Raw genomic sequence first — 143,409 nt, 5'->3', positions numbered from 1 at the left:
TGTGGTGGGGCCTCAAGGTGGGAAGAGGGCTGGAAGCTACTGCGGGTGGACAGAACATCCTCCTGGGGTCCAGAGACTCGGTTTCCAGCGGTGGCTCTGCACTGACCTCCCCTGTGACCCTGGGTGAGGGACTTACCCAGGAAGCACAATCTAGGGACACATCCTTGCCTCCTAGTGATAACCGAGATGCTCAGCACGCCCTGGAGAGGGACCTCGAGGACAAAAACTCGGCCGAGTTCATTGATGAGAAGTGCCTTAACCTACGGAACACATCAGACTGCATCAGCTTCTTCCATGGGGTGGAGAAAATTGATGGCACGTAAGTACCGAGCTCTCGGTCCCCACCTCGCTATGCCCAAGGGGAGCCACGAGGCGGGCTCTGGGTTCACTCCTGCCAAGGAACAGAAAAGGGGCATCAGGCCCCAGTCAAGTCTGGAGCCGTGGGTTGAATAGGTTGTGGGTTGAATTCAGTTGCATGCCACAGAATCCGATTCTGGCTAAGCTATGATGGAATTTACTGGAAGGCTGTCGAGGAGCCTGAGGCTCCAGGGGAAGGCTGGAGGGGGAGGTTCTGGAAGCCTGAATGGGCTAATCGGCTTTGGTGTTGGAGCACCACTGTCTTGCCCACTTCACCAAGATCCAAGTTCCAGGAAGGGAGCACAGGTGATTGGCTTGCGAGGGTCCCACAGCCGCTGCTCTTGGGGCGCCTGGATTGGCAGGTGCACTGAACAAATTACAAGACAAGACGGCTTCAACCAGGAGGAGGAGGAAAAAAAGCTTTGTTGGGAGAGCCAACTGATGCCTGCCCACTCTGGTTAAGTGTGGGTTCTGGGAGTTCCAGGGGCTAAAACTCCATGCTTTCCATTCAGGAAGTGCGGGTTCAGTCTCTGGATGGGGAACTAATATCCCACATGCCTCACTGTGTAGCCAAAAATCATATAAAAAGCTTTAAAAAAAGAGTAGATTCTTGAGCCAGGTTGCCTGGTTTTAGATCCAGGCTTCAATTAACCCTCAGGACAAAGGACTTAATCTCTCTGGGCTCCATTTCCCCGCCTCTACCACTGGAATAAAAATAACATCCACCTCCCAGAGTTGCTGTGAGAGTGGAAAGGTGGGTGTCTGAGGCGCCGAGCACAGATCCTTGCATCGGGAATGATGATGGCTAACGTTTATTGAGTGCTTGCTGTGTGACCTGATTTTCTCGTCACAACAACCATAAAATAGGTGCCTCCTGTCTGCCTGGCACTGCTGTGGGCATGTCCCAGCATCACGGAACTGCTTGAAAATGAAAGCGAGCTTTCCCCATTGGTAGTTTGAGGTCTAGGGTAACGACGGCTGGAGAGAGATGCTCTGGGTACATGCAGAGGGTGGGGTCTCTCTTGGATCCCCTTCAAGGAAAAAACCCTCTAGCACATAGAATTGTGCTTTTCACATAGTAAGTGTGCAAAAAATGTCTGTTGACTGAGAAAATGAATGAAAAGGAGGAGGGAGGGAGAGGAGAGAAGAAAGGGAAGGTCTCTTTGGCTTATGCTGGGGTCGCTTTCTGGATTGTATTAAGCATGCGGCTATTGAAAGAACCCTTTGGGGTTTCCTGCAATGACAACTTCCAGGGGCCCTTCTCCTTGTCTGGACAAATTTGACTTCCCCACGGCAAGGTGAACAAGGCCTTGAGAGCGGGGCCCAGTCTCCTCAGCCATAGCTGCCCATTTGGACAGGGAATCTGGAAGGTTCCCTTCCCAAACAGATACCTTCCTGGAAGCTGGGCAGCCACGCTGGTTGGTGGAGACTGATTTCCATGCCCACGAGGGGTCTGCTATTTCAAGGGGTCTGCTATTCCAGTGACTCCAGCTGGAAAGCCAGAGCTGCCATTTGGGGTGACTAACTGCTCCCTAGATGTGCTAACTCGAGGCTTTGTATGTGGGTTTGTTCTTTTTTTGCCGCACCTGGCTGCATGTGGGATCCTAGTTCCCCAACCAGGGATTGAACCTGGCCCCCCTGTATTGGTAGCATGGAGTCTTAACCACCGGATCACCACGGAAATCCCTGTAGGGTTTTTTAAGGCGAGGCCATGTCTTGGTAGGTCACAGCACGTTTGGAGTTTGCATTGCCGTAACTGTTCTTGGAATTTCTTATCGCCTCAGATGATGTGGATGAAGAGGCTAGCCATTGCCTTTTACCCGCTGCTTGCTATAGGCTGGGCACTGTGCTGAGTCCCTCCAGAGCATCTCGTGAAAAATAAACATTTATTAAGCGCTTTCTATTGTCAGGTGCCATGATAGGGGGTCTCACATTTAGTCAGTCAGTAGCCTCTAGGGAAGGCACCATTTTTATCCCCATTTCACAAAGAGGAGCCTGAGACTCAGAGAGGTGTAGTGACTGGTCCAAGCTCACACAGCAAGTGGCAGAGCCTCAGTCTGAGTCATGTGGGACACTGGGACCCTGTTTTACCACTGCGCCTTCCTACCTTCCCAGCGAAGCTTGCTGTGTCCTCCTGTTTTTAGAGGACACAGGCTCCAGAAAGCATGTCCCCCGCCTCCTGAGGCACACCACCCATGAGGAGACAGGCTGCCGCGGCAACCCCCCCAGGGAGAGGGTGAGTAAATGGGCTATTTTCCCTCCGGAGCTCAGCTGTCTGCTCCTGGGGAGGGGCAGCTGCTGCCCTTGACTTTGATAGCAGCCCACTGAGCAGCGGCAGGTGCCCTCAGAGTTCACATAGTGTTCTCTGCTCTCTTTGGTGTCTCCTCCTTCCTTGATTGATGGTGAGTAGCTGTGTGACCTTGGGGAAGACACTTTACCTCTCTGAGCCTCAAGTCTTTGTTGGATGAAAGCTCTGGATCAGACTCAGTGCCCCCTCACATCTCTAGAAGCCGAGACCTCTCCAGAAGTTTGATTTTAACTCCTGCAAAAGCCAGACAAAACAAGCACATGTTGTATGCTTTCTAAAATATTTCTAGTCACCATGAAGTCTAAGTGCTTTAAAATGTCCTGAAAGAGCCTTCTATTTCAGATGATTGAATCTCTTTTTTCCTGCTGTCTGAGAATAAAAATCTGCTTTATTTTAAGAACTGGAGACTTCCCAGCTAGAAAAGACCTCAAAAATGTATCTAATCTGGTTTACCCGGGGACTGAAGTCAGCTCAAAGGAACATGTGTATGTGTCTCTCTTTCTCAAAGGCTTCCCGGAGGAGAAAACTCTTATTGCATGGATTTACATACTCAACCAGGAAGAAATTTCTCTTCCCTAAATGTGTCACCGCCTCCAAGAAGCCTTCCCAGACTGCCCTTTCTAATGTAGCCTGAACTCTATTCATCCTTCCAGATCCATTCTCTAGCTGCCCTGGTGTGAGTCCGATAAAGGAGTTTGCCCTCTACAAACTGCCTTTCCTGGGTCTTTGCCATCTGGTTCCCAGCAGGGTTCAGCCAAATAAGAGGGTCACCAGCAGAAGATGAAAGAGAAGGATGTTGAGGATTTATTCTCCATGGCTTCCTCTCTTTTCCTTTCACAGCTGGGGTTGTGACAACTTTAGCACTCGCTAATCTATGAGCCCCTCAGTGTTCTCTGAGTATAAATTCCATCTATTTCCTTTTATGACACATCTATTTCCTTGACTGACACATAATGACCCACTCCACCTGTCTCTCTTCCTCATTCTGCTTCTAAATTCCTTCCCAGAATGTAACACCAGGTGTAAACATCTTATTAATTTATTGTCTATCTCCCTCCCCCTGGAAATTCATCACCATGAAGACGAGGATGTCACCTGCTTTATCGCAAGTGACTAGAAAAAGTCTTGGCATGTGGTAGGTGTTCAGAGAACATTTGCTGAGTGAATAAGTCAGGGCAAGTAGCGTGGTCGCAGGCTCATCACTGAATGGAAGGGGCCCTGCAGCCAGCAACATGCCTGATGTCCCCTTCTTGAATCTGTATTTTTGGTGGAGAAGGAGGGAAGGTTAAAGAAAAGAACCCGTCCACGGGATCTCTCCCCTCTTGCAATTCACCAAGTGCCCTTTGGGGAAGCCAGCCAGGCTGCAGTTGCCTTATCTGTAAATGAGGGGTTTGGATCAGCTCAGTGGCTCAGCTAGGGGTCATTGTTCCCCCTCCTCCAAGGAATATTTGGTAGTGTCTAGAGACATTTTTGACTGTCACAAGGAGAGAAGCATTACTCCGGGCATCTATCTGGTGGTTAGAGGCCAGGGATGCCATTAAGCATCCTACAGGGCAGAATACAGCCCATCATCCCCACCCCAACAAGGAACTGCCTGCGTGTGTACTAAGTCGCTGCGTCCAACTCTGCATGACCCTATGAACCGTAGCCCGCCAGGCTGCTCTGTCCATGGGATTCTTCAGGCAAGGAAACTGGATTGGATTGCCTTGCCCTCCTCCAGGGGATCTTCCTGACCCAGGGATCGAACCCGAGTCTCTTACATCTACCTGCACTGGCGGGTGGGTTCTTTACCACTAGCGCCACCAGGGAAGCCCCAACAGAGAGTTATCCTGACCCAGACGCCAGAAGCGCCAAGGCTGAGAAACCCCGGATGCAGAGATCTCCAAGCCGCATGCAGAGATCTCCAAGCCTGCCGCCGACCCCCCAGTCCTCCTCGCCCGGTAAATTCTCTCTCCTGCCTCCGCTAGGATCTCCGTACCCGAGACGTGGGCCAAGTTCAGTAACGACAACATCCGGCACTCGCAGAACATGCGGGCCAACTCCATCCGGCTGCGGGAGGAGGCGCAGAACCTCTTCGATGTGTTGGCAGACCAGCTGTGGAGGCAGTTCACCAACACCAACCTGGCCTTCAGCGCTCGCATTGCGGAGGAGACGGAGGTGAAAAACAAGCTACAGACGCAGTTGGCTAAGGTAAGCGAGATGCCCCGGAGGACCGTCGTCCAGGCTGCCAGGACCTCACCACGTGCCTCCCCTCCCCCGCTCCTTGGTCTCAGCGGCTTCTGGTTGCTGGTGCAATGGTCCACGGTTTATGAGCCTGTTCACCCAAAAGGGGGCGGAGGCTGTGAGCTTCCTGGGGAGACTCCAGCATCTGTGGGTAAATCTTCCTTGCTCACTAACTGATGGAGCTTGGCCTGGGTGTCACAGCAGCACCCAAAGAGGTTGCTGATGGCCCCTAGGGTCCTTCAGTCTACCTGGGGGCCACGTGGCTGAGCGTGACCAGTGAGAATGGTTGTCAATGCCAGACCCCCAGGAAACAGGTCTGAGCCGATCTTAAGATCTTAAGAAATGTCACATCAACATCTTAAGAAATGTAACCTCTTGACCTTCAAAGGCTTCAAGGGCACCCCTGTCGAGGGGTGGGGTGCTTTTTGAGTTGGAGGAGCCACAAGGATAGCCTAATCCTGCCACAATCCTCTGCTATTCCCTCACCGACATGCCCCTTTCCCTACTCCTGCATCTGAACCATCATGCTGTTTCCCAGCCCTGGGGAAGCTCTGCTGCATGGAATCAAGCCTCTCTGCTCAATTTAGAGCACCTACTGGGTACCAGATGCTGTGCTAGGGGCTGGAATGAGAAGAGGAGCCACACGAACAGTCCCCTGGTACCCATCTTCAGGGGGCTTATGGTAGCTGTGGTGGGAAGCAGTGATGGCTGCCAAATTTATACACAGTAAGGGCTTAGGGATGACAATCTGGTTGGAGAGGGGGAGGCAGGGGACTAGCATTGAACCTAAACTTGCAAACAGTACCCGTTTTTATTGTATATATGCTTGGTGAGGTTTAGTGGGCTGCAGACAGGGTTTAATGGATATTATGGGGGCACTCTAAGCCCACCCACATAGGCCACCCTTTGGCGTGGGGTATGGAGTGCTATGCTTAGCCACTAAGTCATATCTGACTCCTTGTGACCCCATGGACTGTAGCCTGCCAGATTCCTCCGACCATGGCATTCTCCAGGCAAGAATACTGGAGTGGGTTGTCATGCCCTCCTCCAGGGGATCAAACCCAGGACTCCTGAATTACAAGTGGATTCTTTACTGTCTGAGCCACCAGGGAAAGCCCAAATTCTGGACTGGATAGTCTATTCCTTCTCCAAGGGATCGTCCCGACCCAGGAATTGAACCAGGTTCTCCTGCCTTGCAAGCAGAGTCTTTACCAGCTGAGCTGCCAGGAAAGCCCAGTGTTAGTCGCTCAGTCGTGTCCGACTCTTTGTGACCTCATGGACTGCAGCCCACCAGGCTCCTCTATCCATGGGATTCTCCAGACAAGAATACTGGAGTGGGTAGCCATTCCCTTCTCCAGGGAATCTTCCTGACCCAGGGATTGAACCCAGGTCTCTGGCATTGGAGGCAGATTCTTTACAGTTTGAGTCACCAGGGAAGCCCATAAAACAGAATTTTCTCTAAATAATTGCAAGGTTGGTAATAAGTGTTAGTGAGAGAAGAAGCCAGGAGATTTGCCAGAGATCTCCTGGGGTCCTTACTTCAGGTAGATCAGACAGGCAGTTGTCGCAATTACATCAAGAGCAGATGGATAAGGAGATAGGCAGCTGAAGGACTGGGCTGGGGGCGAGTGTTCCCAAGATGATGGAGGTGGGATGAGTTTGGAGGGAGGGGAAGACAGAGGAGGTCATGCGGATTCTTTCTTTCCTCCTTCCTTCCTTCCTTGAAAAATCCGTCTATTATCGTGATGAAATATACATAACAAAGCATTTGCCATTGTCTTAGTTGCTTTGCGCTGCTATAATAAAACTACCATAGCCTGGGTGACTTATAAACAACAGAAATTTATTTTTTGATAAATAAAGGCTGAGAAGTCCAGGATCGAGGCTCTGGGAGGGGTGGTATCTGCTGGGAACCTGCTTCTTGGTTCTTGGATACTGTGTCCTCACATGGCAGAGAGTGTGGAGCTCCCTGACCTCTTTCAGAAGGGCCCTACTCCCATTCATGAGGCTGCTGCTGACCTAATCACTTCCCACAGACTACTCCACTTCCCAATACTGTCAACAATGGGGGTTAGGTGTCAACATCTGAGTTTGGACATTCGGTTCATAGCAACCATTATTAAGGGTATAGTTCCGTCATGCTGGGCTTTCCTGGTGGCTCAGGTGGTAAAGAATCTGCCTGCCATGCAGGAGACCCGGGTTCAATGCCTGGGTCAGGAAGATTCCCTGGAGGAGGGCATGACAACCCACTCCAGTATTCTTGCCTGGAGAATCCCCATGGACAGAGAAGCCTGGTGGGCTATATTCCATAGGGTTGCAGAGTCAGACACGACTGAGCGACTAATGCTTTCCGTCATGTTAGACGTATCTTCACATGATGCAAACATCGCCACTATCCATCTCTAGAACATTTGTCATCTTCCCAAAGTATAAAGAACCCTGTGTTTAAACTCTGTGTCCATTAAGCGATGACTCCCCATCCCCCTCCCTTTCCCCTGGCGACCACCAGTTCCACTTTCCGTCTCTATGAATTGACTAGGTACTTAGAATTGTGCGGTGTTTGTCCTTTTGTGTCTGGCTTATTTCACTTAGCACAATGTCTTTAAAGTTCATCCGTGGTGTAGATTGCATCAGAATATCCTTCTTAAAGCTGAATGATATTGCCTGGATGTATATACGATTCATCCCTCAGTGGATGCTCGGATGGCTTCTACTTTTGGGCCATTTGTGCAAGCGATTTCTTTAATTTGGCATTTCCTGTAGCGGATCAAATACAGTTCATTGCCACGTTTTACCACATGAGTCTGAGGCCTGGAGGTGACTTGGGATTAAGTTGGGTCACGGTGGCTGGTTTCTTACTTGTGAAACTAGGGGTCAGGATTCCTGTCTGATGCCAACAGCGTGAGGATTAGTGAGTTGATCTTTATGGAGACCTTAGAACGCGCTTGGTAGACAGTAAGCACTCAATAGAGGTGTTTATTAATTTATTTAATTAATAAAATCAATATTATTGATAAAGAAAAAGGGATCTTTTGGGTGAGGGAGGTAGGGAGCAAACATTTCCCCTTTCCATGTATCTCCAGGGAAGTTTTCAGTGATTACTAACAGCCTCATTACTGCTTATCAGGTTTTGCCACCAAGTGGATTTTTATTAATCATCATTATTTAATTACCAGTTGCTTTGCAAACAAGCCAGTACTCATTCTTGTCTGGTGGGCTACAGTCCATGGGGCTGCAAAGAGTCTCGGACATGACTGAGCGACTAGTCACACAACTATCTTTTTCTGTGCTGCAAAGCAATTATTGACCAGGTGGTCATAGGAATTCACTTTGAAAGACCAGGTCTACACAGTTCCCTAAGCAGATTTTGAATGTCCCAGTGGTTCAGGGCTGTGTAGACAGCCTTAGCTGTCTACCATGATCATGGGGGCTCTATCCCCAAGGCCACACCCCAAGCCTTGTAACTTATCCTGGGTCCTCACACTTTGGGGCCTTGGGATGTCACCCAATCATACTGACCACTGCTTAAAGAACGGCGGGTGACCTCTTTGAGCTGAAGCAGTTGATGGTCACAGAGTGAGTTGCTGCCTTTGAGAACTGATAGCTCCTGAAAACCAGGCTCCCAGTGTGGGGCGTGGCCAGAGGAGGGGCTTGTCCCCAGATTACCCAGTCCGAGGTGCCCTGTAGAGTGAGACTCAACGTGGGGGGAAAGATACAAGGACCTGGGGGGAGGGAGGTATGGAGGGAGGGAGGCATGGGGACAGAGGTGCCGCGGTCCCACAGCGCTTGTTCTGCAGTTGTGGGCGTGAGGTCCCGGCAGGGGAAATGACTGGGTGTGTTTGCAAGGACACAGCATTAATAGCATGCAATCACATAGCGAGAAGGTGTTTCCTCCTTCTTAACATTTTGGTTGTGCTGGATTCTCACTGCGGCATGTGGGCTCTTCACTGGGGTACACAGGTTTCTCTAGTTGCGGCATGGGCTCTGTTGCTCTGCCTCGGCACGTGGGGTCTTAGTTCCCAGACCAGGGATGGAACCCATGTCCCCTCCACTGGAAGGCAGATTCCTAACCACTGGACCATCAGTGAAGTCCCCTTCAACCCTTGTGACGCTCTCAAGAGGAAAGTCTCGATTGGATGCTAGAATGCCTTCCTCAGCTCTTTAACTCCAACTGATCTCCCTTTGAAGCAGAGGGTGTGGACCTCAGGCTGAGACCTTTGGGCCGTGCCCAGAGTTTAAATTACACGCTTTTACTCTCATCTTGTTCGTGCATTTTAATGGTTATTTCCATTACAGCAAACGATGCCGATTTTCCATTGATAATAGTGATATGACGTTTTATTTTTAAACAAATACATTAAAAAAATTTTTTAAGACAATTGATTTTAAAAGATTATTAACCATGTTACAAATGGTGTGAGGGGATATGCCTATAGTGGTAAAGATGGTGGGTGAAAGCCTGACTCTTGTGTGCCTAAGTCCCTTCAGTTGTGTCCAACTCTTTGCAACCTCATAGATTGTAGCCCACCAGACTGCTCTGTCCATGGAGTTTTCCAGGCAAGAATACTGGAGTGGGCTGCCTTGCTCTCCTCCAGGGGATCTTCCCGACCTAGGGATCGAACCCATGTCTCCTGTGTCTCCTGTGTTGGCAGGCGGGTTCTTCACCACTAGTGCCGCCTGTGAAGCCCCTGACTCTTGGAGAACAGCGAAATAGACTTGTGTCTCAACTATTATTTTCTGTGCTGTAATCACCCATGTTGCCTGGGGATTGCATCGAAATGCAGATCCTGACCGAGAGGGTCTGGAGTTGAGCCTGAGAATCTGCGCTGTGAACAACCTCCGGGGTCCCCAGTGCTGCTGGCGAGAAGCAGGCAAGAGCGCACGCTGCAGAGCAAGTTGATCTTGACGATTTTGAGCTGTTTGCTTCTCTTCTCTCACCACTTCCTCCTACCTCTCTCTTCCAGACTCAAAAATATCGGGGGAACCCAATCTTTCCAAGAGGCAAGGCGCAGTCATCCCATTCTAATCAGATCTTCTCTAATTGCATTTTACTTCCAAGCCCAGCCGTTCCTTCCTGGAGGGATCCGCCGGCTCAGGCCGGCTCAGCCTGCCACAAAGATCTTCCCGGATTTATGCAGATGTATATGTCCCTCTGGAGCTTCTGCCGCCCCTCCGAGATGCATGCCTTTGAATCAAAATCTCATTTTCCATCTTGATTACTAATGTGGTGGGAGCGAATGACGTTAGGAGCTGGGGAGTCACGATAAGGCAGAAGCTTAGCTTTGACTGGATGTTAGAGAGAGGAATCGGATTTCTCTGCTGCTGCTCAGCAGCCTCCCCCTTCTACCTCCCTTCCCCCCAACCTCACGGCACCCCTCCCCCCACCCCTTTGGCTGAAGGCTTTCCTGTAGCAAACAGAATGAGCCAGCTTTCAAGCTGGGAACTTTCCTGTTCACTCTCCTTCACCTGGAGCCCCTTCCCCCATCTCAGTTGGTAGCTCTCACTTCTAGATGCGTCCAGAAGCTTCCAGGGCTCAATCCTGAATCTCAGAGTCCACCTGGATGCCGCTCTTTCTCTCCCATGCCCCCATCCTCTCCATCAGTAAATCCTATTGGTTCCAATTTCAGAAGCTCGTCACTCCTCCCTCCTCCTCTGCTTCCACTCGGACCTGAGCCTCCATCGTTTCTTGCCTGGACCATTGCTGAGGCCTTCTAAGTGCTCTGCTCGCTTTTGATGTTGCCAGCTGATGGGCTGGCAGCTTTTTGAGAGGGCATTCGATCCTTCAATAGGACGACTAGATTTACAGAGAGGAAAAGTTCAATTGCTTTAGATTCTGCAGGAAACCTTGAGAGTCTAACTGGAGAATACAGGTGACAGGCTCTGCCTCCATCTTCACCTTGGCCAGGCCTCTCTGCACCGCTGCTGTCATGGGAATTTCTCACCATGCCTTTGCAACCTCAGTGCCTCCCAAAATGCATGGTGCCTGATGAAGTCTAAGGAAATGCGGGTGGAGTGGTTTTTCTTTTTTTTTTTTAAAGATTTTCTTTTTTTAATGTAGACCATTTTTAAAGTCTTCACTGAATGTGTTACAATATTGCTTCTGTTTTACCTTTTGATTTTTTGACCACGAGGCACGTGGAATCTTAGCTCCCTGACCAAGGACTGAACCCTCATCCCCTGCAAGAGAAAGTGAAATCTTAACCGCTGGACTACCAGGGAAGTCCCTGGAGGGGATTTAAAATCAGAGGATAAATGCTTGTAGTCCAGGGGTTAAACTTGGCCCACATATTATTTGGATCCTCATGTTTTCCTTTTAACAGCTCTATTTTTACTTGACATGTAATTAACTTATGTTTCAAGTGCAGAATCTGAGAAGCTTTGACACACATAAGTCATGAAGCTGCTATCTCAAGCAAGGTAGTGAACATATGAAAAGATTCCCTTGTGTCCCTGGTCATCTCTCCCTCCTGATCCCCACCCCCATACCCAACACAACCACTGATCTGCTTTCCATCACTACTGATTAGTTTGCATTTTCCAGAATAATTACATAAAGGGCACCATACCCTAGCCACTCTTCTTTCATTAGGCCTTTTTCCATTCACCATAGTTGAGATCCCTAGTTTGTTCCTTCTTGTTCCTGAGTCTTATATGTCTTGAATGGATACTGTATTGTATTGATAGGTACTACCCGTGGTAGGTATCATATTGATACACCACAACAACTCTAATATTCATCAACAGTTCCCTTCTCCTCTTGCCCTCAATCTTCCCCGGCATCAGGGTCTTTTCCACTGAGTAGGCTCTTCGCCTCAGGTGGCCAAAGTACTGGAGCTGCAGCTTCAGCATGAGTCTTTCAAATGAATATTCAGGGTTGATTTCCTTTAGGATTGATTGGTTTGATCTCCTTGCTGTCCAAGGGACTCTCAAGAATCTTCAACACCACACTTCCAAAGCATTAATTCTTTAGCGCTCAGCCTTTCTTATGGTCCAATTCTCACATCCATACATGACTCCTGGAAAAACCATAGCTTTGACTATACAGACCTTTGTTGGCAAAGTGATGTCTCTGCTCTTTAATATGCCGTCTAGGTTGGTCTTAACTTTTCTTCCAAGGAGCAAGCGTCTTCTAATTTCATGGCTGCAGTCACTGTCTGAAGTGATTTTGGAGCCCAAGAAAATAAAATCTGCAACTCTTTCCATTTTTTTTTCCCATCTTTTTCCACATCTGCTCTGTACATTGGAGGAAATGCAAGAAAGCAGCCAAGCCTGGAAAGGACTGTAGAGAACACAGGGGCTCTGAGTTTTCACCTTGAAAGGTTTCTGCTTTCACTCTGAAGTTTCTTTGGGGTTTTGACTTCCAATTGGTCATTAACACCAGCAGAACCTCTCCTCCCCCAGGAGTGTGGGGGGCAGTAGGGTGTGCGCTATCTACAGGGGTGAGGGCCTGCAGTCACCATCTGAGGGCCTCAGTGCCTGCTGCCAGCCCCTCTGTTTGTCCAACGAGGCTTGGACCCCATGGTGGAGTGGGAAACGCTTTTGTGCTTCGCAAGCAGTCGGATCCCTTCCAGCACCAGAGCCAGCAGCCAAGCTCCTGACAGCTCGTTTCCATAACCGCCGAGCACAAGATCTGGGGAGCCGGCCTGCCTGCCCCTGTGCCTCGGTGGATAGGCTGGTGAGAAGTGGACGGGCCAGGCCTTAAAGACCATCGTGGCTACTGAGAATGTTCTTGTTTCCAGTTTCTTCCATCAGTCTTTCCAATAGTGTCGAGCAATGAGGCCTGATGTGACCCTAGTCTGTCTTTGCCATCTCTCTTTTGTTTGGGAATCTCCCTTTCCAGGCAGACTTCAAGTCTCAGGCTGCACTGACCCTTTGAAATTAAGGTCTTTTCCCATCTTCTCTACCACGATGGGACCCTCGATCTATGGCAGGAGATACTCGTTTTCTACATATGTGAAAATCGCTCAGCTGTGTCTGACTCTTTGTGACCCCATGGACTATAGAGTCTATGGAATTCTCCAGGCCACAATACTGGACTGGGAAACCATTCCTTTCTCCATGGAATCTTCCCAGCCCAGGGATTGAACCCAGGTCTCCCTCATTGCAGGCAGTTTCTTTATCAGCTGAGCCACCGGGAAGCCCAAGAATACCGGAGTGGGTAGCCTATCCCTTCTGCAGTGAATCTTCCTGACCTAGGAAATGAACCAGGGTCTCCTGCATTGTAGGTGAATTCTTTACCAGCTGAGTTACCAAGGAATCCCTTTCTACATATGGCAATACTATAAAGGTGCCATTTCAAATACATTTGTTCAAGGCTGAAAAGGGCATTGATTTGAAGAAATAGATTAAATAACTAGGGGTTTTCCAGGTGGTGCAGTGGTAAAGAATTCCCCTGCCAATGCAAGAGACACAAGAGATGCAGGTTGGATCCCTGGGTCGGGAAGATCCCCTGGAGGAGGGAATGGCAACCCACTCCGTTTTTCTTGCTTGGAGAATCCCCTGGACAGAGGAGCCTGGTGGGCTACAGTCCATAGGTGGCACAGAGTCGGACACTGCTGAGCCATCGAGCCCTTGTGGGTATGTGGATATGGCAAGGTAACCGCCAGGAAAAGCCCCACGTGCAGTCGGTCTCTGCCTGATGCTCACCTTAGTACCAGCAGGAATCAGCGGTTCCCTAGTGTCATGTGGGCTCAGGTCTCATCACTGTTTTTTGCGGGGTCGGGGGCGGGGTGTGCCTGGGGACACCCAGCATGAGGGGGTCCATGAGAGCTTAGATACAGGTGTCTCTGAGGACTGTGCCAAATGGTGAGGTGATGGAGGGGGTGCCATGTCTACCAGTTATCTGTTCACGCTGACACTGTGCCAAGTGAGAGAGATGCTGCTGGAGTCAGGAACACAGAGGCAAGGTCCAGAACTGGGAAGGCAGCCAACAAATGCCGCAAGCTGGAGGGACCAGACAGGAGAGTAGGGAGAAAATGAGCAAGGTCAGCACGGCCAGGGCTGGAGCTGGGGATGGTACTAATGAGGGTGTTTTGAGCTCACTTTGTGAACCACTGATGCTCAGGGAAGCTAGGACTGCACGTTGCAGTTGGTATTAGCCAATCATATGCTTTGACTGGAAGCCATAGGCAGGGCAATCCCTGGGATTGGCTTCTGCTGAGACAAGAAGACAGTCAGATGCAGCCCGGAGGAGGCAGAGGGCTGCCTGGGTGCCTCCTGAGTACGGGTGTGTGCCAACAGTCTCCAAGTTTCTTCCAAGTTGTGGCGTCTCCCTCTTTGGGTCCTCAGCTCCTTGCCTCCTTGAGACCCGCTGCCCAGCCTCACCTCCACTCCTGGCTTGCACATGGGCTTGCCTCCTGGTCCAGTCTCCCCTTCCATCTCCACATGCTTCTCCCACACGTGAGCCCCCACAGTGCAGTGAAGATGGTTGGGTTCACTTCTGGCTCCAGCACTTCCTAACTACGTGGCCAAGGTCAGGTTGCCCTACCTCTCTGTGTCTCAGTCAAATGGGAGCAATAATGGTTAGCAAACGTTTGCTCTGGGAATAAGAGCATCCACACTGGTCACTTCGTAAGTGCTCAATGACTATTAACTGTAAAAATGGTAAAACAAACTAACCAACCTGTGGTCTGATTTATAACCTGTGCTGACAGGGAGGGACAAGCAAACTGAAAGGATATGGCCTCTGGGATCTAAAGACCAGAGTTGCATCTGGTAAACTAACTAACTCCTATGAATCTCAGTTTCCTAATCTCTGAGAGAGGAATAATCTTGTGAGGATGAAAAGAAAATATTGCTGTTGTTCAGTTGCTAAGTCATGTCCAGCTCTTTGCGACCCCATCGACTGCAGCACACCAGGCTTCCCTGTCCCTCACTGCCTCCCCGAGTTTGCCCAGGAAAAGATACAGCTGAGCAATTCTCAACATTCACACATTGGAATCACCCGCATCTCTAGGGATTGTGACTTGATTGGTTGGGATGTAGCCTGGGTATCCAACCTTTTAAACACCCCAGCCAAGGTTGAGAATGAAAGGATCAGCATTCAGACCAGCGGTTCTCAAGGTGCGGTCCTGAACCAACTGCATCAGTATCATCTGGGAACTTGTTAGAAGGAAGTGCACATCCTTGGGTCCCATCCTGGACATCCTGACTCAGAAACTCTGGGGTCCAGACATCCAAGTTTCTACCAGTCCTCCAAGTGTGCCAGCCAGGTGCAAATGTGCAATAAGTGTTTGCTAATCCAATCCTCTCTCCCTGAGAAGTATTGGTTTAGCCAAAAAAGTTCGTTAGCATCTTGCAGAAAATCCCGGTCAAACTCTTTGGCTAACCCAGTATTTACTAAAAGCACATCCGGTGTGCTAGACTCTGAGTTAGGAGCATGGGGTCCAGTGGGCCCTGCCTATGGGCTTATGTTCTAGTTTGTTGTTTAGTCACTAAGTCGTGTCCGACTCTTTTGCTACCCCAGAAATTGTAGCCTGCTGGGCTCCTCCATCCATGGAATTTCCCAGGCAAGAATACTGGTATAAGTTGTCATTTCCTTCTCCAGGGGAATCTTCCAGACCTAGGGATTGAACCCATGTCTCCTGCATTTCCTGCACTGGCAAGTGGATTCTTTACCACTGCCCCACCAGCGAAGCCCTATGTTCCAGTGGGACAGACCTTTTTTTTTTAAAGTAGGAACTTTCACGGTGGTCCAGTGGCTAAGACTCTGGGTTCCCAATGCACGGGGCCTGAGTTCACTCCGGGAACTAGATCCCACGTGCCAAAACTAAGAATTTGAGTACTGCAACTAAGACACAGTGAAGCCAAATAAATAGATAAATATGTTTTTAAAATAAGTTAAAACCTCATTAATGAAAATTGTGATAAGCATTAAGAAGATGGTTGAGGGCCTGAGATACTGGATGCCCATGAATTTTCAGAGAATTGTACAAGTGTCCTCTGTAGCAGGGAGCCTCCGCCCTTCCAGGACTTTCAGGACACCTGACCCCAGATGACCTCTGAGCAGCTGGTATGTGTACTGGTCTGGCATTGTCTGAAGGCAGACTCTGGATGGAAACAACTGTGAGTAGGGTTGACTCAACGTCTCTCCTCAGAGTAGTAATTCTCACCCTGGCTGAATTTACTCCCCAGTGGCACTTGCCAACGTCTGGAGACATTTTGGTTGTTACAGCTTGCCATGTGGAGCGGGAAGGGGGCAGGGTGCTCCTAACAGACACAAATAGTGGGTGGGATCCAGGGATGCTGCTAAACACGTCGATGCACAAGATAGTCCACCCTCCCGACAACGAAGCTGTGGCCCCAGACATCAAGTGGGCCGAGTTTGAGACTCACCGCTCTGGGTCTTTCACGACTTGCATTTCTGGCCAAGTCCCTCTGGAGCCCTCCTCCACTAGCTCTTGCCCCTGGGCTCAGCTGCAGTTGAAAATCTTCCACCATTTGACCAGAAAAAGGATTCCAAGCTGCTTTCTGCCTTCCGAAGCTGGGGAAACTGCCCTGAGTCAGGCATCTCCTTGGAAACCCCTTGGCTGCACGCAATTTGGAAAACAATAAATTTGCAAGGTTGCACAAAGCATGCAGAAGCCTAAAGCTGGCTGGAACTGCTAAATCCCTCTTTTTCCCTTCACATCAAAAATAATTTCCCAGCCCTGGAGGCTTTGTCTGCTGTCACAAGATGCAGGCAGATATTTTGAAAGGACCAACACCACTGCCAAAAGCGTCCCCCCTTTCAAAGCCCTTGGGTGGATTTCTGTTCCAGCCAGGAACATCAGAGCACTTTTCCACTGAGCTGAGGTTGGTTTCGTCCTCAGCACGCCTAGCAAGGATGTACCTTGCCATCTGGGGCCAAAGACCATTTCCAGTCAGGACTTAACTGTTTCCCCAAGCCTGGGACTTGGGGTTTGCCATCAGCTGGTCCCTCACAAGGTCTGAATGTGGGTGATCATCATCTAGTTTGTCATCCTGTTGCAAGAAGAAGGTGAAAGAAAAAACTCTCCATCACAAGAGGCATATTAACCTCACTCCGTGCAGCTAGAGTTCTAAGTGCTTTTCTAACATTAACTCATTTTCCCTCCTACAACCCTGTGTGTGTATATGTGTGTGTGTGTGTGTGTGTGGTGTGCATGCTCAGTCATGTCTGGCTCTTTGCAACCCCATGGACTGGAGCACACCAGGCTCCCCTGTCCATGAAATTTCCCAGACAAGAATACTGGAGTGGGTTGCCAACAACCCTGTGAAGAAGGGATTATTTTTAGGGATTATTTTTACAGATGAGGAACAGGACAAATGTTTTCCTAAAGCCCTTACCTCAGATATGCAGATGACACCACCCTTATGGCAGAAAGTGAAGAGGAGCTAAAAGCCTCTTGATGAAAGTGAAAGAGGAGAGCGAAAAAGTTGGCTTAAAGCTCAACATTCAGAAAACGAAGATCATGGCATCTGGTCCCATCACTTCATGGGAAATAGATGGGGAAACAGTGGAAACAGTGTCAGACTTTATTTTTTGGGGCTCCAGAATCACTGCAGATGGTGACTGCAACCATGAAAGTAAAAGACGCTTATTCCTTGGAAGAAAAGTTATGACCAACCTAGATAGCATATTCAAAGCAGAGCTGACTAAGGTCCGTCTAGTCAAGGCTATGGTTTTTCCTGTGGTCATGTATGGATGTGAGAGTTGGACTGTGAAGAAAGCTGAGTGCCAAAGAATTGATGCTTTTGAACTGTGGTGTTAGAGAAGACTCTTGAGAGTCCCTTGGACTGCAAGGAGATCCAACCAGTCCATTCTAAAGGAAATCAGCCCTGGGATTTCTTTGGAAGGAATGATGCTAAAGCTGAAACTCCAGTACTTTGGCCACCTCATGCGAAGAGTTGACTCATTGGAAAAGACTCTGATGTTGGGAGGGATTGGAGGCAGGAGAAGGGGACGACAGAGGATGAGGTGGCTGGATGGCATCACTGACTCGATGGACGTGAGTCTGAGTGAACTCCAGGAGCTGGTGATGAACAAGGAGGCCTGGCGTGCTGCGATTCATGGGGTCGCAAAGAGTCGGACACGACTGAGCAACTGAACTGAACTGAAAGCCCTTACCACTGTAGCTAGTAAATGGCAGAGTCAGGATTTGAATCTAGGTGTTCTGCTCCAGAGTTTATTCTTTAAGTCAGTGTGAGCATCTTCCCTGCTCCCACCAACACAGGCTAACAACAACAACAACGATAATATCTAGATCAGTGCCCTCCAATGGGACGATTTTATACCAGGGAACATCTGACAATGTTTGGAGAATTTTTGGTCGTTACGACTTGGGAAGGGCTGCTATTGGCACCCAGTGGGTAGAGACCAGGAATGCAGTTAAACACCCTACAGTGCAGAATAACAGAATAACCCTGCCCCAAATATCAATAGCACCAAGACTGAGAAGACTTGGTCTCCTGGCATTAAGGTTTGACTTTTTTAAAAGAAAGGGAATTCCCTGGTGGTCTAGTGGCTAAGACTCCGTGCTCCCAATGCAGGGGGCCTGGTTTGATCCCTAGTGAGGGAACCAGATTCCACATGCTGTGTGCCACAAATAAGACCCTGTGCGGCCAAATAAATAAATATTTTTTAAAAGAAAGGATAAAAGGTAGAAGATAGGTAGACATGGATGGATACATGGATGGATGGATACGTAGGTGTATATATGGATGGATGGGTGGATGGATGGATGGGTATGTAGGTGGGTATATGGATGGATGGATGGGTACGTAGGTGGATATATGGATGGATGGATGGATAGATGGATGGATGGATAGGTACAAAGGTGGATACATGGATGGATGGATATGTACGTGTATATATGGATGGATGGGTGGATGGATGAATGGGTATGTAGGTGGATATATGGATGGATGGATGGGTACGTAGGTGGATATATGGATGGATGGATGGATGGATGGATAGATGGATGGATGGATGGATAGGTACAAAGGTGGATATATGGATGGATGCATGGGTACGTAGGTGGATATATGGATGGATGGATGGATGGATGGATAGATGGATGGATGGATGGATAGGTACAAAGGTGGATATATGGATGGACGGATGGGTACATAGGTGGATATAGGCATGGATGGATGGGTACATAGGTGGATACATGGATGAATGGGTGGATGGATAGAAAGTGCTGAGGTCTACAGAGTGCTTGTTAGTGCAGCCATTGTGCTTAGCACGGGGTACCTGAATTAATCCTCACAGTCACCCTCTGAGGTAGATATTGTTATTATCTCCATTATACAGATGGGGAAACTGAGGCCCAGAGAGGTTTGGCCATTTGCCAAGCCCATGTGCTCAGTGGTGTGGTGCTGGCCTTTGAACAGCAGCCTTCTGATTTTAGGGGCTGGCGCTTCCTCCCTTGGCACACTCCGACCATTACAGCATGCCACATTTTGCCCGTCGTATCCCCTTGTGACCTTGTTCCCTCTGTGTCTCTCCATCTGGACTCTGTGTGGGCCCTCCTGCCTCTCAGTTCCTCGCGGGCTATCTTCTTCCCAGCTTTGTGCCCTCTGCCCACCCTCCTAACGGCAGCCGGAGAGATCTGCCTCAAACAACAAACCCGACCATGTCCTTCAGCTTTAAAGCTTTACCGTGCGTGTGGTCAGCTCAGCATTTTGTTAAAATGCGCAGCACCTTGGGAGGTCTGGGGTGGGGCCTGAGACTCTGCATGTATGACCAGCACTCAGAGACCAGCCATGCAGTGGTCCGCAGACCACTCCTTGAGTAGCAAAGCTGTTGGAGAAATTACTCTCTGAACGTGGGAAACCTCGAAGGAGCAGCAGCCTTGTGCGTGATGGGAGGCTTAGAGGGATCAGGACTTCCTCTGTGATGAGATACGGCCTGTGTGCATGCTCTGTCGTGTCTAACTCTTTGAGACCCCCATTGGTCTGTAGCCCGCCAGGCTCCTTGTTCAGGGGATTCTCCAGGCAAGAATACTGGACTGGGTTGCCATTCCCTTCTCCAGGGGATCTTCCTGACTCAAGGATCAATCCTGCATCTCCTGCATTGGCAGGTGGATTCTTTACCCACTGAGCCACCTGGGAAGCCCATCAAACTACCAGCCCCGGGGCCAAATCTGCCCCTCCCCTGACTGTTTTTGTAAATAAAGTTTTATTGGAACACAGATTCCCCCATACATTTCTGTGTTGTCCGGGGTTAATTGTGCACTGCCTTGGCTGAGTTGAGCTCAGAAACTCAGAGACTGTATGTGACAGAAACTATACGTCTCCTAAAGCGGAAAATATCTACCACCCAGAGCTTTAGAGAAAAATGTGTCGCCTGTCTGCAGCATCTTCAAGGTGCTCCAGAAGGCTCTGTGCTGGGACCCCCAGACATCTGAGGGGGGTTGATCCCAGACACAGACACCCCTGCACATACACACACGTGCACACACACAGCCACACCTGCAGCTACTAACGACAGCTGTCAGACTGGATCTCAGAGGACGTGGCTCCGGGCTCGCGGAGGTGATGGGTGATGGATTAGAGCTTGAGCTTGGTCCAGGAGCACTTACAGCGCCCTAACTGGTGAGGGAGCCAGGTCTTGAGTCCCCATTTGCTGGATAAGGAAATTGAGGCCCCCACAGCCCAGGGCTCTGAGCGAGGTGTGAGTTCCACAGCTGGTTTGTGTTAGGGCTTGGATGGGACCCCAGTCTCCTGACTTCCTGCCCAGGACTCTTACCTCCAAGACACCCTGCAAAGAGGCCCCCATGGCTGGGAATCTGCCTGGAGCTGGGGCAGGGGGTGGGGAGGAGAGTGGGGCATTGGGAAGGTAGAGGGGTGTTGTGAACAGAAAGCTCTTTGGTTCCTCAGGCGAGGCTGGGGGGTTGGGGGTTGGAGGACTGACCCACCTTCTACCTTGACCCTCCCTGAGCCGAATTCTAGAAGCTGAGAAAGAGGACACTCCTCCTCCACTGCACAGGCAACCCCTGCCCTGACCCCTTACACCCTAATAAGTGGGTTGATGGAAGTTGAGCCCTGGACTGGACGTCTGAGGGGACTGAAGTCGCCTGCAGAGACAAACTCTGAGTTTCCTATTGTCTGACATTAAACAACAATTATCCCAAAGGAAAAGTCTCCTGAGGGACTGAACACTGCAGGATGGGAGCTGGGCGTAGGGCGGGCAGGAGGGACAGCCTCATGGCACATGCCCGCACTGGACTCAGCATTTTATATACAGTATCTCATTTGATCTGCATGGTAACCTGGTGGGTGATTTATTATTATTATGCTAACTTTATAGCATGATAATAAAAGCATGGGTTTCCCAGGTGACTGCATGGTAAAGAATCTGCCTGCCAAGCACAAGATGGGGGTTCTGTCCCTGGGTTGGGAAGATCTCCTGGAGAAGGAAATGACAACCCACTACAGTATTTTGGGCTTCCCTGGTAAAGAATTCGCCTGCCATGTGGGAGACCTGGGTTCAATCCCTGGGTTGGGAAGATCTCCCGGAGAAGGGGACTGACTACCCACTCCAGCTTTCTGGCCTGGAGAATTCCATGGATATACAGTCCATGGGGTCGCAAAGGGTCGGACAAGGCTTAGCAACCAAACAACAACAAAAAGAACAAGTGCCCCGTACAGTGTCTGGCCCCATAGATGGGGCTGCGAGTGAAGAGGCTCAGTGGATGTTGAATACACGAATATATACGGCACAGAGAGGGTAAGCGACCCGTTGAAGAGCACACAGTGGGGAAGAGCTGGAGCTGGGATTTGAACCTAGATCTGTGTGACTGCAGAGGGACTCAGTGAGCTGAAGGGACCTGCCTTCCTTGCCCCTTATGCCTGGCACACAGGAGGCTTAGAACTACCCCTTTCTCAGTCTAGGGCCTGGGGACCCTCCTTCCCAACTGAGTTCCAGCTTTGGGCCAAGGCTGCGGAGACTCCTCCCATGGGCTGAGCACCTGGGCCAATCCCACAGCAGGCAGCCCTTCGTCCTGCCCCAGGAGGCTTCCCCAGCTCAGGGACTGGGGAGAAAGGCAAACAGGGAAGGAGGGCTAGAGCTCTCTAGCTGGCCAAGGGAAGATGGAAGGAGGGGCACGATGGCTTTTTGCAGGGCGTGTTTGTGGGAGGAACACGCACACACAGGCATGGGCTTGCTTTGGGAAGAGCAGGACTTGGTGCCAATGCTTTTCAAGTTACCACAAAGGAGTGTCGCTAGCTTTGCGTGCCAGCAGTGAAGGGCTTTATATACTTGCTAAGGTTCCCAAGAGCTCCTTCTCCCAGGCCTGGCACAATAGCCTCACCTCCACTCTATGGAGTGGCTGTGATCCCCGTTTTACTAGAAAGGCTCATAGAGCCTAGGACACTTGCTTAAGGTCACCCAACTTGGATGTGCTGGGGCTGGGATTTGGAGAGATTCAGGTTGTCTGGTGCCAATGTCTCTGCTTTCTAGTTAAGCAAACACCTCATGGTGAGCATTGGTCCATCCAGAGAGGAAGTGTTCATTAAGTATCTACTAATTGGTCAGTGGGCTTCCCAGATGGCACAGCGGCAGAGAATCTGCCTACTAATGCAGGAGACTCAGGTTCTATCCCTGAGTCAGGATACTCGGGTTCTATCCCTGAGATGCCCTGGAATAGGAAATGCAACCCACTCCAGTATTCTTACCTGGAAAATTCCATGGGCAGAGGAGCCTGGCGGGCTGCAGTCCACGGGGTCGCAAATAGTTGGATACCACTGAATGACTGAGCAATTGGTCAATATATACAGCTTTTAGCAAAATGCCTGGCATGCTGTCAGCACTATTTTAAGTGTTAGGTGATATTATTACTATGTCCCAGGCACTGATTGGTTTAGGCAGTGGGGGATTCAGCAGACAGCAAAACAAAAATCCCTCCCCACATGGAGCTTACTCCCTGGTAGAGGATGATTGACAACATTAATGAGTTGTTGTTGTTCAGTAGCTCGATGTCCGACTCTTTGCGATCCCATGGACTGCAGCATACCAGGCTTCCCTGTCCTTTGCTATCTCCCAGAGTTTGCTCGAACTCATGTCCATTGAATCCATGATGCCATTCAACCATCTCCTCTGTCACCCCCTTTTTCTCCCACCTTCAATCTTTCCCAGCATTAGGGTCTTTTCCAGTGAGTCGGCTCTTTGCATCAGGTGGCCAAACAGCTGGAGCTTCAGCTTCATTATCAGTCCTTCCAATAAACATTCAGGGTTGATTTCCTTTAGGATTGACTGGTTTGATCTCCTTGCTGTCCAAGGGACTCTCAAGAGTCTTCTCCAACACCATAGTTCAAAAGCATCAATTCTTCGGCTCTCAGCCTTCTTTATGGTCCAACTCTCACATGACTCGCAGCCTAAATGTGTACATGACTACTGGGAAAACCATAGCTTTGACTATATGGACCTTTGTCTCTGCTTTTTAATATGCTGTCTAGGTTTGTCATAGCTTTTCTTCCAAGGAGCAAGCGTCTTTTAATTTCATGGCTGCAGTCACCATCCACAGTGATTTTGGAGTCCAAGAAAATAAAGTCTTGGGCTAATAAAATAAAGACTGTTTCCATTGTTTCCCCATCTATTTGCCATGAAGTGATGGGACAGGATGCCATGATCTTTGTTTTTTGAATGTTGACTTTTAAGCCAGCTCTTTCACGCTCCTCTTTTACCTTCATCAAGAGGCTCTTTAATGAATAAAGCACAGTATGTCAGAAGGTATAAGGACTATAGAGAAAAGAAAGCAGAATTTGAACAGTTGGGAGTGCTGGCCGGTTTGGCGGTTGTAAGTTTAAAGGAAATGATCAGAGAAAGGTCTTCTGGGCATTTTAGCCATAACCAGAAGGGTGTGAGGGAATGAGCCATGTGGAGATCTGGGGAAGGAGCATCCCTGGCAGTGGGGACAGTCCCTGCAAAGGCCCTGTGGTGGGAGCATGCTGGGTTAGATGTGGATTGTGAGATACACCAGCTCCACGGGCAGGTAGGTAGGTGAGTGGGTAATTGAATGTCTCAAACACCTCTATCTTCTTCCCCCTGCAGAGGGTGGTGAAGATGTTCGAGACACTCATTCCGTGTGTGTGCGCGCGCGCGTGTGTGCCCACATGCATATAACAGGCGCCTTGGGTCTGAGCGATTCTGAGCCACAGAGCATGTACAGACTTGCCCGGCAAGGCTGCCTGTGCTCTGAGCTTCCTGCCTGCCTGGGCCGGGGTCTGGATCGCCTAGGCAACCACAGTGTGGAACAAGGGCACAGCTCTGGGCTGAGAACCAGGATTTCCAATTGCTGATGTCAAATTTCCCCCAGAAACTTGAAAACCCTGTGATGAGGCAGCCTCTTTTCCCCCAGGCCCCTTGCTGGAAACCCAAGCCCATCGTGCACAGGTCACCCACATGCGCATCTCCAAAAATATCTTCAAGGGATGAAATTACTCCCGTGACTCCACTTGGGGTTTTCCTGCCAAGATGGGCAGTCTTGAGTTGCACCTCCAAGTCCCTAACCAGAGTCCTCAATCCATCTCCTTCCCCTTGGGACTCTTTAGCATTTGCACATCTCTTATCTCCCGCATCAGTGTTTCCTGACTCTGGCTGCACCTTTAGGGAGTTCCTGAAGCCTTTTGACACCCACTGCATCCGGGGCCAATGAAATCTGAACCTCTGGTGGAGGGGGGCAGACAGCTGCAGTTTAAAAAACTGTCCAGATAATGCTAATGGGCAAACAAATTGCAAGAATTAACACCCATTATGTGGGAGACCCGGGTTCGATCCCTGAGTTGGGAAGATCCCCTGGAGAAGGAAATGGCAGCCCACTCCAGTATTCTTGCCTGGAGAATCCCATGGACGGAGGAGCCTGGTGGGCTACAGTCCACGGGGTCGCAAAGAGTCGGACATGACTGAGTGAGGCACAGCACAGTACAATTAGATAGCATTTTCTCTTTAATAGAATTTCTCCCTTAGAAAAGTTATTTTAAAAAGAAACCTTAGCTCTGATAGGATTATGGGGATTTTTTCTCCTCTTTTGATCCTGGGGAAGAGAGGTAAGTTTATCATACCTCTTGGCTCCTGGCACATGTGTTTGTACAAAGCCCCTTATTTCCTTGTTTATACCCTTTTATCCCTAAACTTCAGGGTAACTCCCATTCTCTCATAGATGACCTTGCGGTCAGGGACTATTTGAACGAATGAATGAATATGACCTCTTTAAAGAATGTTGACCTGTTGATTTAAATGTTGTTCAGTCACTCAGTCGTGTTTGACTCTTTGCAGCCCCATGGACTGCAGCACACCAGGCTCCTCTGTCCTTCACTATCTCCCAAAGTTTGCTCAAATTCATGTCCATTGAGTCAGATGCAACCTAACCACTCCTCCTCTGCCACCCATTTAAATGTGTTCTTACAAAACATGGATTGCCATTGCTTGTGCAAGGATCTTTACTTTTCTCAAAAGGGATTGTGTCAAATAGCTCATTCTGTTTCCCAGTTCCTCACCTTGCATTGTCCCTCTGGATGTGAGGTTAATCCATCTATGGGCTGCCAAAATCCTCCACCTGCTCATTTACCATTTTTCACATGTCCGTCTCTGTGGTCACAGGCAGCCGGGTGCTGCCGGCTCACTGAGCCTCCTTGACACATATGTTCCAGAGTGGTCTTGAGCTCCTTCAGTGTATATAGTATAGACCAGGAGTGGACACGCTGGGATATGTGGATTACCCTCTCGGACTCCAAGCTCTTCTCCTTGGGGGACATCATGGAATTTGGGACCAGGCTGCCCTGGAGTTCAGAGCTCAGAGCTCAGTCTTGGCACCTTAGCTTCCTGCTGAGCCTGAAGGCCAAGGCTGTTCTGTCTCCAGCCCCTGCCTCTGGTCAGCCCAGGTGGTCTCTGCCTCCTGCCCCTTGGGGGTCACATTCCTCAAACTTCTGGAAGCTGAGTCACTGCCCCCAGGGCTTTTGGAGGTGCACAGGCTGGAAGGACTGTAGTAGGCATCAGGGGCTGCCCCCTAGACAGAGAGTGTGTGTGTGTATATATATCTTTTTTTTTCTCTTCCATTGAAGAGGACCCTGGCTGTGAGTGACGGAGGCTGGACAGGAGGTTTGGAGGAACATTTTTCGGCAGAGTTTAGACCCGCCTGGGCAGATTTGCCTTGGGTGTGAGTCATCAGCGGGTTCTAGAAGAGCCAATTCTGGAAAACCCCTTCTGTTCTGGAAAATCCACAGGCAGGCCTGTTCGAGAAATGCTAGGGGGTGGGGTGGGGTGGGAAGGGGTGGTGGCATGGAGAAAAAGCAAGAGTTGGTTCCGACTGCTCCATCACACCGCCAAAAGCCAGCCCCGAGGAGGAGACAGGGGGCAAGGGGTTTCATAGTGCCCCTTAGCACCCTCCTTCACCATTACCCTTCCTGATTTTACCTGCCTGCCCCCTCACCCCCGCCCCACCACCTGGGCTGTTACTCACTTTACATGTTTCATTCAAGTCATAAAATGTAATTATATTATTCTATGGATGGAAAACCAACAGCATTTGCCAGGAGTAGAGAGTAGCTGGGTTTCCCAGGTGGTGCAAGTGGTGAAGAACCCGCCTGCCAATGCAGGAGACATAAAAGAGGTGGGTTTTGATCCCTGGGTCGGGAAGATCCCCTGGAAGCGGGCATGGCAACCCACTCCAGTATTCCTGCCTGGAGAATGCCAAAGACAGAGCCTAGCGGGCTACAGCCCATAGGGTCGCAAAGATTCTGACACTGAAGTGACTTAGTGCGTGCACACGATAGAAAGATACGTATAACGAAAGCAGAGCAGGCGTGTTAACATGTAACTGGAGCCTGTTGCCTGCAGAAGTCTCTGGATCCTGCAGCTGCTCTTTGCCAATCAAGGGAGATGAGCAAGTGTTGGGAGGCTGTGCCAGGACAGGCTGGCCCCATGCTCCTGGAAGTGGTCCTCAGGTTTGAAAAATAATTAGTAAGCTTTAGTTTTCTCTGGGAGCTGCTGTCTTCCTGCCTCACTGCTGTGCTCACATGAGAGTTCCCAGAAAACTGAAATGTACTGGATGCCTCCTAGTGATGGCATCTCCCACCAATATCCTGCACACTAAAGGCACTCAAATTTGTGTTGTTAACAGGAAGAAAGGAACTTGAACTTCTGTGATGGCAAAGATGGTCACTTCCCAGGTGGTGCTACTGGTGGTAAAGAACCCAGCTGCCAATGCAGGAAATGTAAGAGACATGGGTTCAATCCTTGGATCAGGAAGATCCCCTGGAGGAGGGCACGACAACCCACTCCAATATTCTTGCCTGGAGAACCCCATGAAAGAGGAGCCTGGCGGGCTCCATAGGGTTGCAAAGAGTCAGACACGACTGAAGCAAATTAGCACAGCACAGCACAAAGATGGTTGGAGTTGTAGTAAGGGCTTATGGGTGCTAAATGTGTGTGCGTGCTTAGTCACTTCAGCTGTGTCCAACGCTTTGCAACTCCATGGACTATAGCCCACCAGACTCCTCTGTCCACGGGATTCTCCAGGCAAGAATACTGGAGTGGGTTGCCATGCCCTCCTCCAGGGGATCTTCCTGACCAAGGGATCGAATCTATATCTCCTGCATTGGCGGGCAGGTTCCTTACCACTAGCACCATCTGGGAAGCCCAGGTGCTTAATAAATCTTGCCTAAAGAAGTGGGCAAATAACCCACTAGAACAGGGGTCCCCAACCTCTGGGGGATCTAATGCTTGATGATCTGAGGTGGAACTGATGTAATAATGATAGAAATAAAGTGCACAATAAATGTAACGCTCTTGAAGCATCCTGAAACCATACCCTGCCTCACTGGTCCATGGAAAACCTGTCTTCCATGAAACTTGTCTCTGGTGCCAAAAAGGTTGGGGACCGCTGTACTAGGATGTAACTCCTTGAAGATGGTGTTTTCTACCTGTTCTGTGCACTGCTGTGTCCACTACCTACAACAGTGCTTAGCACCCAATAGGTGCCTCATCCACAGTTAAGTCAATGAGTGAACCAATGAATCCGTAAATTAGTGAGTGAATGAAGAAATGATTGAGCATGTGAATGAATGTCCACCCTTTTGCTAAAGTCAAGAGATAGGCCTTTTCATCATCAAAGAAAATCTACAGAAAATCTACAGAGGGTGTGGATAAAAGGGAGCCCTCCTACACTGTTGGTGGGGATATAAATTGGTACCGCCGCTGTGGAAAAACAGTATGGAGGTTTTTCAAAAAACTAAAAATAGAGTTACCATATGATCCAACAACCCCATTCCTGGAGAAAACTCGAATTCAAGAAGATACATGCACTCCAGTGATCACAGTGGCACTATTCACAATAGCCAAGACATGGAAATGACCTAAAGGTCCATGCATAGATGAATGGGTAGAACCTGTGCTGTATAATGGAATGCTGCTGCTGCTGCTGCTGCTAAGTCGCTTCAGTCGTGTCCGACTCTGTGCGGCCCCATGGATGGCAGCCCACCAGGCTCCCCCGTCCCTGGGATTCTCCAGGCAAGAACACTGGAGTGGGTTGCCATTTCCTTCTCCAGTGCATGAAAGTGAAAAGTAAAAGTGAAGTCGCTCAGTCGTGTCTGACCCTCAGCGACCCCCTGGATTGCAGCCTTCCAGGCTCCTCCGTCCATGAGATTTTCCAGGCAGAAATACTGGAGTGAGGTGCCATTGCCGTCTCCGATAATGGAATGCTACTCAGCCATAAAAAACAATGAAATAATGCCATTTGCAGCAACATGGGTGGATCTAGAGATTATCACACTAAGTAATCAGAAAGTAAATCAGAAAGTAATCTAAGTAAATCAGAAAGAGAAAGACAAATACCCTATGATGGCCCTTATACATGGAATCTAAACTATGATACAAATAAACTTATTTACAAAACTGACTCACAGACACAGAAAACAAACTTATGGTTACCAAAGGGGGAAGGGGGGGTGGCGAGAGGGATAAGTGAGGAGTTTGGGATGAGCAGATACACACTTCCCTGGCTCAGACAGTAGAAAATCTGCCTGCAATACAGGAGACCAGGTTTGATCTCTGGGTCAGGAAGATCCCCCTGGAGGAGGGGATGGCTACCCACTCTGGTATTCTTGCCTGGAGAATTCCATGGACAGAGGAGCCTGGTGGGCTACAGTCCATGGGGTCACAAAGAGTCGGACACCACTGAGCTACTAACACTTTCACTTTGGTGGTGTGAGTTGAGGGTCCACACACTTCTTTACATAAAATAACAAGGATCTCCTATACAGCACAGGGAACTGTGTTGAGTATCCTGTAATGAAGCATAATGGGGATTCCCATGTGGCTCAGTAGTAAAGAACCTACCTGCCAAAAATCCTCCTGCTTGGCGGGTGGATTCTTTACCACTGGGCCACCTGGGTTGGAAGGCCCAGTTTTATTCTATACTGTGTTGGGCGCGCTCTCTGAACTTTGCATACCTGCATATCCAAAGGGTAAGTTTCTGAGAAAAATCCCCTGGGCTTCTAAGGAGCTGTTCTCCCCACTCAGTGGAGTGTTTACCTTCCCACATGCTGGGCACGGAACATTCTTATGGGATAGCGTTTAACCAGCCTGTGGCTGGCGTTGCTCTGGTCTGGGTGGCCCACTGAGGACCAGGTGAGGGGCCAGTCTCCCTCCTTGGTGGGATTTGAAAGAGGCAGTGTAGCACCCCCTCCCACCCCACCCTCAGATAACTCTGCCTCTGTCTCAGCCCAAGTAGGAAAAGGGCATCCTTTTGTTCTCTTGAAACAGAGACGTGTTCACTTTGTAGGCTTCTTTTTTTTTTCCTTAAGGTAGGGCTTCCCAGGTGGCTCAATGGTAAAGAACCCATCTGCCATTTCAGGAGACACAGGAAACTCGGGTTTGATCCCCGGGTGGGGAAAATCCCCTGGAGGAGGGCCTGGCAACCCATCCCAGTATTCTTGCCTGGAGAATCCATGGACAGGGGAACCTGGCAGGCTACTGCCCGAAGGGTCGCAAAGAGTTGGACACGACTGAGTGACTAAGCCACATGCAAATTCATTATTGACCAGGGCATGCTGAGTGGTTTTTCCAGAAACTAGTGCCTGTGGCCAGCGATTTTTATTTTGGCTGGCCAAAATTAACTCCTGTTATTTCACTAACACTTTGTGGGTTATTATATTCAGTAGTCACCTGTGTGTGTGCGCTAAGTCGACTTCAGTCGTGTCTGACTCTTTATGACCCTGTGGACTGTAGCCCACCAGACTCCTCCGTCCACGGGATTTCCCAGGCAAGGATACTGGAGTGGGCTGCCATGACCTCCTCCAGGGGATCTTTATTGACCCAAGGATTGAATCTGTGTCTTTTGTGTCTCCTGCATCGGCAGGTGGATTCTTTATCACTGTGCCACCTGAGAAGCCACACCTGTAAAGTCGTCTCCAGCACCACAAGTTTCATTTTCACTTTCCATTTCAGAATCCATCACTAAGATTTTTTGTCTTTTTTTTTTTGGTCTAATATTCACATCAACTGATTTATAATCTGAAGAACTGTCATCTTCTAAGATACTGGTATATGTGTTGCTCAGACAATCAGAAAAAGTATCTGCATAAAATTCAATGAAAAATACTTCTTTACTCAAAATTTTGCAATGCATCACTTTTGAAAATTTTTGGTAATAAACTTGCATTTATAATATATATAAGGTTGGGTCAAAAACCCCTAAGGGAGCAAAATGTGAATGATAATGACAGTCAGAAGCTGGATAATGAATCTTTGATCAACTTTAAGTTCTAACAGCTTCACACAGTGATGTGAATTGTATCACTGTCAAAAAACATATTGATACATCTCCAGTCAATAACGTTTGGGTGACAAAAGATATATTCATACATCTCCAGTCAATAATGTGTTAAGGTAATAGGGAAGCCAAGACTTTACTTCTTTGGGGAAAAAAATCTCTTTTAAGCAATTTTTTGTTGCCCATAAAATATGGGCCCTAGCCAGCTAAAATAGTCATGTTATGATTTGTGAGTATTTCATCAATTCAGTTCAGTTCAGTTCATTCACTCAGTCATGTACGACTCTTTGCGACCCCATGGACTGCAGCATGCCAGGCTTCCCTGTCCATCACCAACTCCTGGAGCTTGCTCAAATTCATGTTCAAAGAGTCAGTGATGCCGTCCAACCATCTCATCCTGTCGTCCCCTTCTCCTCCTGCCTTCAATCTTTCCCAGCATCAGGGTCTTTTCCAGTGAGTCAGTTCTTTGCATCAGGTGGACAAAGTATTGGAGTTTCAGCTTCAGCATCAGTCCTTCCAGTGATTTCCTTTGGAAAAGGACTGATTTCCTTTAGGATGGACTGGTTTGATCTCCTTGCTTTCCAAGGGACTCTCAAGAGTCTTCTCCAACACCACAGTTTAAAAGCATCAATTGTTCGGCGCTCATGTCAAAGAGAAAAACAGTATGATTGTAAAGTCCCTAAAAGTGAGACAGGGTCTTAGACTTGCAGTCCCCACCCTATTCAGGAGCACTGGTATACTCACATGTAACAGTTCTCTGCATATTAAAATCTGTGACAGGACGATATAAATTTCAGGGCACACTGGTCCAAAACTTCAGTGTGCATAAAGACCCTTGGGGAACTAACTAAAAATCTAGACTTCGAGGTCCCACTGTGATTCATTCATTCATTCAATGGATATTTATTGAGCTCCTACTATGAGTAGAGTTGCCATATTTAGCAAATAAAAATGCAGGATGTCCAGTTCCACTTGAATTTTAGATCAACAGCAAACAACTCTCTAAGGTAAGTATGTGTTATGCAATAGTTGAGACATATCAGTAAATCCCCTACATATGAACCTTCAAGTTGTGAACTTTCAAAGATGTGAACTTGCGTTCCATTAACGTCGGGAGTGAATGAAATTGCAGCTTGCCCTCCTGGGTCGGGAAGATCCCCTGGAGGAGGAAATGGCAACCCACTCCAGTATTCTTGCCTGAAAAATCCCATGGACAGAGAAGCTTGCTGGGCTACAGTCCAAAGTGTCGAAAAGAATCGGACACGATTAAGTGACTCCGCACACACGCTGTCTCCCATTGCTTACGATCCTTCAGCTCTACCATCTCCCACCTCTACTTCCTTGAGTCAGTAATTCTTCTTGCCTGTTCACTTGATGCCAACCCCTGTATGCCAGCTGTTGTACTGTAGTACTGTAGTTTCAACGTACTGTACTGTAAGAGTAAAAATGTTTTTGTTTTTTTTTTTACCTATTATTTGTGTGAAAAGTATTATAAACCTATTATCGCACAGTACTATATCACCAATTGTGTTAATTGGGTATCTAGGCTAACCTTGTGGACTTAGGAACAAATTGGACTTACTGTACTAAAAATGCTTTGTTGTTGATCTGAAATTCACATTTAACTGGGCGTGCTGTATTTTTTCTGACAGCCCTCACTCTGCACTGAGCTCTGTGCCTGGCGATGGGTAGAGAGGATGCAGCAATGGATAAAGCAAAGCACCTGGCCTCTTGCAGCTCACATGCTAGGGAGGGAGAGAGACAAGCTCATAGATTACTTGAAGGAAGGGTGTTGAGGGACACTGTGGCAGGGTACCCTTCCAGGCTTGTCCAGAACAGAGCACACAGCACCTCGCTATTTGTTGTTGTTGAGTTGCTGAGTCGTGTCCGACTCCTTTGTGACCCCAGGGACTTTAGCCCGTGAGGCTCCTCTGTCCAGGGGATTTCCCAGTCAAGAATACTGGAGTGGGTTGCCATTACCTCCCCATTGGGTCCTGTCAAGTCTGGGAGGGGTGTCAGCGCAGTCCACCACTAAAGAACCTTCTCGCAGGTGAAGGGCACCATGAAAACCAGAACTGCTCATACCTAGGTCTATAGCTGCCGGAGATGACAGGGAAGAGAGTGGCCGTTTTATGCACAGTGGCGTGTGCTGTTTCAGTACACTCAGTTCTGGGGGGTACTTATGGTTGGTTAAGGGCAAGTTCTTCCCTGGTGGCTCAGAGGGTGCAGAATCTGCCTGCAGTGCGGGAGACCTGGGTTCGATCCCTGGGTTGGGAAGATTCCCCTGGAGGAGGGCATGGCAACCCCCTCCAGTATTCTTGCCTGGAGAATCCCCATGGACAGAGGAGCCTGGCGGCTTGCGATCTACGGGGTGGCAAAGAGTCAGACAGGACAGAGCGACTAAGCACACAAGTGCAAGGTCAGGTTCCTTCTGATACCGCAAATGTTCCCCGCAGACGCTGCAGGAGATCTTCCAGACAGAGAGCACCATCATGCTGCTGGAAAGGTCCATCATGGCCAAGGAGTGCCCGCTGAAGGTGGCGCAGACGAGGCTGGAGTGCCGGACCCGGCGCCCCAACGTGGAGCTGTGCAGGGACAGCCCCCAGTTCAAGTGAGTCTCGGGGTGGGGGTCGGGGGCCGGCAGGGGAGGGGCAGGTCTCGGGAGCTGGAAAATGGACACTCCGCCCATCAGGAGACTGGGATCAACGACTCCACAGGGCACTGGGGGCCTGGGGCTCTGAGGATGCCCGTGGTAGTCTCCCCACCAATGGAGGCCACCCCTCTGCGCTGCCTCCTTCTCATCTAAGCGAGGATGGTTTTGTAGGCCTGTTCTGCTCTGGGAACTCTCCAAGCCAAAGAGAGGGTGCCGCCCAGCCCGGAGGCGTGGTCCTTGCCCTTTGATCGCTCCACACCCGCCCTGCCCTCCTCCCACCTCCAGGCTCCTGTGAAAGAGGCACCCAGCCCACACCTCACCCATCCGCCAGTGCCCTTTCTGTGAAATTCTCACCTGCGAGCCCTCGGAACAGCCCAGTCCTGCCCGTCCCACTTGGCTAAGGAGGAGCTGCTGCTGTTGACGGGAGAGGGGCACAAAGCTCACTGCAGGCCCAGAAACAGGGTTTGTGAGTCTAGGGGTGGAGGGTTGGGATGGAACGATGATCAGGCAAGGAAGGAAATGGCCATTGGCCTTGGGAATGTTTTTCCTGTGACCTGCTGTGTGACTTGGGGCTGGTCGCTTGACTGCTCTGTCCCCTCCAAGCTCAGGACACTGTCTTCATTCTCGGTGGCCATGTGGCAGGCTCCCCCCGACGCCCACCTCAGTGGCTTGTCTTCCTTCTGAGCTGAGATAATGGGGCAAAGAGAGCTGGAGGAGTAAAGAGGAGGAAGAAAAATATTCAGAGAGAAAATGATGACTGGTACCATGCGCTGAGGTTTCTACAGCCTTGGTCACTGCCTGAGAATAAAATTCAGGTTCTTGTTTGCACAAACTGCATATCAAGTGGTCAGGAGCTATGTGTGGCTGGAGGCGTGGAACGGACTATCTCCATCGCTGCTGAAAATTCTGCTGGACAGCGCTGGCTGAGAGAGCCCTAAGGAAAGAGGGGTCTTCAGGCTTCTGCTCTCACCTCTCTCTAGCTCAGGCTTGTCACAGGGAAGCTCACCCTGATATCAACCCGGGTCCTCCCAGCAGTGTGTCCTCCAGTTCTGAGCACTGTCTCTCCCCCGACCTCCAGGTGGGTCCCAGCCCCACAACCAACCCACCATCACAGGTGTATTCATGACCCAAGGCTGCTGTAACAAATGACCACAAGCTGGGTGGCTTAAAACAACAGGATCGCTCCTCTGAAACTTGCAAAGGCCAAACCTCTGAAATCAGAGTGTCAGCAGGGTTGATTCTCTCTGGGGGTTCTGAGAGTGCATCTTCGCCCGGCCCCTCTCCTGGCTCCTGGTGGTGGCTGGCAGCCCTTGGCTTGTAGCTGCATTATTGCAGCTGCCTCCATCTTCACGTGGCCTTCCTCCCTGTGTGTCTCTGTGTTTCAAATCTCCCCCTCCTTTCTCTATAAGGAGATCAGTCATTGGATTTAGGGTCCATCCCTGGTGGCTCAGACAGTAAATAATCCGCCTGCAATGCGGGAGATCCAGGTTTGATCCCAGGAAGATACCCTGGAGGAGGGCAGGGCAACCCATTCCAGTATTCTGGGAAAATCCCATGGACAGAGGAGCCTGGCAGGCTACAGTCCATGGGGTCACACAGAGTCAGACAGGACTGACTGAGCACAGCACACTTAATGGAGGATAATTTCATCTCAGGATCCTTAACTGAATTCCATCCACAAAAATCCTTCTTCCAAAAAGCATCACATTCACAGGTACTGGGGTTCAGACGTGGTGCCTGGTATCTTTCACTCAGCATCATGTCTTCAAGGTCCATCCATGTTGTAGTACATGTCAGCACTTCATTCTTTTCATTCAGTTCCGTTCAGTCACTCAGTCGTGCCCAACTCTTTGTGATCCCGTGAACTGCACCACACCAGGCTTCCCTGCCCATCACCAGCTGCCGGAGCTTGCTCAAACTCATGTCCATCAAGTCAGTGGTGCCATCCAACCATCTTGTCCTCTGTTGTCCCCTCTCCTCCTGCCTTCAATCTTCCCAGCATCAGTCTTTTCCAATAAGTCAGTTCTTTGCATTCCTTTTGATAATATCCCCATGTGGGGACAGAGCATATTTTGTGCATCCGTTCATCTGTCGATGGACATTTGGGTTGTTTCGACTCTTGTTATTTGTGCTGCAGGCTTCCCTGATGGCTCAGACGGTAAAGGATTTGCCTGCAATGCAGGAGACCTGGATTCAATTCCTGGGTAGGGAAGATCCCCTGAAGAAGGGAATAGCTACCCACACCAGTATTCTTGCCGGGAGAATTCCATGGACAGAGGAGCCTGGCCAGCTATAGTCCATGCAGTTGCAAGAGTCAGACACAACTGGGCAGCTAACATTTTCACTGACTTTTCATTAGCGCCACACGAGTATTTGTGCAAGGATTTGAGTGTCTGTTTATTCTTCCCTGGTAGCTTAGCTGGTAAAGAATCCGTGTGCCATTCAGGAGACCCTGGTTCAATTCCTGGGTCGGGACGATCCGCTGGAGAAGGGATAGGCTACCCACTTCAGTATTCTTGGGTTTCCCTGGTGGCTCAGCTGGTAAAGAATCTGCCTGCAATGTGGGAGACCTGGGTTCGATCTCAGCTGGTAAAGAATCTGCCTGCAATGTGGGAGACCTGGGTTGGGAGATCCCCTGGAGAAGGGAAAGGCTACCCACTCCAGTATTCTGGCCTGGAGAACTCCATGAACTGTAGAGTCCATGGGGTTGCCAAGAGTCGGACACGACTGAGCGGCTTTCACTTCACTTCACTTTTAGTTCTTGTGGCTCCTGTCTTGAGTCTGTGCTTAACTGAGGAACCACTGGCTTATTTTCCTGAACACCCCATCTGTGTCTCGCTTTGTGCTCACCATCCTCAGCAACTCTGTGGGGTGTTCACCCCATGCCTGCCCACCTCTGTCTTTCCTGCTGGCTGAGCCCCGCCCACCTGGCTCTCTGAGTCTCCCAGCGCCTGGCACATGGGAGAGGCACCTATGGCCTCTGGCTGGCCGAACCCACCTTCCCCTCTGCTCTCTCCCCAGGTTGGTGAACGAGGTGTTCACCATCGACGACACCCTGCAGACCCTCAAGCTGAGGCTGCGGGAGACCCGGGACACGCTGCAGCTGTTGGTCATGACCAAGTGCCGGCTGGAGCATGAACTGGCCATCAAGGCCAACACCCTGTGCATCGACAAGGAGAAGTGCATGGCGATGAGGAAGACCTTCCCCAGCACCCCGTGCATGGGCGTCTGCCCTTGAGCCTGCCCCCTCCCCCCCACCCCTACTCCGCCCCTCTCCACGCACACTCCTTACATAGCACAGAATTTGCAAAGGCAGAAAAACCGAAATAAAAGAAAGTGTCATTTTTCTCCCTTTCCTCCTATCATGGAAAAAAAATAATATGTATATATATATGTAAAAGAGCCAAAATAAATGTGCCCAAACCAGAGACCTGGGAGCTTGTTCCTTGCTGCAGAACCAGCCTCATGATGGATCCCAGGGTGGAGACGTGCTGTGACCCCTCAGGGACCGAATGCTGTGAGGTTGTCAGCCTCCCCAGGAACGGAAGAGGTCACGTTTTAAAAAATCTGTTTGTCTGTTAAGGAGCACAGCATAGACCATGGGGTCCAAAGACTGGACATCCGAGCTAGGGGTCCCGAGACCAGCTGTGACTTAGGAGCTGAGGGGTCTTGTACAAGTTCCCAGACTGAGCTTGTTTCTATAAAACAAGGTTGGTCCAAGGTGGAGGTGACTGTCAGCCATGTGGGGTGGTGCAAAAAAATTAGGAACTGGAGCCAGAAGTCCTGGGTTTGAATCCTGCCCTTAATAGACAAGTTTACTTATTTATTTACTTTTATTTTGTAATAGAGTATTCTTACCGTATAATTGACTTCCCTGGTAGCTCAGACGGTAAAGCGTCTGCCTACAATGCGGGACACCTGGGTTCAATCCCTGGGTTGGGAAGATCTCCAGGAGAAGGAAATGGTAGCCCACTCCAGTACTCTTGCCTGGAAAATCCCATGGACAGAGGAATCTGGTAGGCTACAGTCCATGGGGTCTCAAAGAGTCGGACATGACTGAGCGATTTCACTTTCACTTTCACCATATAGTTATCTATAATCCATTACATTAGTGTAATAGAGTATTGTTGTTGTTTGGGGCTTCCCTGGTGGCTCAGATGGTAAAGAATCTGCCTGCAGTGCAGGAGACCTGGGTTCAAGCCCTGGGTCAGGAAAGTCCCCTGGAGAAGGGAATGGCAACCCACTCTAGTATTCTTGCCTGGAGAATTCCCTGGACAGAGGAAGATGGGCTACAGTTCATGGAGTCGCAAAGTCACTAAGTTGTGTCTGACTCTTTGAGACCCCATGGACTGTAGCCCACCAGGCTCCCCTGTCCATGGGACTTCCCAGGCAAGATTACTGGAATGGGTTGTCATTTCCTTCTCTGGGGATCGAACCTGGGTCTCCTGCTTGGCAGGCAGATTCTTTACCACTGAGCCAACTAACTATATTTTAAGTAAAAAAAAAAAGTGCAGAATAAGATGGCATTGAAATACACTTGCATGTTAACAAAATCAGCAGTAAGTAACTGCTGGTTTCTTATTTGTTTATATTTTAATCATCTACAGTGAACATGTGTTCCTCTTTAATCAGGAGGAAATGCTTTTTTAAATAGACTTTTAAATTGTGCAATATGTTTAGGTTCTTAGAAAAGTCGCAAAGACAACATGGAGAATTTCCACGTATCCTTCACCCATCGCCCCCTAATAACTGTTGGAACTGTTTGTTACAGTTCATTTGTTAAAACTAAGAAGTAACATTAGTGCATCACTATTAACTACACTCCAGAATTTGTTTTTCCTGTTTACCTTATCTGTTCTAAGATCCAATCCGGTGTATGTTACACTACTTTGCATCAGCTCTCCTCTGCTGATGGCCGTTTCTCCATCTTCCCCTGTTTTTCATGATCTTGACAGTTTTGAAGAGTCCTTCTATTTGTTGGTATTTGAAGGTTTTCATTAAATGTCCCTGAACGTGGGTTTGTCTGACACTTTTCTCGTGATTAGTCTGGGGTTACAGGTTTGGCAGGGAAGACCAGGGATGCAGTGTCTTTCTCATTCCTTTCTGTGAAGGCATTCATGATGTCTGCATGACACCCTGTAGAGGTACAACTGGTCACGCGGTTAAGGGGGCATCTGCCAAACTTCTCCTCTATGCCCGTTACTGCTCATCCCTTTGCGTACTCCACTCTTTAACAGTGTGTCATTGAGTCCAGCTTACACCCAAGGTGGGATGGATTAAGCTCCATCTCTGGGAGAAGGTATATGTATATACATGTATTATTTGTAATTCTTCTCTAAGAAAGTATCCTCACCGTTATGTATTCTATCATTTATTTATGTCAATATTACTCATGGATATATATTTTATACTCTGGGCTTTAATCCAATACTACATTATTTATTGTGTTGCTCAAATTGTTCCAGCTTTGGACATTGGGAGTTCTTTGGGTTGGATCCTATGTCCTGTGGTTCCTATGTCCCTTTGACAGCCCCTGTCCTTTTGTTTTTTGAGCACTTCCTTACTTTCTGGCCCTATAAGATGCTCCGGGCTCATTTCGAATTTTTCTGCTCCAGTCCCGGAATCAGCATTTCTCCAAGGAACCCTGTTTCCTTTTACTGGAGAATGGTATTTAGAAACCCAAAGTCTGGGTGCTCGGTGCACTATTAGGATTGTTTTCAATTTTTCTTACTATGATAAAATCCATGTGATGTAAAATTTATCTTAAATTAAAAATAACATAAAAGTAGTTTACAATTCATTGGTAACAAATAACATTCATAATATTGTGTGGAAAATTCTTAAAGAGATAGGAATACCAGACCACGTGACCTGCCTCCTGAGAAATCTGTATGTAGGTCAAGAAGCAACAGTTAGAACTGGATATGGAACAACAGACTGGTTCCAAATAGGGAAAGGAGTATGTCAAGGCTGTGTATTGTCACCCTGCTTATTTAACTTATATGCAGAGTACATCATGAGAAATGCTGGACTGGATGAAGTCCAAGCTGGAATCAAGATTGCCAGGAGAAATATCAATAACCTCAGATATGCAGATGACACCATCTCTATGGCAGAAAGTGAAGAGGAACTAAAGAGCCTCTTGATGAAAGAGGAGAATGAAAAAGTTGGCTTTAAACTCAACGTTCAGAAAACTAAGATTATGACATCTGGTTCCATCACTTCATGGTAAATAGATGGGGAAACAATGGAAACAGTGGTAGACTTTATTTTTTTGGACTCCAAAATCACTGCAGATGGTAACTGCAGTCATGAAATTAAAAGACACTTGCTCCTTGGAAGAAAAGTTATGACCAACCTAGGCAGCATATTAAAAAGCAGAGACATTACTTTGCCAAGAAAGGTCCATCTAGTCAAAACTGTGGTTTTTCCAGTAGTCATGTATGGATGTGAGAGTTGGACTATAAAGAAAGCTGAGCACTGAAGAATTGATGCTTTTGAACTGTGGTGCTGGAGAAGACTCTTTGAGAGTCCCTTGGACTGCAAGGAGATCCAGCCAGTCCATCCTAAAGGAAACCAGTCCTGGATACTCATTGGAAGGACTGATGCTGAAGCTGAAACGCCAATACTTTGTCCACCTGATGCAAAGAACTGACTCACTGGGAAAGACCCTGATGCTGGGAAAGGTTGAAGGTGGGAGGAGAAGGGGACAACAGAAGACAAGATGGTTGGGTGGCGTCACTGACTCAATGGACATGAGTTTGAGTAAAGTCCGGGAGTTGGTGATGGACAAGGAGGCCTGGTGTGCTGCAGTCCATGGGGTTGCAAAGAGTCGGACATGGCTGAGCAAATGAACTGAACTGAACTGAACTGAGCCATCACCACCACCCATCTCCATAATTCTTTTCATCTTATAAAACTAAAAGTCTGTATCCATTAAACAGTAACTCCCCCTATTTCCCCTTGCCAACCCATTCTACTTTCGGTGTCTATGGTTTTGACTACTCTAAGTATCTAGTGGAACCACACAGTATTTGACTTTTTGTGACTGGCTTATTTCACTTAGTATAATGTCCTCAAGGTTCACCCAGGTTGTAGTATATTGCAAAACTTCGTCCATTTTTAAATCGAAACAATATTCCCTTGTACTGAATCTTGCTTATCCATTCACCTATCAATGGACCCTTGGTTTGCTTCCATGTTTTAGCTATTATGAATAATGCTTCAGTGAACACAGATATACAAATATCTCTTTGAGACCCTACTTTCAATTATTTTGAATACATACTCAGAATAGGAATTGTTAGATAACACAATTCTAATTTTTTGAAGAGCCACCATACTAGTCCCACTAACAAGGGCTGGTGGGACTATCCTTGTCAAAATTTATTTTCTGGGTTCTTTTTTTTTTTAAATACTAGCCATCCTAATGGGTGTGAGACGGTATCTGTGAGATTTGTTTGATTTGCATTTCCCTAATGATACTGGATGTGCTCATCATTAGGAAATTTTTTTAATAAAATAAAAAGTTTATTGGGTTTAGTGCCCAGGAGTCTTTGGATGAACTGTGAGAAAAGGTGTTTTTGTAGAGCAACGGGGTCAGAAAATGCAGTGGAGAGAACTGGGGACAGCCTGAGCTTTTAGTCAGCTCTGCACCCCAGTCGCTGTAAAAGTGGGTGTTCCATAAAGAGGTTATTGTACTTGCATGCTCAGTCACTCAGTCATGTCTGACTCTCCGCGACCACATGGACTGCAGCCCACCAGGCTCCTCTGTTCATGGTATTTCCCAGGCAAGAATACTGGAGTGGATAGCCATTACCTATTCCAGGGGATCTTCCCGACCCAGGGTTTGAACTCAGGTCTCTTGCATCTCCTGCATTGGCAGGCAGATTCTTTACCACTGCGCCACCTGGGCAGATAGATTCTTTTACACAGTGGTGAAGAATCTGCCTATCAATGCAGCAGACTCAAGAGATCCCTGGGTCGCACAGAGTCAGCCACGACAGCACGCACGCGCATGCAATACTTGATTGGGTGAATTGTAAATAAACAAGTGCATATAAATGCATGTACATTCATCTTGGACAGATGGGATGACTTCTGAGTTTTAGAAGAAAAAAGGTATAGTTGCATTTTGCCGTGGGAAGGTAAGTCTCCTGTCTGCTTTTACAGCTTAGGGACCCGTGAGGTGTTTTCCCCTGTGGCTCTCAGAGGCTGGCACGGTGACCACAGCCTCACTGGGTGTCTTCCCTGATGCAGCCCAGGCAGGAAATCCTAGAGACACGACCAAGAGCTGGCTCCCTGCCAGGCCTGGGAGGAAACTGGGAGAAGCTGGAGGATCTCTCAGTTGACTTGCTTTCCAGTGGGTTCAGGAGGATGCTGTCCAGCTGGCTCCAGGGAACAGACCACTCCCTAAGCAGTGCATGTGTGTGTGTGTGTGTGTGTGTGTGTGCATGTATGGGCTCACACTTGTAGTCTTCCCTGTCTCCATGGCCTTACCCAGCATTTTAGCATTTCTGAGACCAGACCTGTGGTGCAGAGATCCAGCAGGCTTCAGGGACAAAGTGAGAAGCCACAGAAGAGAGACAGGGTTGAAGATGGAAGGCTGATGGGCATGGACCTGAGTCTCAGTGATCAGGAAGCTTTCAAAATGTATTGAATTAATTGCCAATGACTAAATAATACATTCTACACACACACACACACACACACACACACACACACACACATACGTGCACACACACATTTGGTTGTATTAAAGATGGGATTATCTGGCTGCCCTGTCTGCACACTCTCCCTGAAGCTGATACACCGAGCTTGCAGCATTCATTTTACCACAGTCCCCACCATTCCCTATTGCCACACACCAGTCCTGCTTCACTCACATAGCTGGCTTGCTGACCCTTTAAGCAGTTGATTTTGGTGTTTTGCTTTGCTGAGGCTCCTGAAAGATCCTCTGATCCAGAAAACTGAGGCCCAGGGGCTGCAGAGGAGAAGGGGGTCACACTTCAAGTGGGGTTGCATGATACAGACAAGGCAGATATGCAGTGGGGACCAGGTTGCTTGTCTTCTGTCTGGTTGATTTCCTATGCCCCCAGGTTTCTCCCTGGGTGAGTTGTTCAGAATTTATGATCATGTTTGACACCAAAAGTCACTCTCTGACCTTGCTATCTATCTACTTCCCAATAGGGGTGCTTCAAAAGAAGGGGTAAAAAACAAATTAAAAAAAAGAAAATTTAAATTAAAAAAAATAAAAGAAGGGACATAGGGTCTGAGATATCAGGGCTGGAGCTGTTGGGGGCCAGGATACTCACTAATTTGAATGCTGTTGTATTCTCTTTCCCAATTTCATTTCACAAATTCAGAGGCCAGGAACAGTACAGTAGAACCTCAAAAGCAATGCTCTAGGAATGCAAAGGTCCTGGGTTTTTTTTTTTTCATTTTCTGGTTAACAAGAGTGATTCAGAGGCGGCCCTCTGGTTTGGTTTTAACCTTTAGAATCACCAGATGTTTCTTGAGTGGATGGATGAAGGAATAGATAGGGCTCACAGGGGCCTCAGGAGGTGATACTTTCAAGCCCTTATATTTCAGAAGAGAAAGCGCAGAGGCACAGTGATTTGCTCATAGTCACACAGCCAGTTAGAGTTGGAGCCAGTACCCTCTCCTCTTCAGAACTCCCAGGCCTGTTGCAGAACCCACTTTTCCCCCCAGGTTAAGGAGAGCTGAGAGGGTACATCGAGCCTGTCTTTGCTCGATGACTTTGAAGGGCCGAGAGTTGTGCCAGCTGGTCTGGGACTGAAGGTGCCTATGGATAAGTAAGACACATAGAAGGGCTACCCTCGAACACTGTGTTACTCCATGTAAGCTTTCATTCATTCATTCACGTCTTCATTTGAAATATTCAAGGAACACCTGGCCCCTGTGCTGGGCATTGCGGCTCTAGCAGGGAATCCACCTGCCTTCACAGAACTTCAAGCCACAGTCTTCAGTCAAACAAACCAGGGGAAAACAATTCTGTTTCATTGAAGAGTCATATGAGGTTTTTAAAAGTGAGCTTCAAGGACTTCCCTGGTGATCCAGCGGTTAAGACTCTGCACATCCATTGTAGGGGGTGTGGGTTCAGTCCCTGGTCAGGGAACTAAGCCCTGGAACATGGGTTCTATTTACAACGTCATTTTATGGAAGTGGAAATTAAGGCCCAGAGAGGTTAAGAATCTCACACAGTGAATAAATGGCTGAGATAGGACATGAGTCTAGCTAAGTGACTTTAGGGTCTGAACAGCTGACCCCAGCCTCCCAAATAAAAGTTACTGTTTAAAGTGGACCTGGAGTCCAAGAGGGGTCTGGCAAGGCCAGTGGCAATCACTGCAGGGAACAGAGGACCCCAGAGCCCTACTCACCAAGCAGCTGACCTGGTGCGACAGCATTTATCTGTTCTCTGCTAACAAACAGCAATAATAAATAATAATAATAATTGAGATAACATCTTGAACACTTGTGAGATGCCGAGTGCTACCCTCTTATCTCAGGTAATCCCACATTCATCCTTTGAAGTCACTGCTGTGCCTGTCCCCATTTTACAGATAATGAAACTGAGGCATAGGGCAGTTTAGGAAGTCATCCAAATTTACAGAGATGGTGAAGCCAGGATCCACACCCAGGCAATCAGGCTGAGTCCAGGCTTCCAACCACATGTTATGGGGTGCCCACAGCAGTATAGTTAAGTTGAGTTGGCACTGGTCCCAGGGGGCTTTCACCTTTCACCCTTCCCCAGCCAGCGTCAGGCTGCTAGGCTCTGGGAGGGAGGCGGCTGCATTTTTTGCTTTGACCAGAAATGTCACTGCGTCACCATCACACAAAGTCCTGGCTGTTTGCTCCTGTGGTTCCTGGGGCACCCTTGACAAGTGTCCCCTCACACAGGCTGAGGGGGGTGGGGCAGGAAAGGAAGCAGGTTCAAGGCACATGATTAAAATTCCTAAGGAGCTATGTGGAGTCCTTCAATTCCTCCCTTGAAAACACACAGAAAATTCTTGGTCTCTATATTGGGCTGGGCTTTGAGCCTCTGGCTGCACCTTCTTGGGTCCCTTGTAACTACAGATGGGCTCCCGGGAGGAACTTTCTGTGCCCCAGGGAGGGCTGGTCCTTCCCTCCTCCCCACCCAACTATGCTGCTTGGGATTCCTGGCGCTCCTCCGCAGGCCGGACAGGGTGTGGGCACCCATGGGGGGCAAAGCCCAGGACAGCCTGGTGAGGGTGGCCAAGGGGCTCCTGGAAAGGCCCCTCCCCTGCCACAAGCCCAGTGGGTTTGAGCCTGGCAGAGTGTGAGTCTGTGTGTGTCGGAGGGCATCTCTGCAGTGCCCACAGCTCAACCCCAGCTGTTGGTGGTCTCAGATGAGTGAGACCCATCAGGGGAGGATGTGAGTCAGAGAACTGACCTTTCCAATGGGTATGCAGCCTCCTGTTCCAAAGCAGGACCATCCTGACCGGGAACTACAGCAGACCAAGAACTGGTCCAGGAACTTTAAATATATTCAGGCACTGAAGTTCATTCTCTGGGTGATTATGGACAACTCATGTAACTGCCCCAAGCCTCGGTTTCCTCACCTGTAAAGTGGGAATAACAATAATAGTTTCTATTCGTGGGGGCTTAGCCAGTTGACCAGAGTAATGTCTATGAAATGCAGGCCACAGAGACTGGTGCATAGCAGGGGCGCCTTGCTGGTTGGGTTAGTTAGGGGGACTCCTGCTTTCTCAGTATCTGTTAAGGACCCCCACCAGACAGAATTGCAGGCCAGGGGGGACTCTTCAGTGGCCTGGCCAGCCCAGGACTCGCTGATCCACACGTCAACTTAGCAAATCATGTTGTGAGCTTGGTGACTGAGGTCCTGAAGCTGACCCAGAACAAAAGGAGGAGAGCTTTTGAGGCCCCAGGAGGTGTGCATCACCCGTGGAAAGGAACGGTGCAGAAAAAGCCATACAGTCCCACTCCACCTCCCCAATTCTGCGTGCGTGCTCAGTTGCTTCAGTCGTGTCTGACTCTGCGATCCTATGGACCATAGCCTGCCAGGCTCCTCTGTCCATGGGATTCTGCAGGCAAGAATATTGGAGTGGATTGCCATTCCCTTCTCTAGGGGATCTTCCCAACCCAGGGATGGAACTCGCCTCTCTTACGTCTCCTGCATTGGCAGGAGAGTTCTTTATCACTAGCGCCACTTGGGAACCCCCCTCCCCATCTTGGTTCCTCATAAACCCCAGTGGCTTCACCTTTTCCCAGAAATCTTCTCAGGAGCCTTTTTCATCAGTTTGGAGAATGGACGTCTTTTCTCCCCTCCTGTCCACCCTCCCTGGATTCCAGGAACTGGTCCAGGTGCTTTAAATCTACGCAAAAGAGGAGATAAAGACATTGGGTGTGTGGGTAAGAGCATCCCCCGAGGGTAACGGGGCCAGTGGGCCTGGGCGCAGCGGAGGTGGGGGAGATGGCGTCAAGAGTTACACCGGAGGCCTGGCCCAGCCCCTCAGGGTTGTATGCAAATAAGGCCTAGTGTGTAGCCCCGCCCCCTGAGCCGTGCCCTGACCCTACGCCCCTGAGTGGATGTTCGGGCATCCCGCCAACTCCATGCCAATCGTGCTTGGCGGCCCAACCCCTGTGGGCACTGCCCACCTTCCCTCCAGCCTCCTTCCCAGCAAGCGCTGAGGGTCTGAGGAGGGGCTGGGGACGCCCCCTTTCCTCGGCCAGCCAGACTTCAGGGCATGTGGGCGGTGGGAGAAGGGGCTCGCTCAGGTCTGGGGGTTCGGAGGAGAGTCTCCTGAGGGCGTGAGCATCTGCACTGTGGCCCTGGCTTGTCCCCCCATCTGTTAGCACCTTGGCAGGTGACTCCAGAGTCAGAGGAGGTGGGTGGAATGGCGGCGAGGGGAGGATTGGTCCTGGCACTGCTGTCTGAGGGCGGGGCAGGGGAACCAGAGGGGGATCTTGGCAGCGGGACTGGAAAACAGCTTCCCTCTCCCTCTGGAGCTGCTGGGCCACCCCCAGGGGACACAGAGATGGGCACAGCACCTGAGAGCCGACACCGAGTCCGGAGCCTCCCGTCTGGCGAGGTGGGACTCCGGACTACGTGTGCTCCATGCTGCTCCCTCTGCGGGGCCCCACGGAGGTGGCAGCTGGGAGAGAAGCCTGATCCTGCCGGAAGGCGGATGGACCTGCAAGGCTCCGTGTGTGCATCTGGGGAATGAAAAAGCTCGGGGTGTTTTTGAACTTTTTATTTTGTATTGGGGTGTGTGCTAAGTCCCTTCAGTTGTGTCAGACTCTTTGTGACCCTCTGGATTATAACCCGCTAGGCTTCTCTGTCGATGGAATTTTCCAGCCAAGAATACTGGAGTGTGTTCCCATGCCTTCCTCCAAGGGATCTTCCCAACCCAGGGGATCGAACCCACGTTTCTATATCTCCTGCACTGGCAGGCGGGTTCTTTACCATTAGCACCACCTGGGAAGCCCTTGTATTGGGGTATAGGGGTATACAGCTGGTTATCAATGTTGTGATAGTTTCATGTGGACAGAGAAGGGGCTCAGCCATACATATACATGTATCCATTCTCCCCAGACTCCCCTCCCATCCAGGCTGGCACAGAACATTGAGGAGAGTTCCCTGTGGTACAGCGTAGGTCCTTGACGGTTATCCATTTTAAAAGTAGCAGTGTGTACCTGTCTGTCCCAAACTATCCCTTCCTCTGGCAAACATAAGTTCATCTGAAAAATGAAAAAATTTTTCAAAGCATCAGTCATGTCAGCCCCTCTTGCACAAAACCCTTCCAGGGCTCCCCAGACTCCTAGGGTATCCCCCACCCCAACATTAACTCTGATCCACTTCTCCAGGTCCCCTTCCTCCTGTGCCCCATCCACCCTGGTCTTTCACTTTCCCACCACAGGACCTTTGCACATGCTGTTCTGGCTCCAGGAACATGAGTCCCTTCTCCACCCAGTGAATGGCCTTGTGCTTTAGTTCACAGCTCTCAGTTCCCCAGGAAGGGCTAGCTTGCTCCCTCTGATGGGTCCTTGCAGCTTCCTTTCCTTCTCAGCTCTGGGTATAAATCCTATTCCTTAGGCCAGCCTTTCCAAACTCCCTTGTGAAGTTCTTATTTATTTATTTGGCTACACCAGGTCTTAGTTGTGGCACGTGAACTCTTAGTTGTGGCATGCAGGATCTAGTTCCCTGACTAGGAATTGAACCTGGGCCCCCTGCATTGGGGATGTGAAGTCTTAGGCACTGGATCACCAGGGAAGTCCTTTTGTAAAATGCAGATTCCTGGGCCCTTCTCAGCCTTAGAGTCAGAAAGCCCAGCAAGAGGTTCTGGGTGCTGTTTAATGAGCCCCTTGGGGGATCCTTTCCATTACTATAGGTGGGGGGCTGATAGGTGTGTGCCTACTCCCACTCAGTTCTGAGTCCCGAGGTGGGCACCATCCTCTTTATTTTTGCAACCCTCCCTCCAGCACAGCATCTGGCACACGACAGGCCTCAAGAAATATTTGTTAAATGGATGGATGACGATAGAATGAATAGAATTAGTTCCAGTGACTAACTTTAATTCAATTCCAAGTGTATTTATTACCCTGCCTACACAAGAGTGGAACACTAGGAGACTCCCAAGATGGACTCATGTGTCCCTGAGCTGAGAGAGTGAACAGGATATGAACAAACCCAAGCTGGAGACCCTGCCTGGGCTGGGAGCTCTGAGCAGAGGACAGAAGTGTCCCGGGGACCATCCTGGAGCAGCTAAACCCACTCTTTTCTCTGGGAAGGCAACTTCCCCTCCCCAGCACAGGTGGAGACAGAGACACCGTGCACCCCTGTGGGGAACTGAGGCCCCAGAAGGAAGGCAGGGTAGCAACAGGAACAGCAGCAATAATAATAAACACAATTAAGATACGCAGTTTTGGCATCCCTGTTCAGAGATTCCACAAGTTAGCTCATGCAGTCTGGTAGCTGTTTGGGCAGAGATAGCACCTTGATTTCCTGCCTTGCACCCACTTCCTCTCCCTTTCCTCCCCCTCAACTCCCACCAAGTAATAAGCTCTGAATTGAAAGAGATCCATCATCCGTATCTCCAATCCACCTGGGGGTCCTGGATTTCAAACAGTCTGCCCCCCACCCCACCCAATCTCTACATGCAAAGCACACCTGCCTCTCATATCTCTCTCTGGATTTGAGGTTCTGAAAACTTCCCCACTGCCCTAGAGGGGGCTTCCCAGATGGCGCTGATGGTAAAGACCTGCTTGCCAAAGCAGGAGACGCAGGAGGCGGGAGACGTGGGTTTGATCCCTGAATCAGGAAGGAGCCCCTGCCCCCGCCCTTGGAGGAAGGCATGGCAACCCACTCCAGTAATCTTGCCTAAATAATCCCATGGACAGAGGAGCCTCGTGGGCTACAGTCCATGGGGTCGCAAAGAGTCGGACATGACTGAAGTGACCTAGCATGCATGCATGCCCTAGAGTGGGGGTGTGGGTCTTCGGGGGGCTATGTCTGATGCCAGAGTGGAGTGTGTAAGGGGAGGAGGGGTTGGGTGCCACCGAGGGAGCCAGCCCCACCCCGACTCTTCTTGGGCACCCACGAGGCAGTGGCTTGCATTTCAGGATTTTGAGCTTGGCAGAACGCCTGCGAGGTTCATTTCTGAGGGGGTAGGGAATGGAAAGAGAGGACGGATGGAGCCAGAGGCTTTTCCCGGGCCCTGCCCAGGCTGGGATGGACAAGATCTTTGAGATTAAAAAAAAAAAACAGCTGGCTTGCACCCAGGTCTGCAGGGAGTCCCTCCCTCTTGATGAAGGAGAGGATGGATGGGGATATAAAATAGGGGTGTGAGATGGCGGGTATCCTGCAGTCACTGGGCCCTGAGGGGTTACGATCAGGCTCCACCCCCCAGAAAACAGAGAGGACGTGTTTCAGAGCCTGGTGGGCTGCACGGACACTGAATGCTTGTTCGCCAGCTGCCCACGCTCGCCGGGAATTGCCCGGGCGGCTGGGCACCCTGGAGCTGTCACTTACGCCATTGCCTGTGTCAGCTGGCCAGGCCCCCTGCTCCCCTGCCCTGCCTGCATGGGAGCAGCTCCAAGCACCCCGGAGGTCAAGGGCCTGTGAGTGGTGACCTTTAGGACAGGGGAGAGTGGGCCCAGAGAGAGCTGGAGCCCCTGGACTTTGCCAGGCTACGTAAACAGAGCCCCTGAGAGGCAAAAATCCCTGAAGTCTCTGCCAGCCTCCCTCCTCCCCGGGAGATGGGGGGGTGCAGGTACATGGCCAACTGGGTGACTGGAAGGTGGGGAGTGCATGGACAGGCTGGGACTTGTTCCTGCCCGGGGCTCCTAGGAGCAGGCATCCCCCTGAAACCAGGAACGCTCAGCCCACCCTTGAGCAAAGCTGAATCATCAGTGTTAGCTACCCCCAGTATATTTTCCTTCCCAACCTGGCCCCTGGTTCTGCTCTAGTGGGTTCACAGAAAGGAGGCCCCCTCGGAATCCTGGGTCCAGGATTTCAAAAGGAAGCAGGCAGCAAGGCATTTATTTGGCAAGGCACACATCTGGGCCAAGGTTCCACGGGTTGGGTCGGAGGAGTGAGATGTGCCCCCAGGCAGGAGGTCCCCGAGTTTCTGACCTGTCAGGTGGAGCAGGTTGGGGCTGGGAGGGGGAGGGGCGGCATGGCTGGCCTCCTAGATTCTGACCTTGCCCTCTGTCTGTGGATCTTCAGCAGAGCCAGCTTCATAGGCATGAGACCTGGGCCATCACACAAAAGGACTCTGCACTCGATTTAATGCCCTGCCAGGACCAATGTGGGATTCTTAAATATTTTGAGTAGGGGGTCCTGCACTTTCATTTTGCACTAGACCCTGGAAATTATGCAGGTGATCTTGACCTAAAACTCAAGGAAAAAATGATGGTTGTAGAGTTTCTATTTAGGGGAAGCTTGGAAGCGAAAAGCTGGCTGGAAGAGCTGAGCAACTTGCCCTGAAGCTACACTTGATAATAATAACAACAGCAGCAAAACCACCATGCTCTTAACAGTACTGTGTGCCAGTCACTATCCTTTTTTTTTTTTTTTTAACATTTGACCACACCAAGTGACATGTGGGATTCTAGTTCCCTGACCAGGGATCAAACCCATGCTCCCCAAGTGGAGGACCAGAGTTTCAACTACTGGACTGCCAGGGAAGCCCCATCAGTCACTGCTCTAAAGGCTTCATATGAATTAGCTCATTGAATGCTCAAAATATCTCTACACAATCATAACTATTATGATCCCATTTTACAGGACAGAAAACTGAGTCTCAGCGAGGTTGAAGAAACAGCTATCAATCAAACCTGGGCAGTTCAACTCCACAGCCCTTTACCTTCTGCTAGAACTCCCATTCGTTCAGATTTAAAGTCGGTTTCTTGTATACATGTGGTTGAGTCTTGTCTTTCTGACAGCCTCTGTTTTTTAACTGGTATATTTACACCATTCACATTTAATATAATGACAGAGGTGGACTGATATCTACCATGTTTGTAAATGTATTCAGTGCACTTAATTCTTTTTTTACTCTTTCCCTCTTTTTATGCCATCTGTTTTTAAATATTTTATGATTTCATTTTTTTTCTCCTCTCTTAGCCTATCAAATATACTGAAAATTTTTTTAGTGGTCGCCCTCAAGGTTTTACAGTATCCATGACAACTAATTTAAGTCTTCTTTCAAATAGCACTATGCTGCTTCAGACAGTTTTCCCAATTTCTCCCTCCCCTCATTGCAAGGTGGCTGCCACTCATTTTCCAGATCCACTTGCTACCATCACCTAGTTGCTACTCTTACTGGGCATTCATTGACGTTGTTTCCTGAATCCTCATAACAATTTTATGAGGTGTGGCGGGGACCGTCCTCAGCCACATTTTACAGAGGTGTTGACAAAGGCACAAAATGTGTGCGGTTCCCCAGATCACAGCGAGTGGCAGAACTGAGCTTTGAACGCAGCCATCCCCTGTTCTGTGTGGCAAGCAGCCTGCTTTCCTTTAGTTGCTCTATTCCATGTCAAACAATGGAGCCAAGTGTTTTAAAGAGACGTTTGTGCTTATTTGCTGTGGTGTTTGCATTTCCTCTTGTTCTAGTGTATTATTATTATGGCGGCGGGGCGAGGGGGCTCTAGAAGGGCTGATTGAGATGGGGAGCTACCAAAAGGGAACTGGGGTTCCAGCCTTACTTGTTGAAAGTGAAAGTTGCTCAGTCGTGTCCCGGCCCTTTGCCACCCCATGGCCTATACAGTCAGTCATGTCCGACTCTCTGCGACGCCACCGACTATACAGTCCAGGGAATCGTCCAGGCCAGAATACTGGAGTGGGTAGCCTTTCCCCTCTCCAGGGGATCTTCCCAACCCAGGGATCGAATCCAGGTCTCCCGCATTGCAGGCGGATTCTTTACCTGCTGAGCCACCAGGGAAGCCCAAGAATACTAGCTCGGGTAGCCTCTCCCTTCTCCAGCGGATCTTCCCGACCCAGGAGTGGAACCCGGGTCTCCCGCACTGCTTCACTTGTTGACTCCAGCCCAAGTCACACCCACTCCCCCGCAGGCTTAGAGTGAGAGGGAGGGGCTTGCAGTGCCGCCTTGCGGTGTGAGGTGCGAGGGCTGGGGCACCTTATGCAGAAATATGGGCGTCAGCTCCCGCAGGTCAACGTGCTGGATTGTGTTGCAAAACCTCTTTACAGAAGAGCCCAATCTCTGGATTCCCAGGCTGTCTCCTGATGGCCTTTGGAGGGAGGCCAGAAGAGGCATTCTGGGAGCCCTCCCTGTAAGAGCTCTATTGCTCCAGCCCGCCCAGACAGCCCCATTCTCAAAGGCGGGCAGGAAGGAGCAGTTTCTGTTTGTAAACAGCAGCTACGCCCTGCGGGCATCCTTCCTTCCTCCTCTCCCCACCCCAGCCTCAAAGCTCTGCCTCCTCTGGCAGGGGACGAAATCTGGCCCAGCGCCCTAGGACAGGAGTAGGCAGGACCGTCCTCACCAACCTCCCTGGGATGATTTTCCAGGCCAGTGGGAATCCCCCTGCAAGGGCACCTGGAGTCAGATCTGAATTCCTGGGGCAGACATAAACCTAGCCGGCCTTTTGAGGGGACTCTGGCTTTGGGGGACCCGGGGACAGGCTTGGAGGGTACACACTATGGGAGACATCGATTTCTCTGACCAGCATTCCAATTTCCCTTTGAGGAACCACCCTCCCCACTTTCTCAAGTGACCACACCCTTCTGCTCCAGAAGGAGCCAGGTGGGTCAGCCCTGGCCAGTTAGCATACTCCCTGCCACCATGCCGGTTCAAGCGGTCCACTGAGAGTCCACCTTGGGGGTTCGCTGGGACAGCTGGTAGAGGGGAGACCTCTGTGTACTGAGCTTCTGGAGCTGGTAAGATATAAATTTGTACATGCTGGTGGCTGACTTACCAGCCAACAGAGGGAAAACAGAGTCTAAAGATGATTGTTTTTTAAAGGTATTTCAAAGTGGTGGGGAAAGAATGAATTATTCACTAAATGGGACAGTTGGCTACACATTCAGGGGAAAATTATATCATATTTGTTATGGAAGAAGATTCCAGTTAGATGAAAGAAAAAAGGATTAAAAAGTGAATGTAGGGACTTCTTCAGCGGTCCCATGGTTGGGATCCTATGCTTCTGATGTAGGGAATGCGGGTTCAGTCCCTGGTTGGGGAACTAGGATCCCACATGCCATGCTGTGGCCCCCCCAAAAAAAAATTAATGTAGTGGAAGAAAATGCAAGATAATACATTTTCAGACACTTGGCAGTGGGTGAGCTCCTCTTTCATGTGACGCAAAACCCAGAAACCCCTGAAGAGATTCGCAGATTGGCTACATAAAAACAGAATCTGTATAGTCAAGGATACCATAGAAAAAGTTGAAAGACTGATAATGACCAGGAAAAAATATTTGCAACCCTGCAACAAGTAGGTCTAGTTACAAAGAGGTGTAATAAATGACCTCTAGTTACAAAGAGGTCCCTCAGTGGAACAAAAGGATAAAACCACTCAAACTCAAACTGGCCGAAGGACGTGAACACGCAAATCGCAGAACAGTCAGCCGGACGTTGTTTGCTTCTAGAAGCCCTGAAGTTCGCTTCTAGCAGCACCTCCGGGAAGGGATTAGAAATGACGTCATGTGTGAATGGTTGAAGGCAGGGAGGCTATTTAGCCCAGAAGGAAATGGGCGAGAGCAGCATGGTCCAATAAAACATAATGCCAGCCACACATGACATTTAAAAAACTTTCAACAGCCGCTTTTAAAAAAGCAAAAACAGGTGAAATTACTTTAGTCATGTATTGTACTTAACCAAAAGTATCACTTCAACACACGATCAAGATAGAAATTATTTATGGGTTTTTGTTTCGACTTTTATCTTGGAAATCTGGTGTGTATTTTACACTTACAGGCATATCCTGTTTTATTGGGCTTCCCTTTATTGTGCTTTGCACAGTTATTGCTTTTTTGGTGTTGGTTTTGTTTCAGAGTGAAGGTTTGTGGCAACCTCTGGTAAGCAAATTTGGTGACATTTTTTCCAACAATTCACTCACCTCTTGTGTCTGTCACATTTTGGTACATCTCACATGGCTTTTTCTTTTCAATGATATTTATTACAGTGATCTGTGATGGATGACCTTGGATGTTACTCCTCCAGGTCACCGAAGGCTCCAGATGATGCTTGACTTTTTTTTTTTTAAGCAGTATTTTCACATTAAGGTATGTACATTTAGGCATACGCCATGGCACACTTTACAGACTACAGTTTACTGTAAGCCTGACTTTCTGTGCACTGGGAAACCAAAAAGTCATGTGACCTGCTTTATTGGGATATTTGCTTTACTGCGATGTTTGCCTTATTGTAATATTTGCTTTATTGCGATGGTCTGAAGCTGAACCTGCAACATCTAACCTCCCTGAGGGTTGCTTGTACAGTGCACCACCATTCGGGACAGCCACATGTCATGTGCCCAATCGTCACAGACGGTTGGCGTCAACCACAGAGTCAGAGGCTGAGAGGGGCCCCACACTTGGGGCCACGTCCTGGTTTTCTCATTTGCTATCTGTCTGACCTTTTTGATTTCCAGTCTTCATTTGAAAAATAACACTATAGGGCTGTGTGGGGTGTCATTTATTTGTTTGTTTTTTTCTGGCCTCACCCTTGTGGCCTGTGGGATTTTAGTTTCCTAACCAGGGATTGAACCCGTGCCCTCCGTAGTGAAAGTTTGGAGTCCTAACCACGGGACCACCAGGCACTTCCCCTGTGAGGGTTTTATTTAACATGAAATTCTATCACCTTTATTTTCTCTCTTTTTAAAAGTCCTTTTCATTTTCATATTTTTATTGGACTATAGCTGCTTTACAATGTTGTATTCGTTTCTGCTGTGGAGCAAAATGAATCCAGCCACCCTTACATTCATAAATCCCTTCTTTTTTGGATTTCCTTCCCATTGGTTCACCATAGAGCACTGAGTGGAGTTCCCAGTGCTATGCAGTCGCCCACTCCGGCCGACCCTGCTGTGTGGGTTTTAAATAGAATCCATGTAAGGTATTCAGCTCACCGGCTGGCACCGAGTTGCATGCTAAGTTGCTTCAGTTGAGTCTAACTCTTTGCACCCCATGGACTGAAGCCCACCAGACTCCTCTGTCCACAGGATTCTCCAGGCAAGAATACTGCAGTGGGTTGCCATGCCCTGCTCCAGGGGATTTTCCCGACCCAAGAATCGAACGCATCACTTATGTCTCCTGCATTGATTGGCAGGCGGGTTCTTTACCACGAGTGCCACCTGCAAAGCCTGGCACAGAATTGAGAGCATAACAAAGTTGTCGATTTGAAGTTACTAATTATTACCCAATAGCTGATAAGACTGTAAACACAATGGACCAAACAAAAGCCAACATGTAAAACTGGTAGGGTGTGGGATTTGAATTCAGCCTAAGAAAAAACTCCAGGGTCGAGAGCTGCACTGTCCAGTCCTACAGCTGCCAGCCTCATGTGGCCTTGGAGCGTGGAGGGAGCTAGTCCAACCAAGAAATGCTGAAATGGAAAATGCACACTGGATCTCCAGGACTTAGTGCAAAAAAACAGAATGTAAAACATTTTACTAAATTGTTTACCATTGATTACATGCTGATATGACATTTGGATGTATTGGGTTAAAGGAAATGTATGATTACAATTATTATCATTGCTTTTTAAAATGACATGAATGTTCTCACGTTATAGCTCTGTGGAACAGCACTGGTTTAGAACTCTGCAACAGTGGGATACAGTGCTTGGTCGAGTAGTGAGTTCCCCGTCCTGAGAGTGTCTCAAGCTGAGAATGGGTCATGGGGAAGTAGGGGCTGTACACGATGACTTCAGAGCTGGGGACTTGAGGGTTCCTTCAGCCTGAGTCTCCTAGTCATGGAGGGGTTTCTGGGGCCACCGCTCAGTGCCTGGCTGGCAGGCAGTAGATGTCTGTCTGGAGGTGGCTTAGAAAGCAGCCCTCACTCCTGCACTTCAGGACTCCGCTCATCCAAACATGAGGCCAGCATGGCGCACTGTTGGCTCAGGGGGGCAGCGACTGGCTGGAGGAAGGACTGGGCCCCGCCTGCCTTCTGCATCCTCGTGGCTTGGACCAGCTCAAAGTCAGCCCGTGAGGTCCCTTTTTCTCCCAGCTCCCAGACACTGTCTAGAGGGAGGGGCCCTCATGATCTCCGCTCAGCCCCAGATCCTGGGCAAAACTCCCATGGGAGGGGAGCGCTTGGCTGCCTGGATGCCTGGAGAGGCCTTGGAGTAAGTATCTTAGTGTACGTGAAGCTGGCAGCAGCTGTTTACTTCACCCCAGTGGCCAGACAGCTTCCTCCTTAAGGGCCTGCATCTCATCAGGGAAGGGTCAACCCAGCACCCCAGTGTGGGCTTGCCTGATGCAAGCCAGGCAACCAAGAACTTGCATGAATTTTGCTTAATAATTAAAACCCACAACCAGCAGGATGGCATAGCCTGGAGGTTCTGTTTCAGCCCTGAGGCTCTCCTATTACCATAAGACCAAAGTCCCTTGCCATCTTTGGGTTTCCTTATTCATCAAACAAGGATGGGGACACCAAGTGGCCTTTCTAGTTTTTTTAAATTCAGGGATCCCTTGATTCCTCCTGGCTGCGGCATCCTCTTATTTCTCACTGCTAAGTCCTGTCTGTCCCAGCTGGAGGACAATGATAATAGCAACAGTAAACAGCAACTAACTCAAAAGGTAAAGAATGTGCCTGCAATGCGGGAGATCTGGGTTGATCCCTAGGCTGGAAGATCTCCTGGAGAAGGGCATGACTACTCCAGTATTCTTGCCTGGAGAATTCCATGGACAGAGGAGCCTGGCAGGCTACAGTCCATGGGCTCGCAAGGACACAACTGAGCAACTGACACTTTCACAGCATTTGTCAATTTCTGCTTTACGTGCATTTAAATCATTCAATCCTCCCAACAACATTAGGAGTTAGGGACCATTGTTATCTCCATTTTATGAAGGCAGAAACAGAACTATGAGCCCCCTGTGTTAGTCTGTTTGAACTGCCATAACAAAGTAGTCAATATCTCAGACTGACTGGCTTAAACAAGAGAAGTTTATCTTACAGTTCTGGAGGCTGGAAGTCCAAGATTGAGGTGTCGGCAGGGTTGATCTCATCTGAGGCCTCTCTCCTTGGCTTGCAGGTGGCCACCTTCTCCGTATGTCTTCACATCGTCTTCCCTCTGCAGTGTCTGTATTCTCACTTCCTCTTCTCATAAGGACACTAGTCATGTTGGAATTAGGGTCCACCCATATGGCTTCTTTTTAACTTAATCACCCCTTCCAAGACCCCTGCCTCCAAATACAGTCATGTCTTGAGGTACTGGGGCTTAGGATTTCAACATATGAATTTAGGGGGGGGGGGCCGCACATTTCAGCTTGTAAAAGCCTCTTGATGAAAGTGAAAGTGGAGAGTGAAAAAGTTGGCTTAAAGCTCAACATTCAGAAAACAAAGATCATGGCATCTGGTCCCATCACTTCATGGGAAATAGATGAGGAAACAGTGGAAACAGTGTTAGACTTTATTTTTGGGGGCTCCAAAATCACTGCAGATGGTGACTGCAGCCATGAAATTAAAAGACGCTTACTCCTTGGAAGAAAAGTTATGAGCAACCTAGATAGCATATTGAAAAGCAGAGACGTTACTTTGCCAAGAAAGATCCGTCTAGTCAAGGCTATGGTTTTTCCAGTGGTCATGTATGGATGTGAGAGTTGGACTGTGAAGAAGGCTGAGCGCAGAAGAATTGATGCTTTTGAACTGTGGTGCTGGAGAAGACTCTTGAGAGTCCCTTGGACTGCAAGGAGATCCAACCAGTCCATTCTGAAGATCAGCCCTGGGATTTCTTTGGAAGGACTGATGCCGAAGCTGAAACTCCAGTACTTTGGCCACCTCATGCGAAGAGTTGACTCACTGGAAAAGACTCTGATGCTGGGAGGGATTGGGGGCAAGAGGAGAAGGGGACGACCGAGGATGAGATGGCTGGATGGCATCACTGACTCGATGGACGTGAGTCTGAGTGAACTCCAGGAGTTGGTGATGGACAGGGAGGCCTAGAGTGCTGCCATTCATGGGGTCGCAAAGAGTTGGACACAACTGAGCGACTGAACTGACTGACAATTCAGCCTGTGACATTCCTCAAAAAGGCAAGAAGAACTGGCATAAATTATTAAGCAAAATTCACACTGGTTCTGGGTTGCCTGGCTTGCGTCAGGCAAGCCCACTCTGGAGTACTGGGTGGACCCTTCCCCAATGAAACACAGGCCTTTCTCTTGTAATCCTCATGGGCCTGGCACACCACAGAGAAACTCAGACAACCATAGGTAGAGGGTTGAGCGGGGGATGGGGAGAGGGGATGATTGGGGAGCAGAGGATGAAGGATGCCCCCAAGGTCTACCCTGACAGCACCCCATGGAGTGCTGATGGCCTAGATGGCACAAATGGCCAAGGGAACAGAAATTGCCTCCTGATCATAGAAGCGTGATGACCCCACTGGGAGGGTCAGGAAGACTTCCTGGAGGAGGCACAGTAAGGAGATAAAGAGGTTGGAGAAGAGCTTTCCAAGCAGAGGAAACAGCAGGTGCAAGCTGGTGTGCCTGAGATGGGCTGTCTTGTGATGGGGGCTCTAAGCATCAAGTTCGAATTCAGGGGCCAGCAGTTGCAAGAGAAAGGAGAGGGAATTCCAGGAAGGTCCTGGACGCTAAGGAACATGGAATTATTGAATGATGTCAAGCAAGGGAGTGGAGGGTGATTTTACAATATCCACCACAATGGTGTCATGTCTTGTTGCCTTTTCATACTGTTCATAGGGTTTCCGTCCACATTCTAGTACGGATGTAAGAGTTGGACCATAAAGGAGGCTGTGCACCAAAGAATTGGTTCTTTTGAATTGTGATGCTAGAGAGGGTTCTTAAGAGTCCCTTGGACAGCAAGGAGATCAAACCAGTCAATCCTAAAGGAAGTCAATCCTGAACATTCACTGGAAGGACTGATGCTGAAGCGGAAGCTCCACTACTTTTGCCACCTGATGTGAAGAGCCGACTCATTGAAAAAGACCTTGATGCTGGGAAATATTGAGGGTAAGAGGAGATGGGGTGACAGAGGATGAGATGATTGAATTGCATCATCGACTCAGTGGACATGAGTTTGAGCAAACTCCAGGAGATAGTGAAGGACAGGGAAGCCTGGCGTGCTGCAGTCCATGGGGGTCACAAAAAGTTGGACACGACTTAGCAATTGAACAAAAACAACAATCACAACGGTGAGTGGGCTCCAGGCCAAGCTGTCACTCAGCCCGCCACATGCCACACCTCATCTCTGCCCGCTCTCTGGTCCCTGCCATGCCTCCCACTCACTCCCAGTCCTTTCTTCCCTTCCTCTGGGAACCCAGGGTCCCTTCTCATCTACTGTTCAGCTAGAACCACCCTGAATGGTTCAGCTTCCCATCATTAGTATTGAGCAATCACTTTCCAAACTTGGATTTTGGGCACAGAGTCTGAGAAGGCTGTCTCCCAACCACACTGAAAGCTGGTGGTCATCTCTGTCTTTACAAGGAATGGGTGTGTCTTTCTGAGTTCCCTCCACATGCAACTGGTGGTGGGGGGTCAGGAAGAAGGGTCTCCTCTGGCTGAACCTCTGGGGGTGGGTGGAAAACCCAACGACTTGGGGTGGGTGAAACTGGCTACATCCTGTGACACAGAAGTTCCCCCTTCAAAGCTGCAAATAACAACAGTAGTAATAATAGAGTAAGTATTTACCAAGCACTTGCTTCATGCAGACTTTACAATATTAATTCATTTAACGTTCACAGCAACTCTTGAGGTAGAACTATTATCTCTGTGTTACAAATGAGGAGACTGAGGCACAAAGTGGCTAAATCACTTGCCCCAAATCAAAGTGAACTGCTCAAATAAAAGAGAAAGGCAGTGTTTCGCTGAGTGTCGATGAAGAAATCTCCCCACAGCTTGGAAACAGTTCTACCATCAATTCTGGGCCAAATGCTTCCTAAAAATTAAAGGATGTGAACTAGTGTCTCCATTTATTCTACACAAAGCTCTAAAATTGAGATGCAGTTATTCAAGTGGAGGAATTTCTTGAAAAATCTGGCTCCTGCCACCCTCTTGGAAAACTGGAAGTGCTAGCACCCTGGGCCCACGTTCCCACGTAGGGTATATTAGTGAAAGATGTCAGAATGGCAAATACTGTATGTTCTTATTAATATGTGGAATCTAAAGAGAGTGAAGTCGCTCAGTCGTGTCCGACTCTCTGCAGCCCCATGGACTGTAGCCCACCAGGCTCCTCTGTCCATGGGATTTTCCAGGCAAGAATACAGGAGTGGGTTGCCATTTCCTTCTCCAGGGGATCTTCCTGACCCGGGGGTTGAACCCGGGTCTCCCGCATGGCAGGCAGACGCTTTACGGTCTGAGCCCCTAGGGATGTGGAATCTAAAAGGCAAAACAAAAGAAAGTAACAGAACAGAAATGGACTCAGCCTTCTGTCGTTGTTTAGCCGCTAAGTTCTGTCCAACTGGTTTTCGACTCTGCGGACTCACAGGTAAAGGGAACAAATGAGTGGTTACCAGAAGGGAGAGGTGTGGCGGAGGAGAAGGGGATTAAAAGAGGCAGAAACTGCTGGGCGTAAAATAAGTGACAATGTAATATACAACACAGGAAATAAAGTCAGTGTTTTATAATAACATTGCATGCAGTATATTCCATAGAAACACTGAATTACCATATTGTACATCTGAACCTAATGTTAATATTGCAAATCAAATATACTTCAATTTAAAAGTTACGTAAATGGTGCTCTGTGATGATCTAGAGGGATGGGATAGAGGGAAGGGAGTGGGAGGGAGGCTTAAGATGGAAGGGATACACACACACACACACAGACACACACACACACAGAAAGCTGATTCATATTGTTGCGAAGTAGAAGCCAGCACAACATTGTAAAGCAGTTATCCTTCAATTAAAAATAAATTTAAGTAAATTAGAAAAAAGGTTACATAGAATCTATAAGTAGGGACCAAACAAAAACAGAATCTATACATTTTCGCATGTAAGATGTCATCGTCCGTAAATATCACTTGCGGAAGTAATTACAATGCAGATTCCTCAGCCCCTTCCCCAGAGATTCTGATTCAGTAAGTCTTCCCCGAGGTCCAGAAATCAGTGTTCTCACAAGCATCCCCGCCACCACCACCACGCATAGTGGGGATTCCCTCACTGGTGATCCTGGGACCATATTTAGAGAAACGCTGCTTTAGTCCTTGGGCACTCAGCAGTACCGGATGACACGCTACCAAATGGGCGTCCAAAGACTCAGGTTTCATCCTGAGTGATCAGGACACATCTGCCTTCAACTTAATGAAAATGTCTTCTGAACACCAAGACTGTGCCTGGGGCTTCTCCTCCTGGACCGCCTAGTCCAGGCTCACACACCTGCATTTTCGGGCTTTAAAGAAACTCTTCAGCCCCTCCCCGTCTTCACTCTCTCTACCTGCCCCACCTCCCACCTACAGCCGAAGGTGCCAGGTCTGCATGGAAACTGTTGCCTGGCTTGTTGTGCAGGTTTGGATGAAACACACTTTGGGTTGGGATGGGTTTTTAGAGGAGAGGGCCTGGCTACAGCCCTCTCCAACTCTCATGACACAAGGGACCGGTATGTGATCACGTACAAAGGCTTACAGATAAGGAGTCACACTTACCAGCCCGCCCTGCTGGCAGCTGGGGCATTTGTTATTGCCTAGAAAATCAATGGGCAGGGAATGGTCACACTCACCGCAACCCCCCCCGCCCCCCCCCACCGACCCCCGCCCAGAAAGAACACACTGCATTTACAACAAGGAATCAAAGTGGGCGTGTGAGCCAACGGATCCCATGTTGCCAGCTACCCAAGAGGTGGGGCAGGGCTCTCATACACAATGTGCTCCCCAAAGGTCCACATCAGCCCTCGGTATCAAGGTGCCAGCATGTGACCATCGTTTGTCTCCAAGAGAGAAACCTCTCTTGGGTGAGGGGCTGCGGCCCTGGGCATGTGGTTTGGCCACCAGCGGCGAGGGAGAATGAAGACCTCACAGGACCACCTCTCCTCTTCTCTTGTTCTGGGTGCTCTCCATGATCAGACATAAATCCCATCACAAAGAAACATCTGTTCTGTTCTTTAGCATTCAGGACCCACATTTCACCTAATTCTCATCCCTGTGCAAACACCTGAGATGATGCAATTAACCCCATCTCATGATGAGGAAATGGAGGCTTAGAGCTCATCAGAGGCCCCGCAGGCGGTGGCACTGGGTTTTTAATAAAAGGAATAAAGACTCTTTTATGTCTCAGAGGGACTGGGACTCATTCTCCTGGACACCCAGTTCAGTTCAGTCGCTCAGTTGTGTCCCATTCTTTGTGACCCCATGCACTGCAGCACGCCAGGCCTCCTTGTCCATCACCAACTCCCGGAGCTTACTCAAACTCATGCCCACTGAGTTGGTGATGCCATCCAACATCTCATCCTATGTCATCCCCTTCTCCTCCTGCCCTCAATCTTTCCCAGCATCAGGGTCTTTTCAAATGAGTTAGCTCTTCGCATCAGACGGCCAAAGTATTGGAGTTTCAGCTTCAACATCAGTCCTTCCAATGAATATTCAGGGCTAATTTCCTTTAGGATGGACTGGTTGGATCTCCTTACAGTCCAAGGGGCTCTCTAGAGTCTTCTCCAACACCGCAGTTCAAAAGCATCAATTCTTTGGCATTCAGATTTCTTTATAGTCCAACTCTCACATCCATACATGACTACTGGAAAAACCATAGCCTTGACTAGATGGACCTTAATCAGCAAAGTAATGTCTCTGCTTTTGAATATGCTATCTAGGTTGCTCATAACTTTTCTTCCAAGGAGTAAGCATCTTTTAACTTCATGGCTGCAGTCATCATCTGCAGTGATTTTGGAGGCCCCCAAAATAAAGTCTGACACTGTTTCCACTGTTTCCCCATCTATTTCCCATGAAGTGATGGGACCAGATGTCATGATCTTCGTTTTCTGAATGTTGAGCTTTAAGCCAACTTTTTCACTCTCCTCTTTCACTTTCCTCAAGAGGCTCTTTAGTTCTTCTTCACTTTCTGCCATAAGGGTGGTGTCATCTGCATATCTGAGATTATTGATATTTCTCCTGGCAATCTTGATTCCAGCTTGTGCTTCATCCAGCCCAGCGTTTCTCATGATGTATTCTGCATATGTTAAAGATGCACGGTCACAATATACAGCCTTGACGTACTCCTTTTCCTATTTGGAACCAGTCTGTTGTTCCATGTCCAGTTCTAACTGTTGCTTCCTGGACAGCCAGCATGGGTCAGACTAGCCAGTATGTCCCAGCAGATCTGAATAGCTTTGAATTTAACAAGATGGGATGGTAGCTGCACTGTCTAATAATGGGGCCACAGGCCAGAGGTCGCCACTGAACACCTGAACTGTGGCTAATACAAACTGAGATGCTCTAAGTGTAAAATACATGCCAGGGTTTGAAGATAAAATGCAACAAAAGGGGGTGGGTGGGATGTATAATATGTGTTTTTATCTTAAGCGTGTGCTGCAATGGTAACATTTGAGATACTAGGTTAAAGAAAATCTTTTTGACACATTATTGACCAGAGATGTATTAATATGTCTTTTGTTACCCAAATGTTATTGACCAGAGATGATATCAATATCACATAAGAAATCGCCACCCACAGGCATTAGTTTCTGCAAAAAATCCCCTAGTCAATAATGAGGTAAGATTACATTCATCTGTTTCTCCATTTCTTTAAAAATACAGATACTAGAAAATAAAATTGGGTATATGACTCCCATTTTCCTTCCACCAAACAGTGTCTCAATTATTTCCCTTTTAGAAGGCCCCTGCATCTTTTAATCAAAATTCCCTAACTATAGCCTAGTCACCTTTCAATTACAAATCACCATGGGAGGCAGAAACGGGTGACTCTTCTTCATCTGCCTACAGAGCCCAAGTCAGAAAAATGCCCCTAGCACTCCCTCTCTCGTCCCCTCCTTCCTGCTTATAACCATACAGATGGAAAAGGAACCCTATCAGCCTTCTTGGGTTGCTGCAACGAGCCACCACAATCTGGATGGCTTACAGTGACAGCAACTTACTCTCCCACACTCTGGAGTTCTGGAAGTCAGAAATGGAGGTGTTGGCAGGGGTGGTTTCTTCAAGGCTCTGTTCCTAGCCCCAGGGGGTGGCCAGCATCCTTGCCGTTCCTCAACTTGCAGCTGCATCACTCCAATCTGCTTTCGTCAACACACGGCCTCCCCTCCTACCCCCATGCATGTGTCCAAACTTTCCCTTTTTCTATAGGGACACCAGCCACTGGACTGGGACCCACCTTACTTTGGTGTGACCTCACCTTAAATACTAACTAGTAACAGTTGCAAGGACCCTATTTCCTAAAAAGGTTATATTCTGAGGTTTCACGTAGATCTGAGTCAGGGGTGGGGGGGGGGTCACTGTTCATCACAGTACAGGTACATGTGTGCATTCAATGCACGTGTGCGTGCCCAGTCGTGTCTGACTCTCTGCGGCCCCCATGGCTGTAGTCTGCCCACCAGGCTCCTCTGTCCATGGGACTTTCTAGCCCATTTTCTCCTCTAGGAGTGGGTAGCCATTTCTTCTCCAGGGGATCTTTCCAACCCAGGGATCGAACCCACTGTCTTCTGCATTGCAAATGAATTCTTCACCACTGAGCCACTAGGGAAGCCCACACCTAAAAGTAACACAATGTAAATCAACTTCACTTCAATAAAGTGTAATGAATCTGTATGGTCAAGTTGACAAAGTGTTGACAAAAGAAAGAAAAATTAGGCTGCTCTCTGTATTCGAGGTGGGAGACAAAGCTGGATTTGTGTGGTGGATGGTTACAGATAACACATACTATGGGGGAGGTACTTTAACAAACAGGCACTGCCCTGGTGCCAGAGCTCCTGCAGACACACCAGCCCTGCCAGTGAATCCCCAGGGATCCGGCTGTCGTCGCCACCATGGGAACCTAAACCAGGCCGTGCCTGAGTTGACCACCCCCTATTTGCACAGAGGTCTTACATGGCTGCATCTGGGTTGTGATCCAGGACTTGAATCCTAGATACACAGAGCCTTGAGACTGAGGCGGGTTCTGTCTGTTTGGTTGGCAAAACTGAGTTCTGTTTGTACGTCAGTGAGTGCAGCTCGTTACCAGGGATACTTCTCCAGAGACAGAATAAGAATGGAAGATCAAGGGCAGCCAAGGATATGAGAAATACCCATGATATTCCACTTTACAGATGCAACAATGGAGGCACAGAGAGGTCGAGTGACTCGCCCAAGGCAACATAGCTAATACATGACTCAAATCCAAGCCATCTAGCTACAGAGCTGAGCTCTCATACCTACAGGAAGAGTTTGGACACGTGGGGGTGGGAGGCGGGAGAGGTCTCATCTGATGCAGAGACTTGCGTGATCAAAGGCACAGGAGGAGGGGGCAGGTTCCTGGAAAAAGACCCATCATTCCTCATATCCTGATGAAAAGGGCAGTGAGAGAGGGGCTGGCAGCCTGGGATGTCAGCAACGAGGACCCACAGAACTCCCACTGCCTGACACCTCTCAGGTAACTTGATTCCAGGGCCCAGAGTGACCACAAGCCTGAGTTGGGGTCTCCAACACAAGAGGACCAAGTAGGAGGCCTGGGGCTCCCCACGTGGCTGGCTCCCATCACTCAGCCCCGCGTCCTCCCATCCCTCCCCCACTGGGAGGGCAGGCCTCTCGAAGCCAGCTGGTCTTGGAGCCAGGTTGACACTGATGGTAAACAGGGACATTCCAGACCTGGCAGAATCGTAACAATGTGTCACCAGGGGCTGAGGGCAGGGAGGGGATGTCGAGCAGGGTTCCACCCCAGCTCAGCTGCAGTGACCTTTGCAAATACTTCAAGTGCCTACTGTGTGCGAGACGTGGGGGGTGCGGTGGGGCGTGCATTCCTGAGTTCCCTGTCCAGAAACTGTGGCAGCCAGCCCTTTGGGTGCGGGTCAGCCTCCTCTCTGAGGAGTGGGGAGAGTTTCGATCTCTCTCTCCCACTTCTGGAGAGCTCAGGGAGGGACAGGGCGGGGCCCTCGGAGCTGCCATCCTCGAGGAGGAGGCTGGGTCCGGACTGCATTTCTCCCCACCCCACCCTAGCAGGCCAGGCAGCGGGGCGAGCGGTCCCTCAGCCCTGTGCATTCCTCCCAGGCTGGAATCTGAGCCAGAAGGTATAAAACAAACATCTTGAAAGAAGTGGAAGGACTCCAGGCCAAGGTGGTGTGGTGCTGACAAGTGGAGAGCTGGGCAGAACCGCTTTCTGCCCCCTGCCCCCAGCCCTGAAGAGGTTTCCCTTGAATTGCGGGAGGACCCAGGAGTTAGATTCTGGCCTGGGAGAGTCCTCCCCATCCCCAACCTCCTTGTTCCTGAGGTTTCCTCCTGGTTCCCAACAGGATCTCTTCTGTCAGGGACACACATTGTATAAACCAGGGATACACATTGCATATGTATATACCTGACTGGCACCCCCATAATCCAAAGCTCCAGCCCCTGGATGGGTCTCTGGGGCCTTAGATTAGCCAACAGCTACCCACCCATCCTTGGTGTGTCCGGAGCTATGCAGCGCAGAGTGTGGTCCCAAAGTGTCCCACTGCTCTTGAAAAGCTGAGCCCAACTTAGGGAATGAAGGTTTAGACATCTTTACAGCCACTGCTGTGACCTGCAGGCATCTGAAGCTTATTGTCACATGTTACAAAAGTACAGTCAAAGCTGTGGTTTTTCTAACAGTCAGGTACGGATGTGAGAGTTGGACCATAAAGAATGCCGAGCACCTAAGAACTGATGCATTTGAACTGCGGCTGGAGAAAACTCTTGAGAGTCCCTTGGACAGCAAGGAGATCAAACCAGTCCATCCTAAAGGAAATCAACCCTGAACATTTATTGGAAGGACTAATGCTGAAGCTTTGGCTACCTGATGCAAAGAGGTGACTCATTGAAAAACCCCTGATGCTGATAAAGAAGGATTGAAGGCAAAAGGAGAAGGGCGTGGCAGAAAGATAGAGAGCATTAGTAGCTCAATGCACATGAATTTGAGCAAACTCCGGGAGATAGTGGAGGACAGAGAAGACTGGCGTGCTGCAGTCCATGGGGTCGCAAAGAGTTGGACACGACTTAGCAACCGAACAAGATAAAAGTATTGGTCCATGATGAATCCCTAGTTAAAAACAAGCCATCCAACTGGTCCCTCGCCGCAAATTTGACAAGCACCCAGCTGCCAGAACAACAGAGCAGGAAAATCTTCCCCTGGGAGCCAGCAGGACCACAAACCTCACGCTCCTTCCCTTCGTCTCTCTGAGCTCAGCTTCCTGAGAACATCAGGACCATCAGAGCTTCCCTGCAGGGTGGGGAGTAGGCAGGGCTCCGATGAAGTCTGGGGGCGCCACTGACAATGAACCAACCAGCAGATGAACCGGGCCATTTCAGGCGGAAATAAAACAGGACAATGTGATAGGGAGCGAAAAAGGCGAGTCTGGGGCTGCAGTATATTAAATGAGACAGTATGCCACTTACAGGTGGTAGGATTGTGGACAGCTTAAATCAGGCACAAGGAGTTATCCTAGAAACCCTCAAGGAAAGAGAGAAGGACAGAGCGGAGGAGAGGAAGGAGGAGCTGAGTGCTGGGGGCTTGGCCCCGCCCAGTTCAAGGTCAGCCTGGCCTCTCTGCTTGCTCACAGCCTGGGTAGGGGGCGAGCCACCACTGTCCAGAGGACTGCAGGCAGGGCAAGGGAGCACCCCCCTCCTAACCCTCTCCCACCTTCAAAGTGCATGAGAAGTTGAGATCCTACCTGAACCGGTTACATTCCCACGGCCCCCAGGTCTTGCCCAGGCCTGGGGTGGAATCTATGCAACGATATTGATCTGTCCCAAGCCCCATGCAATCCCGTCCTACCTGCAGATCAGACGTTCGTGAGCGTCATCTCCCAGCCCGTGCCACCGTGAGTTCTGGGATGCGCTGAATTGGGCGGGGCCGCGGCAGGACTGCGCATGCTTCCTGCGCACCTGCGGCGCCATTGCCCTGGCCGCTCTGTCTGCTTGGCCTTTTGGGCCGCAGACTTCCCACTTCCTCCTCACGCTCTTCTCAGTTTCCAGGGCCTTTGGGGGAGCCTGGTTGTGAGCGTCAGGACTCCACAGCTCCTTCTCCAGCTCGAGCGAGTGAATTGGCTTCTCCCTTGGCATGACACGTTCCCACAAACTTTGAACCAGTAACCACGCATGTATTAGCTCCCAGTTCTGCAGGTCAGAAATCCAGGCATGGCGGGGCTGGGTTCCCTGCTCTGGTGCAGGCGAGGCCGAAGTCGGGGGTGTTAACTTTCGAGTGGAGGACCCCGGGCAGACTGCTCTCCAGCTTGTTTTGGTTGTTGGCAGGATTCAGTTCCTCGTGGAGCTTGCCTGAAAGGTCGACGTCCTTGCTGGCTGTCAGCAGGACGACTCATTTGCTCCTAGAGACCCCCCCATCCCCACATTCCTGCTCACATGGCCCCATTTTCAAAACCAGCCATACTATAGTGGGTCCTTTCGGAATCTCTTGATTCCCTCTTCTGCCACAGGCCAAACTCCCGGCTTTTAAAGGGCTGGTGTGATGAGATTAACCCCACCTGGGTAATCAACCTTTTGAGAAACTTAAGGTCCACTGATAAATTCCTTTTGTAAGGTAATAAAGGGCTTCTCTGGGGTCGCTAAGAGTCGGATAGGACGGAGCGACTTCACTTTCACTTTTCACTTTCATGCATTGGAGAAGGAAATGGCAACCCACTCCAGTGTTCTTGCCTGGAGAATCCCAGGGATGGGGGAGCCTGGTGGGCTGCTGTCTATGGGGTCGCACAGAGTCGGCCACAACTGAAGTGACTTAGCAGCAGCAGCTGGTGACTCAGCAGTAAAGAATCTGCCTGCCGATGCAGGAGACGTGGGTTCTGATCCTGGGTCAGGAAGATCTCCTGGAGAAGGAAATGGCATAGATCCCACCCCAGGCCTGGGCAAGACCTGGGGGCCCTGGGGATGTAACCAGTTCAGGTAGGATCTCGACTTCTCTTGCACTTTGAAGGCGGGAGAGGGTAGGAGGGGGATGCTCCCTTGCCCTGCCTGCAGTCCTCTGGACAGTGGTGGCTCGCTCCCTACCCAGGCTGTGAGTATTCTTGCCTGGGAAATCCCATGGACAGAGGAGCCTGGCAGGCTACAGTCCATGGGGTCGCAAAAGAGTCGGACATGACTTAGCAACTAAACAACAATGTAACAGAACCGTAGGCGTCCGTAGCTCATCATATTCACAGGTTCCCACACACCTAAAGTGGGGGGATTATACCAGGGCAGGGGTCCATGGGGGCCAGTCTTTCAGTTCTACTTACCTCCACCAGCATGTAGTTCCAGGTGTACCACATAGACCTCATCTGAGACTTCCCTGTCCAGGCACCTGGGCTAGCCTGGGGGCCACAGAACTTTTTGAGCTCTGCTTTTGCGTGGCGGCGCTAGTGGTAAAGACTCTGCCTGCCAATGCAGGAGATGCAAGAGATGCGAGGTCGATCCTTTGGTTGGGAAGATCCCCTGGAGTAGGAAATGGCAGACCGTTCCAGTATTCTTGCTTGGAAAATTCCACGGACAGAGGAGCCTGGTGGGTTACAGTCCACGGGGTCTCGAAGAGTCCGACACGACTGAATGACTGAGCATGACGGTGTGACCTTGGGCCAGTCATTTTCCTCTGGTCCTTGGTCCCCCTGTCTGTACACCAGGGAGACTGGGCTATCAGAGGCTCTCCACCCTCACTGCCTGTTCAAGTCCCCTGGAGAAGCTTTAAAAAAAATATAGTGCCTGCTCCCTATCCTGCTTGATCCTAGCTTAATGGGTCTGGGAGGGGACCCAGACACAGGTTTATTAGAAAAACTTGCCCAGGAGATTGAGAGGATCAGCCAGTGCTGAGAAGCACAGAATCTGAAACTTTCTAAAATGGGGGTTCTCAACCATGGCAGCATATTAGAATCCCCAGGGGAGATTTTTTTTTTCCCCTAAAAGACCCCTTTGGGGGAGGGGTCTTAGCTGAATTTGTTAGAGGCAGGATCCTGGCAGCAGCATCTTTTAAAATCACCCCAGGGGTTGCCTAGTGCAGGCAGATGACTTTAATTTCCAACTTCTGCCTTCTTGCGTCTTTCCACCAAGTGGATTGGAGACGAGAAAATGTCAGATTGGAGGAGGAATCAGGGAGAAGGAGGGGGAAACCTGAGTTCTGGGTCAGCTTCTAAGACTCCTCCCCTCCCTGGGATTGTGACCTTCCTCCCGAACCCCCTTCACAGGATCAAGGGTTAAAAAGCCATCAGGAGTTGAGTCAGTTCTAATAAGGCGGATGAACCTAGAGTGTATTATAGAGTGAAGTGAGTCAGAAAGAGAAAAACAAATACCATATATTGACCATATATATGGAATCTAGAAAGATGGTACTGATGAATCTATTTGCACGGCGGCAATGGAGACACAGACATAGACAGGCTTGGGGACTCAGGGAGGGAAGGAGGCGGGGGACAAATGGAGAGACTATCAAGGAAACATATACATGATCGCATGTGACAGAGGACGAGATGGTTCGATCGCACGACTGACTCAAAAGACGTGAGTTTGCGCAAACTCCGGGAGATAGCGTGGGACAGGAAAGCCTGGTGTGCTGCAGCTCATGGCGTCACAAAGAGCTGGACACAACTTAGCTACTGAATACCTTCCCAGGTGGTGCTAGTGGTTAAGAACCTGCCTGCCAATGCAGGAGACCCAAGAGGCTGGGGTTCCATCCCTGGGCTGAGGAAGATCCCCTTGAGAAGGGCATGGCAACCTACTCCGGTATTCTTGCCTGGAGAATCCTGGCAAGAGGAGCCTGGTGCGCTTTATCCGTTGGGTCACCAAGAGTCGGACGTGACTGAACAACTAACACTTCACACTTTTTAGCTACTGAATAACAACAAAAGTATGTAAAATAGATAGCCAGTGGGAATTTGCTGTATGACTAAGGGAGCTCAAACTAGGGCTCTGTGACAACCTGTAGGGGTGGGATGGAGTAGGAGGTGGAAGGAGGTTCAAGAGGGAGAGGACATATGTATACCTATGGCTGATTCATGTTGATGTTTGGCAGGAAACCAATACAGTATTGTAAAGCAATTATCCTCCAATTAAAAAATAAATTAATTTTTAAAAAAGGCCATCATGTCTCTGGTTGCTGAGCTCAGTTGCTCCAAAAATGGCAATAACTAAAACTCTTGGGGGCTCCCTGGGGCAAGGAGGAGCAGGTGCCTGGCTGAACCAGACCTCCTCAGCCCCAGGAAGGCACCAGCCCCACTCCCGCCCCCCACCTGATTCCTCAGCCACTGGAATCTCAGCCCTCATGCTCCAGCTTGGCCCTGAAGCAGGCCCCGGCCCTATTTTCAAGGTGGCCACTGCCTCTTTCTGCACCATTTCCTTCCAAACAAATAGCTTCCCCTTTGGGGAGGTTATCAGAGCATGTCCAGTGTGGGCAGGGCCGGATTTCTGCCCGGGGCACTCCCCGGAGGTGGGAAGGACCAGAGGATGTGGCGCTGGCAGGGCTGACGGACCTCGGGCTGATCCTGGACTGGAGATGCAGGCAGGGCTGCCGCGGAGCTTGCTGTCTGCCCAGGGCACCCAGGACGCAGTAAGTTCTCTTTCAGTCTTGGAATACCGCAGTCTTGCAAACAAGGACCAACGTGCTGGCCGGTGAGTGGTGCTCTGGGATGGCGGTTGCCCAGGTAACCATCTAACCACTCTGCAGGGACCTGGGGATGGATCCTCATCAAAAGTCCCACAACTGCTCTCTCCTCTTCCAACCTGTGAGTGCATGCTAAGTCGCTTCAATAGTGTCTGACTCTTTGAGACCCTATGCACTGTAGCCTGCCAGGCTCCTCTGTCCATGGGATTCTCCAGGCAAGAATACTGAAGAGGGTTGCCATGCCCTCCTCCAGGGGATCTTCCCGACCCAGGGATCAAACCTGCATCTCTTACCTCTCCTGCACTGACAGGCAGATTCTTTGCCACTAGTGCCACCTGGGAAGCCTGCCCTTGCAACCTAGCCCCCTTCATTTTGTCTTCCTGGCAGGGGCTACAGTGGTCTTCAGAAAACGTGGGTGGGATCTGTCATTCCCCTGCTGAAACTTTTCATGGGTTTCATGTTGCCCCAACTCAGTCGGTAAAGAATCTGCCTGCAGTGCAGGAGACCAGGGTAGGGAAGATCCCCTGGAGAAGGAAATGGCAATCCACTCCAGTTTTCTTGGTTGGGAAATCCCATGGACAGAGGAGCCTGGTGGGCTATAGTCTATAGGGTAGCACGACTTAGCAACTAAATCACCACCACCCGTGAGAGCTGTTCACTGTGGTCCCAGCTCTCTGATCTCTCTACCCGCCATCCCCACGCTTGCTCATTCCGGTCCCAACACCTCTGCTTTTCCTCCCCAGGGCCTTTTCACTTGCTCTTTATTCCCGTGGCTCGTGGTTCTTCTCTTCCATCTGTCACCTTCAGAGAGGCCTTCCCAGATCAGCCTGCTTGAAACAGCCCTCGCACCGCCATCTCCCTGTTTCATTTCTTTCCAACATGTATCACTATTAAAATAAGTCTTCTTTATTGATTTTTTTTTTTTTTCCTTCATGGTCTATCTCTACCCCTAGAAAGTTAAGTTCCTCAAGGACAGGAACCTTGTCTGGCCTGTTTGCTCTGAGTTCCTGGGCCCGGCAAGTACGCAGTAAGTGTTGGCTGAATGAACGAATGAAGGAAATTAATGCAGATTTTCACAGTGCATAGGGGTTTAGAAAGAATGCATCACCATCCCAAGTGGAACACATGCCAAGGATGTATGTTATTCTACACGCTTCAGTGTATGAACCCGATCTTTCAGCAACTCTATGAAGTAGGCAGTCGAATATTATTCACATTTTATAGATGAGAAAATGTAGCCACAGAGTGGTTAAGTGGCAGCCCGAGGTCACATAGCTGCCAAACCCGGGCACAGCCACCACTCTATGCTGCCTCATCTATGGGGAAACATGAGGTGTGATGCAAATTGCTTCGATAGGTTACACAAGACAGAGAAAGTCCATTGTGTTGCATGTGGCCGCTCCCACCGAAGGGCAGGAAAACCTGGTGTGCTGCAGTCCATGGGGTCGCAAAGAGTCGGACACAAACTTAGCGACTGAGCAAACAAACTCCCACATGGGTGTAATCAAGCTGCAGACAACAAGAGGCAAGGATCCCCTGAAAGAAGCCGCAGAATCCTAGGGTGGGGCGGCTCAGAAGCACCCGTGTTCCCCGCCACCCCAGACTCAGATTCTCCATTTCCAGAGTGCAGAGAGGATGGTGGTAGCGGGGTGGAGATGACAGTGAGTGGGATGCAGGCAGCAGGGCTAGGCCTGAGGATCTAGGTCAGAACCTGGAGGTGGAGTGCCGTGCACACCTGCGGTTTCTGCTTGCCTGGTGTCCAGGTCCCCTTCTTCTGCAGGGAGCACTTTTCTCTTTTGGGAGGCACACCCTGGCGGGGCCGGGAAGGGGGCTGTCCAACAAGGTACCCTGCCTGCCCCTGGCTGCCTGGTGGGCGTGTGACCCAACTGAAGCCAATGGAATCCTTTCTCCAAACTGGTAGAGTCCCATCTTGGAGGAGCAGGAGGGAAGGAGGAAGGCATACCCTTTCCAGGCTCTGCCCAAAGCATGTGCATCCTCCTAGCTGGGGAGACCCCGCCACACTCACCATCCTCAGGAATCTTTGCCTCCCCACCTGACCTCATTTCTCACCACTTCCCTATCACTTGCCACTTTCCTGCAACACCATCACCTTTCTATTCCCCAGATCAGGCAAACTTCTTCCCACCCCAGGGCATGTGTGGCCTCCTGTTCCTTCCACTTGGAACATTCAGCTCCAGACCTTCCTTTGCACAACTGGCTTCCTCTCCTCATTTCAGCCTCCATCAGAGGTATGCTCGGAGAGGCCTGCCAAGATCGCCCACTGAGCCCTGACCCACCGCGCATCCTCTGATTGTGTTTCTTCATGCATCCATCATCACAGCTCAGGTTGTTTCACTGATTTACTTGTTGGCTTATTTCTCTCTGCCTCCCGTCACTTGATGTCAGCCCCCTGAGAGCCCTTCTTTGATTATCTCACTTCCCACTGCCTCTCTGGGCTTGACAGAGCTCCGGGCACTTGGTTGGTGCCCAGTAAATAAATATTAACACTCTCCTGGTGGGTCAGATGGCAAAGAATCTGCCTGCAATGCAGGAGACCTGGATTCGATCCCTGGGTCAGGAAGATCCCCTGGAGAAGGAAATGGCAACTCATTCCAGTATTCTTGCATGGAGAATCCCATGGACAGAGGAGCCTGGAGAGCTACAGTCCATAGGGTCACAGAGTAGGACACGACTGAGCGACCAGCAATTTCCCTGCATATATATGGAAGCTGGAAAAATGGTGAACCTATTTACAGAGCAGGAATAGAAACCCAGACGTGGAGAACAGACTTTGGATGATGCAGGGAAAAGGGAGGGTGGAACAGATTGAGAGAGTAGCGTTGAAACATATACGTTACTGTATGTAAAATAGATTGCTAACGGGAAGTTGCCCTGTAACACAGGGAGCTCAAAGCGGTGCCCCGTGACAACCTAGAAGGGTGGGATAGGGTAGGGGGCAGTGGGGTGGCTCCAGATGGAGGGGGCATATATATGTATACCTGTGGCTGATTCACGTTGTTGTATAGCAGAAGCCAACACACTACTGTAAGAATCAAAAATAAATTTCAAAAACACAATTAAAATTTTTAAAGTTTACAAATAAATAGCATTTGAATCAATGGGACAATGGAGTAAGTCTAACCCCAGGGAATCCTCACAAGGAATAATGCTTCGAGGAGCAAGAGGGTGAGGGAATTCTTTGTCCTGTCTTCGACCAGGAAACCTAGCGTCCAGCAGAAGAGGTGACCAGTCAGGACTCATTCAACCTGCTCTTCCTTCCCTGGTGGAGCAGTTGCACAGCCTCGCTTGGGCTTTGGGGTCACTTCACTCAATTGTGTGCGGAGTCTCCCTGAGGGCAGGGAATCCCCATCTGTAAGCCTCCCTTGCTCCTCTCCTCGAGCTTCCAGGAATGACTCTTTGCTTCTCTTCTTTGAGAGAAACACGTGTGGCCCGAGGAACCTTTGAACACCTGGACCGGAGGCATCTGGGAAGCGGGAGGATGGGAGGATAGGCGGCCGACAGGCTGGGTCCTGCCCCGTGCCCGTCCAAACGCATCGGCTGGCATGTAGGCGGTGTGGTCTGACTGGTTGGGTGAGGATAGGGTGTGGGCTGGTAAGGATGCCAGCCAGTGAACTGCGACACCCCCACCCTGGAGATGGGCAGGCTCTGTAGGAAGACAGCTCGTCTCCAGCCCCATCAGCGCTGACTCTGGGTTTAGGACCCTCAACTCAAGAAGCCCTGAGATTCCCTGGCATCTTTCCAGGAGCCCAGGAGCTGCTGGGCTACACGACACTGCCATTTGTAGGGGGGTAGAATTTTCTGGGTTTTCCTGGTGGCTCAGTGGTAAAGAACTCACCTGCCAATGCAGGAGTCTTGAGTTCGATCCCTGGGTCGGAAAGATCCCCTGGTGAAGGGAATGGCAACCCACTCCAGTATTCTCGCCTGGAGAATCCCATGGACAGAGGAGCCTGGTGGGCTACAGTCCATGGGGTCACAAAAGAGTCGGACACGACTTAGTGACTAAACAACAATAAGAATTTGCTGCCCTAAAATATGTCTCTTTGACATATTAATTATTTTAAGCTGGTTATTTTCTGGAGAACTCTGAAAACCGAGTAGGGGTTACCCTTTTGTCAGAAACATTTGCATTAGGAAGGGGAATCTCCAGTGCAAGGGTGTCTCTCTGCACCTGGAACAGGAGGCTGACCAAACCTCTAGAAACTCTTAGCTGGGGAGAAAGCAAGGACTTGAATTTGCATAACGACCTTACCTTTGTTTACTGTGTGTTTCCTGGTCACCTCCCAGAAATGACTTTCCCACCCTCAACATCCGCTTTTGTCTTTAGCTGAACATAGAATTTAGGTGAGGCTTTTGGTCATCCTGGGCTTCCCAGGTGGCTCAGTATTAAAGAAATCTCCAGTCAATGTGGGAGACGCAGGAGATCCCAGGAAATCGACGTGGGTTCAGTCCCATGGAAGACCCCTTGGAGGAGGCAATGGCAACCCACTCCAGTATGCTTGCCTGGAGAATCCCATGGACAGAGGGGCCTGGCGGGCTACAGCCCATAGCACAGAGTCAGACACGGCTGAGCAACTAAGCATGCACACCATGAGGATGGTGTTAAAGGCGAGGGTTTGGCCATTTGGAGGAATAACCCCGTTTTCCTGAGTCTCTTCTAAATATACTTTTTTTTTTTTTTTTTTACTTTTTACTTTTTTTTTAACTTTTGTTTGATTTTCTGCTGTTAATCGGTCTCATGTCAGTTTACTTCTTAGACCAGCAAAAAGAACCTAGAAGGATAGAGGAAAATTTCCTCCTCCCTGACACATACATACAACAGATGCTTGTTGAAAATCTCCTATGTGCTCCATAACATCATCTTATGGAAAAACCCAAACAAACTTTCTTGGCCAACCCAGTATCATGCCCAATAGTGGCTGTTGCCCTTGGGGGACCTACCTGGTGCCAACTATTGTTTTAAGCATCTCATATGAACTAATTTGTTCGGCTCCCTTTACAGCCTATGAGGTGGATACCGTCGTCTCCTTTTATGGGCACACTGAGGTACAGAGAGGTTGAGAAACCTGCGAAGGTTCCACAACGAGAGGTTGAAAAAATTGTAAACATCCCACCGTTAGCTAAGTTGTATTCTCCCCAAATTCATCTAGGTTTCGTTGAAGTCTTAACCCCTCGGGATGTGACTGTTTGGACTTTGGGTCTTAAGAGGAGTAATTAAAGTACAAATGAGCTCATTAGGTTTTCTTAGAAGAAGAGGAGGTTAGGACACGCAACATACAGTTGCGTGAGGACACAGGAGAAGATGTCCTTCAAGAATCCAAGGAAGAAGCCTCAGAGGAAACTCACCCCGCTGACACCTTGATCTTGGGACTTCCAGCCTCCAGAATTGTGAGACAATTTCTGTTGCGTGAGCCAGGCATCTGGGTTCCTTTGTTATCCAGTCCAAACAGACTGACAGAGAGATGCAGAGCCTGGATGTGGATCCAGGCAGCTTAGAGTGCCCGTCATAGCCACCAAGCTTTCTCCACCAAGCTCTGCTCTAGGCATCCTAGCACCTAACTAAGCCTCTCTCCTTATGGTCGTCAAAGAGACTGAATGGGACTTAGAACACCATTCTTCTTCTTCTTTAAAATTTTTATTTATTTTATTTTGGCTGCTCTGGGTCTTCATCACAGTGTCCAGGCTTTCTCTAGTTGTGGGATAGGGGCTCTCTAACCGTGGCACCATGGGCTTAGTTGCCCCACGGCATGTAGGATCTCAGTTTCCCTACCAGGAACTGAACCCACGTACCCTGCCTTGGAAGGCAGATTCTTAACCACTGGACCACCAGGAAAGTCCCCGAGAATAACATTCTTAATCCATGATTTAGTGTTACTAATTGCATCCCTATGTATCCCATGAAAGAAACCATCGCCAGGACTGCCAGGGTGTATGGATCTCATTTTGGGAAGTATAAACTGGACTGGTTAGGACCAGCCTGGGTCTCTGACAACCCACAGGCCCCAGTTCCCTAGTGGTTGGCTCTCTCAGGCTCTTGCAGGATAGCTGAGCGTCTTCAGAGTCTCCAGACTGGCACTTAGCTCTACTGATCTGCGTGAACTTGACCACCAAAAGCCGTCTCTCTCTGGGATCCTGCCACGTGGACCAGCCCCTGTGTGACCTCATGGAGTAGGGCAAGGCTTCTCAGTCTAGCGTGCATTTTCTGGAGATCCTGCTTCAGTTTGGTCTGGGCGGAGCCTGAGATGCCGCTTCTCTGACAAGCTCCCAGGTGATGTTGACACTGCTGTTGGGAAGGGAGGGTGACTCAGGATCTGGGCTCATGTGAAGACTTCAACAGATGCTATGGGTCCCTGCCACGCACCAGAAGCCAGTGGTTGGAGAGGAGGTTACTCCCCCTGGGAGTGGGAAAGTTTAGAAATCATTTTCAGAAAAAAACAAAACATCTCCTTACTTAATCTACCAAAGGGCTCATTTGCAAGCTTTCTGGCCCCCAAATCTGGGATCTGCCATAAAAGAGGTCATGGAGTTAGCTGGTTCTAAGCCATAGGACCAGGGTCTAGTAGACTTTCATACTCCTGAAGCCGAGAGTAAGACTGGGAGCCTTGGCTTAAGCTCTGCAGAGTGATGCAGAATTGAGGTGAGCTGGGGAGGCCCCTATAGCTGCGTGGGGAGGGGATGAACCAAAACGGATGAGTGGTCAAGGCCCTCTCCTTCTCCGAGAATCTTACACTCTGAGTTCTGACACTCCACACTCCAATTCACCGCACAATCCTGGACAAGATTTGAGCATTCATTCCAGAATCTTCGAACTCCTTCCTCAAGGATCACCCACTTTCCAGGATCAAAAGACGCTTCAGAGAGACCTTCCTTTCTTAGAGCCCCATGGCTGTTCTGTCTGATACAACTCCTTCCCCTTGTCTGTTGTTAGACGGTCTTACAATTTATTTTTAATACTGTGATCACTGATTTTTTTTTCACTTCCTTAATAGCAATTACCACACCTTGAAATTACATGTTTGTTTATTTATTTATTTATCTCATGGCTCCTCCACCAAATTGTACCTTCTACTGGTTTGAAGACCCTGTCATTTTCATCCATCCATATCATTTGTCTCCCAGCACTGTATGGAGCCTGGCCCTTGAGAGTTCTTAGCTAAATAGTTGTTGATGAAGAAATAAGGACACGACTGCTTCTGAACTTTAACATACATATGATTCACCTGGGGATTTTGTTAAAATGCAGATTCTGATTCACCTGGTCTGGATGGGGCCTGAGAGTCTGCTTTTTTTTTTTTTTTGGCTGCTCTGGGTCTTCGTTGCTGTAAGAAGCTTTCGCTAGTTGTGGTGAGTGGAGGCTACTGTAGTTGCAGTGAGTGGGCTGCTCACTGCAGCGGCTTCTCTTGTTGCGGAGCACTGGCCCTAGAGCGCAGGCTCAGTAGTTGTGGCACAGGGGCTTAATTGCCCCAAGGCACGTGGGATCTTCCCGGACCAGGGATCGAACCTTGTCCCCTGCATTGGCAGGCAGATTCTTAACCACTGGATCACCTGCATTTCTCAGAGGTTCCCAGAGGCTGCTCAGGCTGCTGGTCTGTGGACTGTGCTCTAAGTAGCAATGACCCAGGGAAAGTCTGTCCTCATCAGCCATCCAGCCCACCATCCACTTCCCCTTTCTCATTGCTCAGTACTGGAGGAGAGGTCTCAGAAGCAAGGAAGGGGCTACTGAAATGCAAGGAGGATTAATAATGAAGTAGGAGAAATTCCAAGGAGCTCAGGATTAATGATGGTGCAGAAGCTTAGCTGAGCATAGCACACCAGGCTGACAGCTTACATGACCTGGATTGTCTAGACCTGGGAGAGCTGGACGAGGATGGTCCTAGGATCACTCCCAGCAAGGAGCTAGGCTGTTTCAGGGCTGGAAAACCTAATCCTTGCTGTACCAGCTTGTCTCCTCTCTCAATGCCAAGTTCACCATGTACATCCCAGCAGCGTGACACGCCTGACTTGGATGTTTCAGTGGCGGGTGCTCCACATTGCCTTGGTGACAATACCTGTCCCCCACCCACCAAATCACTCACACACAGTGCTCTCCAGTAGAGGAGAGATGGGCAGCTCTCCTGGGACCCACCTCTGTGGGAAGGTAAGATGGCCTTCCATCGGCCAAGAAAATCTTTCTCAAAAGGATGTCAACTCACACGTGACTAGGGTGTTGGGAAACCTGATGTTCAATTTGATGCTCAGTGACTATGACCATATTTGGCTAAAGGACTAATGCAGAGTTTCTCAAACTGTGGTCCACACATCACCAGCATCAGAAACATTTTGCAGTTGGTGAAAGACCTTGTTAAATATGCAGATTTGGGGTTTCACCATTAGATCTACTGTTCCAGCATTTCTAGAAGGGGGAGTGGGGGTGTGGAATTTTCACGGTTCGTAGATTCTCCCAGGTGATTCATTTGTGCTGTCTCCTTTGAAACTCAATGGGTTCATATATTTGCTTCCTTCTCAGTCTGTGTACTTTTTATTTCCTTTTGTGTCAGTTCTATTGTGTGTATGTCTTTGATTGTCAAGCTACCTTGGAAGTAGAGTAAATACACGAGGCTTTAAATGTGACCAGGTGTCCCAGGGAACCAGTCCTGTCCCTTTGATGCTCTTCTTGCCAGTGAATCTATCATCAAAGCGAAGCTCACACAGAAGCTGCCCTATGACCCTTCCTTTATACCTGAATTGAGCCAACTGGTCCCTGTGTCTTTAGGAAACATCTTCAGCTCTTCAGGAAACACCTGCACCCTTGGACATGCCAATGGACCAAGCCAAGCCCTTCACACTGGCTCAAGAGAAGTGCCCGTTATAAGTGAGCCCCAGACCCCTCAGATTTCTATGTAAGATTACTTTTTACAGCTCCCTGAAGGGACTTCTGAGTCTTGTTTGGGTTATTCTTCTCCCAGACCCAGCATCATTCTAAAGTAGGAGTAAAATCTTGGGTTACAAGTTACTATCATTTCTCACCTCTTAATTTCTCTGCCTGAGCCCACTCTCACCACCCCCCAACCTTCTCCACACTACAGTCAACCAGGGTTTTCCTGGCTCAGTGGTAAAGAATCTGCCTGCCAATGCAAAGGACACCAGTTTGATCCCTGGTCCAGGAAGATCCCACATGACTAAGAGCAGCTAAGCCCATGTGCCATGACCACTGAGCCGGCACTTTAGAACCCATGGGCCGCAACTACTGGGTACACGTGATGCAACTATCGAAGCCCGTGCACCCAAGAACCTCCGCAAGAGAAGCCACCACAATGAGAAGCCCCCGCACGGCAACAAAGAGCAGCCCCTGTTCACGGCAACTAGAGAAAGCCTGCGTGCAGCGACGAAGACCCACCACAGCCAAATAATTAATAAGCAAACCTTTAAAAAATAAACACAAACCACCTCACTACTGCCCTAAAACCTTCAACTGTCCTCATCACTCCTAGAATGAAGTCCTCAAACTACCTTAGCCCAACTGCCTTCTCCAACCTCATCCTCACATTCCCCCCTTCCCAGCCACACTGGCTTCTTTCAGACCCTCCTACCTACCACATTCCCACCCACAGGGCCTTTGATAGTGCTGCTTCCTCCCTCCCCTTTTGCCCAGCCAGCTCCTAGCTACCCTTCAGCACCACCTCCTCAGGAAAGCCCTCTCTGATATTTCTGTCTGGGTCAAATCTTGTTACTGCAGGCTCAAAGAGCACCATCTTCCTTGTCCTTCATAGCACACATCACATTTGTTTGTGGTTGATTAATTGTAGTAAGGGTGCTTGTGCATCCCAGTTTCCTTAGGTCAGTCCTTATTTATGACTATTGTCCCACTGGAATTATCAATAGCATCCCTTTCTAGTTAGGGAGTTTGGGATGGACATGTACCCACTACTATATTTAAGATGGATAACCAACAAGGACCTACTGTACAGCACAGGGCACTCTGCTTAATGTTATGTGGCAGCCTGGATGGGAGGGGCATTTGGGGGAGAATGGATACATGTAAATGTATGGCTGAGCCCCTTTGCTGTTCATCTGAAACTATCACAAGTCATTGTTAATTGGCTATACTCCAACATAAAATTAAAAATTAAAAAATAGCATCCCTTTCACTCTTAAGGGTCTTCCCTGGTGGCTCAAATGGTAAAGAATCTGCCTGCAATGCAGGAGACCTGGGTTCAGTCCCTGGGTTGGTAAGATCCTCTGGAGAAGGAAATGGCAACCCACTTCAGTATTCTTGCCTGGAGAATTCCCATGGACAGAGGAGCCTGTCTGGCTACAGTTCATGGGGTCACAAAGAGTTGGGCACAACTGAGCGACTCTTTCTCACTCTTTAAAGTGTCCTACTTCAGATGAGCAATTATATGGCTGTCCACATGACAGCCCACCCCACCAGACTGTAAGCTCTCCGAGGACACTGCTCACCCTTGCACTCGAGAGAACCAGGCAGAGCCGGCATGGCTATTGATGACCTACCCTTGATACTGACATAACATCACTCCCAGCATGCTCTGTTGGTTGAATAGATGAGCCTGAACTCTCAATGGACTGAGTATTTTAAAGAATTTGCAGACAAGTCTTAAAACCCCCACATATCTCCAAAGACTTGAAATTCATTCACTAATTCATTTGTCAAATATTTATGGATTCCGGTGCTCCTGCCTCTTGTCAGTAGTTTGGGCACAAAAGCTCCTAGCTGAGAGGTAAGGGGTGAAATCTAGACTGTTCACTAAGCCAATATGCCTGGCTTGGAGCTGTGTCTGCTTGGAGGAAGGAGCATTTTTTCTCCCCTTTATATGAAGGTGACCTCTTTATGGGCCTCTGTGGTGGCTCAGATGGTAAAGAATCTGCCTGCAAAGTAGGGGACTGGGGTTTGATCCCTAGAGCAGGAAGATCCCCTGGAGAAGGGAATGGCTACCCGCTCCAGTATTCTTGCCTAAATCTATGGACAGAGGGGCCTGGTGGGCTACAATCCATGGGGTTACAAATGGCCCTCTTTGTACCAGCTGTATGTGGCGAAAGGATGCCTTTTAAAAATCATCAGGTTGGAAGGGGCGCTTTTTCTGATTTTCATAAAAGTGCTGTAAAGACTATCAGAGACCCTGACTGATCATCTGTGATCATCAGGTTGGAAGGGGCACTTTTTCTGATTTTCATAAAAGTGCTGTAAAGACTAGCAGAGACCCTGACTGATCATCTGTGATGTGTCAGACACAAATGAAAAAGCCACGGGCAAGACAAGAGATGGCCTCTGCTCTTGGAGACCTCATGTTCTATCAGGGAGTGAGGACAATGAATGAGAAAGCATATAAATAAAAAATTAATAAATACAATTGCAGATTATAAACAGCGTGAGGGGAGAAAAGTCCTGTGTCTGAGCACCTTCTCTGTGCTGGTTGCAGGAGGCAGAGGCTGAACACCAGGCTGCCTTATCCAGGGCATCAACCTCTCAGAGGCAGTCATGCAGGGGAGCAAACAGAAATGGGCTGTGTCCAGAAGGAGTCCTATCCCAGGTAAGGAGGGAATTCCAGACTATTCAGGTATAAGAACTTGCCAATCAAGAAGTGCCCAGAATGGTTTAAATACCTTCTTGCCCAGAAGCATTGAATGGACAGGAATTTCTGGGTCTCCTCCTGTCCTGTCACTCTTTGAATTTTGAACTGCTCAACCATGAGTGTGGTGTGTAAGTGTATGCCTATGTATGTATGTGTGTGTGTGTGTGTGTGTGTGTACCTTTCGTTGGAAATAGAAGGCACCCCGATTTCTCTATACCCAAAGATCCCTAAGGACTTGTAAGCCTGGCTTCAGTTCTGAGACTGGAGTTGCCTGGCTGGGTTGACAGTCACTCAGCTGAGGGGAATGTGTCCATGGTTTTACAGCCTAAAAGACAAGCCATATACACAAACATACCCATCTTAGAAAGCAAAGCAAAAAAACTCGTATCAGTGTCAAGCACAATAGTGAGTGCAGCTGACCGGGGCTGGTTAGTAAGTTCCAGGGAGCAAAGGTGTTTTGACCAGCTTGTGCCCTGCTGTCTTCCCAGTGTCTGACACACAGAAGAGTCACAGCAAGCACACTTTAAGCAAATGATTGGAAAAATATTGTTTTCCTGAGCAATTGCTTGGCAGAAAGGAAGGAAAGGATGTTTTTTAAAAAAAATTAAAAATATTTAGAAAAGTACAAAGGATGCTCTCATAGACTGCAGGAATAATATTTATGATTGTACTTAAGATCCCAGGAAAACAAGAGCACACCCTGGGACACTATTAACAACAGGAACTCTTTTCTTCTCCTTTTCCTTCTCGGTGCCCAAATGTACTCTGTCTTTTCAGAAGATGGGCCAAGAGAACTGGCCTCTACGTACCTTGTGTGTTGGGAGACACATGGCGACTTGCTTTCGAACTTGCCCAGAACATCCCCTGGGCCATCCTGGACTCCAGACGCTTGGGTGGTAATGGCATGGGTGGTGGGAGCAAACTCCCATGCTTCCTGTTAGTCTTCCTGACTGTATTTCAGGCAAATTCAAAACTGGGAGTGCTCTGAAGCTCTGTCCCTGCGGTGCCAAGACTCCTGCTGCAAACTAGAAGGGCAGTCAAGCAGCCAGACGTTTTTGGATCTCAGTGCCAAACATTTCTATAACGGGAAAAACTCAGACTCAACTCTCAGGTTCTGCTCACAGTACATTTGTGCTCATTACATGGTGGAAAAAAGACGTGAAAGTCCCAAACAGCATGAGTGGGCTCAGTCGCTAAGTTGTATCTGACTCTTTGAGACCAAATGGACAATAGCCCGCCAGGCTCCTCTGTCCATGGAATTTTCCAGGCAAGAATACTGGAGTGTGAGGCCATTTCCTGCTCCAGGAAATCTTCCCCACCCAGGGATCGAACCTGCACCTCCGGCATAGGCAGGTAGATTCTTTACCACTGAGCCACCTGGGAAGCCCAACAGCATGGCATGGGTAACGTTTCCAGAGGTTTGGAGGTTCCACGGCTCTTGTCTTTGGTTATCAGCCATCAGTCAAATGGACAATATTTGTCTTGAGAATTCTTTTTGCACCGGCAGGAAATTTGATGATGAAAAGAAGGGGTGGGACCCAGAGCCCCAAGGTTTAAGTGGGAGGACATGAGGGCTTGTTTCTCTGCTGGAAACCATTGTCTCCATCCCGCCCCCAACCCTGTCTGCGGAGGGGGGCGACAGGGAGGAAATGGTCTCCAGAGAGTGTATTTCTCAGTTACATACTCAGGGAATTCAGATTTCCCGAATCTGTACACAGCAGGCATGAAAGGGCTTTTCCCAGATGTCTGTCTGTGGCAAGAAGGGCAGGCAACTGAGCCCCATCTAGAAGTGCTGATGACAGGGTTTGGTTTGCAGGACCCTACTCCATATCTGGAAGAGGAGCCAAAAGAAAATGTTGCTAGCTAGGTCTTTGGATGTGCTTGTTATATTCCTACACTGAGAAACATCTAGCACTGTAAGCCGAGTGCAAAGATAGAGTTGGATCCTGAGGGGTGAATGACTTGCCAAGACAACAAGGCTAGTGGGAGATGTTTTTGCTGCTTGGCTTCATGACTTGCTTTGCCAATGAAATGTGAGCATGTAGAAGCTTTTAATAGCCAGCGAGTGGTTCATCATCTTTTCTTCCCAATTCCCTGAGACCAGCAATGGTCCTTGTAGAGGCTGTTCCATCTGCCTGCCTCTGGAAGTAAAGTTGATACGGACTCATGGTCAATATCAATCCAGAACGGACATATATTATGGTCAAGATATATCAATACTTTGGACATTGCTGGTGGTTCAGTGGGTAAGACTCTGTGCTCCCAATGCAGGGGGGACGCAGGTTCAATCCCTGGTCAGGGAACTAGATCCCACATGCTACAGCTAAAGAGTTTGCATGCTCCAACTAAAGATCCTGCATGTTGCAACTAAGACACAGCACTGCCAAATAAATAAAAATAAATCAATCAGTATTTTAAAAATGGGTGGCAGGACCTGAAAACACTCAAGCCAGAAAGACACGCAACAGGTCACTAAGTTTTCAACTACTTTCTATCTCCACCTCTGAACCAATGCCCCAGGCTTCCTCATGTTCTTTCATGCCTTCAGATACCTTCCTTACATTTCTCTCTCCCAACATGAGATGATCCTCTTATCAACCAGCTACAGCTGGGAAACTGACAACCATGATGCCCCAGTGATGTGCAAGAACAGACACTATTTCTCATTCACACATCCGCAGCATGGCTGGAGCACTTCTGCGTCCTACATGGAAGTTCTGCAGTCACGTAGGGAGCCTCTGCTCCCATGCACATTTTTCAGGGGCCAATGGACTACTGGAGGTTTATTCTGCTCAAACAAATGGCAAAAGCACAGAAGGGCAAGCCCTGCCGCTCAAACACGTTCCCAGCCTTTGTCTGTGTCGAGTCTGCTAATATCTCATTGGCCAAGGCCAGTCACGTGGCTTAACTCAAGGCCAAGGGGGTTAGTACGCTCTATTAGCCAGGAGATTACAGCTGCAGTGTGGATATACTGCTCCACAGTGGGGGTGAAGAATTGGGACCCAGAACTCAAACGAACACACTCTTACTTCCCCACTACACCATGCTGAAGTTTCAAACTTGCTACTGAAACACCAGGAATGGGGATACAGTGGGTATGACGTAGGCTTCGGCCTCTGCTTTTCCTGGAGAGACAGGTGTGTATTTATTTATTTAATAGTTACTTTTTCATATTATTTTGGCGGTGCTGGGTCTTCGTCGCAGCTTGTGGGCCCTTTGTGGTAGAGCGTGAGCTTCTCTATTCTCTAGTTGTGGCGCGCAGGCTGAGTTGCCTCACGGCATGTGGGATCTTAGTTCCCCAACCGGGGATCCGACCGGCATGCCCTGCCGGTGGATTCTTAACCACTGGACTGCCAGGGAAGTCCCAGGTGTATATTTAAAGAGAGAAAAAACTAAGAGGTGCAAGCAGCAGGTAAATTGCTCAGGCAGCTGGGGCTCTGGAGAAGGTTTGGAAACAAGTGAGAGATGCAACCCCGTCATTCCTTTCTCTGGTCCTAGAGAAGCATCTTGGTGTCTGGCCAGGTTCTTCCCTGTGTGGGGCATGCCCCGCGGGCAGGTAAATGGGAGGTGTGTTTTGGTGACAGGAGGAGGCGGCATTGTCCAGCTTTGAGTCACGGAGTGAGAACGTATCCTCTTTGCCAATGATCTTGCAGGAGTTCTGATGACAAGACAAAGTCCCCTGAGCTAGCTTGACTCTCCCACCTGTCTTACACTTGTGGATCTCCCTTTTTAACAGGTCCTAAACCTCAGGCTCATAGACTCTTTCGGGCAACAGTATCTGGTTAGAAGGTGCTAACACTGTCTTCTCTGGGTAGTGTTTATATTTGCAAGTTTGTCTTCTATTTTTGGTAGTTGGGCATTGGTTTCCTGTTTACCATACAATATAGGGCTTCCTTTTTTAAAATAAATATAGTTAGATAAACAGACTTGATTGAAAGAAAAATATTAAGTGAATACTGGTTCAGTTGGCCTGTGGATATGGCGGAAATCATGGTGAGTGTTTTGTAAATAGCGATATAGTGGGTGGAGGAGAGCAAGGTTTGCTACAGTCAGAGTGGGTTCAAATTCACACTCCGTCTTTCGGATAGGGTCTTTGGATGAGCTACTTAGGTAGCTCCTGTGAACCTCAGTGTCTTTATGGGCTGTTGTGTCATGTTAATGATAGAGTTCGTGGCACAGTGTGAGGCCTCAGCAAACGGCAGAAACACGCCTCTCCAGCCTGTACCTGGACTGTCCATTCTGGGAGAGCCTCTGGGTTTTTCAGGCCCCCAGGTGGCCACGGGATAGGCAGGCATCAATGTTCCTGCTTGTGGTGGGCCCTGCACAGACCCCCTCTGCAGCAGCCAGACCCCTTCTCCTCCCCTTTTATGTGGGACCTCAGTTCACATGGACACCTTTCTGGCCCCTTGCCAGCCCCACAAAGACTCTCTTGCTTGGGAGATGAAAGTCTTGATTAGTCATAGAATTTCAAAACGAAAAGAAATGTGGGATGTCAGACACTTGTCCAGCTGGGGAACATCGAGATGGGGCTTGGATGAAGGCTGCTTCAAATTGCCTAAGGATCTCTAATCTAGACCCAGGGAGGGTTTCCCCTTGCGCAGTTTCCCAAAAGGATTGAAGAAAGACTCATCAGGGGACCTCCCCAGTGGTCCAGGGGTTAAGAATCTGCCTTCTGATGCAGGGTACACCAGTTGGATCCCTGGTCAGGCAACTAACATCTCACATGCCTCGGGGCAAGTAAACCTATGTTCTGCAACTACTGAGCCCACACATTGCATAGAAAAAGTCTGGATGAGGCAACGAAGACCAAATGCAGCCAAGAAGAAATACTTCAGAAAATTTAATGAAGCATGGTTTCCCAGCCAGACCAATTATCACACAATGTTAGCATTTCTTAAAAGAGTTTCTAATTCTTTTGTTATTGGCACAAATCCTTTGCCTTATGTTTTGGGGTGAGTGCAAGTAACATTAACCTGTTCAATTAAATGCTTAAAAACGTACTGTAATATTGTTGTGGTCCTGTTTTGGAACTTCAACTTTTTCAACAGTCAGTCCTCCCTCCCCACCACTGCTCACCCCCACAGATGGGAGTCAGGCCCCTCTGACCTTTTCCTTTATCCCACAAGAGCCTCCAGGGCAGAGTAACCCTCTCAGTCCCAAATGGGGAAACTGAAGCTGGAGATAACAGTGTGTCTTTTGACGTCATTTCCAGGGACAATAAATTCCAGGACTGTGGGTTCAAAACACGTGTGGTGGTTTGTGTGAGGCAGACTCTGGCGGAGTCCTAAGATGGGATCCCTGGTTGTCCAGCCACTTCCCAAGGTTTCCCAGCCACTTCCCAAGGCTTCCCAAGCCACCAAGGTCAGGGACTCTGTCAGATAATAAGAACAACTACAGCCTAGATTGGTGGTGGTTTAGCTGCTAAGTCATGTCCCACTCTTGCGACCCCATGGACTGTAGCTCGCTGGGCTTCTCTGTCCATGGGATTTCCCAGGCAAGATTACTGGAGTGGGTTGCCATTTCCTTCTGCAGGGGATCTTCCCCACCCAGGGAAGTCGCTCAGTTGTGTCCGACTCTTTGTAACCCCATGAATCGCAGCACGCCAGGCCTCCTGTCCATCACCAACTCCCGGAGTTCACTGAAACTCATGTCCACCGAGTCAGTGATGCCATCCAACCATCTCATCCTCTGTCGTCCCCTTCTCCTCCTGCCCTTAATCCCTCCCAGCATCAGAGTCTTTCCCAATGAGTCAACTCTTCGCATGAGGTGGCCAAAGTACTGGAGTTTCAGCTTTAGCATCATTCCTTCCAAAGAAATCCCAGGGCTGATCTCCTTCAGAATGGATTGGTTGGATCTCCTTGCAGTCCAAGGGACTGTACTAAAGGTATGAACTAAAGGTATGACACATCACTGTGTCCGTTCTCTTCCCTGTCATCTCCGGCGTCTTAGATTAACTGAGTTTAGATTAATTGAGTTTAGATTAACTATGTACCAGGCACACTCAGGTATGACCATTTCCGGTCTTATAGTAACCTAAGGAAAGCGGTTCTACTGTGACTTCCATTTCCAGAAGGGGAAACTGAGGCAGGAAAGATTAAAGAAAAAATCACTACGTTGAGAAAAGGGCCAGGGAAGGGGTGCTAAAGTAGGGAGTCGATTACAGAACGCTCGTCCTTAAGCCACGGGGAGAAGATGGGCAGGGGTGGAGGGAGAAGGGCGAACGCAGCGCAGAGAGCCTTCGAGCGCCCACTCCCTCCTTCCTTACCCCCTCACCCGGCTACCAGCTCTGCCCCAAACTGGCCCAAAGGAGCGCAGGGAGGCGGGCTGGGGCAGGGGTCGCTGCCCGGGCTCCGGCCTTCCCCTCCCGGGTCCCCCACCCGCCTCCCGCGGTCCCTCCCCCTCGGCTCTCCGGGCTCCTGACATCACGCCCTGGGAGGCGGGGTCGGGGAAGGAGGGGGACGTGGGGAGGAGGCTCGGCGCCAGCGAGAGGGAGGAGGGAGAGCGCGCAGTCCCAGCCCAGAGCTTCAAAACAGCCCGGCGGCCTCGCCTCGCGCCCCAGCCCGTCGGTCGGTCCAGCCGCCCGCGTCCGGTGAGTCGGGGGCGCGCCCGGGAGCCGCGCGCTGGTCGGGGCGGGGGGCGCTCGGGGCAGCGAGAGCCGGGGCAGCGCGGGGCGGGAGCCCCTGCAAGTACCCGACGCAGGGAGATCCCTGCGATTGGGGTGGGGGGCAGGGAGGGGCCCCTTCCCAGCGGAAAATCCACTGTTCCTCCGCCAGATCGCACGGGGGCCGACTTCCCGCCTGCCCCCCGGCCCGCCCTGGATCCCGAATTCCACCTTCCCACCCCCGGACTGCTTCCTTCGCCTTTCGCGCCGAGGCGGGCGGGAAAAGTTTGGGGAGGAGTCAGGGCGACTCCCCTCGCCCCCGCCAACTCTACGCCCAGGGCTCTGGGATCCCGGGCCGCCCCCCTCTCGTCGTGTGAGAGTCCCCGGCGCCTTGGCGCGGGTCCCCCCCCTCGTGGGAGCGCGCGGGACCTGCTGCGCCCAGGCTGAGTCGGTGGGTCCCTCTTGGCCCCTGGCGGCGGCGGCGGCTCCGTGGCGCCCCCCAGCGGCGAGGAGCTGCTGACTTCGGTCTGGGGCGGTGGAGGGGCTTGGGTGACGCCTATGTCCCCTCTACCCTGCGGTTGGACTGGGGAGGAGCACTGAGAGCCCCACCCATAGGTCCAGAGCGATGGGAGGCTAGCGTTCGTGTATAGAAGGCCTATACACTCCCCCCAAACCCAGGGTCCTAAACCCACCGGTAAAGAATCTGCCTGCAATGCAGGAGACCTGGGTTGGGACGATCCCCTGGAGAAGGAAATGGCAACCCATTCCAGTATTCTTGCCTGGAGGATTCCATGGACAGAGGAGCCTGGCCGGCTACAGTCTATGGGGTCGCAAAAGTGGGACACGACTTAGCGACTAAACCACCAGCACCAACTCCACCCCAGGGAGGCCCTGTTTTGGGGGCTGACACAGGAACCTCAAGAATGAGGGTTAGGTGGGGGCACCTGTACCTGCTGGAGACCCCACATTGCAAAGCCCTTCCCTCCAGGCCACCAAACCCACCTCTGACTTTGGAACAAGAATGACAGCCCTGTTTCAGGTTTGGGAAAACAGTCAGTGCCCCCTCCCAGGCTCCAAAGCGGTGCATGTGAAATGCCGTGGGGTGATCTTTGAACTTGGCTGTATCTAAAATGCAGAGAACAGGTAAGAAGTGACCGGCAGAGTAAGGAGTAAGGCAAGGGGCTTGGAGAGGGCCTTGAGAAGCACTGACAGGAGACACCTAGAATAGGCGAGTTCATAGGGACGGAAAGTAGAGTAGAGGTTAGCTGGGCCAGGGGAGAGGGATGGGGAGTCCTTGTTTAATGGGTGCAGAGTTGGGGACGATGCAGAGATTTGGGGTATAGATAGTGGTGATGGTCCTATGACATGGTAAATGTATTTAATGGCACTGAATTCTACACTTAAAAGTGGTGAAAATGATTAATGTTATGTTCTGTATATCCTGCCACAATTAAACCGACTCTGTAGCCACCTCTGTGCTTCAGTCTGAATCAGCTAGAAATCTGGGAGGCCCGTCACGGTTGCCGGCTACCTCTCCCCAGAATTTGGCCTCAGCATAAGGAAGTGGAAGGAGGGCGAGGAAGGGACCGGAGCCAGGTTTCCCCAGGAGTCTGGAAGGGACGAGGAAGGGAACCGAAGCTGATGGAGCCTCTGCAGGGCACGCCGCGCTCCTAGAAGCCACCCCCCACCCACCCCGCCACGCTGCACCAGCTCCTCCACGCTCCCAGGCTGCAGGTGGGAAGAGCCAGGCCAGAGACCTTAAGTCAGTTTCTCAAGGCCCTTGAGCTAGTAGGTGCCAAGAGCCAGACCTTGGATCTCCATCTGTTTTCCCCAGTCCCTGCTTGTATTGCCACCTGGAGATGCCCTGGTGGGACTTGAAGAGGCAGGGGGAAGACTGTTCTGGGGAAATCAGGGCCCCGATGCCTTCGGGGCCCTTGGCAGATGCCAAGCCCGAGGCAGAGGGAGGGCGTGGGGGTGGCAGGAGGGTGCAGAACCTGTTTTCCCACCTAGGGGTTTTGGATCAGCGTCCTCCACCCTCACTGGGAATTGGGGAGTGGGAGGCAGGGAGTGGGCCACATAGCCTGTAGCTGCCTCTGTCCTTCCAGTGGGGAAAGTGAGATTCACCCGAAATCTGGGAACAAGTGACTGCGTTAGAAGCCACAGAGGGGGGCCACTGGGCAGGTGAGGGCAGGGCCAGGCCGGTGGGCACTGGTACTGCGCTGCCCCACCCAGAGGGGAGAGGTGGAGCCCTCTTCTGCAGTCCAGGCCCCAGATTAGGGCACAGTTTATGAGGGGCTTCCCAGGTGGCACAGTGCGTAAGAATCCACCTACTAATGCAGGAGACATAGGAAATGTGAGTTCGATCCCGGGGTCGGGAGGATCCCCTGGAGAAGGAAATGGCAACCCACTCCACTATTCTTGCTCGGACAATCCATGGACAGAGGAGCCCGGTGGACTCCTGGAGCCCATGGGGTCACAGAGTTGGACGCCACTGAGCACACGCAGCACACGAGGGGCTAACGAAGGTCCGTGGCAGCCAGTCGTAGATCCAGGGCACAACCATCCTGTCCTCCCTGCCACTCCCCTGCACACACAAGTCTTGTCTGAGGCCCTTTGTTTATAGAGTGGAAGTGAATGTTTCACCTAGATTTTCTCTCTCTGCCTGTGCACATTATCTTCAGGGCGGGAGCTGAAAGCACGTGTGTGTGTGTGCGCGCAGACTCTCGATTTTCCAGGCACGGGCGATTCCCAGGAAGGCTCAACTGGCCCATGTCTCATCCCAGGCCTGCACTTATTCCCCTGCCCTCCGGGGCCTTCCTGGTTGACAGGGGCACAGTGGAGGCTGGCTCTTTGTCACAGTGAACTCTGTCAGACGTGACCAGGAAGGGAAGTCTGTCCAGACAAAAATACAGGAATGCCTTTCCAGGCCAGATGGGGTGGTGGTGGATTGCTGGCTGCTTGGCGGGATTTGTTTGGAAGGCAGAAGTCCAGCGGACTGTCCTGGGGAAGGCAGATTGGTGTGTGTGTGTGTTGCAACATGTGGCTGCTGCCCAGCTTTGTGGGCAAACGAGGCCTCTGACCCTGGCTTCAGGGGCTAATGTGGCACAGAGGTGGGTTCTCCAATCATGGGGTGGTGACAGCCATCCCCCCAAAGAGGGAAGCAGACTCCTTCCAGGAGAGGCTGTTAAAAGCTGACGGCAGGACTCCAAGACAGGGGGGTGGGCTCCAGGGACCTCTTACTGGGCGATTGGCAGCAGCAGCTGGAATGGGGAACCAGGTCAGCTGGCACCTTAGACAGAACTGGGACCTGACCCTTGGATGTTGGCGTCATCTCATCCAGAGAAGAACGGGGGTGGGGTGGGGGTGCTGGGAAGAGGAGGCACCCGTTCTCACCCCAGGAGCGATGGAGCCCGGCTTCCTGCGGGAGTGACCCCAAAGTGCAGTTTTGGCAGGACTGGCCCGTGGCTGGGGATTGTCAGATGCGTCTGGCTCTTGTTAGGGACAGGCCGAGGGGGGGAATCTAAAAATACCCAAGGCAGAGCTGCCACCCAGCAAGAGCATGGCCTGTAACTGGGCAACCACAGTAGCACTAGCTGTCCCCGCTCCAGTCACTGGGGCTCTTCCAGGCGGCTAAGCCCTGGGCAGAGGCTGGGAGGCGTGAGAGTGCCCTGGGCCTCCGTGGGCTAGGATCAGAGTGTTTCAGGGGCATAAGGGCCTTAGTACGGATATGAGAGTTGGACCATAAAGAAGGCTGAGTGCCAAAGAACTGATGTTTTCAAGCTGTGGTGCTGGAGAACATGCTGGAGAGTCCCTTAGACTGCAAGGACATCAAACCAGTCAATCCTAAAGGAAATCAACCCTGATTATTCATCGGAAGGGCTGATGCTAAAGTTGAAGCTCCATTACTTTGGCCACCTGACTTGAAGAGCCGATTTACTGGAAAAGACCCTGATGCTGGGAAAGATTGAAGGCAAAAGGAGAAGAGGGTGACAGAGGATGAGATGATTGGATGGCTTCACTGACTCAATGGACATGAGTTTGAGCAAACTTGGGGAGATAGTGAAGGACAGGGAAGCCTGGCGTGCTGCAGTCCATGGGGTCACAAAGAGTTGAACATGACTTGGCAACTGAACAACAACAACAAAGGGCCTTAAAAAGTCCCAGTGTAACTGCTAGGGATGCTCAGAGGAGGAGTGACTCACCCGGGGTCACTCAGCAGGGTGGCAGCAGTACCTGGACAAGAACTGCGTCTGGGGACTCACTGCCAAGCAGCTGGATGACTGGGAGTTGCCAGTGGGTTCCTAGGCCAGGTCCCCTTATGGTCCCCCAGGTCCCAGGGACCCTTATGGCACGTGTCATCCATCTAAGATGTTGAGTTTCCACACTCATGTGCTGATCAGTGAAAGGTGGGCCAAGAGCCATGCTCAGGTAGTGGGTCACTTCCCACTGGCCTCAGGTCACTCCCAGCCAGAGCTGTTGGGCTCTGGGAATATCATCCATCCTCAGGCAGGAAATAGGAAGACTTGGGGGCTGGAGAAAAGCAGTCTTCCCACCTGAGGACAATTGGTTTGTTCACATGGTATCTCCAGGGCTTAACAAGGAGTTGTTGACCTGAATAGTTAAATTCCCAGGACTCTCACCTTTTTGGGAAGCTGGGCTTCAGTTGATCTAGAAAGGGACTGAAGGTGAAGAGATTCTCCAACTTCCTGCCCTCCTTAGATAACATCAGGTTAGATAACATCAGCTTCTAGAAGCTTCCTAGCACTCCTGGGTCTAGAGCTGAGGGATATAAGCTCTAGATATTTGGATATTTGGTGCCAAAACTGAGCTGAGAAATTTGGGTATGAAACATCTCTCACCCTGCAGGATGCAGAGAGGGACTGGTTAAGTCCCTCAGTGCAAACTGCTTGTAAGCCTAAGATCAACTAAGTTTGTCCAATAGGGAAGTCCCTTTGAAGATTTCCCTTTCTGACCCTTTTGATCACAAACTTCTCTGGAGAGCTTTCTTTCCTTAAAATGAAGTTAGTTAACAATTTTTGCAGTGAATACATGTGACCCAAAGTCTCATTCATCTTATTCTAAGGAATGTTTCCCAAAGTGTATTATCACTGGTGGTAACCAAGATCATTTTTAAAAGTTCATAGTTGAATGTGAAACAAACAAACAAAAAGAGTAATTATGTCTTTTTCTCCATTGATATGAAAAAAAACAGACAGAACACAAACCCATAGTTTTGCTACTGCATAGGGTAAAACACTGAAGTTGATGTTTTAAACTCTAAAGCTTTTTTTTGAAATAATGGAAAGGTGTCATTAATAAACAATGATGATCCTTGGGTTTGGTAAAAATCTTAGTGCAAAAGGGACTGCCTTTGGGGAGATGGCATAAGTGTAAGTGTTAGTCGCTCAGTCCTGTCCGACTTTTTGTGACCCCATGGACTATAGCCTGTCAGGCTCCTCCATCCATGAGATTTTCCAGGCGAGAATATTGGAGTGGGTTGCCATTTCCTTCTCCAGAGATGTTCATCCGTTTGACAACAATCTTGAAATATCTGTGAGCTCCCCGCCCAAGCTCCTCTTCTACAAAGAGGCCCCAACGTTCAGCTTCAGACCTGATGTGCCGCTCAACTTCCGAAGGAGTCTCTGCATCTTTGATGAGGGTCATCATGCCCCCAAATGCCTTGGACGGTTGTTCCGGGGATTGGAAGAGTTGGAATATTGATGTTCATGGAAGTGGCTGAAGGTGTTTGTGGTTTGCTTGAACCAAAGGAAAGCTGAGGGAGCGTCTGGCTTGCCCACTTTCATCCTGATGGCTGTTATCACATGACTCTGGGCAGTGAGCCATGTAGGCAAAGGGGGATTTCGCTCTCTTCGAAGGAGGTTTCAGTCCCATGCAGAAGATGGTGGGTACAAGCATGTATGTGCCAGAAGCGGAGTCACGAGATGGGGTTTCAGGGGAGCCCATGTCATGGTGTGCAAGAGTTTCCTTAAGCCTGTTGGACTGGAGATGGGCTTGGAAGAGTCCCTAGAATCCCCCTGGGCAGTGATGGCTCCGGGTTTGCAGAAAGGAGGGAGAGGAAAGGTAGCGGGTGCAGGCAGAGGTCTTGCTTGGGCTGATGCACGTGTCTCGATAGCTGGCAGTGCACGGTGCAGGAGAGGAGGGCAGGCCTGGGGGCCGAGCCGGATGGCGGAGATGAAGGGGGCTTCCCTGCACATCCTGGTGAACCTGGTTGGCGAGGCAGGAGTGATGACGTTCACACTGCAACACTGGGAAGAAGGAGTGAAAGGGGAAAAGTGGAAGTATCCTAGAAGCAACTAAATACCCAGTGGTCACATTAGGGAGTATTTTGCAGAAGTTAGGGCTTCCCTGGTGGCTCACATGGTAAAGAGGCTGCCTCCAATGCAGGAGACCTGGGTTCAATCCCTGGGTCGGAAAGATCCCCTGGAGGAGGGCATGACAGCCCACTCCAAAATTCTTGCCTGGAGAATTCCATGGATAGAGGAGCTTGGTGGGTTACAGTCCGTGCGGGTCACACGGTCGGACAAGACTGAGCGACTAACGCTTTACAAAAGTTAAAAAAGAGCAAAACTCAGGATCTCCCCTTGGCAGTGCAGTGGTTAAGACTTGCACTCCCAATACAGGATTCTGTCCCTGGCTGGGGAACTAAGATCCCACATGCAGAGTGGCCAAAAAGCATAAAAATAAAAATTAAAAAAAAGACAAGATGCAAGGAGGGTGGGAGGGGTAAAATAGGTGGAGGGGATTAAGAGGCACAAACCTCCAGTTATTAAGTAAATAAGCCACGGGGATATACTGTATTTAGCTATTAGACTTATCATGATGGCTATTTCATAATGTGTGCAAATGTCAAATCACCCTGTAGCACATCTGAAACTAACATATTGCACATCAATTATATTCTCAATCAAAAATTTAAAAATTTAGACCTCAGAGAAAAAACTTGGAGGTTCATCTCTGTGTACCAATGTAGAAAGGTTGATAAGTAACAAAGGTATATATGGGAAAATAGGTTATTTACATAAAAGCAAACTGAAACAGTGTTCCTGTGGCCTCATATGTGTTACATGTATGCAAGGAAAGTGACTGGAAGGACATATCAGAATCAATCAGTGTGGCTACCCGTGGAGAGGAAGGAATGGACTGTGGGACTCCAGTCTTGTTTGTTTCTGAGAAAATATATTTAAGAGTTACGTAAGTGTGGTGGTGGTGGTGGTGGTGGGGCAGTTGCTAAGTCATGACTGCTCCTCGGTCCATGGGATTTCCCAAGCAAGAGTCCTGGAGTGGGTAGCCATTCCCTTTTCCAGGGAATCTTCCTGACCCAGGGGTGGAACCTGGGTCTCCAGCATTGCAGGTGGGTTCTTTACTGTCTGAGCCACCTAGGAAGCCCTAATATGTGTCCGTGAAGTTCAGGAATAATGAAATAGTCTTCCTGAATTTGGTAAGCAGTGTGAGTTTTGCAGGTTTGGAGTGGGGAGCTTTTAGAGGTGGGGTGGGGGCAATGGTAGACAGACTAGGTGGGGGCTGTGTTACAATTCAATGGCAGGGTAGCCAGGACATGTACCATTCAGCCTCCATGGAACGTGCCCCTGGAAACGTCCCTCTGTGTACCTCTCCTGGCCGTGATGGTTTTCCGTCTGGATGCTGTTAACAGACAAGTGGTAGTTTGCGGAGGGGGTAATGTGGTACATTTAGGGTGTGTTAAGAATCCACCTGCAGTGCAGGAGATGAAAGAGACTCAGGTTTGATCCTTGGGTTGGGAAGATCCTCTGGAGTGGGAAATGGCAGCCCACTCCAGTATTCTTGCCTGGAGAGTTCTGTGGATAGAAGATCCTGGTGGGCTGCAGTCCATGGGGTCGCACAGTGGGACACGACTGAGCGCGCACATACAATAGGGCCATTATGAGATCCCTGGAAGGGTGTCCAGCAGACCATTAGGAGTGGCAGTCTGGGGCTTTGAAGAGAATTCAGAGAGACACATAAAGGATCTGGAACTGTGCTTTCGGTTGGTGTTTGAGAATGGAGGAGAAAATGACTTACATTTTGCCAGTGTTAACAGCGGTAATTTGCCATAGCATTTACAGGGTGCAAAGCAGTTTGGGCCACTTGCTTTGCAGCGTCTATCTCATTTATAATGAATAACAACCCTCTGGGGTTAGGAGTATCATTATCTCTGCCCAATAGATGAAACGGAGTCTTAAGAATTTTGCGTTAGGGTTTGAATCCTAGTCTTGTAGACCCTGGGGGTTTCTCAGGTGGCTCAGGGGTAAAGAATTCTCCTGTCAGTGCAGAAGAGGAGGGTTCAATCCCTGGGTTGGGAAGATCCCCTGAAGAAGGAAATGGCAACCCACTCCAGTATTCTTGGCTGGGAAATCCCATGGACAGAGGAGCCTGGTGGGCTATGATCCATAGGGGTCGTGAAGAGTCGGACTTGACTTAACAACCGAACAACAATAAACTCTCAGACTCTGCAGACCCTGTTCCATTGGATGGTTGGTTGGGTCCCATGACATCCCTCTCTTTGACAGACATCTGAGTCCTCTTGAAAAAATCCTGGTCCTTTGGGCCAAGAAAGTGTCTTTCCTGCCAATGTGTTGATGGATGTCTTAGAGGCCTGTGTTCTTCCTCTCAAGTCAACTTTCTCAGTCCTGAGGGTCCTGGACCACATGAGGGTCCTCTGCCTTTAACAGCCTGGTCACAGACAGCAGAACTCACCCCCACCTCTGCCCTGGGCAAAGCCATCTTGATTCCTGTGTTTCAGATGTGTGTGTGGAATGGAGAAGGAATCCTCTTTCTAAGCAGCGATCACTTCCATTACTTCCGACGGTCTTTGTTTGAGGGACCAGCTCTTTTGAGTTCCCAGGGGTTTCTCCAGCACCCTCTAGCACAGAGCTAAGTATGCAGTGCGTGCTCAGTTGTATTCGATGCTTTGCGAGCCCCTGAGCTGTAGCCCGCCAGGGTCCTCTGTCCGTGGGATTCTCTAGTGAAGAATACTGGAGTGGCTTGCCATTTCCTCCCCCAGGGGATCTTCCCTGCTCAGGGATTGAACCCGTGTCTCTTGTGTCTCCTGCACTGGCAGGCGTGTTCTTTACCACTGAGCCACCTGGGAAGGGTGCAGTAGGTGCTCAGTAAGTCTCTGCTGTGTGACTAGTTGAGGGAGGGCATCCCCCCAGGAGTCCCTGGTTTGCCTGCTTTTCAGCCCACCCCCGGGAGGAGTGGCAGAAGTGAGGCCCCCTGCCTTGGATGAGAAGCGGGCAGGAGGCTGCAGGGGTGGAGACGGGCAGCGTGGGGAAGGGCTGAGGGCAGCTGCTCCCCTCCCCGCCTGCCGCAGTTGGTTCAGCCCCAAGTGGCACAGTCAGCATCCCTCTATGTCAGCATGACATGGGGTCACATTCTTCTAGGCCAGAGCCCGAAAGAGGCTTAATCATCGGCCCTCCCAGAGTGCGGTCTGCACACCCACAGGCATTTGGAGATGATTTCTGTAGCATACAGGCAATGTTACAAACTGTAATACGCTCTTTTTTTTTTTTTTCATGTATTACTAAAATGTCAGTCACTTGGCAAGTGATACTGACTTTCCCTTTACAGTATAATACACGTTGAAGGGGCTTCCCTGGTGGCTCAGTGGTAAAGAATCTGCCTGCCGATGCAGGAGATGTGAGAGACTCGGGTTGGATCCCTGGGTCAGGAAGATCCTCTGGAGGAGGAAATGGCAACCCACTCCAGTATTCTTGCCTGGAAAATTCCCTGGCCAGAGAAGCCTGGTGGGCTACAGTCTATGGGGTTGCAAAGAGTCAGACACGACTGAGCACGTATCACTACCACAAAATAGTGAGTATAACTGTCTGTGCTCCTGTTTTCATTTCCCTGGGGTACTTACCCAGGAGTGGAATTGCTGGGTGCTATGCTAACCAGATGGCGAAGTGGTAAAGAATCCACCTGCTAATGGAGGAGACGCAAAAGACGCAGGTTCGATCCCCTGGGAGATCCCCTGGAGGAGGTAATGGCAACCCACTCCAGTGTTCTTGCCTGGAAAATGCCATGGACAGAGAAGCCTGGCGGGCTGCCGTCCACGGGGTCATAAAGACTTGGACACGACTGAGACATGTACACAGATGGTAACTCTGTGTTTAATTGTTTGAGGACCAGCTAGACTTCCCCACAGTGGCTGCAGCATTTTACACTCCCAACAGCACTGGATGAAGTTTCCCTGCTTCCCCACGTTTTAATTCCGTGCCCAGCCCTGTCCTGGCTCCTGAGAAACTTCCACTGGTGGAATTCCTAGAGGTCTAGAGCAGGTTGCAGGGGGGCGGGCTCCTGGGTTTAAGGAAGGGCCCACCAAAGGTTCTGGGCTGGGCTGGGCCCAGCTGAGTAGGCGGGGGGATGGCGGGGAGGAAGGAAGGGCACATGGGGACCACCTGCGAGAACTGGAAACCGTGGAAGGCAGAGCCCTCCATAGCGCTGTTTTCTGCAGGACCCTGGACTGATTCTAGGTGCTGCTGGATACCACATCATCTTGTAGTGTGTTGGTCTCTCAGTTGTGTCTGACTCTTTGTGACCCCATGGACTGTAGCCTGCCAGGCTCCTTTGTCTGGCAGGAATTCTCCAGGCTTGAATACTGGAGTGTGTTGCCATTCCCTTCTCCAGGGGATTTTCCCAATCCGGGGATGGAACCTGGGTCTCCTGCATTACAGACAGATTCTTCACCATCTGAGCCACCAGGGAAGTCACTCGGTGACAAGGTGGTTCTCTTTTCAGTTGTCTCTCGGCTCTTCTGATTCCATCAAGGGGAACATTCCTCTCTGACTGTAATTTTCCTTCTTTTTTTTTTAAAGCTGTATTTCTTTTTATTAGTCACAGTATCACAGGCGGTATGCACTCTTTGTGTCTGGCTTCTTTGACTCAGCATAAGGTTGTGTGAATCATCCATGATGTGCGTGTAGTACCTACTTGTAGCTCCTTTTATTCCTTTTTCATTGCCGAGTAGCGTTCCATTTTATGGCCATGTCACACTCTGGCTTTGGGTGTGTGTGTGGTCATGACACATGCTTGCAGAGTCTAGTTCCCTGACCAGGGACTGAACCTGGGCCTGCTGCAGTGAAAGTGTGGAGCCTCAACCACTGGGCCACCAGGGATTCCATCAGGGGGAAGACGCTTCTTCAATTCTAGTTTTCCTTCTTTAACCAGACAGACAGACCAGGTCTCCACACAGCCTTTTGGAGGACAACAACATTGAACCAGAACATGTGAAATTTTTTTAGTGGGGGTGGCTATTAATTTTCTCAATCAATCGATATGGCAGGTCATGCTGATTTCCCATTCCCAGGGAGCCAGAAGATTTCTTCTTGAAATACCTGTATTTATCTAATAGAGTGGATTTATTTCATGACAAATATGGAGTAAAATCTTACAGTGGTACTCAGGAAGGAGGTAAGCTGATGACTGGAGTTCTTCTAATGTTTAGAGCTCAGTTCTCAGGTGCTATGTCAGGAAGTGGTGAGGTCTCCAGTCCTGGGGCTCATACACGTGGAGACTGGTTGCTATAAAAATCATCCAGGCAGAGGCCGGGGCAGGGGTGATTCTGTACGATCACACAGCACCCGTAGCTGAGACTGCGTGAGTCTGTGATTCTCATTGTGTGGGGTCCACTTCCCAATTCCACGGCTGGATGCTTGTCATAGCTGCAGATGGAGATCATCAGAGGTGGCCCAGCTGGACGGGCAGGAGGTCTGGGGGGCTGCCCTTCCTTCCAGCCAGGCAATCTCACAGTCCCCCCCAACACCCCGGGGCATGCTGGTGGGGATATGTTACAGGGTGATTCCAAGTTCATGGGGATCACGCCCCAGCTGGCTCAGCATCTGTCCCGATCTAGGATGTTTAACAGAGGGCATCCCTTCCTTTTGTTCCTTTTTCATTGCTGAGTAGCATTCCATTTAATGGCTGCATCACACCCTGGTATTGTGTGTGTGTGGCCACCACATGGCTTGTGGGATCTGGTTCCCTGACCAGGTTCCCTGACCTAATTAAAGGGCATGGCCTGCCAGCTCTCGGGTTAGCGAGTCTGTGTGGGCTGCATAGGTATCCCAAAGGAGAGCTGCTATTTAGTCGGGGTTCTCCAAGAGACAGAGCCGGCAGAATGTGTATACATTTGTGTGGCAGAGGATGCGATGGTGAGATAGCATCACTGACTCAGTGGACATGAATTTGAGCAAACTTCAGGAGATAGTGAAAGGCAGGGAAGCCTGGTGTACATGGTGTACATGGGGTTGCAATGAGCTGGACATGACTTAGTGACTTCACAACAACAACCACGGTATACGTGTGTGTATACAATGCTCTCCATATGGAGACAGGTGTATTTTTAAGGAACTGGCTTATGCAGTTATGAAGGCTGCTGCTGCTAAGTCCTTTCAGTTGTGTCCAACTCTGTGCGACCCCGTAGGTGGCAGCCCACCAGGCTTCCCTGTCCCTGGGATTCTCCAGGCAAGAATACTGGAGTGGGTTGCCATTTCCTTCTCCAATGCATGAAAGTGAAAAGTGAAAGTGAAGTCGCTCAGTCGTGTCTGACCCTCAGCGACCCCATGGACTGCAGCCTTCCAGGCTCCTCCGTCCAGGGGTTTTCCAGGCAAGAGTGCTGGAGTAGGGTGCTGCAAGTCCAAAATCAGTGGGGTAGGCTGGCAGGCTGGGAACCCAGGGGAAAGCTGATGCTGCAGTTCAGCTCCAAAGGGTGCTGGGGGGGTGGTGGTAGTGAATGTAAGTGTTTTGTTCTATTTGAACCTTCAAATGATCAGATGAGACCCACCCACATTATGGAGGGCAATCTGCTTTACTCAAAGCCCACTGATTTAAATGCTCATCTCATCCAGAAACACCCTCACAGAAACCCTATGGCCCAGCCAAATTGACACAGAAAACTAACCATCACAGATGCTGCAGGTGGGCTAGACTCACAGCATTAAATAAGATAGTGCTGTGCTGTGCTTAGTTGCTCAGTCACGTCCAACTCTTTGCAACCCCATGGACTGTAGCCCACCAGGCTTCTCTGCCTGTGGGGATTCTCCAGGCAAGAACACTGGAGTGGGTTGCCATGCCACTCCAGGGATCTTCTTGACCCAGGGATCAAACCCAGGTCTCCCGAAGCCCTTTTAAAATCATTCCTTTTAAAATTCCCTCCAAACCCTCCAAGGAGGAAACCTCAGTTTTGTGCTATTATGTCTTTAACAGAACTTCCCAAGCACATGGGATGTCCTGTTGCTTCAGCAAAGAAGGAGAAAGAGAGCCTTGGACTCAGAATTTTGAGCAGCAACAGTTTCTCGCTGGAACTGAGTAATGTTCTGTTTCCATTGTGTATTTCTTTCCTCCTCATCAACTGCCACCTTTCCATGTTGGTTGTGATATAGGGTTTCCTTTTGTAAAGAGGTACGTTTAAAAAGTGAGCAGGCTGCTGGTAACACAGGTGGTACACAGATACACCAGAGATGTTGCACGTGGCGCAGGAATGACAGGTTTGGAGGGACATTGACACAAGCACAGGGAGGACGGTGCCTGAGGAGCCCATACCTGTCCACACGGCTTGAGCTACCTGTTGTCTGTACTTCTTCCCTGCTGGAGACAGCTGGGCGGTTTATTTCCCCTGGGTGACTGCCCCCCGAGAATGGCAGTGGATGAGGGGAGGATGCTGACTCGGGACGGGAAAGGTCTGGGGGTGGCTGTTCTAGGAACTCCTTGGCCATGGTGGTGGCTGTGATTGGTGCCTGTACGTAGCACTCGTTGGGTGCCAGATGCTGTTCTAAGCACTTTCAGCCTATTATCTCCCAGTGTCCCTAGGAGGTGGGCGTATCATGGTCATTCCCATTGTACAGATGAGAAAACTGAGGCACCAGGTTGTTAGGCTGCTAGACTGCGGTCCAGTCTGGCTCTGTTTATGCTCTTCTGTGTTTTGCACATATTACTTCCTGCTCATCTTCTCCCCTTTGTCCCCTTCATGTGTTAACTTACCTGGAGGTGGAGGCCTGGCTTTCTGGTCCTGGGGCTCCCTGGGTCTGGCCAAGTTACAAGCATTGATTCCCAGTCCCTAACTTGCTGGCAGAATTCACCCAGTTTTAAATGACAGTTTAGGAAAGATGGAAAAGCTGTTAAAGTGAGCACCACTGATCTGGGGATTACTTGGAAGTAACTAACGCAAGATGCTCTGTGAAGGGAAGGACATCCCTAACCTGATGGCTGTGAGGATGACAAGCACCCCGAGCCTGACACTTGCCTCACCTCAGCCACTTAATCCAAATGACATATTGTGTGCCTGCAGGTCCCAGCCCGCTCTGAGCTGGGGTGAGGGTGTGTTGGGTGGCATAATTATAGGGAGCTCCTTGGATGACAGCAGCCAACAGGGAACCCTTTAATTGATGGGGTCAGACAGCAGTCATTGTCAGAATGGTGGTTATTAGCTCTTCTGCCAAAGCTGTGCAAATTAGCAGACACTCACCAAGTGTTTGCTGAGTAACTTTGGGCACTGGGGATAAGTAAGGCGTGGTATCTGTCTTTGAGGAACCCTGAATCTAAGAACATAGTGTTTCTGTTGTATCAGTTAGCTCTTGCTGTGTAACAAACCATCCTGAAATGCACAGGCACATCCCAATTCATTGCCCTTCGCTTGATTGCACTTTGCAGATTCTGTGTTTTTGTACAGATTAAAGGTTTGTGGCCACCCCACACTGAGCAAGTCTGTCAACACCATTTTCCCAACAGGGTTTGCCCACTTTGCATGTATCGCATTTTGATAATTCTCTCAATATTTCAAACTTTTTCACTGTTACTATATTCGTTATGTGATCTGTGATCTTTGATGTTACGACCACGATTTGCTAGTCTCAGATGATGGTCGCTTCCCTGGTGGTTCAGGCAGTAGAACGTCTGCCTGCAATGCGGGAGACCCGGGTTCGATCCCTGGGTCAGGAAGATCCCCTGGAGAAGAAAATGGCAACCCACTCTAGTACTCCTGCCTGGAAAATTCCATGGACGGAGGAGCCTGGTAGCCTACAGTCCATGGGATTGCAAGGAGGTGCACACGACTGAGCAACTTCACTTCAGATGATGGTCAACAACTTTTGTAGTAGAGTGTTTTAAAATTAAGGCATCTACATTGTTTTTCTTTTAGGCATCATGCTGTTGCACACTTAATAAACTACAGTGTAGTGTAAACATAGCTTTTAAAAAATAACTTTGTTTTTAATATGTATTTATTTTGGCTGTGCTGGGTCTTTGTTGCTGCCCACAGGCTTTCACAGGCTTTCTTTAGCTGTGGCAAGCAGGGACTGCTCTCAAACTGCGGTGCACATGGGCTTCCCATCGCAGTGACTGCTCTTATTTCAGAACACGGGCTCCTGAGTACATGCTCAGTGGTCGTGGTGTACAGGCTTAGTTGCCCTGAAACATGTGGGATGTTAGTTCACTGACCAGGGATCAAACCTCTGTCCCCTGCCTTGGCAGGCAGATTCTTAACCTGCGGACCACCAGGGAAGTCCCATTTAACTTTTATGTGCACTGGGAAACAAATTGACTCACTTTATTGCGGTATTTGCTTTATTGAGGTGGTCTGGAACTGAGCCTGTAATATCTCGGAGGTCATAATGTCTTAAAAGAGAAAACATTTATTTAGTTCACGATTCTGCAGGTGGGCAGTACTGGGTTGGCTCTGCGGGGCTGTCTCCATCTCTGTGGCCAGCTGGGGGGTCAGCTAGGAGCTGGCTGGTCTTGGGAGCCCCTTGCTGGAGAAAAGCTCATCTCTGCTCCATGCAGTCTCCTACCATCCATCAGGCCAGGCTGGGCTCGCTCCTGTGGTAGCTGAGACAGGATGTACGTGAGGTCTCTTGAGTCCTGCGCTCCGAACTGGCCCTTTTGCTGCCTTCTGTGGATAAAAGAAATCACCCAGGTTCAGTGGGTGGGGAAATAGAGATTCCACTTCTTAATAAGAGGATTCGATTTGCTAATAACATTTTGTTAAAACCTTTTGCACATATGAACATGAGAAATATTGGTCTGTATTTTTCCTGTTGTGGAATGTGTTGCCTGGTATGAGGATCAGGGTGATCTCTGCAGGCCTCATAGAATGAATTGGGAGCCATTCCCTCCTCTTAAATTTTTTTGGAATGTGTGTGTAGAGTTGGTATTGATGTTGTTGACATTTAGTCGCTAAGTCGTGCTTGACTCTTTGCAATCCCATGGACTGTAGCCCTCCAGGGTCCTCTGTCCATGGGATTTCTCAGGCAAGAATACTGCAATGGGTTGCCATTTCCTTCTTCAAGAGATCTTCCTGACCCAGGGATCGAACCCGTATCTCCTGCGTTGGCCGGCAGATTCTTTACCACTGGGCCACCAGGTAAGTCCACCAGGTATTATAATAATACCACCAGGTATTATTCTTCCTTAAATGTTTGACAGAATTCACCAGTGAAACCATCTGGGCCTGGAGTTTTCTCTTTGGGAAAGGACTCCAGAGCCTTGATAAATACTTCTTTCTTCTTGTATGGCCAAACGGGAAGGGAAAAGTCTGGCTCCACTTCTTTATTTACTTATTTTTCAGTATGTGTTTTTCTGTTGAAGTGTAGTTGATTTACAATGTTTATTAACATTTTTGACTTAGCACAGCCCCTTGAAATCTGGCTCCTCTCACCCCTCCTTTTCTGCCTTCTTCCTTCCTTCCTTCAGCGCATTTATTGAGCACCGTCTATAACCAAGGCACTGTTCTAAGTGCTGAGAACACTGACCTGCAGAATCTGCTGGGTCCCTGACATGGTGGCGGGGAGATAGTTAACCCCCAGATGACAAGGAGGAGGGAAATAAAGAAGGGCTTTAGTTCACTTCACTAAAATGGTTACAAGTTTGCCAGTGAGCTGACTTTCCATCCTGATGCCTTTTTCCTACTCTCTTGGCTTTCGGGCTCCACCCTCGGCTCTCGGTTTCCCCGTCCCCTCCCCTCTCCCAGCCCTTCCTCCCTGGTGCTGTTTCACAGTTACTAGCGGCTGTGTCTCCCATCCAGCTCACAACGCGGGGATTTCTTTTCCCAGCTCCCATTTTCCTGTGGGTGATGGTGCTACCCATATTTTCAACTGTCCCAGGAGCATCTCCACAGCTGGTAACTGGACATTTCTACCACCAATGACCTGTTCCCCTCATCCTTCAAACTGCTCCTCCTGCTCTGAGCCAAGGACATTAGCAGAGCCAGCATCTACTCTGAGCCCCCAGAATCCTTTGCCTGATCCACCACCCATCACGTTTTTATCTTTATCTGGACCCTCTCCCTTTCCTTTTTAATAAATTAATTTTTAAAAACGTTTAATTTTGTATTGGGGTACAACGTTAAGATAGATTTAGGTGAACAACGAAGGGACTCAGCCATGCATATACGTGTATCCATTCTCCCCCAAGCTCCCCTCCCATCTAGGCTGCCACATAACATTGAGCAGAGTTCCCTGCAGGACTTCCCTGGTGGCTGAGACAGTAAAGAGTCTGCCTGCAATGCAGGAGACCCGACTTTGATCTCTGGGTCGGGAAGATCCCCTGGAAAAGGAAATAGCAACCCACTCCAGTATTTTCGCCTGGGAAATCCCATGGGTAGAGGAGCCTGGTTAGGCTAAAGTCCACGGGTTGCAAAGAGTCAGACGCGACTTAGGGAGTAAACAACATACAGTAGGTCCTTGCTGGTTATCCATTTTACATATAGCAGTGTAGGCAAGGACCCTGTTCTTTTCTCACTGGGGCTTCTCCAGCAGCTTCCCCAGTTCTCCTCCTCCTCACCCATCCTTCTGATCGTGGAATGTTTTTCCTCTAGAGATAAGTCTTATTCCTTTCCTACTTCAAAGCCTACCCCATCTCCCCACTGCCTCTAGGGTAACACTCAAACTTCCAAGCCCCATCGAGCTTCTCACCCAGCGTGAAGTTCTGGCTCAGCCCGGGGCCCTGCCCAGCTCTTCTCAGGCTCACTCTGGTGATACTTCTGCGCCTCAGAGCATCCTGTTCCCTTTGCCTGTAACACCCTGTCCCCATGGCTCTGCCTGGCAAGCCGCCCAGCCTCTGAGACCCAGCCCAGTTGTCACTTCTTCCATGAAGCCTCAGATGCTGCCCCCACCCTAACACGGGGCTAGTCACCCCTTCCTCTGCGTTCTCAGAGCATGCAGGTCATCACCTCGTGCTTATTTGTTTATATGTCCCGTTCTTTATGTACCAGGCAGCTCCCAGGAGCTGCGGAGCCTGCCTTTCTCACCCCTGTGTCACCAGGACCTGGGAATTGGTGGACACTCCGTGAATGCTGGTTGCCTGATTAACTGTTCCTTTTAAAAACAATAGAGCACCTACTGCTGATTCATGTTGATATATATCAGAAACCAACACAATATTGTAAAGCAATTATCCCTCAATTAAAACTACATAAATTAAAAAATAAACAATGGGGGAATTCCCTGGCAGTTCAGGGGTTAGGACTCCATACTTCACTGCCAGGGACCTGGGGTTCAATCCCCGATCAGAAAAGAAGACACCCCCTCCAAAAAATGGGTGACAGGCTAGTGATCTGAAGGCTGGGGTTTGAGCCCTGGCTCTGCCACCTGCTAACTGGATGATGGGGACGAAGCCCTCAACTTGACTTCTCGCCTGCAAAGTGGATCCTAGTCCTTGCCCATCCTTTTGACGGAGCTGTCACTTCACTGACAGGTATTTATCCCGTGTGCAGTGAAGAGAAGTGCTTTCAGCCTGGAGGACTCATGAGTGACTTTGTGCTCTGCTTCCCATGTCCCAGTGTGTGTCACAAAGCGTGTCCCAGAGTGAGGGCAGATAGTGATGACCAGCCTCCAAAGCCACGTGTGGACCCAGGACTTTGGACCGATCTCTTGATCAGGCTACCTGGATCCCAAAAGGGAAAAGAAATTCAGATTTAGGGTGGGCAAGACTTAGGGTTTCTCTGATGCTAGATTGTCTCTCTTCAGATCCCAGCCCCAGCCTCTGCTAGCTTTGTAACCTTCTAGAAGGCGCTTAACCTCTCTGAGCCTTAGTTTCTTTGCCTAACTATAGCACCTATATCATAGCTGGTTTTGTGAAGAATGCCAAGGTAATGCACAGAATGAGCTTAGAACAGTGCCTGTCGCATTCCAGGCAATAAATATCAGCTATCGTTATTGTCAATGCCATGGTTATCATTATTCCAGTGGATTGAAAGGCTCAGGCCTGCACAGATAGAACCATCCTCAGTGGCTTCTGCCCTGGAGCACCGCCAAATCCCAATGTCCTCGGCCTGTTGCCATATTTGGACAGAGCCAAGCGTTGGCTTTGTGCCCAGAAACCCCAACCACAGTGAGCACAAAGCAGGGCCGCCCGGGCACAAAGGGCTTCCGCCATCCCCAGGTCATCTCGGACGCCTGGTGATTCCAGGCTGGCTGGTGTCCACATACGAGGGCAGGAGGCGGAGCTGACCTCTGCCTTCCTGAAAACAGGCCAAAGCCGCCATTCCCTCTGAGTGCCAGGGGAGCTGGGCTGCGGGTGCTTCCAGCCAGCCTGGGGGGGAACTGCCAGCTTCAAAGTGGGCCTGGGGGTGCCCCTGGCTGCGTGGCCTTCCCTGGCCTGCTGGGTGGGAGCTGTGGGCGGAGCCCTGCTGGGCTGGGGGACCTCAGACACCAAACATTGTGGGTCTGTTTTGCAAAGTTCTAGACCTCAGGACTCTCCTTTTGCTTACAATTCTGGGAAAAGGCTGCAGCTCAGCTGAGAATGGGCCATGGCGTAAATGGTCGGAAGAACCCCTGAGGGCGGGGTTGGAATCAAGTGGACAAGTGGTCATCTCACAGTGTGTTCTCACCCGGGGGGAAGCCGCCACCCTCTGGCTCCCCTGCACGTCATGACCGAAGCCAAAGCAGCTTCCTTTAGCTGCAGCAGCCAGGGCCGTGCTGGGGGGGCTTGCGTTTTTGTGAAGGAGAGGAGGGGAGGGGACACTCACATCGCCCTGGGGAAGCTCCCTTGGCCTCTCTTCACCTGAAAGACCCTGCTGGTGATGTCCCACCATAAACAACACATAAGATGGTGCTTCTGGGGGGGATGGGGGGGCCAGGGAGTCAGCAGCAGGACCTTCACACCCAGCGCTGGACGTGCAGCACACACACAGGGATGCAGACACAGAGACACACAGAGGCACATAAACACACACAGAGACACACACACAGAGACAGAGACAAATACACAGACACACACAGAGACACAGACACAAACACACAGACACAGACACAGAGACACACAGAGACGCAGACACAGAGACAGAGACACACAGACACACATAAACACACACACACACAGACACAGACACACGCAGATACATATACAGAGAGACATACACATACAGACACAAATACACAGACACGTACAGACACAGATACATATACAGAAACATACACACAGAGACACACACATAGACACACACAGAAGCACACACAGACACAGACAAATACACAGACACACACACAGACACCTATACACAGAGACACACACACAGACACACATGCACACAGACACAAATACAGACACATACACACACAGAGACACAGACACACACACACACATAGAGACAGAAGACACACACACAGACCCAAACACATTTCAAGCAAAGCCAGGTCCAAGGTGTAACAGGAGGGCACCTCTGCCTAGGAAGCATTGAGGAGATGCCAGTTATTGGTGTATCCTGGTTGCTATCTGAGGTCTGGAGGGACATTTCTGGGAGTACCGTCCTTTATCCCAAACCATCAGCCTTTTTTCTTTTTAAACCATCAGCCTCTGGAAGTTGAAATTCGCTGACCCATGCACACTGCATGCTGGGCAGAACCCCCAGGGCCCACCCCTGCTCCTGGCGCCCCTCCCCTCCGCCCCCCTCCCTCCAGGGTGATGCCCAGAGGACGCTCGCTCCTGCTCAAAGAAGCACATTTGCTCCTCCTGCTATTCCAGCTCCTGATTCTTTTTCCTTAAAAACATCTGAAGTTCTAGTATCTTGTGTTCTCTATTATTTCATGCGATTATTTTTATGGCTGTTTTGTAGAATGGGGAGTAGTTAGGCCTTCAGTCTGAACTTACTTTGCCATGATTCCTACACGGCACCTAAATCAAGGTGGGGGATCCAGGTGAGACATCCCACCTGAGCTTCTGCGTGGAAAGGAGGCACACTGTGATAAATTTAGAAAACAGAACGGACTCCATTCTCTTGTGTCTGAATAAATCCCCTTCAAGGAAAAGCTCTATCCAAAGTCCACACCAATCTCAGAGCAGATCAATAAAGACAACACACGCTTCAGCTGGGCTGAAGAAGTAATGGGATTAAGAGTGCAAGAAACTCTATTTTTAGTACAAATGACAACTTAAGCATGGTTTTTAATCAAGCCCTCTCTTGATTAACACAGTCACATCTCTACTTTAGCTAATGGCCAGGGCAGAGAGACACTGCCTTCCAAAATCCCTCCTGCCTCATACAGAGGTTGCGGGAAATCCAGCCAAAGGGAAGGATACAAAGATGACCTGGGGGACTTCCCTGGTGCCAGTGGTTAAGAATCTGCCATCCAACGTGGGGGATGTGGGTTCAATTCTTGGCCAGGGAACTAAGACCCCCATGCCATGGGGCAACTAAGCCTGTGCACCGAAACTGCTCAGCCCTCACGCCACAGCTAGAGGGAAGCCCATGTGCCACAACAAAGATCCAACACAGCCAAATAAACGAATGTTTTAAAACAGATGACTTGACGCTGCCTGTGGCCTGTTGCCTTACTTTCATTAAGCCCTAAGCGTGGGAGACAGGAAAGCAGGTGGCAGGGCGAACGTCCCAGATTTGGAGTTGGAAAAAGAGGGGTTAGAGTCTGTGAACTTTGGTGAATCGTGTGACGCCTTTGTGAGCCTCAGTCTTTCATCTGTAAAATGGGGATAATGACACCTTGCTCTGCCAGCTTCAGAGGGTTGACCCAGAGATCCAATGCAAGATACACATTGTAAACTGCAACTTGACCTTTAATCATGAGGAGTCTCATTTCGTGTGGGTTGCCCCTCTGGGCACCACCCCCTCCCCAGGGGGCTTTATCTCCTACTCATCTTGATGCTGGCATCCTGTGCCCTGGACACAGGAGAAGATTTGCTGGTCTCTGTCCTGTGACAGTGGAAGCTGCTGAGGCTGCACCTGACAGAGGGCAGAGGAGGACAGAGTTGGGAGAGAGGGACTGCTGGAGATAGCATCCTGCAAAGGAGGAGTCGAATCACAGGCCCTTAACTGAAACCCTGCATTACTTTGTGTCTGGGGTTCTGCAGAAGTCTTGGAATGATGAGAAGTTTATAAGAACTGAAGAAATGGGGGACATAGATGGAGCCACAGAGGGAGCAGGGAAAAGACGATTAGTAATGCTCGGGAAAAGAAGAAAAAGGTGCATAGTACTTTAGTTGGCTCTGCAGTGTATGACGTTTACATGGTCATAGCATAAATGAGAACTATTGATGTATGAAAAGATTGCCTTCCCAAGTGGCGCCGGTGGTAGAGAACCCACCTGCCAATGCAGGAGACATAAGAAACGCAGGTTTGATCCCTGGGTCGGGAAGATCCCCTGGAGGAGGGCATGGCAACCCACTCCAGTACTCTTGCCTGGAAAATTCCTATGGACAGAAGAGCCTGGAGGGCTACAGTCCATGGTGTAGCAAACAGCTGGACACACTGAAGCGACTTAGCCTGCTCACACAAGACTGTATTGGGATGGTGGAGTAGGAGGGTGATGATGATGAAAAAACTCAGGAAGTCTGTATTGTTTGTAATAGATGAATCAGGAAAGAGAAGTGTATGAATATTGTTTGGACATACAGAACTATGGGAAAGAAACAGCTGAAAAGGTTAGAAGTGATTGCTTCCGGCGATCAGGACTGGGGCAGGGGCAGAGACTGTGGTTTTCATTATATGCCTTGGGTTCTATAATCTTTTAAAAGAGAAGTTCGGCAAATCGTGGGACTTTGATTTCTAGACAGGAACTTGAGAAACTCAACTAGTACAGTCTCCCAACTGTACGTCTGCCTTAACATTCAGACTGGCTCAGAGGGTAAAGCGTCTGTCTGCAATGCAAGAGAGACCATGGTTTGATCTCTGGGTCAGGAAGATCCCCTGGAAAAGAAAATGGCAACCCACTCCGGTACTCTTGCCTGGAAAATCTTATGGATGGAGAAGCCTGGTAGGCTACAGTCCATGGGGTCACGAGGAGTCGGACATGACTGAACGACTTCATTTTCACTTTCAGACAGGTACACGCCCTGACCCAGGTAGCCCCTAGACTGTCCTGCTCAATGCCTGAAGGAATCACAAAAGGAGAAACAACATCTTTTGGACCACTTGGTGAAATTTGTGCTTGGAAATGGCAGAGGCTTTGGGGAAATAGTCGTTGACCATTGAGAGACTGCTGGATGCCTTCTGAGGGGTCTCCCACCGAGGCCAGAAGGGCAGTTGGAGTTGGGGCCAGGACACTCCCTGGCTCTGCTCCTGCCTCTGTCTTGCCGTGGGATCTCACTGTGTTACAGCCCTTTCTGGCCGCAGTTCCTGCCTCTGGACCCATGGCTTTGAGTTTTCCCAGGGTTTTTATATAGTTTTACATTTCTAGAAATGACAGCAAATAGCTTTCTGTGCACCGAGCACAGCAGGGAACAGAGGGGCAATGGATAACAATTGAGTGAACAAATAAGATACTTTCGACAGTGAAGATCCTCCGAAGAAAATTGTATAAATCTTAATTATGTCAAATTGGTTCGTAATGCTTTTCAGGTCTACAATATTCTTCGACTTCTCTGTACATTCATTCAGTTAATTTCTGAGAGTTTGATATTGAAACTCCAACTAAAAATCTTAATTTATCTACTTAGAGCAAACATATAGTGGAACTATATGTAACTTTGTTCTGTATTTTCAGGTCTCCTGTAAATGTGTTATCATATTTTCATAATGTAAAAAATTTTAAAAAGGAAAGAAAATAAGCCAGTGGGATGGGATGGATACCGAGGGGATAGATACTGGAGGGGCTACTGGGTGATCAGGATCCAGGATCCTGGGGAGAGGATGCTTGGCTTGAGACCTGGACAGTGTGAGAGACAGCCAGCTGACGGTGGAAGGGACGCAGTGCTCCTGGGAGCCCTGCTCCAAGGGACTGAGACCAGACCCGGCTGGCCGAGTGCTGAAGCCCACGAGGATAAGGGGAGGCAAGAGGGATCAGCATTCAGTATGATGATTTTGGAAAGGAAAAGAAATCTCTGTGAATGGCAAAGATAAATTTGATGCCACCCTGGGTTTGGTGGGGCAACCTTCATCCAACATCTAGCTCATGGAGCTGTCTGTTCTTCAGTATCTCCAGAGAGGGCCCATGAGACACAGCAGGAGTGAAACATGGGAGGGAGAGACCACCACTGGGGAGAGCCGTGGATATGGCAGAGGCTGGTCTGTATAGGCCAGAATTATGCTTCCAGGGGAATTGAGGGATGTTATTAACAAAAACAAAAACCACCACATGGTGTCAAGGCTTGTCCACCCACACGATCCTCATGGAACAGTTGGTCCCGTACTTTATACTCCTTGAAGACCCTCTGAAGATCAAGGCTGGCACAGTGTCCAGTATTGCTTGCAGTAAATTAAATTTGAATTGAATTGAAAATTAAAAGTAAAAGAAATGTACTTTCCTTTGACCTAACACCCCTACTTCTAAGATTCTGACCCTCGCAAACACTAACACAAGCACGCCAAGAAATAAGTACAAGGATATTCACAGCGGTGTAGTTTCGAGTAGCAAAATGTCTGGAAATGCCCTAAATAGCCATTATTGGGGAACTAGTGGAGTAGACGTTGGCATCACCGCCCAACAAAACCCCAAGCAACCATTGCAAGGATGAGGTGGACTCATATGTGGGAAAAAGATCTCTAGGGATATTATCAAGTGAGGAAAAACGAGGTTGGAGGATGGCTTCTCAGTTCCACAACCCTGCCTGCCGCTCCCTGAGCCCTGGACCCCGAAGCCAAGGGAAACTGGGGCTCTGGGAGACAGACATACCCACTTATTATCTAGTAAGGAGGTGTGGGGAAGGACAAAGAAAAAAGCCTTGTGAGGGAGGCTGTCAGTAGCTGAGCTCTACCAATCCAGGAAAGGGGACACTGATGCACCCTCCAATCAGAATCAAAGGAGTGAGTGGGGGCGGGACCTGAGGCCAAGAGTGTTGCCCTGGTGCAGCTCCCTCCACACTGGAAACCAGAGGAGTGGGAAATAAGTGTTCCTATCTAACAAGTATTTCTGGAAGGATGCACAGGAAACTGGGAGAGTGTTTCCTTAAAGGAAAGGAACTTGCAGACTCAGTCAGGGCTAGTGGTGAAGGGGGGCTTATTTTGGTATAGAGCTGCAAGAGCAGAGGGTCGTTTTTTAGCATCTCTTCACGGTTCATGGGTTTTTCTCTAGGAATGAAGAAGTGCCTGCAAAGGGTCTGGTGAGGTTAGCAAGCCATGCCTTAGGTCTGAAAGGTTTGTCATTGATTTACCCCGTTCTGTTTTTCACTGGGGATCTGAGTTCCAGACACCATCACGCGGGAGGACTAAGTAGGTGAATTTACTTCTCTTCTCCCTAATTTCCCTGGACTCTTAACTGTTCAAGCCAATCAGCAGCCACCTTTGTATGCCCTTAGACTTTTCTCTTAAACTGGACTCAAGACCTTACTTAACCTCTTGTAAAAACTTGCTCTTCTCTGTAGGAGCTTACTCCTAAATGTCTAGAATTACAACTGAAATCACTCCCAGGTGTTAAAGCAGTGCTTCTCAGACATGAGGCATTTGAGAACCATCTTCAGGATTTTTGCTAACATTGAAGACCAAGTGCCCTTTTATTTACACAATATTTTTCTTAAAAAAATTTTTTTAAAACTTTTTTATTATGTGTTGGGATATAGCCGATTGACAATGTGATTGACAGTGTTAGGTGAACAATGAAGGGACTCAGCCATATATATATATATAGCCATTCTCCCCCATAATTTTTCTTAAATGATTCACTAAAACTCCAATAAAGTTGTTTTAAAAGGTGACTTTCTATCACTACTGTAAATGCCATTACTTCTTATAAAAAGAAAGAACTTTAAAAATAAACATAATAAAATCTAAAAACATTGTTAAATCCTAGCTATGCACTGTGGCCAGTCCAAAGGTCTGCTTTTTCTTTGTGTTTAAAGGAAAATTGCTAAGTGTTAGAGATAGGCTCCCCCCCCACCCCGGTAGCTTAGTTGGTAAAGAATCTGCCTGCAGTGCAGGAGACCCAGGTTTGATTCCTGGGTTGGGATGATTCCCTGAGAAGGAAATGGCAAACCACTCCAGTATTCTTGCCTGGAAAATCCCATGGACAGAGGAACCTGGCAGGCTACAGTCCATGGGATTATAAGAGTCAGATACGACTTAGTGACTGAACCACTACAGAGACAGGCTAGCACCAAGCTGCGTCTTTTTCCTTGATGAGCTTGTAAGGGTTAGAATGGGGACTTTCTTACTATGTGGTTCACTGTTGTGTAATGCCATGTCAATGCACCATCCAAAGGCTTGCCCTATAACATTTGAATTCCACACTTTAGGAAAGAGTTAAAGTCTTTCTTTTCTGTTCCAGAAAGGTTTAGTTATGCGTCCTTATGTATTTATGCCATCTGAGCTGAACAATATGTAAAGCTATTATCACCCTGGAATTATTGGCACTGCTTGTGATGCTGGCATTTTGGCCTTCCAGCTGATACTGAAGGAACGTGGCATTCAGTGTGGTAATGCTCCTTTTTTTGTGAGGACCAGAAATGCATCTATTTGAAGGCAGCATAGGATGGCAGCTAAGAATGACGCAGGCCTGAACAAAGAGGAATTTGTCCTTTTTGAAAGAATTGGAAGAATCTGTGAGCTGGTTCACTGCGTTCTTCCAAATGATGATGCGTACACAGAATGGCGGCTGAGAACTTGGCTCTTGGATCACTGTTCATGAGTCCTGGGTCTCAGAGAGCGGCTGGCCCTGGTGTGAGCTCACAAGCCTTGGTCTGTCTCATGAGGGAATAATGCATCCCGTGAGTGAGAGTGAGCAGAGAACGGGTGGGGGGTTTTGTGCAATGCAGCTCTCTAAGTGGGAGAGTTAGTGTCAGAAAAAGGCTGTTTTATTTTTAAAAAAAAAATGTTATTGAAGTATAATTGATTTACAATGTGTTAATTTCTGCTATCCAGCAAAATGATTCAGTTATATATATGTATGTATTTCATCTTCTTTTCCATCATGGAGTATCACAGGATATTGGGTATAGTTCCCTGTGCTCTACAGCAGCAGGACCTTGTTGTTTATCCATTCTATATACAATAGTTTGCATCTGCCAACCCCAAACTCCCAATTGTTCCCTCCCCACCCCTTGGCAACCACAAGGTGGTTCTCTGTGTCCGTGAGTCTGTTTCGTTTTCATGGATCTGTCCATTTGCATTGTATTTTAGATTCCGCATATAAGTGATATCATATGGTATTTTTCCAAAAAAAGCCCATTTTAAGTGATTCTACTTCAGAAATACCAGTGGATGCTCTAACTATTGGGGTGACATTTTAATGAAAGATTGGATCTTAAGGTCAACCCAAAGTATCTCCCTACACGTGCTACAACAGGGATGAACCTAGAAAATACTACCAAATGAAAGAAGCCAGATGCAAAAGGACAAATCTTGTGTCATTTCATTTTTTATGAAATATCCAGAATCAGCCCAATCCATAGACAGAAAGCAGATTAATGGTTGCTGGGGGCTGAGTGGAGGGAGGAATGGGGAGTGTCTCCTTAATGGGTACAAGGTTTCCTTTCAAGGAGAGGAAGTGTTCTGGAACTAGACAGTGGTGATGGATGTACAGCCTTCTGAATGTACTAAATGTCATCAGTAGTACACTTAAAAATGATGTGCCTTTTATCACAGTTTAAAAAATACCTCCCCAGAAGTTACTTTTTAATTACAAAGGAAAAGTGCACAATGGAGAAATCTGGTGACCCTGAACCCCTTAATCAAAGTTAGCATCACCAATAATGGACAGCCTGACATCCTATGCCTCCTGGTGGAACACACCAAGGTCACATGAGTGTGTAATATTCACACCCTGAATCTAATCATTAGGAAGCATTTAAAAATGGAGACTTTCATGTACTGATGAACCTATTTGCAGGGGAGTAAGGAGACACAGACATAGAGAACAGACTTATGGACACGGGGGCAGGGGGTGGGGAGGGGAGGAAGGAGAGGGTGGAATGTATGGAGAGAGTAACATGGAAACATATATATTACCCTATGTAAAGTAGATAGCCAATGGGAATTTGCTGTGTGACTCAGGAAACTCAAATCAGGGCTCTGTAACAACCTAGAAGGGTGGGATGGGGAGAGAGGTGACAAGGATGTTCAAGAAGGAGAGGACATCGGTATCAGTTCAGGCAGTTCAGTTGCTCAGTCATATCCAACTCTTTGCGACCCCATGGACTGCAGCACGCCAGGCCTCCCTGTCCATCACCAACTCCTGGAGCTTGCTCAAACTCATGTCCGTCGAGTCGGTTATGCCATCCAACCATCTCATCCTCTGTCGTCCCCTTCTCCTCCTGCCTTCAGTCTTTCCCAGCATCAGGGTCTTTCCCAATGAGTCAGTTCTTCACATCAGGTGGCCAAAGTATTGGAGTTTCAGTTTCAGCATCAGTTCTTCCAATGAATTTTCAGGACTGATTTCCTTTAGGATGGACTGGGTGGATCTCCTTGCAGTCCAAGGGACTCTCAAGAGTCTTCTCCAACACCACAGGTCAAAATCATCAGTTCTTCGGTGTTCAGCTTTCTTTATAGTCCAACTCTCACATCATACATGACCACTGGAAAAACCATAGCCTTGACTAGATGGACCTTTGTCAGCAGAGTAATGTCTCTGCTTTTTAATATGCTGTCTAGTTTGGTCATAGCTTTTCTTCCAAGGAGTAAGCGTCTTTTAATTTCATGGCTGCAGTCACCATCTGCAGTGATTTTGCAGCCCAAGAAAATCAACTCTGTCACTATTTCCATTGTTTCCCCATCTATTTGCCATGAAATATTTTCCATGAAATGCTATGGCTGATTCATGTTGATGTTTAGCAGAAACCAACACAATATTATAGAGCAATTATCCTTCAGTTAAAAATAAATAAATTTAATTATAGTAAATAAATATGCTGCAAGGATATATTATACAGCACAGGGAATACAGCCAGTATTTTATAATAACTTTAAATGGACTATAATCTCTAAAAATATCAAATCACTGTGTTGCATACTTGAAATTCAAATAATATTGTGAATCAACTATACATCAATTTTAAAAGGAAATATATTTAAATTCTTGTTTAAGTTTCAATAAACTCTATGCCTCTAGACTATAAAGAAAGCTGAGCACAGAAGAATTGATGCTTTTGAACTGTGGTGTTGGAGAAGACTCTTGAGAGTCCCTTGGACTGCAAGGAGATCCAACCAGTCATCCTAAAGGAGATCAGTCCTGAGTGTTCATTGGAAAGACTGATGCTGAAACTGGAACTCCAATACTTTGGCCACCTGATGCGAAGAACTGACTCATTGGTAAAGACTCTGATGCTGGGAAAGATTGAGGGCAAGAGGAGAAGGGGACGACAGAGGATGAGATGGTTGGATGGCATCACTGACTCAATGGACAGGGGTTTGGGTGGACTCCAGGAGTTGATGATGGACAGGGAGGCCTGATATGCTGCAGTTCATGGGGTTGCAAAGAGTTGGACACGACTAAGTGACTGAACTGAACTGAACTGATGCCTCTAGAAAAAAAAAAAAAAAAGAGACTTTCTACAAAATAAATGGTCAGTACTCTAATATCAGTGCTAGGAAGGCCAAGAAAGCCTGAGGAACCATAAAGAGATATGACAACAAAATGCAACACATTATCTTGGATTTGGCCTGGACCAAAAAAATAGCTAAGGCCACTACTGAGATTATTGGAGAAATTTGAATATGGACTGTAGATGAGATAAAAGTACTATATAATGTAAAATTGGGGGGGTTATCATGCTGTGATTACGTACAGTGATGGCCTTATTTCAGAGATACGAAATATGTAGACATAAAGTATGGCATAGACAGAGTGAGTGAGTGAGAGTCGCTCAGTCGTGTCTGATTCTTTGCGACCCCATGGACTGTAGCCTGCCAGGCTCCTCTGTCCATGGGATTTCCCAGGCAAGAATACTGGAGTGGGTTGCCATTTCCTTCTCCAGGAGATCTTCCCAATGCAGGGATCGAACACAGGTCTCCTGCATTGCAGGCAGATTCTTTACCATCTGAGCCACCAGGGAAGCCTACTATTAAGAGATGTTTCTAAGTATAAAGACAGGTCCATTCAAAGAGTATCAGCAGATACATGCTTGACTTTATCTTATAATCTATAGACAATACGTTAGAGTGTGTAATGAAGCCACATATCTTTTCCAAAGTAATACCCAAGACAGAAGTAGCACTAAATTTATAAATGACAATCATCAATCGGATGAAATAATTTAGATGAAGCTTTTCTCTTTCAAAGAGATGGTATAGGCAACCTACTCTCAAATGGTTCAGAACACAATGTGTGTGTAGTGGGGGATGGGGTATTTGGAGGGAGAGAAAGAGAGGGTTAAAAAAATAAAATCAACCCACTGAAAACTGGTGCTGTAATATCATAAAATAGTGAAAACAAGGTCTGATTTGGACTGTGTTTTTTAAAGTGAAACTAAAAATTAACTTTATGTTCTACAAAACTTTAGCGATGGTAACTGGTCACAAATGATTGGAGTGCAAGAAGAATGAATCATGTGTTGATTTGGAGGGCTGGTAGCATTCACTCGTTCAACTGGATTAGTTGATGTGGCATTTTAGACATTTTCGTGTTGTTTGACCAAGATGATGGTCATTTTTTTAGAAATATTCAAAGACTTCATCAGTTTTCCCAAGTGTTACTTTTTGTCCTTTGATATTCACAGCATTCTTTTGAATGCTTGCTTTCTTTGCTTTCTTCTTTGGATCTTTTCGATACAAAGATGTGTGCCCAGGAATGGGCTTGCTGGATCACATGGCAACTCTAGCTTTTTAAGGAACCTCCATACTGTTTCCCATAGTGACTGCACCAACTTACACTGGGATTAATTTTATAGTCAGATCATTAAATATTTCCTTAGTTGATCACTTTCGCTTTGTTACGCGGCAAGGCAGCAGGGACTGTGATAATGAATACTCAGGCAGCAGGGACTGTGATAATGAATACTCAGACGATGAGCTTACTCCGGTGCTATGAAGTCCGCATGGCATTGCTTGGTGGGTAGGGGATCCGAAACAGTATTTTAGAGCGCTCCTTCCTGCCCTGGTGCCTGCGGTGTGCAGCTTTGAAGGCTGCATTGCTCTTCTGAATTAGGGATTGTAATTGATCCTCACTTCTCCTCCTCCACGAGAAATGTCTGGCCTCTGGATGCAAAAGAGAGCAGCTCCTCATGCCAGACTTTGTCCAGTGAAGTCTCCAGGCAAAGGAAAGAGGGAAGAGCTGTTTAAGCTTTTCTAAAATCTCATGAAAGTTTAATTTTGTCACTGACAAATTTGAATTTCTTTCACCCTGTTTAGCACGTCTCCTCTGGGCTTTAAACACTGCTCTGTGCCTCTCGGTGCCCCGTGAAAATGTTGGTGCTTCTGGCCTTCATTATCATCTTCCACATCACGTCCGCGGCCTTGCTCTTTGTCGCCACCATCGACAATGTAAGTTCCCTCTCCTTCTGACCTTCCCAGAACTGGATCCTAGAGTCAATAGAAGCAGGGTTGAGAACTCCTACAGTTCAGTTCAGTTCAGTCGCTCAGTCGTGTCCAACTCTTTGCGACTCCATGAATCGCAGCACACCAGGCCTCCCTGTCCATCACCAACTCCCGGAGTTAACTCAGACTCACGTCCATTGAGTCAGTGATGCCATCCAGCCATCTCATCCTCTGTCGTCCCCTTCTCCTCCTGTCCCCAAACCCTCCCAGTATCAGAGTCTTTTTCAATGAGTCAACTCTTCACATGAGATGGCCAAAGTACTGGAGTTTCAGCTTTAGCATCATTCCTTCCAAAGAAATCCCAGGGCTGATCTCCTTGAGAATGGACTGGTTGGGTCTCCTTGCAGTCCAAGGGACTCTCAAGAGTCTTCTCCAACACCACAGTTCACAAGCATCAGTTCTTCGGCGCTTAGCTTTCTTCACAGTCCAACTCTCACATCCATACATGACCACAGGGAAAACCATAGCCTTGACTAGACAGAACTCCCACAAGGTGATTATGATTTGGGGTTATCCTCCCTACCAAGGGCTTCCCCGGTGGCTCAGCTGGTAAAGAATCCGCCTGCAATGCGGGAGACCTGGGTTTGATCCCTGGGTTGGGAAGACCCCCTGGAGAAGGGAAAGGCTACCCACTCCTGTATTCTGGCCTGGAGAATTCCATGGACTATAAAAGTCAGCCACGACTGAGCGACTTTCACTTCACACCCTACCAAGGCACACCTGTCTCCTCAGCCCAGGCCTGAGGACTCTTGGATGAAGTGTGGGAGTTTGAAGCACCCCATATATAAGTCTGGATGGGCAGGGACCTTGGTCCACTGTTCCCTGAGTCCCCCACAGATGCCTTAGCTGTAGGAATTCCTTTGCAGACGTGGCTTAAATCCAGCTGTCCTCAGGTCATTTTCTCAGCTTCAGCACTGTTGTCATTTTGGGACACCAAGAAGATCAAACCAGTGAATCCTAAATGAAATCAACCCTGAATATTCACTGGAAGAGCCGATGCTGAAGCTGTAACCTCAATACTTTGTCCACCTGATACAAAGAGCCGACTCATTGGAAAAGACCCTGTTGCTGGGAAAGATTGAAGGCAAAAGAAGAAGGGGGAGGGAGAGGACATACAGTTAGACAACATCACCAACCCAATGGACATGATTTTGAGCAAGCTCCGGCAGACAGTGAAGGGCAGGGGAGCCTGGTGTGCTGCAGTCCAAGGGGTTGGAAAGAGTTGGGCATGACTTAGCGACTGAACAACAACTTTCTTTGTTGTGGGTGCTTTGCACATCACAGGGTGTTTAGCAGCATCCTTGGTCTCCAGCAGCACTCCTGCCCCTAGCTGTGACACCCCAAAATGTCTTCAGACATTGCCAAATGTCCCTGGGAGGCAAAGTCACCCTTGCTTGAGGACCATTGCCCTAGATCCCTCAGGTGACCCATCCCAGGTAACCTTTGTCCCTCTTGCCTCTGACATCTCCTTACCAACAGGATTCCTGTTGTAAGCCTACCTGAGCATGCCCTTCCCAGCAGAGTGGAACACTCCCCACTCTGACCATGTACCCATGAAAAATTTAATTTTTTTCTTTGAGTATCCATATGGCAGGGGTGCATTTGATAAATAACATATTGGCATAGATTAACATCCCCTCTGGCAGAAAAATGAAGCTTTTAACCAGATGTTCCCTAGGGCCCACATCCTGATCCAAAGGCCTCGCTTCAGTCCTGGTGGCTTCAGACTGTGGACACATTTAGAGTCAGAAACTCTGCTCAGAAAGCCAGAAAGGGCATTGTACAAGTGGCCTCCAGGTCAGTCTGCATATAATCATATAATTGACTCCTGTCAATTCATCATCAAAATAATAATAGCAACATGGACCGGGAGAAGACCTGTCACTTAGAGGCTGCTAACTCTGGAGCTCCTACCCTCTGCCCTTTGATCATCTCCTGTGATCGTCACCTCAAGTCTATGAGATCCTTCCTCTCCTGGCGGTATTTCATGATGAGAGACCTGGGCCTTAGGGCAGTTAGGGCGTCTGTTGGAATTTACGGGACAGGAAGCGGCGGAGCTGGGATTTGAAGCATTCCAGAGGCCCCTGGTTCTAGATGCCCTAAGGGAGATGAATGAGTGGATTTGGGTTGGCGTTCCTGGGGGTTCTGGAAGAGCTGTCATGAGTGGCCAGGGCAGGGGCCACGTTGTTAAAGCCTTGGGAACCTACCGTTATCCAAAGAGCCCACTTTGTGTGAACCGAATGGTTTTGAACGTGCTTTTACAATCTTTTTCTATTTCTTGCATCTAGCCCTTGGGATCCTGCAAAGGTCCCAGACAGAGTGAAAGGGATACACTAATGTTAGGGGCAGAAAAGCCATCAGCCATAGCACCAGCCCATCCTGTGGGTGTTTCTGTTACCATGGGCCTTCCTGAGAAGACAGTGGTCGATGAGTCACTCGGTCTTTATTATGTGTTAGGAATTGCGCTTGGCAGTGTCACTGGGGCCCGTAGTGAGAGCTTAGTGACCAGCTGTGGCCTGGATGGATGGTGGTTTGGGGAGATTCCAGTCTTTGGGTGGATGGAAAGCAGAAGGGAGGGCATGGATGTGTGCTAAGTTGCTTCAGTCCTGTCTGACTCTGCGACCCCATGGATTGTAGCCCGCCAGGCTCCTCTGTTCATGGGGATTCTCCAGGCAAGAATACCGGAGTGGGTTGCCATGCCCTCCTCCAGGGGATCTTCCCAACCCAGGGATCGAACCCACATCCCTTATGTCTCCTGCATTGGCATTCTTCACCACTAGTGCCACCTGGGAAGCCCAGAAGAAAGGTCACCTGGGCGCAAAGAGCAGCAGGAACACAGAGAGACACAGAAGCACTTGCACAGAAGGCGGGAGACTCTTGTTTGATCATTTCATTCGTAACAGGCTCCCCCCCCCCCCAAGATATTATCTTTCTGTCTGCCCCTCCAGCTTTGCCCTGGCAGTTCTGGGGGGATTCACCGCCATCTGCTCTTATCATCACCAGCTGAGCCTCGCCTCCTCACCCAAGTCCTGGGAGAGCCTGGACCTTCCCTGTCAGCACCCCGGCAGCATGGGCATCACCTGGGAGCCTGTTAGAAACAAACACTCTCACCCCAAACCTCTTTTTTTTTTCTTAATTTTAAAATTTAATTTAGTTTTTAAACATTTTTAACATTTATTTTTTGGCCACGTGTGTGCATGTTCAGTCACTCCAGTCGTGTCTGACTCTCTGCAACCCCACGGACTGTAGCCTGCCAGGTCCCTCTGTCCATGGGGCTTCCCAGGCAAGAATACTAGAGTGGACATTTCCTTCTCCAGGGGATCTCCCTAACCCAGGGATCAGACCCGTGTTTCCTGCATTTCAAGTGGATTTTTTTTACCACTGAGCCACCAGGAAAGCCCTGGAGGCCTTTGTTTTCATAATGAACAAACACCCTTTCCCTGTGTTTCTCTGTCGTGTTCCAGGCCTGGTGGGTAGGAGAGGAGTTTTTTGCAGACATCTGGAGAGTGTGTGTCAACAATACGAACTGTACGGAACTCAATGACACTGTTCAAGGTGAGTGTGAAGCTGATGGGAGAGCATTGAGTGAAAAAAGACCCCTCGGGAGAAGGGCTTCCCTATGGTCTGACCCCTCACCCCTCCTTCCGTCTCAGCCTGTGCAGAGGGGCCTGGCTGCTGCCCAGGGCTGGGGGAGCAGGGTCAGCATAAGCTGAGGACAGGAAGCGTGGGGAGCCGGAGGCTAGAGGGCACCAACCCCAGCGACACTGGGCCCCACCCTTCTCTTCTCTCTTGACCTAGCAGAGCTTCCCTCCCTCACCCCTTCTGAGCTCCAGCCCTTATCTAGAATCTTCTCTCCACTCCTCTAAATAGCTCAGAGACATTTGCGTCACTTCCTCGCATCTCAGCAGCCTCATGGGCAGAAACCCAAGAGCTGGCTCCTTTAAGAGCTGTGTGACCTTCCCTGGGGCCGGTCACCTGAGCGCTGCTTGGACTCTCAATAACCTCAGCTGTCAGTGCGGGTGACAGCAGTGCCTCTGCCGTGCTGCTTCGGCACACGAGCTGCAGTTGAAAGATGAAGTGAAGTGAAGGCCGCTCAGTCGTGTCCAACCCTTTGCAGCCGCATGGACTATAGCCCACCAGGCTCCTCTGTTCATGGGATTCTCCAGGCAAGGATTCTGGAGCAGGTAGCCATTCCCTTCTCCAGAGGATCTTCCCAGCCCAGGGACCAAACCTGGGTCTCCTGCCTTGCAAGCGGAGTCTTTAACAACTGAGCCACCAGGGAAGCCTCAGAAAAATAAAGGGTTTTGTAAATACAGAAAATCGCATCTAAAAACATGTCAAGCCCTCTTCTTCCCTGTGGAGTGAATGGTTCGGTTTTCTGTTGCAGAACTAACAAAAGCGATACTTTGGCTGATAAAACACTGGACAGCCAGTGAATTTGATATCTCAGATAAACAATGAAAAATTGAGTGTAATTTAGGTGCCAAATATTACATGGAACACACTTAACACTAAAATAAATTGTTGTTTACCTGATATTCAGACTTAACAAGTATCCTGCTTTTGTGTTTGTTTTTTTCTTAGAATCCTACTTAGGGAGAAAGGGACCTTGCTCACTGGGGCGTAAAGTCTTACTATTCCATCAGCAACAATGGCAATATTCATAATAAAAGCAAAACTACCGAAAGGAGGCATCATTTACTGAAGGTTTACTGGGAGGCGCTGGGCTCAGTCCTTCACATAAGTGGTCTCCTGGTTTCAAGATGGGGAAACTGAGGCACAGGGCAGAAACCCAAGGTGACAAAGTCAGGAGTGAGTGATGGAGTTAGGAGTCCATCTAGACGTGACCAGCTCAGAAGCCTGCCTTCTAAGCCCCTGATGCTGCCCCCGCTCTGGGTCTGTTTCTCTGCCATTCTAAGCCTTGACCCTGGAAACAGCCACTCTTCCCCGTTGGAGCCTCATCGTTGCCAGGGTGTGTGGTCAGCTGGCGACACTGGTGGTGCTCTGAAGCAACGTTTCCAAGCTTCTGTCATTTGTGGGCCACTTCCCCATATGCAGCTATTCCCTTTTATTTTTATTTTTTTAATTAAAAAATTATTTTGACCACTCAGCATAGCTTGTGGGATCTTAGTTCCCCGACCAGGGGTCAAACCCAGGTCCCCTGCAGTGGAAGTGCAGAGCCCTAACTACTGGACCACCAGGGAAGTCTCTTATTATTTTTTAGCATAACAGGCTGTCAAACTACCAGCCAGATTCAGTCCAATAAGCTAAGAGTGGTTTTTTATATTTTTAATACATTGTAAAAAACCAAAACAAGAAAAAAGCCAAATTAAACAAGACAATGAACAGGGGACTGTATAGCCACAAAGCCTGAATATTTACTGTCTAGCCTTTATAGAAAAGGCATCCTGACACCTGCTTTAAAACAGTTCCTTTTTTTCTACATGTGCATGCATTGCGTCCGACTCTTTGCATCCCCAAGGACTGTAGCCCACCAGGCTCCTCTGTGGGATTCTCCAAGCGAGAATACTGGAGTCAAACCCACATCTCCTGCATTGATAGGCAGGTTCTTTATCACTGAGCCACCAGGGAAGCCCAAATAGTGGATTAAGTACTTAAAAATCATGCTTCTCTTCAGTCAGTTTCCAGCAAAACTGAAAAAAAAAAAAAAAAAAGATCTATCCTTAAGTTTTCCTGTGCCGCTTTGGGCACTGTGCCCCTCACCAGTTGCATCCTGGTGGTAATAGCCATCCCTTATACACGACTCTCTCTCTGCCAGCACTGCCTGGAATCCTTGGCATCCTTGGTGGCTCACTGGTAAAGAACCCTCCTGCCAGTGGAGGAGATGTGGGTTCGATCCTTGGATCAGGAAGATCCCCTGGAGAAGGAAAAAAAAAAAAAAAGGCAGCCCACTCCAGTATTCTTGCTTGGAGAATCCCATGGACAGAGGAGTCTGGCGGGCTACAGTCCATGGGGTCGCAAAGAGTCAGACGCAACTGAGCAACTGAGCATGCGCTCACTGCCTGGAATCCTCGCACAGCTGCGAGCATTCCACCTTCCCCTGCTGATGAAGTGGAGCACTTACTCTCCCCAAGTTACAGGTGAGGAAACTGAGGCCCACACAGGTGAATCCAGGGCATGCACTTGACCTCTTCACAGCCTCGCCTGTGTCTTTCCTACATGCAGTGCCCTCCACCCAAGACCAGCTCCTTTGTCCCCTAAAACTTCCCGGTGCTAAGCCCCAAACTTTGACGCCCTGCTCACTAAGGCTAATCTGAAAAGACCCTCACCTTTCCTTTTCCTGAATAACAATCACAAGGCTCACACTGTTATATTTAGAGGGTATTTTGTATCGACAGGGCACTTTCAGGAGGTCTCTCAGCCCCGTGAGCCCCATATATCTAAGAATCCCTTTTGAGGTCTTTATAAGGTGCAGGACCCCCAGTCCCCACCCAACCCATCCCATTCCAACCTCTTGATCCAGAATCTTTCAGGATCTGAGGGTTTGTACTTAAAACACAAAACCTGCCATTGACCCAGGCATCTGGGGGCAATACCCAGACCGGAAGACTGCAGAGTGGCTGGTTCTTGCACCATTTTCCAGATAAGGACACTGGGGATTATTGGGTCAACTGCACAAGTGGACAGAGTGGGTGTCGCGATGACTCACTGGCGGCACATGTGCTCTTTCTGTGCCATTGGAAGGCTCGTGACCTCTTGGCTCCGTCCTTGCTCTGGAGCCGTCACCATGCTCCCCAGGGGCCCAGGAGGTCTGTGGTCCTTAGTCGTGTGCTCTTGCCCCTTCTTCCACAGACTTCTCCACGGTGCAGGCGGTCCAGGCCACCATGATCCTGTCCACCATCCTCTGCTGCATTGCCTTTCTGATCTTCGTGCTCCAACTCTTCCGCCTCAAGCAGGGAGAGAGATTTGTTTTAACCTCCATCATCCAGCTCATGGCTTGTAAGTGAAATGACGGGCTTCCCAGAATAAACACTCCCTTCCTAGCCAACCATGAGTATTCTGGTGGGAGGAGCGTGGCAGGTGAGGAATTGGAAAGGAGGGGTCAGCAGCTGGGATATTTTTTGCGCTTCAGAGTTTGGATTTAGTTAGAGCGTCAGAAAAGGTGTCCTAAAAATGTGAAGCCTGAGCTAGGATCTGTAGGGTAAGTAGGAGTTGCTGCCGTGGTAGAGAGAAGAGAGGCATAGCTCTCCCCGCAAGGAAAATCTGGGTACTTGGTCTCATTGTACCACTAATATCTGTGAATGCTGGTGGTTCAGTAAGGACGTTTTCAGCTGTGATTAAGAGAGAAATCCAATTAGCAATGACTTCAGACACAAAAACTTTACTTTTTCAATATAACAAATAGCTTGAAGGTGGAAGGTGCCAGAGTTGTTTTGGCAGCTCAGCAGCAGCATCAGGAACCCTCCACTCTTTCCATCCTTCCATGCTGTCATCTCCAGAGTGTCGGTGATGGCTTCCTCATGGCCCCAAAAGGGCTGCTGTAGCTCCTGACATTCATCCTGACCTAATAAACCACCACCACCAAGAGTTTCTAAAGCAGTAAGCAAGGGAAAATACAGCATCAAAAAATGCTTTCTCCTCTCTCATCTCCCTCTTTTCAGGATAATACAGTAATAATTTTCACTGTAGAATTTTCTATGGCCAGAACTGAGATATATAGAACCATAAACTATAACAAGTAAACAGGACAGGATGAGTAGCTGCGATAGAGACCATATGTGTCCTGCAAAGCAAACTACTTCCTGCCTGGCTGACCCATATCCTGGAGCAGTTATGACCCTTTGGGCTGGGTAGCTGGCTGTCCAAATGACACTGGATTCAGCCAGCAAGAATGGGCAGCTGAATGGCTACAGGGCAATATTCTGCCACAAAATACTAGTTGTAATCTTTCCAAGAGACTAAAATAAATGCCTGCTAATAATAAAACCTGAAATTTGTCTTCAGCTCCGACCACAGTCCCCATGGGTCCCTGGTGCACACTGTGGTCTGTGATTTATTTGGGCCCTGGCTTTCTTCCAACAGGCCTGTGTGTCATGATCGCAGCTTCCATTTACACAGACCGGCGCAAAGACATTCACGAGAGGAACCAAGAACTGTATGCCCAGACCTCGGGTGGCAGCTTCGGCTACTCCTTCATCCTGGCCTGGGTGGCCTTTGCATTTACCTTCATCAGCGGCCTCATGTATCTGATACTGAGGAAGCGCAAATAGAGCCAGGAGCTGGGTGGCTTTCGCCACCGTTCAGAATCCACGTAACCATTTTGTATATAATCAGTTTTTTTTTGTGTGTGGTTTTTCGAGCAAACACATTGTTTCCTTTAAAAGCCAAAAGAAGAGTTTTTATGTTCTTGAGATCAGAGAATAGACTATGAAGGCTGGAATTCAGAACTTCTGCCCATCCGAAAGCCTCAACATGGCAAAGCCAAAAATCTTGCAAACCTCAAATCCAAAAGTGTTCAGCAGGATAACCATGGGGATGTAATGGGATGGACAAGACGCTGAGAAAGCCAGGTCTTGGGGGCATCTTCCCCTAGGTTTGGGCTACACTGAACCCCACTCCCTCACCTCAGCTTCCTGTACTGAATCTCTATGTATTTAGTGGTGGAAGGTGGGGAGGGGGGTATGGGTACAGGAACTTAGCCAAGTTCCGCATGAGAAGCAGGTATAGGCCTCCCGGTGTTCTGTCTACATCCAGACCAGAGCCCCAACCCTCCTGTCATGGACTGGCTTCAGAAAGTGCTACCCACGTTTGCTGACAGTGTCACCTGCTTGCCTTCAGGAAGGTGAGCTTTAATCTGAGGGTCTGATTTAGGCTCACACGTGATCCCCCAGGTACCTTGTAAAATCTAGGCTCTCTGGGTCCCTTCTTAGACCTACAGAATCAGAGTTTTCGGGGATGGGGCCCAGGAACCTGCATTTGTAACAAGCTCCTTGGTGATGCTCAGGTGCCTTAAAATTGAGAACCACGGTGGTCCCAGGGCTGGGTGAGCAGAACTGCCTCATACATGTTAAAGATCTCATCGTGTGGAGATGGGGAGGTGGGTCTAGACTGCACTGAAAGCCCAAACCTTGGCCTCCATCAATGGCTCATTCTTCACTGCCTCTTCCACAGCTGCTCACATCTGGACCACCCAAAGTCCAGTCCCAGGGCTTGCATCCTGATAGCCAAACACCCTGGGGTGAGGGGTGGGGAGGGGAGGATACAGCTTCCTCCCTACCCTAACTCAGAAGGCCTCTCCCTTCTCCTGCCCTGCCTTCTACTAAGCCCCACTTCTGGAGCCATAGAGGGGCGTTTGCCATTCATTCATCTGTCCACATAAGTGATGGAGTGTTTGTGCCAGGCACAGGGGAAACCGTGTCCAGACAGCCTGTCTCCTCGTGGGGCTCACTATCTAACGGAGGAGACAGATTAAAAAACCGATTAGGGAAATGAATTACAAACAGCGGTGAAGGCTGCCGAGAACACAACCAAGGATTCAGAAGAGAGGTTCCATGGGATGGGAGGGGACCCGCACTGTGCCTGCCTGCGTTTTAAAAGCTCCCGGAGGATTTAGATCAGCCTGAATATCGCTCTGCTCAGCCGAGGCAGGTGGCGCGGATGGGACGGGGCAGTCCACCTGGCACCCGGAGAATGCTTCCTTCCCTGGAGGGGCCCAGGGTCCCGACAGAGAATGAAGTCCCCCCGGGAGGGCCCCAGATTGCTGTGGTTCTCAGTGCATGTGCCTCTCATGGGACGCTGCCTGCCAGGATCCCGGGTAAATGCGGCCGGGAACTCTGAGTCCTTAGGGTTCTGAGAGGATCGGGCAGCACGGGGACCCCAGGACGTGACTATGGGAGAAGCCCTTTGCCCCTCACTGCCGTTTCCCTTCCGTGTTGTGAGCCTGCTGCGGGAGGTGTGCCTGGGAGCCGTCTGCGCATGTCAGCCCTGGTGCCATGTAAATGACCTCCTGCTAAATGAAGCATCAGCCCGCTTCCTGTGGAGCTGGGGAAATGTCTGGTTTAAGTCATCCAGGGTCTCCATGGATACCTCTTTCATGCAGGATCAGGTTTTCTCTCCATCTACCTGTTCACTCCATTCAGTTTCAGCAGAATACTAAATGCTGTGTTCCAAGCATTGTGCAAGGTTCTGAAAACAGGCCAATCCAGACATCCTGCCTGAGACAGGGCCCCCCTCCCTGCAGAGAGGCCACCAGGACAGTGCAGGGAGGCATGGGGCCAGAGGCAGGAGAAATGATCACTTCCTGCCTCAGAGGAAAACTCTGATTAGTCCTGTTTGGGGTAGGAATGCAGGTTACACCCTTGGGCTTGGCGGGATGCTACGTACACCTTGTGGAGGAAGGTAGGTGTAAGTGCCCCCAAGCTTTCTGCTCGGGTGGCTTGTCTGTAACTCTCTGATAGCCACAGTGGAAACAAGCAGAACCCCTTAGAATCAGAAATCAGAAAGCTTCATCTCCAAGCAATGAATGAATTTCGTTTTCCAAAAGGCTCCAGGAGTGGTATCTGAAATGACCCATGGATTTTCCTGGCCGGTCTCTCCACTATTCCTGTATAGCATTCAGTGCCCACATCTGTCTGTGATGCCAAGGTTTTATGAAGCAACAGAGCTTCCTTTCCCCTCACGACACGATGTGCCCTGGAGAGGTAGGAAAGTGGTGATGGCATGAGCAAGACAGTACCCAGCCTTCTTACCCATCGGTAGGTTCAGCCCTCACTTGGTGCTCATGATCAGTTACCCAAGGACAGCAGAGACAATGAGCTAAGACATCCGAGAGGCAAATATTAGGACCAAATGTATTACTGATGACGACTGCATTTGAGGGAACTGTAGTTTGCATATTTTAGGACATTTTTATAAAGTACTGTAATTCTTTCATTGAGGGGCTATGAATGAAGACAGACTAACTCATTTTTATTACTCGCATTAAAATTACTTTGGGTCTCTGTTCAAATAAGTTTGGAGAATGCTTGATTTGTTGCTCTGCGTGAATGTATATACTCATATGTGAATACAGGAAAATTGGAGACATTTTCCCCCGCCCTGCCCCACGTTCTCTGCCATGGGTTGTGTGTCTCTGCACATCCCTAATCAAGAGGATGAAGCCCTAGGATGCTCTGTATTCGCTGGTGATGAAGAAACCTAACCCCACAAGCCTGTATGTAAGCACACTAAACTCGGTAGCTTGAATAGATGCTGTAGCCTCATTTAAAATCTGCCTGGATGGGAATTACTAAACTCGCTAACAGTTGAAAGATTACTTACAATACAGCAAGTTGGACAGTTTTGTATATTGGGGTGGGTGGTGCAGTGGTGATGGGGAGATGCTAGGGAAAGGTGTAGAGGTTAAGTTTGAATCTTGACTTGGGGACAAATGTGATTTTAAGAGTAGTTAGATACTTTCTACTTAATGTGCCTTTAAAGTAGTCCATTTTCTATGTTTTGTATAATCTGAAACTTTACATGGAAAAATAAAGTTTAAAACCAAATTGCCCAGAACAGTAGACTCCAGTGTTCCCAATGCTGCCAATATCTAGAGAAAGAAGCTGCCACGTTGAGTGCAGGGTCCTAACGTGTGGCTTGTACAGCAACCTGGGAGGGGCTGAAAGGTGGTCAAAGGAGGGCTTCTCACTCTGTCTGCTGCTTTCGTGGGCCAGCCTTCTGGATGAATGACCGACAGTGACACAGGAGCCCGCCCACACCTCGAAGGGCCCCGCGCTTGGTTAATGATCGGCTAGCACTGACTTAAAATTCTTAATGATATTTGGACGAACAGCCCCACATTTTCCTTTTGCGATGGTCTCTGCAAGTTATGTAGCCAGTCCTGTTCTTCAGTTTGTATTTAAAAGACTTCTGCTTGAAAGGGTTGGGTGATGATGAAAACAAAACTATCATAAAAATACACTCTTTACCCCACCCCACCCCAAAAAAAAAGAAAGAAAAATTAAACCAGAGCTTTCACTTTTCCCTAAGGAATGCCAAAAGTAGTCAAAAGTTATACATTCATGAAGTGAACCATACCCCTTGCCAGGAGGTACACACCCTGAAGTCACAACCACTCCAGGGTCACTTGGTGATGGGTTGATATCCATCAGGCCCAGTGTGGCTCCTTATGGCCCATAAGGCCCGTATGACTCTATGACTTAGAGTCATCACAGGCTCCTAAAGGCACCCAGTGAGGAATAGGGAGAAAGGAACAGGAGGTCTACAATAAATGGTCTGGTTTGGAAAATGGATGAGCAGGATAAGCATCAGTGCCCAGCGGTCCAGGCATGGTTTCCCTGCTGGTTATCAGTTCCAAGAGCTCCCATCCATGGTGGGAGTAAGACCAGGGCTGTGTCGATGCAGGATCTGTCTGGTTCCACTCCACGTGATGATCTCTCTAGTGCACAGTCCTCCAAGGCCTTATCTACGGTGGGTGTGGGGAGGAGGCCCTTTCCTCCTTCTTGTGGGTGCAAAGGGTCTCAGCAGTACCTGGGGGTTGAAGGCTCTCAGTTCCTCTGACGATGCAAGGCTAAGCCAGCCAGACCTCTCGTGGATTTTTTTAAACAAAAATTTATTATCACACACATTTTGACAGGGACCCAGTAGCAGCATTGTAGGGTGGTTTTGCTTTATGATCTTGATGAATGAGGTGGACTTCATCTTTGGACCTGAGAATTCTTGCCTCTCAGTCTTACGCTTCAGTATCTTCCAGCCTTTAGTCCAAGCCGTGTCCCCAGGCTGATCCTTTGTCTGATGAAGAATGCTACAGGATCTGACATCTTTTCCTATCACCCCGTATATCTTCTGCCCAGTTTTTTGCCTTCACACCACAGACCCTTAGTCTAGACCAGGGCTTAGCAAACTACTGGCTTGCTGGCCAAAGCCCTGCCTTTCTGTGGTCCTCAAATGCGGAATGCTGTTTCATTCTTAAAGAGTTATTTGGGGCCTCCCTGGTGGTCCCAGTGGTTAAAAATCCATCAGCCAATGCAGGGGACATGGGTTTGATCCCTGGTCTGGGAAGATTTCACGTGCTGTGGGCCAGCTAAGCCTGTGTGCCACAACTGACTGAAGCCTGTGCACTCCAGAACCCGTGCTCTACAGCAAGAGAAGCCGCTGCAACAAGAAGCCCACGCGTCGCAGCTAGAGGAGCCCCTGCTCACCACAGCTAGAGAAAGCCCACGCGCAGCAACGAAGGCCCAGAGCAGTCAAAATTAAATAAATAAATATATTTTTAAAAAGAGTTATTTAAAAAATGCAAAAAAGAGACCGTATGTGACCTATAACGCCTAAAATATTTATTATCTGGCCTTTGACAAATAAAGTTTATCAGCCTCTGCTTCTGAATCTGACTTGCTTATCCCTGTAAATCTCCCAATCACTGGATTCTCCACCAATTTAGGTTGCCAGTCTCAGACAGAAAGAATCTCAGTAAAGCCATATTTTCTTCCATTTTTGTCGTTAAATGAACCATCTTTGGCCCAAGATTGACTTTTTCTTGCAGGAGCGTCCTGATGTGTTTCTACAAGTTTTTCTAATGCTCACAACGTCTATGGGTACATGGTTGATGTGAAATAGGTGACAGTTTAAACCAGGGTTAAACCATGGTTCATGGGCCAAATCCAGGCAACCATCTGATTTCCTAAACACTATTATTGGCACATAGCCACGCCCACTAATTTGCATACTATTCCAGGCTACTCTCAAAGGCAGACTTGAGCAACTGCAGAAGAGACCATATGGACCTAAGTGTGAAACCCTGACTAGCTGGCCCTTTACAGAAAGCTTCCAAGCCTTGGTGTAAGCCACATGGTTTGCGACAGCAATGTCTGGGCTGCCGCCTCCCAGCCTGGAAGGTGGGTCCCAGCTGCTCTCTGCTCCGCCGCTGTGTCTGCGGCTTGTGGCACCCATGTTCTGTGTTAGTCAGGGTCCTGAGTTGCAAGCACCAGCAACTTGGCTGACTTAACAGAAAAGAAAGGACTTCCCTGGTGGTTCAGCGGTTAAGGCTCCATGCTTCCAATGCAGAAGGGGATGGGTTCTATCCCTGGTTGGGTAACTAAGATCCCACACACATGTGGCTAAAAAATAAATAGAAAAAAAAAAAGTTAAATCAGAAATCTATTAAAAGGAAGTCAGGTAGCCACCCCCACTCCCCACACCACATGGGATGGTTCCACAGAACTCAGTTTTCTAAGGAAACCACTGCTGTCACCACAACACGGTGCTGCTTGCACCAAGAACTTGATCTTACGGAAAGCATCTGTGTGACCCTGATTGCTTTAGAGTCGGAGCCGGGCACAGTGCATCTGATTGGTGAAGACGGGGTCACGTGACCATGGCCTTGCTGCAAGGGAGGCTGGGAAATTCTTGTCAAGCATCTTCCGTTTCTACAGTGGGAGGTAAGTTCTGCAGCCACAAAGACCCAGAAAGAAGGGAATGCCCCCAACAAAAGAGGGAAACTCAGACACTGGGCAGGCAGAAAGCCTGGTGCCTGCTAAACCCCATCAGAAGTTCAGTTCCTTATCATCCCACAGCTAAGCTAGTGTTTACCAAACATTACTGACCCATATGCCATCTGCATGCTCTTTGCTAGTAGGTATGTACATCCTATGCTATCATTGACTGGAGATTTTTTCCCCCTTAAATCAACTCTCTTTTATATAAATGCATTTATTCAGAAGAAAAACTAACATAATTTATTTCAAATTCATAAAGTTGGAGACCAACATCAGTTGTCGTTAGTGACCTAGTTAGAAATGGGGTGGGCTTCCCAGGTGCCACTAGTGGTAAAGAATCCATCTGCCAGTGCAGGAGATGCAAGAGACGCGAGTTTGATTCCTGGGTCGGGAAGATCCTCTGGAGAAGGAAATGGCAGCCCACTCCAGCAATCTTGCCTGGAAAATCCCACGGGCAGAGAAGCCTGCTACACGGGTTATAGTCCATGGGGCCCCTAAGGGTTGGACACAACTGAGCAATAAAAATAAGATACAATTAAAACCAAGAATGTTATTAAATGCATATTTCAAGTGGTTGTTAGTAGGAGGTTTTGAGTCTGAAGACTACTCTTTTTCTTTTTCTTAAAGAATATATAGTTTTAATATTTATTTATTTGGCTGAACCAGGCCATAGTTGTGGCATGGAGGATCTAGTTCTCTGCCCCAGGGATCAAACCTGGGCCCCCTGCATTGGGAATGTGGAGTCTTAGCCCCTGGACCACCAGGGAAGTCCCCTTGCTCTTACTTAACTAAGAAAGGAGGTTAGAGACTTCCCTGGTGGTCCAGGGGCTGAGACTCTCTGCTGCCAATGCAGAGGGGCCAGGTTCGATTCCTGGTCAGGGAACTAGATTTCATGGCACAACTTGGAGTTCACATACTGCAACTAAAGATTGAAGGTCCTGTGTGCCACAAGTAAGACTGAGTGAAGCCAAATTATCTATCTATCTATCTATCTATCTATCTATCTATCTATCTATCTATACACATGCTATGCTATGCTAAGTCACTTCTGTCGTGTCCGACTCTGTGTGACCCCACAGACGGCAGCCCACCAGGCTCCCCTGTCCGGATTCTCCAGGCAAGAACACTGGAGTGGGTTGCCATTTCCTTCTCCAATGCATGAAAGTGAAAAGGGAAAGTGAAGTCGCTCAGTCGTGTCTGACTCTTAGCGACTCCATGGACTGCAGCCTACTAGGCTCCTCCGCCCATGGGATTTTCCAGGCAAGAGTGCTGGAGTGGGGTGCCATTGAAATATATATATATAAAGAAAGGAGGTTAGTAACAGAAGTGTAGGTGTTAAAAATGATCAGGACCATACTTACTTGATGTACTCAGTAAGTGAACAGAAAAGGATAACTTCCTCTTTTGTGATGTGACTTCAGGTACCAGGTGACTCTGTTGGCTACCACTGGGAGTATTTGCCTAGTAGTTTACTTTCAAACCTGTCATAGTTTCCTGGTGCTGCTTTAAGAGATCACCACAACCTTCAGTTCAGTTCAGTTCAGTCACTCAGTCATGTCTGACTCTTTGTGAACACATGAATTGCAGCACACCAGGCCTCCTTGTCCATCACCATCTCCTGGAGTTCACTCAAACCCACATCCATCGAGTTGGTGATGCCATCCAGCCATCTCATCCTCGGTCGTCCCCTTCTCCTCCTGCCCCCAATCCCTCCCAGCATCAGAGTCTTTTCCAATGAGTCAACTCTTCGCATGAGGTGGCCAAAGTACTGGAGTTTCAGCTTTAACATTATTCCTTCCAAAGGAATCTCAGGGCTGATCTTGAGAATGGACTGGTTGGATCTCCTTGCAGTCCAAGGGACTCTCAAGAGTCTTCTCCAACACCACAGTTCAAAAGCATCAATTCTTCAGCACTCAGCTTTCTTCACAGTCCAACTCTCGCATCCCTACATGACCACTGGAACAACATTAGTGGCTTTAAAACAACATAAATTTATTATCTCACATTACTGCAGGTCAGAAGTCTCAAATTAGTTTCATTGGATGTTGGCAGGGCTGGTTTCTTCTAGAAGCTCCAGGAGAAGAATCCATTTCTTCCCTTTGTGTCTAAATCCACCTGCGTTCCTTGGTGTATGGCCCCTCCCTTCATCTTCAAAGCATCTTCTCTTCCCTCTGACCTCCTAGGACCCTGTGATCACACTGGGCTTGCCCTGATAATCCAGGATAAACTTCCCATCTCAAGATTCTTAACTTAATCACATCTTCAAAGTCTCTTTGCCATGTAAACTAATACATCACAGCTTCTGGAACTAGAAAGTGGACATCTTTTGGGAGGGGCATGATTCACCTACCTCAGCCCCCTCCAATCTCGTCTTTCTTATATGGGTGCATTGGAAGAGTGTGCTGTCACTCCCGACTCTTTGTGATCACACGGACTTTAGCCCACCAGGCTCCTCTGTCCATGGGATTCTCCAGGCAAGAATACTGGAGTGGGTTGCCAGTTCCTTCTCCAGGGAATCTTTCTGACTCAGGGATTGAACCTGGGTCTCCTACATTACAGGTGGACTCTTTAACATCTGAGCCACCAGGGAGGCCCTGCATCGGGGAGGACACGTGCAATACAAGAAGGCGTGAACTCTGATGTCCTCACTGGTGTAAGGGAATTCACACTTGTGCTTTGTTTCTCCCTTGATGGATTTCCTGCGTCTCCTCTGTCTGAACTGGGTTTCCTCTCTCAAGCTGACCTTGTAGGACATCCCAATCCAACAGGAAATTAGAAATATATATTTTGGGAACTTCCCGGTGGTCCAGTGGTTAAGACTCCCGCTTCCACTACAGAGGGAGTAGGTTCTGTCCTGGTCAGGGAGCTGAGATCCTGCCTGCCACACTGCATGGCCGAAAAAAAAAAAAAAAAAAAAAGAAAAGAAACAAGTATTTTGGTTTAGCTACACTTGGGTGTATGATCAGACGCTTCCAGCTTCCAAGAAAGCCCGTCCTCTCTCCCTCCTCTGAGCACAGCTCCCCCTCGAGCTTCTGGGCTCGGGCTCTGTGTGGAAGGGGCTGGAGGAAGCGCGTTGGCGCAGCCCCGCACAGATGGCCTGCGGGAGAGCAGCCCTGCCAGGTGTCCGGAACTCACTAATTACAGAGCCTCTCTGGCTTTACGAAGCTGAGGTTTCTGACTCATCACCCGTGGGGCAGGAGCCTTCATTTGCCTTTTTCTGTTCTGATCATTGCTTTCCTTGCCCCATCCAAGGCCATGGCCCGGGACTTCTGTGACGAACCAAACCCTCCCTGGGAGGCAGTGTAAACTGGAGTTCTGACCCGACTGGGCAATTAGGAGCCAAGAGGCTTGAGTCAGCTACTTAGACTCTTCAAACCTCATGCCCTAATCTGCAAAACCAGAATGATACTTAGTCGCTGGGTCTCCCCTTCCCTGAATATTTGTGGAGCACCTATCATGTGCCACACATTGGGCTAGGCACTGAGACACAAGGTTGTATCACACAGAATAGCCCCATGCACCCATGGAGACTACGTGGTCGTGGGGGAGGCGGGCAGACAATAAATGAGAAAAAGGATAAGTAAAATTACAAGTCGGCAGCAGAAACCAACACCACATCGTAAAGCAAATATCCTCCAACTGAAACAAATTTTCAAGAAGTTTGAAAACAGGAGAAAGCTACACATTGGGATATAATCTGTGAAGGAAACAGTGTATCATAAAGAGAGCCACCTGGGCTGGGTGAGGACTCAGTGATGAGATGACTCTGAAGCTAAGACCAGGAGAGCTGAGGGCGGGAAGGCATGGGCCAGTCTGTATACAGGGGCATGGGGATGAAACAGGTCGTGCAGCAGCATTCATCCAGGACCTGTCACCAAGTGGGGGACACTGTGCTTCCAGACCTACCCAGAACTTCAGCTTACAAAGTGCCTTCGTATGAACTGTATCATTTGATTCTTGTGACCACCCACCCAATAGAGAGGGCAGACCCTGGTGTGGCCATTTGATTGGTGGGAAAGTGATGGGAAGTGCAGTTAAGTACAGCAAGGAGGCAAAGCCTTTCCTTTTGTCTCTGATCTCCCCAAAAGTTTGCCTGCTTTGGTCAACAGTGCACGCGTGCTTAGTCGCTCAGTCGTATCTGAATCTTTGTAACCCCCATGGACTGTAGACTCCTCTGTCCATGGGATTCTCCAGGCAAGAATACTGGAATGGGTTGTCATTCCTTGCTTCGGGGGATCTTCCCGACCCAGGGATTAAACACGGATCTCCTGCATTTGCAGACTGATTCTGTACCGTCTGAGACACCAGGGAAGCCCTTGATTGATGGGGGATGCTTGCAAGATAACGGGTGAGTTAGCTACTGCTACGCAACCACAGCCACAATGCATACGACAATCAGTGTTCATTGTTCACGTGTCTGGGACCAGCTAGGTTTTGGATGGGCGGGTATGCTGACCTTGGCTGGATATTCTCACAGGTCTAGGTGTTGGCTGGTGGTGCCCTTGGGTGAAGTGGCTGGGGCAGCTCAACCTCCTTCCTAAGTCTCCTGTCCTGTGTCAGACTGACTCAGGTACGGTCTCCTGTGACGGCAGAGATTCAGGAGAGCAAGTGGCAACACGAAGCCTCTTAAGCTTTCAATTAAGATACCATTATTCTCTGCCTTCTATTGGCCAAGCAGGTTACAAATCCTACCCGGGTTCATAGGAGGTGAAATCAGCTCCTTCCTTCAGGGGAAGGAATACAGAGGTGAGGGCAGAAGCAAAGAGTTAGGGTCTTTAATGTAATCTATTACTGCAGGCTTCCGTGAGGGTCACAAAATGGAGAAGTGTGTGTGTGTGTGTGTGTGCGCGCGCGCGTGTGCGTGTGCACATGCATATGTGAAACAGTTGAATCGTTTAACGCACACATGGAATATTTGTGAAAGTGCGGATTCTAAACTAAGCCTGTTAAATGTCTAAGAGCATGACTCAGAATCTGGTTTTTATAAGCCCTTCAGTTTATTCTGACGATCATAAAAAGTCTGCCAACTATTATTTTAAGGGATCAGGCCCTATGTACACAAGTCAGATGGGTTTTCATTTTACATTTGGAGGTAAATACTGGAACAAGAAGTATTTTACATATAGACGTGAATATGAATCTCTACTCTTCCGTCCAGAACATGTGTCCAAAATTTATCCTGCTTCTGAAAGGCCAAGTGGCCAGAGTGAAAGAGAAGGTAATACTACCACCCTCTAGTGGTGGTTTGTGGCAACACACCAGAGCCATAAGGCACTAAATATGTACAGTAATCCTGGAGAAAGTGACAGCCCGCTCCAGTCTTCTTGCCTGGGAAATCTCATGACAGAAGAGCCAGGCGGGCTGCAAATCCATGGGATCGCAAAGAGTCGGACATGACTTAGTGACTTAGCATATAAAGCCATTAAGCAAAGATATTTTCTTTCACGTCCAATGCAGCTGAATGCAAGACAGCTGATAGAAGCTAATGTGAGCTATTTCTCACAGCTTTACAGTTTAATCTATTACTGCCAGGGCATGGCTGGGTAGCTGTTTTCATTGAGCTCAAGTTATTAATTTTCAGCTCAGTTTTAAAATCTGTACTGTTTTCAGCCAGTAGAATATGACAACATTGAAGGAGATTTACAGTTTGCAGCTGGATGTCAGGGTAGAATTTACTGTTCTCACTTAAAAAGAAGATATTTTAAATGCAGAACCACTTTGAAGTCATTTTGAATAATTGTATTATGAAAAGTACTTGTGAATGTTTTCTTGCAAAAATTTTCCTTCTAAGAGCTCTATATTATATTGACACCGGGGGCCAGGTGATTCTCTGCTGCAAGGGCTGTTCTGTGCATGTCATATGTTTAGCAGCATCCTTGGCTTCCACCCACTAGATGCCAACTGCACTCCTCAATTGAGACAACCTAAACTGCTTCAGAGGAGAGCTCAAGTTGGTCGGACTTCTTTGTCTGGGCAGGAGTGCTAATTTAGCTCTCCTTCTGATTTTACTTCCTATGCATAGATAGGCATTTCCCACTTAATTCCAATAATTTCATTTCTGAAAATCAGACTTTATGGTATTAATACAAGAACATTCACAGGAAATGTATTTCACATTATTTTAAAATATGAAAATTATATAAGGCTGCATATTAATCCAAAACTCTGAGCCAACTTCTTGAAATGTAAACACATCCAAATACTATGTATAATAAATAAACTGTCTATAAGGATGGAGGGCACACAGAAGATGGCAGAGTAGAAGTACACGTGCTTATCTTCTCCTGTGAGAACTCCAAAATTACAACTTGCTGCTGAACAACCATCAACAGGAGAATGTTGGATGCAACTGAAAAAAGACCCCATGCCCAACGGCAAAGGATAAGCCCCAGCAAGGTGGAAGGAGGGGAGAAATCAAATTTAGAATCAAACCCCATACCCACCAGAGACGCTTGGAGGTCTCAAACAAAACCTTGTGTGCACCAGGACCCAGAACCCCCACAGAGACCCGCAAACTGCAGAGCAGTTATACAAAATAAATTCTCACACTGTTAAGAAAGTTCTAGGACCCACAACAGATTTCCCAACCTGGGGATCTGGCAAAGGGACTGAGAACTCCCAGGGAATTTGACTTTGGAAGCCAGTGGGATTTGATTACAGAACTTACACAGGACTGGGGAAACAGACTCTTGGAGGGCACAGACAAAACCTTGTGTTTACCAGGACTCAGGAGAAAGGAGCAGTGACCCCACAAGAGACTGACCCAGACTTGCCTGTGAGTGTCCAGGAGTCTCCGGCAGAGGTGTGGGTCAGCAGTGGGCTGCTATGGGGTCGGAGGCCCTGAATACAGCAGTGCTTGCATGGGACCTTTTGAAGGAGGTCATTATCTTCTTTACCCCCACCATGGTTTGGTCTCAGGTCAAATAACAGGGAAAGAATACAGCCCCGCCCACCAACAGAAAATTGGATCAAAGATTTACTGAGCATGGCCCGGCCTATCAGAACAAGGCCTAGTTTCCCCCATTGTCAGTCTCTCCCATCAGGAAGCTTCCATAAGCCTCTTATCCTTATCAGAGGGCAGACAGAATGAAAACCACAATCACAGAAAACTAATCAGACTGATCACATGGACCACAGCCTTGTCTAACTCAATGAAACTATGAACCATGCCATGTAGGGCTGCCCAAGAAGGATGGGTCATGGTGGAGAGTTCTGACAAATTGTGGTCCACTGGAGAAGGGAATGGCA

The 143,409-nt window shown here is 49.1% G+C and overlaps 2 protein-coding genes across 7 annotated transcripts in view; both read left to right on the top strand.

Moving 5' to 3' along the window:
• TEKT5 (tektin 5) overlaps window positions 1-36,512 on the top strand; it is a 47,624-nt gene extending 11,112 nt beyond the window's left edge. The window contains exons 4-7 of the mRNA XM_004020767.4: window positions 176-319; window positions 4,633-4,855; window positions 33,078-33,232; window positions 36,296-36,512. Coding sequence (XP_004020816.1) covers window positions 176-319; window positions 4,633-4,855; window positions 33,078-33,232; window positions 36,296-36,512 — 739 coding nt within the window. The remainder of the gene's footprint in view (window positions 1-175; window positions 320-4,632; window positions 4,856-33,077; window positions 33,233-36,295) is intronic.
• A 34,966-nt stretch (window positions 36,513-71,478) lies between these two features.
• Window positions 71,479-133,222, top strand: EMP2 (epithelial membrane protein 2). 6 transcript variants are annotated; one of them, XM_060405745.1, is made up of 7 exons: window positions 71,479-71,648; window positions 83,076-83,186; window positions 84,006-86,365; window positions 121,523-121,654; window positions 125,173-125,263; window positions 128,522-128,668; window positions 129,752-133,222. In XM_060405745.1, the coding sequence occupies exons 4-7, from the start codon at window positions 121,577-121,579 to the stop codon at window positions 129,937-129,939; spliced, it is 504 nt and encodes a 167-aa protein (XP_060261728.1). In that variant the 5' UTR covers window positions 71,479-71,648; window positions 83,076-83,186; window positions 84,006-86,365; window positions 121,523-121,576; the 3' UTR covers window positions 129,940-133,222. The 6 variants fall into 6 exon arrangements, with proteins under 6 accessions (XP_060261728.1, XP_060261731.1, XP_060261727.1 ...); XM_060405748.1 differs by lacking the exons at window positions 71,479-71,648; window positions 83,076-83,186; window positions 84,006-86,365 and adding exons at window positions 89,747-89,817; window positions 103,072-103,173; window positions 106,149-106,222; XM_060405744.1 differs by lacking the exons at window positions 71,479-71,648; window positions 83,076-83,186; window positions 84,006-86,365 and adding exons at window positions 89,747-89,817; window positions 119,286-119,485.
• Window positions 133,223-143,409: the final 10,187 nt, after the last annotated feature.

Source organism: Ovis aries, chromosome 24 (genome assembly GCF_016772045.2).
Source record: "Ovis aries strain OAR_USU_Benz2616 breed Rambouillet chromosome 24, ARS-UI_Ramb_v3.0, whole genome shotgun sequence".
Classification (NCBI taxonomy): Eukaryota; Metazoa; Chordata; class Mammalia; order Artiodactyla; family Bovidae; genus Ovis; species Ovis aries.
The sequence above is the reverse complement of the archived record's forward strand: the minus strand, read 5'-3'. Positions and strand labels throughout refer to the sequence as shown.

Excerpts from the sequence above, each read along its gene's own strand:
- EMP2 (XM_060405745.1), top strand. The coding sequence starts at position 121,577 with ATGTTGGTGCTTCTGGCCTTCATTATCATCTTCCACATCACGTCCGCG. Across the intron at positions 121,655-125,172 it reads TTGTCGCCACCATCGACAAT|GCCTGGTGGGTAGGAGAGGA; the intron begins GTAAGTTCCCTC and ends GTCGTGTTCCAG. Across the intron at positions 128,669-129,751 it reads CATCATCCAGCTCATGGCTT|GCCTGTGTGTCATGATCGCA; the intron begins GTAAGTGAAATG and ends TTCTTCCAACAG.